Here is a 143,594-nt window from a genome sequence, read left to right as displayed (position 1 = left end):
TGATGGTACGCGTAGCCATATCAGTGGGCACGTGAGCTCAGCTCCAGCTGATTTTCGGGCCTTCTGGGCCCACCAGAAGTAGGGAAACAGGTTGTTTCCTGCCTCCAGAGGGCCTCAGCGGATGGTGGGGAAGGCCCGTTTTTCTCTCTCACCTGGCTCCAGAGCCTTTCTAGGAGTCTGGGGAGGGCGAAAATGGCTTTCCCCACCCCACTGGAGGCCCTCCAGCGGCCAGAAACGGTCCATTTGCCAATTTCCGGTGGGACCGGAAGGCCCATTTTTGGCTGTCCCCAGCCTCCAGAGCCTCTCTAGGAGTCTGGGGAGGGCGAAAACGGCCTTCCCCACTCCACTGGAGGTCCTCTGGAGGCCGACAACAGCCCATTTGCCAAGTTCCAGTCCTATCAGAAGTTGGCAAATGGGCCATTTCTGGTCTCTGGAGGGCCTCCGAGCGGGTGGGGAAGGCTGTTTTCGCCCTCCCCAGACTCCTAGAGAGGCTCTGGAGCAGTGGTGAAATCTAAAATTTGTTACTACTGGTTCTGTGGGCGTGGCTTGGCGGGGGGGTAATGTGACTGGGTGGGCGTGGTCATTTTTTTTTCCTTTTAAAACCATTTTTTCTACAACCTCTTTGGCGACGAGGTTGTAAAAAAATGCTTTCAAAGGGCTCTGACGATCCCAGCTGAGTTGCCTCTGGGAATGAACGTAATTCTCAGTTGATTTTTGGGGGACTAATTGTGCATTGTAATGATTCAGTAAGCCTAGGTCGTAATAAAATGTTTCATTTAGCAACAGAAGACTCACCTGTCTACGACGCACGTAAATAGGAGTGGAGCATAGACTGCCCATTTGGAGAGGCCAACTTCATTTTTTTTTTCTTTTTTGACCCTCTGCCCTACCCATCCCATCCCTTCTCCTCTCCACTTACTTGTCAGGGTGGCGAGCAATTGTTCGTCGGTCTCCCCCAGGCCAAGCATGATCGACGTTTTAGAAATCACGTCAGGCTGAACTTCCTTAGCGCGCTTCAAAACGCGAACAGATTGCTCGAAATTTGCTCGTGGATCACGAATTTTGCTGCAAAGAAAAAAGGAATGCACAAGATTTTAGCCTAACGCAAGTAAAGGTTTCGACGGATCTTAGCTAGGTTTGATCCAGGGGTAAAATGTAAAATTTGTTACTACCGGTTCTGTGGGCGTGGCTTGGTGTGGCGGTGGTGGTAATGTGACTGGGTGGGCGTGGCCAACTTTTTTTTTTTAAAAAAACTTTTCAAAGCATTTTTTCTAATGCTTTGAAAAGCCTCTGCCGATCAGGCAACTCAGCTGGGATCGTCAGAGATTTTTCAAAGCATTTTTTTTAACCACCTCTTTGGCCAAGAGGTTGCAGGAAACAATGCTTTGAAAAGCCTCTGACGATCCCAGCTGAGCCGCGCGATCGTCAGAGGCTTTTTTTTTTTTTTTACTTTTGAAAGCATTTTTTTGTCGGAAGAGGTTGTAGGAAAAATGCTTTTAAAAGTAAAAAAAAAGCCTCTGATGATTGTGCGGCTCAGCTGGGCATGCTGGGGGAGGGGTACGCAGGGATTTTTGCTACCGGTTCTCCGAACCACCCGCCACCATTGCTACCGGATTGGGCTGGGTGCATTTCACCCCTGGATTGATCCCTGCTCTTAAGGCCGAAGAACATTGGAAACAGTATTTCTCAAGCCTGCAACATTCAGATGAGTGGATTTCAACTCCCAGAATTCCCCAGCCCACTTTGGGGGTTTGCTGCCAGGAGAGGTGTAAGAAGAAAATAATTTAATGTACACCTTTTTTAAAAAAATAAAGGCCTATTTACCCGCATTATCATGTATATCAAGGGCTGAAGGGCCTGAAATAAAATCAATATTATTCTACATGCTGAAATTGTGATCCTTAAGTATGTAAAAATTGTGCTTTGCAACACTGGCAGTTGCTTAGCTGGCAAAATGTCACAGGCAAAGAGGAAGAGTGCGCTTAAAGTTGGACTTTAATATTGGACTCTGCAGAGATGGATAGATTGACATTAACAATAAAAGATAAAGGAGATACAGAGTATTAGTCAACATGGGATAGCTTTTACCAGTGGTTAGATACAAGAGGTAGAAGTTAGAAGATTACTGTTCTGTGTATGTAAAACATGATAAGTATGCCAGTATAATTAATATAAGCACAAGTTAATACAACTATAATTATTGTTATAATTACTATATATATTATTATTACTGCTACTATATCTGTTTTTTCGGTAAAATGGAATGCCTGGACAATATACTGTTTTCAAAATACTTACCGTATTTTTCGGAGTATAAGACGCACATTAATTTTTGGGGAGGAAAATAAGAAAAAAGAAATTGTGCCTCTGCCTACCAGCATCCATCGGTATTCATCTGGCTAGTGTCCTGTCAGTGTGTGAGAGAGTTGAGGGCTGTTTGGAAACTGAAATGGTATTTGCTGTGTGAGCAACAAGGAAGGAGACAGCAAGGAGACTGGGCATGGCTTAGGTCTACAGCTCTGAGTCTGTGCTGAACTAGTCTAAACTTGTCTGCTGCTCAAAACTGAAACTCCTCTCCTCTGCTTGTGTTTTGCTTCGGAAAACCTGCTTTTGGTATTATATATTTTACTTCATCTGTTATATTATATATAAAGAGAAGTTACTGAATCCTGCTGAATCAGTTACTTGTGTGTGCTTTCTGAATGTGATTGCTGCTGCAAACTGACACGTCCTTGCAGCAAATAGCAATCAGCCAGGTCAGCTTCAGCACATTATTGCAGCGTGATTCAGCACGAGCAGCTGATTGGAGGGTGGATGGCCTTCATGAATACCCCCAATCAGCTGTTCCAGGCTGCAAGGATTGCCACAGACCATCGCCGCCTCGTGTTTTTGGCTACATTCGGTGTATAAGACGCACCCAAATTTTAGGGGGGGGAAGTGTGTCTTATACTCAGAAAAATATGGTATATATAAATAAAAAATATATTTAAAAGATAAACAAACAAATGTCCCTTTGAACGAGGACATTCTCCGGCTGAAAGATCACCTCTGCAATTCGGGAACCGTCTCCACGTTGTGGGCATAGACATCTAATCCAGACAAAGCCACTTTCTCCACTGCGTCGAGATCCCCTCGGAAGTCCGGCGTTAAGCATTCCACCAGAATGTTGGGATTCCTGCAAAGCAAGGAAAGTGTGTAAACATGCCCAAGAGTCGAGAAGACCGCTTCGAGGAATCTCTTTTCAAAAATAGGGAGAGGTTTTGCGTTCCGTGTATTCGTATTTCCCCATACCTTTCCTTTAAGTGCGAGACGGTCTTTGCAAAGTGTTCAGCACCTCCATCGGAAAGATCTGCAAAGATGATTCTCAAGTTATTTCCCACAAATTGTTGTGATCTAGGCTTCCTGAGTGATTAAAACATACCAATAGTCCCAAAAACCTCTTTTACTGCAACAGCTGTGAATTACGTTCATTCACAGCTGAGTCCCAATTAGCTGCAAAAAGTTCTTTGGGAGAAGTCCTTCGGGATAATCACCAACCTTTATCTCCCTTGACACCCTGCCAAAGACCTACTTGGCAAAGCCACACGGAGTACAGAATCAAACAGAAATGCCGACTGGAAACAGAATTTACAATGTTGCTTTCCTGCAAAGGGCCCACGTCCCTTTGCTCCTCTTTTAAGCCTTATGGGAGGGACCAATCATCTCCAGGCCTTACTCCCGAGTCGTCCCTTTAGTTTTAACTGTTCTTGCCTTCTGGCAGCTCTGCGCATACATGAACTAGGAACAGGCTCCTCCTGTTCTTCTGCCTCTCTAATGTCCGACTCTGGAGGCTCCGGAGTCCGCGCATAACTCCCAGATGGCCCTGGCCCCATCTCTGCCTCCGACGCAGAGCCCTCTTCTGAGCCTTCCCCAGACTCCAGGACTGGCCCATGTTCCTCCCCAGCCTCCTCACTGTCCGACGCCGCTGCCACAGGCTGGTGGCAGACCACAACACGAAGAGCCAATACAGATTTTTAGGAAGATCTGAGGAATTTTGTCGTGCGAGAATAATTTGTGCAATCAAAAGCAACCAAGATGGAAATGGGGTCTAAGTAACAACATCGGCTACATAACGAACTATAAACAGCTAGACCTTGACTTAAGAACGGTTCGTTCGAAATTACAACTGAAAAAAAATGACTTTCATGACCGTTTTTCATACTTAAGACCGTTGCAACATCCCCGTGGTCACGTGATCAAAATTCAGACACCTGGCAACTGACTCATATTTATGACAGTTGTAGCATCCCGGGGTCACATGATCCTCTTTTGCAACCATCTGACAAGCAGTCAATGGGGAAGCCAGATTCACTTAACAACCATGTGACTAACTTAACAACTGCAGTAATTCACTTAACAACGGTGGCAAGAACGATGTTTATGTTTACATCTTTTGTAAAACGGGGAAAAGTCAATTGACAAAATGTCTCCCTTAGCCAGAGAAACCTTGGGCTCAGGGGTGAAATGCTTCCGGTTCGGACCGGATTGCCTGATCCGGTAGCGATGGAGGCGGGTGGTTCGGAGAACCGGTAGCAAAAATCCCTGCCCGCCCCCCCCCCCCCCGCCCAGCTGAGCCGCACAATCATCAGAGGCTTTTTTTTTTTTTTTACTTTTAAATTTTTTCTACAACCTCTTCGGCCGAAAAAATGCTTTTAAAAGTAAAAAAAAAAAAAGCCTCTGATGATCACGCGGCTCAGCTGGGATCGTCAAATGCTTTTAAAAGCCTCTGACGATCCCAGCTGAGTTGCCTGATCGGCAGAGGCTTTTAAAAGAAAAAAAGGCAACTCAGCTGGGATCGTCAGAGCCTTTTGAAAGCATTTTTTTACAACCTTTTAAAAAAATGGTTTTAAAAGTAAAAAAAAAAAATTGGCCATGCCCACCCGGTCACATTACCCCCCACCCCACCAAGCCACGTCCACAGAATCGGTAGTAACAAATTTTAGATTTCACCACTGCTTGGGCTCAATTATTGTCATAAATCGAGGACTACCGGCATAATACTGTTGTGTTTTCTCTCCGGCCAAGAAACACAACTTACCATCCCTGTCTACGGAGGTCAACACAACATAATCAAGTCCCCACTCTGCAATTGCTTTTGCCGTGTTATACGGTTCCTCGGGGTCCAACGAAGGAGGACTTCTTGACGTCTTCACCGAGCAGAAGCGACAGCCTCTCGTGCACGTGTCTCCCATTAGCTAAAATAGAAAAGAGATGAGGGTGTTTTTTTTTCCCCATCTAAAAAAAAAACATTTTTCAAATTATTTGAACAGCCTGCGTGGCCAACTGCGAACGATGAAATACCTCCATACCAGATGGCATCGAGACCAGAGGTATTAAATCTCTGACTTCAAGAACGAGAAAGACAAATTTGGCAATGGGGACTGTCAAAACTGGCAAGATGGCAGATGGGGCCTGGTGTCACTGTCCTAAGCTATAGGTAATCCTTTTTTTTTTTTTTTATTGAAAAAGTTTTCAATTACAATTTTTTGCCCCTTTCCCCCCCCTCCTCCCTAACCCCCCCTCACCACCCCACCACCCCTGTGACTTCTTCAAAAAAAAAACCTGATACATAACAGATTTTATAATATTTTACCATCCCCTTACTCCCTCCTCCAAATACTGACCCTTACTTCTAATGATATTAATATTATTACTTCCCCCTCTTACCATGCACTTCAAAATAACGTTCTATTATAACACTATATAATAACTTCTGATTTAACACAGTAATATTATAACTCCCAATTTAGCAATAATCTGCCCTTTTTTTCCTCCTCCCCCATACTTATGTCTATATATTAATATAACATTTCAAAACAACCTTCCACTTTAGAACTATATAATAAATCCTACTTTAACATTTAATCTTTTGTGTATATTAATATGACATTTCAAAGCAGCCTTCCCCATGAATTCTAGTTTTACAACTAGAACTGTAAGTGCATTTAGTGACCGTTCGGAGTTATGACAGTGGGGAAAAAAAAAGACTTATGACCATTTTTCACACTTACAACCTCTGCAACACACCTCTGGTCACATGATCGAAATTCAGACGCTTGGCAGCTGACAAGAGATTTATGACAGTTGCAGTATCCCGCGGGGGCGGGGGACAGGAGTCACCTGATCACCTTTTAGGACTTTCTGACAAAGTCAACAGGGAAGCTACTAACCTAACAATTGCAGTGATTCACTTAACAAGAAAATTCGTAAGGTGGGTGAAATTCACCGAATGGTCAAAATTCACTCAACCACTGCCTCACTTGTTAAACCGGTACAGGGTTTCCTTGCTCGAGCACAGGGGGTGGGTGGACTAGAAGACCTCCAAGGTCCCTTCCAACTCTTGTTATTCGGTATAGAAATGTTGGGCTCAATATGGTCATAAGCCGAGGATGTGGACTTCCCATTCTGAATGGACCTTCAGAGGTTGGTGATGCAACTTACCATGATCGTGGCTGTGGCAGTCGCATATTCTCCTCCTCCCCAGCATTCGCCAATGTTGGGACACCTGGCCTCCTCACACACCTATGGTTAAGGACACCTCGATTAGCAGTAGAAAAAGAGCTTAGTTTTATTTCTTTGGAAAAGTTAATATTCTAGCTCTCTCTGTTTCTCCCATGCAGCTTATATGAAGCTTTCTCTCCTCTACTGTTGGGTTCCCTAGTTGGGTCATGAAACATCTGCAAGAAAACCACCAAGGTCATAGACCACCAAGGACCAAACAATCCTCCTCCTCCTCCCCTGCTCCTTCTCTACTCTGCAAACCCTACTCCCTTTTAGCACTGATGATGTTACTTAGTTGGGTCATGAAACGTGTTGTGACCCCGACTCCCAAGCCTGTCCTAACAGAGGAAGAGGACTCAGACAGTGATGGGGAGGAACTGACAAGGCCTCCCTCTCCAGGACCCTCCTCCTCTCTGGCAACGCCTCAGGTTCCATCCGAAGGCCAGGAGGAACAGCCTGGGATGTGCCAGGAGGAAGGCATATCGGAGCACCAATTGATAGGGAGTGAGGAGGATGAATCCTGGCTTGATCCCAGGCAGCGTCGGAGGGAGAAGCGTGCGCAGCAATGGAAGAGGCGTGGGAGGGCCAGAGATTGAGCTGAGTCACGAAGCCACGCCCCACCAGGAATAAAAATGGGGTGGGATTGCTCTTCAGGCTTTGGGAGGGACAAAGTTAAACCCTGCAAGTCACATCGTGATCTCTGAAATTCGGCTTGGATATATTTTGGACTGAACATTGACTAAACTCTTGTCTCATGGATAATTTGTTGCTCCTGGAACGGACTGAAGATAAGTCCTCTTCTGTTTTATGGGAGTGAAAACGGTCTTGGCAGGCATTTGGCAGTTTGCTGCCAAAACCTTGGTCTGCCAAGAATTCTAATCTGTTTACCTAATAAAATATTGGCAGGCGTGCTTGGTATTACGTTTGCCTGTGTGAGGAGGGGGGACAGAACAAAACGTCTGCAAGACAACCACCAAGTTCAGAGAGCACCAAGGACCCCATAGTCTTTCTCTCTACAAACCACACTCCCTTCTAGCACTGATGATGTTACCTAGTAGGGTCATGAAACGTCTGCAGGAAAACCATCAAGCTCAGAGAGCACCACTACCAAACAATCCTCTTCCTTCTCCTCCTCCTTCCCTGCTCCTCCTCCACTCGGCAAACCCTACTCCCTTCTAGCACTGATGATGTTACCTACTCAGGTGATGAGACGCCTGCAAAAAAACCACCAAGCTCAGAGAACACCACAGTTCAGCCCCGAGTTACAAATATCCTCTTCTATTGAAACCTCCAACTGTCAAGAGTTGCGTCCCTTTCTGGATCAGGACTCCCTACACACAGTCACTCATGCCCTCGTCACCTCCCGCCTGGACTATTGTAATGCTCTCTACATGGGGCTCCCCTTGAGGAGCAGCCGGAGGCTCCAACTGGCGCAGAGTGCGGCCGCGCGGGTGGTTATGGGAGCAACATGGCGCTCCCGTGTGACACCTCTCCTGCGCGAGCTGCACTGGCTCCCGGTGGTCTTCCGTGTGCGCTTCAAGGTTTTGGTTACCACCTTTAAAGCGCTCCATGGCTTAGGACCTGGTTATTTACGGGACCACCTACTACCACAAACAGCCTCCCACCGGCCGATACGCTCTCATAGAGAGGGGCTCCTCCGGGTGCCGTCAGCCAAGCAGTGTCGACTGGCGGCCCCCAGGGGGAGGGTCTTCTCTGTGGGGGCACCCACTATCTGGAACGAGCTCCCCCCGGAGATACAGAGGATCCCGGATCTGCGCACTTTCCGCCATGCTCTTAAGACCCTCCTATTCCAGCAAGCCGGCCTGGCCTAATTTTCTCCCCTTTCTTTTTAATTTTTTAAACTGAAATTTTAATTTGTTTTAAATTATTGGGATTTTTAATTGTCTTGGGCTAAATTATTTAATCTGGTTTTAAATTGTTTCTAACTTTTGTATTTCTGTATTTCATCCTGTGCCTGTTCACCGCCCTAAGTCCTTCGGGAGTAGGGCGGTATATAAATTTAATAAAACAAAACATAAACAAACATATCTTAGGCGGCCTGCAGATCCTTTTGCAAAAACAGAAAGTGCTTGAAATGGCCACAGCGAACTAAGAAATAAGCTAAAGAAGTTAACCGAAAGTGGAAATGGAGGGGAAACCTGTTGCTAACTTTTCGCGAATAACTTAAAATGGATTTTTCGTTTAAATGTCTGAACGAGCGACGGCGGTTCTGTTATCTCCTTCACATTCGGCCCGATCACATCTCCTTTATATATGAAGAAAAATAAAAATTTTCAAACCGGAAAAGTGTTGGTACTGGCACTATACCGTATGCAGATTTAAATGGCGTAACGTGTTCTTCAGTTTATTATAATTTTTTCCAACGGGGATCTGAGTTTTCAACCAGGGAGGAAGCCGTAACCTAAAAATAAAAGCTTGTTTTAGTTCACCAATTATCTCAGACTGGAAATTTTTGGGTTTTGTCTTTCCGTATCCATCCTGTTTTGTAAGTCCACCGTTCACGTTCTCACAGTCTTGAATTACTCAGCAGGACACTTCAAACTAATCCATCTAGCAACTGATGTGGAATTTTAAGCTTTTTTTTTTTTTGCTGATTATTTTTTTTACATAGGTAGTCCTCAATTGAGGCAAAATTTCTGTTGTTAAGCGAGACAGTTGGTAAGTGGGGTTTGTCCCATTTTACGACCTTTCTTGCCACAGTTGCTAAGTGAATCACTGCAGTTGTTAAGTTAGTAACATGGGCTGTTAAGTAAATCTGGCTTCGCTTGTTAAAAGGTAAAGGTTCCCCTCGCACATATGTGCTAGTCGTTCCTGACTCTAGGGGGCGGTGCTCATCTCCGTTTCAAAGCCGAAGAGCCAGCGCTGTCCGAAGACGTCTCCGTGGTCATGTGGCTGGCATGACTAAACGTCAAAGGCGCACGGAACGCTGTTCCCTTCCCACCAAAGGTGGTCCCTATTTTTCTACTTGCATTTTTTACGTGCTTTCGTACTGCTAGGTTGGCAGAAGCTGGGATGGGAGCTCACTCCGTTACGTGGCGCTAGGGATTCAAACTGCTGAACTGCCGACCTTTCGATCGACAACCTCAGCGTCTAAGCCACTGAGCCACTGCATTCCAATCGCTTGTTAGGAGGTCCCAAAAGCTCATCACATGACCCTGGGATGCTGTAACTGTCATGAGTCAGTTGCAAAATAATCTGAATTTTGATCACATGTCCATTGAGCTGCTGCGATAGTCATAAGGGTGAAAAACAATCATGTCACTTTTTTGCAATTCCATTGCAACTTCAAACGGTCACTAAATAAACGGTTGTAAGCCGAGGACTACAAAACAACAGAGAGGAATCCAAAATATGTGATAGATTTCTTAAGGCTTCTGCAGGTTCATGACACCAATCCAATGGCAGCATTTTATTCTACAGTAGTGGCCAAAATTGTGGAAATCTTTTGGGAAAAAGTGTATTTTCTAAAAGTAGCTAAAAACACCACTTTTTTTTCCGAGTAGTACCATAACATTATATATCAATGGAAAGATAATTTAATCAAGAATGTAATGCAATAACTTTTATGAAGGATTTGCTATTAGAAAAGCAGTTACAGGATAAAGAAGAAAAGGGAAACACGTAGAAAAAAAACGAGATTTACAAAAATTATCACCATAGAAAAAATGAGATAAGACAAAAATGATCCCCATGTCAGTTAATCCTTAGTTGGGTAACCTTTAGCATGAATGACAACCTCACAACGTCTTCCCATGGAGTGAACCAAGTCTTTGAGTTCTGCAGCTGTTATCACGTGAAACCAAGATTGAAGGTTTGCTCCTATTAACTGGGTTTTATTGCTGGGTCGCTTCTGACTAACAGGTTTCATTAGTCGGTTCCAAAGATTTTCAATTGGCTGTTCCCAGGTCATTCCAGCAGTGGAATAGGATTATCTTGAAACTCCAAAAAAATTAAAAAGTGGTGTTATTAGCCATCAAACCTCAAAAATACACTTTCCCCAAAAGGTTTCCACAATTTTGGCCGCTGCTGTACATTAATTCCAGTATTATTTATTTCTACATTTATTCTAGTGTGCACCATCCAGATTGCCCTGATAAAAAACACTTACTCTCCCTCGGTATAACTGACAACAGGAGGAGAGCCTGTGGCTTAGAGGTTAATACATTTACCTAATATGCAACTAGTCTGAGTTCGAATCCCAGAAAGGGTATGGCTAGCTGATGAGAGCTAAATAGCTGGAAATAGATCTGTACTAGTCTCCCTTTATTTATTTGTCGGTAAAACATAAATTCAACATTTTATTCCACAGTTTTTAAAGTACAGTATATATGTTCTCCTACTTTTCCATATATCAACTGAGCCCCAGATTTCGGCTGCTAAGTAAGATATTTGTAAAGTGACTTTTATCCCATTTTTACGACCTTCCTAGCCACAGTTGTTTAACCCAATCATTGCAGCTCTTAAGTCAGTAAGGCGGTTGTTAAGTGAATCCATCTTCCCCATTGACACTGCTTGTCGGAAGTTTGTAAGGGATGATAACATGACCCCTGGATAGTGCAACCGTCATAAATGTGGAACATCTGAATTTTGATCACATGATCCCGGGGATGCTGAAAGGGTCATAAGTGTGAAAAACGGTTATAAGTCACATTTTTCAGTGCTGTTGTAACATTGAAGAGCCACTAAATGAACTGTCGTAAGTGGAGAACAATTTTTATTATGCTTTTTACAGGGATTCCATTTTATGTTAAGTAGACGAGGTGCCAAAGCACTTTGTATGCCATTCAGATGAGGAAGGTTTTATTTCATTCTGCTAAAACAGAGGCGGGGAACGACAGCCTCTCTATGACTTGTGGACTTCAACTCCCAGAAGCCCCCAAGTCATAAAACGACCATCGTTTGTTCCCCAATCCTGGGCCAAAAGGATGAACCAAATGAAACCAAATGAAACACCCAACAACAGGCTAACATGGGTTTGAATTGGTTACAACAAACGAGACTGAATATTTCTCCATACCTTTCTCCTTTCTGACGCTTTAAATTGCCTTTATATTCTGCCCACTTGGTTTTGTCTGAAAGTTCTCCAGATATAAAATCTTTCAAATCAGGTCCCTCTTGAAAATGTCCCATCTGGGCTTCCGGCAGCAAATTTGAACTTGACGTTCTCAATTGGTTTCCAATCACCTGGGGGGAGGGGCGGGAAATATATATATATATATATATCATTGCTTTGCAAACGTGATATAAATTTCAAATTTCAAACCTTTATTTTCATTACAATGTACAATGAGATTGGTTGAGCTCCCTCAGTGCTCACCACAATACAACTCACAGCGAAGACAGAAATTCCCTAACCCAATAAATCGTATTAACAAAACACAGTGTGAACAATGTAGGCAGGTAATCCTCGACTTACGACCACAATTGAGCCCAAAATGTATGCTGCTGAGTGTTGTCATGCCCCCTTCGGGAGCCTGAATCGGCAGAAGAGGAAGAGATGGAACTGGAGCCCACGGAGATCGAGGGGGCGGCTTCGTTGGCTTTGGAGGAATATCGGGAGGAGCAGGACGAGTCAGGCCAGGGCCTTTCAGGATTGGGACGGCTTGTAGACAGGGAGGAAGGGGGAGGACAGGATGACCAAGAGAAACTAAGCAGTGAACATGAGAGACAGAGCTCGGGCGATGAGCAAGGACTGCCTCCTCCTGATCCCCGAGCACGGAGAGTGGAGAGAAGGCGAGAACAGCGCAGACTACTCGGGAAGAGAGTGCTCCACCCCTCTTCACAAGGCACACCTGGGGATAAGGAGGCACTGCGGGGAGGGGCATTTTTCAGGAACAAATACTGAATTCATGGAGTATTGAGTGCAGTTGTCGATGTTGGCCGTTTCCTGGACTTCTTGCTTTATTTCTTGTTTCCTGGATTAACTGTTCCTCTGCTTCCTGGACTAATTGACTTATTCCCTTGCTCTGTTGGATTTCTTGCTTTGCAGCTGTTGTGCTCAAAGCGTTGTGCTGGATTACTTGCAGCCAGAGGCTGCTGGAGGGTTTTGTGTGTGTATGTGTATTTGTGTGTGTGATCACTTTGCTTTGGGACTTGCCAGAAACGTGGGAGCATTTGGGGGAAAATTGGAGCAATAAAGCAGTGGTGAAATGTAAAATTTGTTACTACCGGTTCTGTGGGCGTGACTTGTGGGGGGGGTAATGTGACTGGATGGGCGTGGCCAACTTTTTTTTTTTTTACTTTTAAAAGCATTTTTTCCACAACCTTAAGAGGTTGCAGAAAAAAATGCTTTTAAAAGCCTCTGACGATCAGGCAACTCAGCTGGGATCGTCAGAGGCTTTTAAAAGCATTTTTTTAAAAAACTCTTAAGGTTGTAAAAAAAACCTCTTAAGGTTGGAAAAAAAAGCCTCTGATGATCACGCGGCTCAGCTGGGATCGTCAGAGGCTTTTAAAAGAATTTTTTTTTTTACAACCTGTAGAAAAAATGCTTTTAAAAGCCTCTGACGATCCCAGCTGAGCTGCGCAATCATCAGAGGCTTTTTTTTTTTTTTACTTTTAAAAGCATTTTTTTCGGCCGAAGAGGTTATAGAAAAAATGCTTTTAAAAGTTAAAAAAAAAGCCTCTGATGATCGCGCGGCTCAGCTGGGCATGGGGGGGGTGTGTGCAGGGATTTTTGCTACCGGTTCTCCGAACCACCCGCCATCGCTACCGGATCGGGTGATCCAGTCCAAACCGGGAGCATTTCACCCCTGCAATAAAGGAGCTGTTTGAACTATCAGCTGACTGTGCTGCCTCTGTGCCGTGCCCCGGGTCATCACAGTTGTTAAGTGAACTCTGCCTCATCTTACGACTTTTCTTGCCACTTTTAGTTAAGCGACTTACTCTACTTGTTAAAGTAGTAACACCCTTGAGAAGTGAATCTGGCTTCCCCATTGACTTGGCTTGTCAGAAGGTCGCAAAAGAGATCATGCAAACCTCGGTTACACTGCGACCGTCATAAATTTGAACCAATTGTCCAGCATCTGAATGTAATTCACATGACCATGGGGATGCTGCAATGGTCATAAGTGTGAAAAACAATCAGAAGTCACTTTTTTCAGTGACGGGGTAACTTTGAATGGTCACTAAACGAAGAGTTGTAAGTCGAAGACTACTGTATAGCATTTTTCAACACCGGACAGTAGCTTTAAGAAGAAAATTAACTTTAAAAGCTTCACTCAAATAATTAGAATTGATCGCCATTGCTGGTTATACCGAAATATTTCTTCTTTTCCTAGCCGCATGTCAGGGACAACAGGTAGCCCTCGACTTACGACAGTTCGTTTAGTGACCATTCAAAGTCACAACGGAACTGAAAAATGTGAACTGCGACCGTTTTTCACACTTATGACCACTGCAGCATCTTCACGGTCACGTAATAGAAAATTCAGAGGCTGGTTCATACTTACGACCGCTGTGGTGTCCCAAGGTCATGTCATCCCCTTTTTGCCACCTCTTTGTCGCAAGAAAAGTCCATGGGGAAGTTAGGTTCACTTAAAAACCGCAGGCACTAACTTAACAAACTGCAGTGATTCACTTAACAACCGCGGCAAGGAAAGTCGTAAAATGGGGCAAAACCCACTTAACAACTGTTGGGCTCCATTGTGGTCATAGATCGAGGACTACCTGTATTTAGCTTGCCAATGCTTGCTTGGATTTTTTTTCCTGCCCTGGGATCTCCTGGTGGTGCCCCATCCACCTGTAATCCACAATTAGATGCTATTACGCTTTCCAGATCAACCCAGGTCGCCTCCTCGGTGCTGGATTTCCACCAAGGGCGACCGGACAGCCTTTCCTACCTCGCAGGGACGTTGTGCGGCCAAGGATTCAGGGCCAGCAGCCCCGAAACGGGGGAAATGGGGCAAAAAGAGCGGCCTCTCACCGGTTTGCCCTCCGCTACCAGCCTCGTGAGGCTCCTCGGGGCGAGGGCAGCGCAGGGGAGGCCGCTACCGAGCAGCCACATGTCGGTTGTCCTCTCGCCGCCACACCGGCACCGTCTCCGGGCCGAAGTCCCCTCTAATGGGCAACCTCGGCGCTCGGCTAGTTTCCCTTTCCGCTCGGCGATCGACTGATCGCGCCTGCGCGAAGGCCTTTGACCTCCCTCCTCCGGGCGTCGTCGTCGTCGTCGTCATCAAGTCGCGACTGCGCCGTTTAAAAGCGTGATGACGCAAGACGCATTTCCTTTCCTCTTTCCTGTCAACGCGAAAGGTGAGCCGCGCCGGTTTTATTTTCCCCCTGCCGATCTTTAGGCAGGAGAATCCGCCTCCATCCGCCAAGTCGGTCCCACCGGATTACTTCTAACGCTCCGGGCCAGGCCCGGACGGGATCCCCCCCTAAGAGGGAGGGTACTTTTCGGGTTGGGGTCGGCGCGGTTTCGGAGAGGAACCCCCAGAAATAATCCTCCCCCCCCCCCAAATACTCGCACCGGTGGCCTGGAGAGGGGCGCGCGCGCCTGGTGTTCATCTGCGCTTGCGCGACAATTCCAAGTGACTTGAATGGGCACGTTTTCTGGTTTAGAGGACGTTGTTGTGTGAACTAGGCCTGTTTATATCTCTAGCGTTGCTTTAATGTCGGCTAAATGCTAGTCAAAGCATTGATGTAGCTCAGGGGTGTCCCATCATGGCCACTTTTTAAGACTTGTGGACTTCAATTCCCAGAATCCCCCAGCTAAACTGATGATAAGTGCATGCAGTAGAAATCCTTAGGAGCAATGAATGGCAACATTGATACAGATTAACAGTGGGACCTTGTAGGTCATCTAGTCCAACCCCAATCAGGAGACCCTACACCATTTCTGACAGATGGCAGTCCAATCTCTTCTTGAAAGCCTCCAGGGATGAAGCTCCCACAACTTCTGAATATCAGAATAATAACAGATTAACAGAGTTGGAAGGGACCTTGTAGGTCATCTAGTCCAGCCCCCTGCCTAAGCAGGAGACCCTACGCCATTTCTGACAGAGGGCAGTCCAATCTCTTCTTGAAAGCCTCCAGGGATGAAGCTCCCACAACTTCTGAAGGCAACTTCTGTTCCATGGGTTGATTGTTCTCACTGTCCAAAAATTCCTCCTTATTTCCAGGTTGAATCTCTCCTTGATCAGCTTCCATCCATTATTCCTTGTCTGGCCTTCGGGTGCTTTGGAGAATAGCTTGACCCCCTTCCTCTCTGTTGGAACGGTTATATGTTATTTTATTGAGCCATAAGATCCAAAAGCTTTTCACCACTCTCCTCTGCCTTTAATCACAGTTAATTGTTTCATCCCATCAAAGAATTATAGTTGCTGTCCAAAAATTTAAGAACTTCAATGTATGCATATTGTTTGTGCATTAGAACTTCAATTGTGTATGTTCACTATTAGAACAGAATTCATGACTGAAATGTGCTTTACAAGGATAAGTAAGACCCAATTTGATTAAAATCATAAAAGTGTGTGTTTTTCCTAGCAATTCAGTATTACCAGTTTTCCTTTCACTAAGAGGGAGATTTAAAGAAACAGAAGGATTTAAAACGGTGATAGAGTTTAACATTGTAGATCATCTTTGGGATCAGCGGTCAAGAAAAGTGTAGGGGGTAGGACAATTTTATAAAAATGATATTGACATAAAATATATTAAGCATCCACCATGCAGCGGTGCAATCTGGCTTTAAATTTTGTTTTTCAAAATTCTGTACATAATAGAACTCCCTATGCTACTAGCCTCGAAATTCTTGGTTTGGATAACTTGGAACTGCATTGCATGCAGTCAGACTTAGGTATTGCATTCAAAATTGTACATAGTAATGCTTTACCTGTAAATGACTTTTTTTTGTTTTAATCGCAATAATACGTGTGCGAATAACCGCTTTAAACTCAACGTAAATCGTTCTGAACTTGACTGTAAAAAATGCAATTTTTGTAATAGAGCTGTCAACGTCTGGCATGCTCTACCTGATCCAGTTGTCTCAGCTACATATTTTAACACTTTTAGTCACAAATTGACTTCCGTGGACCTCACTTCATACTTAAGAGGTCCGTAGAGGGGGCGTGCATAAGTGCACTAACATTGTCCCTGTCATTGTATTTTTATATTATTCCTGTTTGCATTTCTGTTTGACAAATTACAATAAATAAATAAATGCTGTTGAAATTTTGTTGCTGTTTTTTAAAAAGGGGATTCTCTAAACTTTCCATTTTGTCTTTTTTTTTTAATTAGATTAAAAATGAAGACCATTCTTAGTAACCAAACAGTTGACATTCCTGAGAAAGGTAAGGATGTAACACTCCTAAAACTCTTTTCTTTAAAAAAAATAATAATAAATAAGCATCTGACTTATTATTTGGATATTTATGTTGTCTGAATATTTTACCGAAGCTTTTTTTTTTTTTTTTTTCCTCTTTCCAGTCGACATTATCCTGAAGGGGCGGACAGTTACTGTCAAAGGTCCCAGAGGAATTTTGAAAAGGGACTTCAACCACATCAATGTGGAACTCTCTCTTTTGGGGAAAAAACGCAAGAAGGTGAGAATGTCTCGGTGTTACGTCATTTTTCCAGATTTCCGATCACCTCTTAGCAGGGTGGATAAAAATCAATGATTTTTTTAAAAAAAAAATCAAAAAAATCAGATTTTTTTTATTTAAATTGGATTTTTTTGATTTTTATTGAATTTATTTTAATAAAAAACTTTTAGGGTAAAAATCCGTCGTAAGATAGTTTTCTATTTAAGATACATAAATAATTTAGTTTATTCAGCATGAAATGGAGCTTAGTTATGTAGCATGAGGCTGTATATTCTGCAACACTGGGATTATCGGTGAGTCAACAGTGGGTCAAAGGAGTAGCAGAGATGCCAGTTGCTCTTTAAAAATTATGATTTAAATCGAGTTGATTTAAATCAAGCCTTTTTACTAGTGATTTAAATCGTGATTTAAATTGTGATTTAAATTACCTCGATTTAAATCAAATCCACCCTGCCTCTTAGATTAATTCCCAATTTATTGTGGTTGTGTGTCTAGAAGATGAGATTAGGAGATGTTGACTTGACTTGATAGTGAGCAAAGTTGCGCTGTTTCAAATCCATGTGGATCATTGTGTTGTCATAAATTCTGAAGACCTGAGATAGCTTTCATTGCATCTCAAATGCCAGCTGTTTTCCTGCTTGCTACTTGTTTTATGTATATTTTGTTTTGCGTAATGCTTCTGTGTTTTTCACAGACCACGATCCCCTCTGAGTGCCCAAATATTTCTACAGGTAGTCCTCGACTTAAACGACCACAATTGAGCCCAAAATTTCTGTGGCTAAGTGGAGACGTTTGTTAAGTGAGTTTTGTCCCATTTTACGACTTTCCTTGCTGCAGTCGTTCAGGGAATCACGGCGGTTGTTAAGTTAGTAACACAGTTGTTAAGTGAATCTGACTTTGCTTGTCAGATTCTAGGTGATAACGTCCCTAGGACACTGCAGTTGTCATAAACTCATGCCAGTTGGCACGTATGCCAATTTTTATCATAAAATCAGGGATACTAATAAGTGTGAAAAAATTGTCATAACTCTCTTTTCAATGCTGCTGTAACTTTGAATAATCACTAAACAAACTGTTTTAAGTCTAGGACTACCTGTATTATATACCTATTCTACTAAGGTTTCTGAAACTATTGGCCGCCATCCTTCGTGCTATGTATTTAACCCATCATAGCTCAAATATAAATCAAGTTTAGAGTTACAGGTTGAACACCCAGACCTGAAAGAGAAAAAGCTCCAGGCACAATTTAGTGAAACCTGACATGTTCTGTGGACTTTTAGTGCATATGGAAATGGTATATCAATTAATCCTTTTTAGTGTATGATGGATGATTCCTGAACATTCCTTCCTAGGAATGCCTGTGATATTGATGGAATGGAATGGAAAAGAATGAAGAATAGAATAGAGTAGAGATAGGGTAGGGTAGGGTAGAGGTAGAGGTAGAGTAGGGTAGAGTAGAGTAGAGTTGGGTAGGGTAGAGTAGAGTAGAATAGAGTACGGTAGAGTAGATTAGAATAGGGTAAGGTAGAGTAGAGTAGAATAGAAAAAGAAAAAGAAACAGTTGGAAGATGCCTTGGAGGTGTGTGAACTGAGTGTGTAAATGTAACATTGGCAAATCGTTGGAAGCAATTGCTATAGTTGCAGTGGCTTGATAAGTCAATGCAGTGTCGGAAATTGCTGCCGTCCGACAGCTGGTTGAACTGATCTATACATTGCACATCTATTTGTGAGCTGTACAGCAGTCCTCTCGTTCTCGTGCGCAGTTTGGAGAAAGATGTGTTGTATTTTGTGAAGCCAAACCTTCGGTTTACTGAAATGGGTCGCGTTTTTTGCATGGTTGGGGCACGAGAGACGGTCTACAACTGGAAATCTTTTTGTTAACAAAACATACATTTGGGTGTGTGGATCAAAGTGACTCTCAATCCAGGAAGGTACAGTTCTGGGGCGTGTTGGTGATATGGATTGTAGGGAACCACTCTGGCCTAGACCAGAGGTCCCCAGCCCCCCGGTCCGTGGACGGGCACCGGTCCGTGGCATGCCAGCATCGAGGCTGCACAAACAAGCGAAGCCCCATCCACAGGATGCAGGCAGCACACAAAACCACACTACCGGTCTCCATGGAATTGGTCTTTGGTGCCCAAAAGCTTGAGGGCTGCTGGCCTAGACTTCCAAATCAGAATTTGGTCAGTTGCAGCTTCGCTGTCAGAATTCAGTCAACAACAAAAGTTTACATTTTAGGAGATCTCTGTCAATCCCCTTTTGTTTCCACACAGTTTTATCTTTCTGCATAAGTTGAGAGTAGAGTCCACCCCGGATGTTTCTTTTAAGTAGCGGAAAGAACCTTTGGAAACTTATTTGGTTGAAATTGGAATAAAGATACATTATACAATCCTAAGAATAGTTTGGAATCTATTTGGTTGAAATTGGAATAAAGATACATTATACAATCCTAAGAATAGTTTGGAATCTATTTGGTTGAAATTGGAATAAAGATACATTATACAATCCTAAGAATAGTTTGGAAACTATTTGGTTGAAATTGGAATAAAGATACATTATACAATCCTAAGAATAGTTTGGAATCTATTTGGTTGAAATTGGAATAAAGATACATTATGCAATCCTAAGAATAGTTTGGAATCTATTTGGTTGAAATTGGAATAAAGATACATTATACAATCCTAAGAATAGTTTGGAAACTATTTGGTTGAAATTGGAATAAAGATACATTATGCAATCCTAAGAATAGTTTGGAATCTATTTGGTTGAAATTGGAATAAAGATACATTATGCAATCCTAAGAATAGTTTGGAAACTATTTGGTTGAAATTGGAATAAAGATACATTATGCAATCCTAAGAATAGTTTGGAATCTATTTGGTTGAAATTGGAATAAAGATACATTATACAATCCTAAGAATAGTTTGGAATCTATTTGGTTGAAATTGGAATAAAGATACATTATACAATCCTAAGAATAGTTTGGAAACTATTTGGTTGAAATTGGAATAAAGATACATTATGCAATCCTAAGAATAGTTTGGAATCTATTTGGTTGAAATTGGAATAAAGATACATTATGCAATCCTAAGAATAGTTTGGAAACTATTTGGTTGAAATTGGAATAAAGATACATTATGCAATCCTAAGAATAGTTTAGAGACTATTTGGTTGAAATTGGAATAAAGATACATTATGCAATCCTAAGAATAGTTTAGAGACTATTTGGTTGAAATTGGAATAAAGATACATTATACAATCCTAAGAATAGTTTGGAATCTATTTGGTTGAAATTGGAATAAAGATACATTATGCAATCCTAAGAATAGTTTAGAGACTATTTGGTTGAAATTGGAATAAAGATACATTATACAATCCTAAGAATAGTTTGGAATCTATTTGGTTGAAATTGGAATAAAGATACATTATGCAATCCTAAGAATAGTTTTGTTAGGTACCGTTGAGTCAAATTTGATTCTTTGTGTGAGCTGTGTCATCTACAAGCTAATTATAATTACAGCTTCGTGTTATAATATCTTGGCTCGTTAGAAATATATAAAATAATTGCAGGCACAGAAAATTGTCAATTTAATGAAACGTTCCAGAATTGTAAACTTTTTCAGGGGGAAAAAAATGTTGACTGTACTTAACTGGAATTGCGATTAATTTTTCTGTTCTTTCAACCTTTTAGCTGCGTGTTGACAAATGGTGGGGTAACCGAAAGGAGCTGGCAACAGTTCGCACAATTTGCAGTCACGTGCAAAACATGATCAAGGGGGTTACCTTGGTAAGTTTCGTAAAACCGAGCTTTCAAACACAAAACGTTTGAACTAACCCTAACCCTTTCCAAATTCTACCAGCGCTATAGTGAAGATATACAACAACAGATTATCAGAGAAACATTCCACTTAGTATCAAAACGTGATGAAAATGTTTGTAATTTCTTAGAAGGAGGCTTATTAATAGGTGGATCTGACAACAAATTGATATATCGCCATTATGCTACATTGTACTTTGTTTTCTGCGTTGATTCTTCAGAAAGTGAACTTGGGATTCTAGATCTAATACAAGTTTTTGTAGAAACTTTAGACAAGTGTTTTGAGAATGTCTGTGAACTGGATTTAATTTTCCATGTGGATAAGGTTCATAATATCCTGGCTGAAATGGTGATGGGTGGAATGGTTTTGGAGACCAACATGAATGAAATAGTCACCCAAATTGATGCTCAAAATAAACTGGAAAAATCTGAGGCTGGTTTAGCAGGAGCCCCAGCCCGGGCTGTGTCAGCTGTAAAGAATATGAATCTTCCTGAGATCCCAAGAAATATTAATATTGGTGACATCAGTATAAAAGTGCCAAACTTGCCCTCTTTTAAATAATTTGTGCACTCCAGGTAAAAAATGAAAAATTACTAGCTGCTCACAAATGTTTACCAAACCAATGTTTTGTTAATTGAATAAAAGATCAGCATACTCCATAGAAATCTTCTGCAGTAAAACTGTGAAATTGTGTTTTGCTTAGTAAATTTAAAAGAAGTGGTTCTTTTGTGAATTCTAAATAATATTTCAATGTCCTTTTAAAATATATCAAATGTAAAATATATAATTTTCTGGAAAAGAATTCAGAATATTTATTTACTTTGTATAACCTCTTTTTGTATAGAGTTTAGTCTTAAACTCTATACTGTAACTAGTACAACAATCCTAATCATATTTCTTCGTCTGATGTGTTGCATGACAACATTCAACTGTTGTATTTTCTTTTGCTTTTTGAATAAATTATCATGAATTGTATTGGAAAAAAAAAAATGAGCAGCTGCTCATTTCGGATAAACTAGTGCAATCCTTCGGAATGGCGATTTCTTCGGATTGATTGGCTTGTCTAATTTCAGGGCTTTCGTTATAAGATGAGGTCTGTGTACGCCCACTTCCCCATCAACGTCGTTATTCAAGAAAGTGGCTCCCTGGTCGAGATCCGTAACTTCCTTGGGGAGAAATACATTCGACGAGTGCGCATGAGGCAAGGTAAGGAGCTTGTCAACCTCCACCTGAGTTAAAATGGGAGAAGAGAAAGAATTCCAGTACTTTGTGCTCAAGATCAGTGTTTCTCGAACTGGATGGCTGGGGAATTCTGGGAGTTGAAGTCCACACATCTTAAAAGAGCGGCCAAGTTTGAAAATGACTGCTTGAGATGAATCTCTTGAAATAGTCTGAAAAGTTGATAGATACGGATTTCATTAGTTTGACAAACAGGTTTTATTGTATGCCAGCCACAGACAGACAGACAGACAGACAGATGATAGAGATAGATAGATGATAGAGATAGATAGATGATAGAGATAGATAGATGATAGATAGAGATAGATAGATAGATAGATAGATAGATAGATAGATAGATAGATAGATAGATAGATAGATAGATAGATATAATGATACAATCACAGATGGTACTTGTGTATTTTATATATAAAATAGAGAACTTAAGTTCATTTTGAATTGTCGAATACAAAAAGACGCAGCCTCGTTGTGTCCTTGTGATGCATACTTCTCGTAGATATTTTTGTAATGCTTATTCTGGGTTTACTAGGAAGGGGAAAGTATTCTTAGTTTTGAAAGGCAAAATATAGTGAGTGCACTAATACTATATTTTTCTTAAATTAAAAATCATTTCCGTTGAATACTTTTTCATCTCTCTTTTTAGCGATAATCTTTTCTCAAATATTCTTTTGTCCTACTTCAGGTGTTAATTGTGCAGTGTCGCAAGCTCAGAAGGATGAATTGATCCTTGAAGGAAATGACATTGAATTGGTATCTAACTCAGGTACGTCTTTATAGTATGTTTTGCCCCATTGCTAAGTTTGTAGTATGTCATGCAAAGCATTTGGAAACAGTTTGTTTAAATAAATTGAAGATCAGGGAAATTCTTTCTTGTATTGTTATTCTTAACAGGTTTTGCTAATATTTCCATGCTATTTTTTTTTCTACTGTTAACCCTGCTTCATTTGGCTTTGCCATCTAATTTGATTTTATTGTAGCCTTAGCTTTTGTTAAATCAGTTGTTAAATCTGGAGGGTGTAATTATTTGATCATTCCAAACTAAATAGAGCCATCTTTTGTTTTTTTTTTTACAGCTGCCTTGATTCAGCAAGCCACAACTGTTAAGAATAAAGATATCAGAAAATTCTTGGATGGTATCTATGTCTCCGAGAAGGGAACAGTACAACAAGCCGATGAATAAAACCCGATAGTAAGTTAATGATATTCTTTTGTGTGTGTATGTGTGTAAGTCCATCTGCGCTACGTGAAATACAAATAAATAAAATGTCTTGGATTAAGTTTTGGCTGTTCAGAGCAGGGACAGTGGTACCAGTAAAGTGGGAAAATTTCAACTTTTCAGTGAATTTTCATTTCAACTCTTATCTCAGTCACTAACCCCTGAAATGCTATATGTTACTGGACCAATTCTGGGGATATTTGGATAATTTAGCAAGTAGAGATAGCTGTTCACCGAGTTGTAGCTTCCATTATAACGGATATACGATGGATGACTGGTTAATAGTCTGGGATGGGAGAAAGTGATAAGTTTTTGTGGTGTGGTGTATAATAAGACACCCTACTAATCAAGCATTTCTGTAAATTACAATTTGGGAAATAGTCCTAAACAGTAGAGCCTCAGGTCACGACCATAATTCCTTCCATAACTTTGGTCGCAAACCGATTTGGTCGTGACCCGAACCTAATTTTGGAAATTTGGCGGTTACAAAAAAATGGCACGGAAGGGGAAATCGGCTGTGGGGAAAAAAAATTGTGAATTTTTTGATCGGAACCCAATTTGGTCGTGGTCAGAAGCGTTCATGACCAAAGGTTCTACTGTATATCCCGTATGTTGGAACAGTGAAGTGTTGCTGGTAAAATTGCATTCACATTTTCTTCTTCAGCCCATCCAAAAAGTGAATAATTGAGAAAGATTATTTCTCAATTTATTGGCTTTAGACAATGAGGAAAGCATCATTAAGGCCATTTGAATTTGACCTGCTTGTTATTTGAGGAGGTATAGTCCCAATGCTAAGAATAGTTAATCAACTGCCTGGATATGGATAGGGTTTAGATCTACTTTTATAGATAGATATAGGTTGATTCAGAATAATTTATTTTAATTTAATTTTGATTTATATGCCGCCCTTCTCCGGAGACTCAGGGCGGCTTACAATGCATTAAGCAATAGCCTTCATACTTTTGTATATTTTATACAAAGTCAGCTTATTGCCCCCACAAACCGGGTCCTCATTTCACCTACCTTTGAAAGGATGGAAGGCTGAGTCAACCTTGAGCCTGGTGAGAATTGAACTCGCAGCAATTGCAGGCAGCTGGAAGCTAAATATTACCTTTAACAGTAGCATTAGTCTGCTGCGCCACTCAGGCTAATAATAGAGCTGGAAGGTCTTAGTTAGTTTACTTTATTGTCATTGCACATTGTACAACGAAATTAAATGCCATCTTCAGTGTACATTATAACTATAAAAATAAAAACACAACCTTCACAATCTATATAATTGAAATTGAAAACCCGATATTGCATTAATATTGCACTATACCATAGAATTCAATATGGTTCCTGCCCTGTGATAGAAGCTGTTTTTCAGCCTATTTTCCTTGTTTTTATTATCCTGTACCGTCTGCCAGATGGTAATAGTTCAAAAAAAAAAAAAAAAGGATGAGATCCAGGATGATGGATTTTTAAGGATGTTTTGAACTTCCTTAAGGCAGCAGGAGCTATAAAGCTCTTCCAAAGAGGGGAGAGGACAACCAATGATCCTCTGGGCAATGACGTTGACCCTGTGGAAGGCTGTCCTATCTGCCACTGTGCAATTGGCAAACCATACACAGGTGCAGTAAGTTAAAATACTCTCTATGGTGCAGCGGTAGAAGGTCAGCAGCAGTTTTTCATTCAGTTGTTTCCTGAGAAGTCTCAGGTAGTATAATCTCCGCTGGGCCCTTTTGACCAGTGCTGCAATGTGAGCGCCCCAGGTCAGCTCCTCTTCTTATCCAAACCTCTGCTCAGGATGGAAACCCTATCCCATTTCAGATAAATGGTTGTCCAACATCTTCTTAAAAACTTCCAGTGTTGGAGCATTCACAACTTCTGGTGGCAAGCGGTTCCACTGATTAATTGTTCTAACTGTCAAGAAATTTCTCCTTAGTTCTAGGTTGCTTCTCTCCCTGATTAGTTTCCATCCATTGCTGCTTGTGCTGGAGAAGAGGTTGACCCCCTCTTCTTTGTGGCAGGCCCCCAAATATTGGAACATTGCTATCACATCAACCCTAGTCCTTCTTTTCACTAGACTAGCCAAACCCATTTCTTGCAACAGTTCTTTATGTCAAGGGTGAAGATGAAGCTTTACTGAATTGAATTCAATTTATGATGACCATCGAAACATACCTTAATCGTTTTCTTGCCAATGTTTTTTTTGTGATTGCTGCCAGACTTTTTCACCTTTTCACTCTTGCCTATGGCCTCTTGATGGTTTTTTTTCCTATCCAACCACTGGCTATGTTCAGCTCTAATTGGCTTTTTGAGATTTGCCAAAGTTATGCCATTAACAATGTATTATTGCCACAGTATGATTAACGTACATCATACTGTTTAAGGTGAAGTAAAGAAAGACTTGTCTCCCCTGACACAAAACAGTAAATTTTGATTTGCACTGGAGATGATTGTTCAGCATTTGTAGTGATGAAGTGGATAAGTTCTCCTGCCCTTTTTTACTTTTAAAATATTTCCTAAAATCTTTTAAAATGCAAGTATTTTAAGAAATCTAGAATATCCAATAATCCCATCGGTCGATTTGTCTGCCGATATGTATTCACTTCACAGACTGATGCTATCAGGTGGTTTTTCATTGGTTTGCCTTTATTTAACAAAATGGAAAAAATTAACTTATTTAATTTTACAATGAGGGGAAAAGAGCAAAAGGTAAAACACGCATATGTAAGAGCTGCAAATACATCTATAAAATATTACACCACAGTACTCTTTATCACATTAGCTTGAACATGTTTGTCAGAGAATGGAAGTAAAGTTATTTTCTTAGCATTCTGCTTCAATAATAAAACTTTTTTTTTTTAATGGTTTTAGGTCCTGAAATGGCAATCTGGGGACATAACACATCTAGCAGTTGGAAGTTTTCTATTTGAACTGAAGAGTCTCAGATTGTTTTGAGAAAATAAAACCATAAACTTTCAATATCCTGTATTTTGTGATTATGGAATAACTCAAGTTAATTTTGAGAATGGACTGCTCAGTTGCCCATTACAACACAAACATGGTAAGATAAATATCTTTGGGCTGAATTGTAAGCCTTCTCAAGTTTTTCATACACTTTAGGAGTTACATGTGAGAGTCTCGCACGATAAGACAGTGGAATAACGTTTATCTTTCTTTAGTCCATTTGAAATCTGGAATTGGTTGGTTTAACTCAAATCATGAGATAGTTCAAGTCTTTTTACAAAACTTCACTTGTTTCTTATTTTGGAAACTGAATTAAAAGCTACAATCTCACCATTTAACTTCATTACCTGATTGGGGGGATGGGGGATAGGGACAAAATGGGAAGCGAGCATTAGTGATAGATATTATACATGCTGGTATTTGACCATCTTGGATTGCAAAAAATGAAAGTATATCATAAAAGTTCCATCTCTAAACCACAGCACACATACACACGGGAGAATTATACTTGAGAAATGCGAAGACATTTCTTTAAAAGTGCACACTGCATTTTAAACTGAACGACCTGATTCTCTCAATATACCCAACAGAAACATTCGGTTGAATTCTAATTAAAATAATAAACGGACGTGCATACTTTTTAATAGTTCGCTTTCAGATGGAGATGTGCAGCAAGATGTCCAGTAGGTTAAATAGCTTTCGATTGGACGGTTGTATAATCTGTAGAGGCTGAAGAAACTGAATAAAGCTAATTGACTGGACACCAATTTTCTCTGTAGTAAGCAGCCAAAAATGTCTACCGTGGGGAATAAGAATGTAGAGTGGCTCTTGTGTCAGAATCCTGAATTTGGCATTCTGATTATAAGTTTTTTGCTGAACAATAATAAAGAGTATTTCCGCTAATTTTTCTGATCCTCGTTGATAAACGGACAAAGAAAATGATTTCTATATCCGGCTCAGAACTTTCTTAGGTTTAGTTTCCACAGAAACGCCGAAGTGCTGGAAGTATTTTGACCAATCCCGCCTCCTTTTCTTCTGCTTCTGGAAAACAACAACGCTTAGGAGCATTATTAGGGTAGCCAAAAGGCAGCATCCGAGGAATATTAGAGGCTTTTCCTGAAGGACAAGTAGGCAGAACGTGCAGGACGTCGTTTCCGTTCGCTGCCCGCATTTACTCGTGGGATCGACGGGGAAACCGTTGTTGCAGATCAGCTGATTGTAGAACTGGACGGAGGCTTTGGCTTGGAATTCGGAGGTAAAGAAGCCGATTTTGGGTTTGCCTACTTCATCCGTTAGCTTGAATCCAAAATAGCCTTTGAGGTTGACTTTGTCGATGTGGTACGCTGAAAAGGACAAGCAACCTCAGGTTAATTCTTTATTTCTGCACGAACCGAAAAGCCATTCTATGGTATTTGGGGATTAAAAAATTGAATTTAAACTCATTTAAGCTCGTTTCCCCCCCCCCCCAAAAAAAGGAACAGCCTTCCCTGGATTTCTGCAGTTTTTTTAAAAAAAAGTATTTTGTTGGTATTACTAATAATACAATTAACATTTTTTTCTAGAAGCTTTCAAAAATGACCTCATTCGTTATGAGTTCTTGTCACGCTACATAGATTACTTTGGGGCAGAAGCATTTCTGTCTCAAGAAGATTACTGCTTTATTTATGGTCTCTAAAAATAATTCTTACCGTCTCCCGCTTGTCATTTCATCATTTCTTCCTTCTCCTCGAATAATAGTTGCGTACAGATAATTACAACAGTTTGTTTAATGACCGTTCAAAGTTCAATGAAGTTGAACTTAAGCAAGTTCAAAGTTACAAAGGCTCTGAAAAAAATGACTTATGACCACTACAGCATCCCCATGGTCATGTCATCAAAATTCAAAAGCCTTGGCAACTGACTTGTTTAGGACAGTTGCAGTCATATGATCTCCTTTTGTGACCTGATAAGCAAAGTCAATGGGGAAGCCAGATTCGCTTAACAACTTAAGCGTTACTAACTTAACAGCGGCAGTGATTCACTTAACAACTGTGGCAAGAAAAGGTGGTAAAATGGGGCTTTAGGACCTGAAGTGTAAAGAGCAGTCGAACATACTACTGTTGTGTGAAGCACACATGTGCGAACGAATCCTTTGCTCCCGTTTTAGACCTTGTAGGAGGGAAGCCATGTTAATCTAGCAGCCAAAAATCGGGAGGCTGAATATTTTTTTGAATCTATTACAATTGAAGTCATTAACTGAATCCCAGAGGCAGGGATTCAGCCAGGGCCCTCAGAACCTCCAGAAGCTCCCATAAGTGAAGAGGAAGAAGAGGAGGAGCCTCTTCTCGATGCACAGACACGCAGAGCTGCAAAAAGGCAGGAGTGGCTCCTCAGGAGGAGGTCTCCTCGAGAGTAAAGCTTGGGGCTAATTGGCCACTCCCTTAGCCTATTTAAGGAGGAACACCGACTGAAGCAATTTGCAGGGAACAACTTGTTCACTCTCCTTCCTGCCTTGATCTTAGTTCTTTGCAAATTGCTTCTGGGCTTTCTGCCAATCATACTAAGATTAAGATTATTTATTCTTTGGATTTTTATAGGCTAAGAAAGTTAATTAACAGCCTTTGTTTAGACAAAAAACCTTATTTAATTTAGTAAACTAAGGTTTGTACAGACTTAGTGTGTGCTGCGTTCTTTGGGATCCTTAGCTGGGGCAGAACAGTACCCATAATCTGTTTTGCGTGTACCCATCCTCTCCATAATCCAGATGCTTTCCTTACAATAAGGCTATGCTTTTTTAATAAAAATGGGTCGGTCTGATAATTCTGCTAGCAGATCTCTTTGATTCCTCTTTTGATGTGATCTTTCTATGCTAAAAATGGGCATCCAGAAGTCTGTCATGCTACAAGAAAACCTAACAATATCATTCCAATCAATAAAAATAGGGTACCTCTCCTGCGTGTCTTTCCTCGAAGCAGTTTCATCCCTTCTGCGCAAAGCAAAAAACAATCCAGCAACCCTCTTTAAAGTTTGATATATAAATGAGCAGAACACTTTGGAATGATTGAGATGAGCGTCCGCCGCCTTCTACTCACCTTTAAAAGCTTCCTGCACGTACTTTTCGATGTAGTATTTACGGAGTTCATCGTTGTCACTAGATTGATCCTCAATCCCGCTAGCGGTGAGATAAATATCCATATCGCCGTAATGCCGATTGATCCAGTTCAGGGCTTTGCGTAACCCCCAAGGCACCACCGCGGAGCGAAAGGGGAAAATTAGGTAGCTTAAATCTTGCACCAGTTGAAAGTCCTGATCCAATTCATACCGGCTCCCGTTCTTCGACTCGTGGGCCACAAATCGAGTGGTGAAATGATTCACGGCGATGAAATCGGCAGCCCCTCTGACCAGCTGCTTCTCCTCTTCCGTGAAAAAAGGCAAAAATGAACTGGAAAGGCCTTGGCGGTTTTTGTAACCGAGGTATTTTCTCATGGTCTCTGGGTAGTCCCCCGTCTTTAGCAGGGGATCTAAAAACCAGGCCATTTCAAACTGGAGGAACCGATCGGCCGTTTCCCAATCGCTAGCGAGATACGGGTTAGCAGGTTCTGCCCAATCACAGTGCAGGGATAGAGACACCTGACCCTGCTGGAAAGACCGATACTGTTTCTCGTAGACCTGCCAAGCCGTGGCATGAGCGATCAGCAAATTGTGGGCTGCTTGGTAAGTGTCGTTGCTGCTGCTGTTGTAAATGTCGCCGAACCGATTCGGCTCGTTGATGGTGATCCAGAATTTAACCAGGTCTCCAAATTCCTGGAAGCACACTTCGGCGTACGTTCTAAACGCCCAGACGGTGGATTGATTCAACCATCCGCCGTGTTGAAGCAAAGGATCTGGCAGGCTTAAGGACTGATGGGTCGGATAGTGTAAGGTGACCACGGGCTTCACGTTGAGTTTGAGTATCTCGCTAATCAGACATTGGTAATAGCGCAGGACGTGCCGGTTAAGGGACGACGTGTCGCCATTGGGGAGGAGCAGTGACCAATTGAAGGCAAATCTATAATGAGTGACTTTCATTTTTGATAGCAGTTGAAGGTGCGCTTTAATGCTGATGAAGTCCGTACACTGAACTGGCCGGTTTTTCAATTTCACTCCCTTCACCCGGTAAAATTTTCCATCTCCAGAGACGTTCCAGAGATACAGGTTAGGGTCAAAGAACTGAGGAGAAGAAGCGACGGATTCTGCCTGCGAACGAGAATGAAGATTAAGAAGGAATATTGATTTACATGGGTGGCTTTCCTCCTTCCCAATACATCTAGGAGGCTTTATTTTAGATTTAGGACATTGGCAACACCAGTTATAGCAGGGGTCCTCAAACTACGGGCTGTGGGCTGGATACGGTCTGCCGAAGCCATTAAGCTGGCCCACGCAGAACCACAAGGCTGCCCCGCCCACATCACCCTGCTTACCGGCCTTCTGGACGCCGAGCAGGGCAAAAACGGGCCCATTTTTGGTCTCCAGAGAGGGAGGGACACACACACACACAAGTCTCTCATCTGCCCTCCCAAGGCAGCCACATCCTTTCACTAACCTGCTTTCCACCCCCATGAGCATAACATCAAAGTTTAATTTGTGTGTATTGTTTAATGGACTGCTAAATTGGCCATGCCCACCCAATCACATGCCCACCTAGCCACGGCCACCCAGCTGGTCCGCCCCCCCAACAGTCTGAGGGACCGTGAATTGGCCCCCCGCTTAAAATATTTGAGGACCCCTGAGTTATAGCATGATCTGAAGAGCATCCCAGTCTGTTCCTCTGATACAGGGTGGCTTCTAATAGGATGGTCAAAAGTGGACCCTTTCTGAGGCAACCTCTGAAGCTACTGGTCCGGCCCAACCTTTGTGGGAAGTCATGGATGAAGGTTAAGAGATCAGTACATCTAGACAAGGCCATATAAAAAAGACGAGCTGGGATATCAGTCTGCAAATGACATCCAGTTTTTCCTCCTCTCCCCATCCATCAGATGCCGGTGAAGATGGGAGGGCTTGTTCTGAATTAATGTTTAGACACAACAACATACTGCAGCACCAAGGACAAGAAATCAATATATCTAGGCAACGTCAAAAAGACGAATGGTATTCAACCTGTTTTGGAAAAGATTGCTTGGTCTTAAAAGAGAAACCATCTCGTTGCTTCACCAGAGTTACGTATTCTCAGCTTGCTAAGGCTGAGATGAGTTAGCAGGTTTCTCAGTCGAAGCTTCTCCCATCTCTTGAACATATTTATGTGATAAGAATAATCTATAAAGTAAGAACGTTTTCTCCAGTGGCATTCCTGTGGCCCTCGGCTTAACGGCCCCAACCTAATACTGATTTTACGGCTTGGGCATTTGAGGAATGCGTGTTTCAAATTACAATCTTCTGATTTATGTTCTACTCCTAATAGTACATTTTTTTAATTTTTATTTTGAGCAAAGCCCTTAAAAAAACCTATGGTTTGGAACATCTACATTAATAAACGATCTGGATTTAAAAAAAAAAAAAAACTCAGATTTATAAAGGATAATTAACCTTTGAGGGATAAGAGGCATTCTGATGTTTAATATTTGCAACATTTGGGGAAACTAAATACGTTTTTAATTAATTTTATTGTCCCAAACTTCCTAACAATGAGGACAATTAAGCAATGGAACAAAAAGTTGCCTTCAGAATCACTGGAGGATTTTAAGAAGAGGCTGGGCAGCCTCTTGTCTGAAATGGTCTATATCAGGGGTCTGCAATCTTAAATACTCAAAGACCCATTTGGACCCGTTTCCCACAGAAAAGAAAACACCGGGAGCCACAAAACCCTTCCCGTGTCTGACTATTTCTTGAGCGGCCACAAAACTAGCCTATGTCGTTGAATTAAATGTTCTGTTTTCTTCTGAAACTTTTCTTTTCTTGGATTTATCCATGGTTGGCCTACCGGGGGTTGAAAAGCTCAATAAATCACGTGCCGGTGGGTGTCGCACATTGGCGGTTGTGGCACATATTTTGAGTGACAGGGAGCCGCAGCAGAGGGGGTGAAAGAGCCAGATGCGGCTCCAGAGCCCCAGGTTGCTGACCCCTGGTCTAGAAGACCTCCAAGGTCTCTTCCGGCTCTATTCTGATTGTAAGAGTTGGGATGCTTGCTTACCTTGACAACTGATTCTGTGACGCCCCAGGAGAAATCCCAAGGAAACTGGCCGTGCAAAGTCTGGGTTGATTCTTCGGCGGGAAAGCCGTTCTCCTGAATGATTTTCTTATAATAAAATGCAGATGATTTGGGGATCCGCTCCTTCTCTTCACTATCGAAATCTACGTAAAACAAACCTCGCCGGATGTTGAACGCCTGTTCCCATTCGAATCCATCCAAGAGAGACCAAAACATATAACCAAAGACATCGACCCGATCATATTTAATAGCTGCGTAAGGCAAATAAATAAAAACAATTGTCCAATTAACAAACCCAGGCTATGCCGTGCATTCATTGCAAATGCAAACGAGTAAGGAAAAGAGTTGGAAAGGATTCCTTTTAGCAACTGCCCAGTTTGTTCATTGAGTTCCAATCTAAGGAATTATTTTTTATTTTGGGTGGATAATTACTTCTTTTAAGACTAATCAGGTGGAGCCAGCAACAGGGCAGGTAGGGTCACATCAGTCTGGTCCATCTTATACCTTATCAATTTCCCCCCCTACTTCTGAAAAGTAACAAAGGCATGGATTACTTTTATCACCAAAGATCTGGACCAGTGGTTCTTAATTTTTTTTGCTGTCAGGACTCTTTCCCACTTTTTAAAAATTATAGAGGATCCCAAAACAGCTTTTGTTTACATACTGTAGATTATATTTATCAATGTTTAGCACATCAAAAAAATCAAAATAGGAGCCTGAATAGCTCAACAGACAGAGCTCTGTAATTTGACACCAGCTGTCTGCAATTAAAGTAAGATCGAATCCCGCTAGGCTCAAGGTTGACTCAGCCTTCCATCCTTTCTAAGGTAGGTAAATTGAGGACCCAGTTTGTGGGGGCAATAAGCTGACTTTGTATAAAATATACAAAAGTATGAAGGCTATTGCTTAACGCATTGTAAGCCACCCTGAGTCTCCGGAGAAGGGCGGCATATAAATCAAATTAAAAAAAAAATGGACACATTTGTAGAACATTTATTGAATTGGATTAAAAAGTATTAAAAACTATTCAATATGGACATAAATTTAAAAAAATACTTGCCGTGAAAAAAACCCCATATATATATCTAACGAATAATGAGGAGAAAATTATCTTCAGTGCCTGGCAAATAATTTTGATTCTGCAGACATCTGAGACGGTCTTGAGGGACCCTCGGTGATCCAAGGATCGTACTTTAAGCAACACTGACTTAGACCTAATTGCTTCCAAGAGCTTTTAATTTAGGCCAAGGACCATGGATGTCTCGCCTAATATATCATCAACCACTTGTCCCCAGATATTTCCTTCCAATGGCCTGGAAGGTTTCTCTTTAGGACTGCAATGGGAGAGAAGAAAACTTGCAAGCTTCCGTTGATTTACCTGTTGGCCACTTAGCTGATGCTTACCTGTAATACATTCTACAAAGTTAGCTGCGGTCACGAATTTATTATGTGTCATGTGTACAGGTAGTCCTCGACTTACGACCACTGTTGAGCCCAAAATTTCTATTGCCAAATGTTTGTTATGTGAGTTTTGCCCCCATTTTACGACTTTTCTTGTCACCTTCGCTAAGCGAGTCACTGCAGTCGTTAATAACACAGTTGTCGGGTGAATCTGGATTCTCCCCCATTGACTTGGCTCATCAGAAAGTTGCAAACTTGGGACACTGCAACCGTCATAAATAGGAGTCAGCTGCCAAGCGTCTGAATTTTGATTGTGTGACCACAAAGATGCTGCCATGCATCTGGGGTGAAAGCCAGCAGGTTCTGGAGAACCGGTAGCGGAAATTTTGAGTAGTTCAGAGAACTGGCAAATACCATCTCTGGCTGGCCCCAGAGTGGGGAGGGAATGGAGATTTTGCAATATCCTTCCCTTAGGAGTGGGGAGGGAATGAGGATTTTGCAGTATCCTTCCCCTGCCACGCCCACCAAGCCACGCCCACAGAACCGGTAGTAAAAAAAAAAACTGAATTTCACTACTGCTGCCATGTTGGTTAAGTGTGAAAAATGGTAATTAAGTCACTTTTTTCTGTGCCGCTGTAACTTTAAATAGTCTGTAAGTCGAGGACTACCTGTAATTGACTCTATTTTGATTTCCCTCATTTAAATAACCCTCTTTCAACACAACTGGCCACTTTCAAATCCCCCCCCACCTCCGACCCCCTTACGCACCTTGCAAAACGTTATTTATAAAGTTCTTTGTTAAGTAAATAGCCGTAGTATCTTCTGTTTTCACATCTTTGTCGGTGAACCACCCGTTTTCAGTGATCAAGATTCTGGGATTATCGTATTCCACTTTAATCCAGTTCAGAACGGCCCTCAGGTCGAGGGAGAAATTTTGTCCCGTTTTGGGCAGCTTGCTTAGAGGTTTAAAGTTATTTGGCCCGAAAGAAAAGGCAAAGAAATCGGCCGTCCCTTTAAAATGTTTTTTTTCCATTGGGGTGACATTTGGGAGGAGAGAGCCAAGTTCCATCTTCAGCTCTTCTGGGTAATCGCCATCTCCGTGTATTGGCTTCGCAAACCAACCTAGAACTTTCTGCATAGACAGCTGACATTTTTCAATATCTGATTTATTATTGATTCTGTTTGGTTCAAGCCAGTGAGATCCTAACGTGATTGACAAAAATCCCCTCTGTTGGGGTCGAAAATATTGGTCATAATTATGCCAGACTTTTGCATGAGCCTAAAAAGGAAGAAAAAAAAAAACATTTGGAGTTTAATTATATTATAGGTGTTAGTTGCAGTTTGTTTGTACAAATACATTTCTTAGATGCAAATGTTAAAATCCAAGTATTAATTATTGTTAATGATACAGTTGAGCTAACTTAAAGACAAATAGGTTTATTGTGATACAGGACTTTTTATAAGCTGGTATTCAGTTTACCAAGTTAATGACCTGAAAGCTCCGAGCATAATAAATCTGTTAGCTCATTCATGTGGAATTTATCGCTACAGAAAGATTTTATTGATCGACAATTTCCGTGTGAGAGGTACATGTGTCCATGAAATAAGCTGCGTTCTTAGGAACAGAATCAGAAATTGGGAACAACTCTGGTAAATCAAGAATATACGGGGGTCACACACGGGAATTAATATATCTGCAGAGGATTAGTAATAAAGACTTCTAATGTCTAAAATGTAAAATGTCTTCAACTCAAGGTTGATCCTCAATGATTTCATGCATTCATCCGTGTTTGAGGGAGATGGGCAGTTTAGAAATACGGAATATAAATAAATACTTTTCTTGGCAACAATACAGAACTTGTTTGCCATTATATTCTTTGAGCCTGTTTATTCAACTTTACAATTTAGCCCACCTCACTATTAATTCTGTATGACCTTAACTTGTTGAGATTGGCTGTATGCTACCCCAAAATTTGGTTATAAAACCACTCTAACAATATGACACAATAACAATTTCAAAATTACTCACACCTCTGCATTCTAGTTAACCAGCATATCCAATGAGGACAGGCCTATGGAAATCATTGGTATCTATCTATCTATCTATCTATCTATCTATCTATCTATCTATCTATCTATCTATCTATCTATCTATCTACCTACCTACCTACCTACCTACCTACCTACCTACCTACCTACCTATCTAGTGATTACTGCAAGCCATTCATTCATTGAGTTTATTTGCCACCCATCTTGTTTCACAATCACAGAAAAACTAAGAATGCTTCTGAACAATAAACCTGTAATTACATGTAATGTGCACGTAATACACATTTGCTGGCTGTGAAGAGGGTAGCAAAATTCGAAGTGGACATCTTATCTAGATCAAATGGGAAGGGTTGCTGTGCCCTCCATCGTTCAGTACCTAATACATGACTTAATCCTGAATCGGTCACAAGGAAAATGTCAATCTTTCCTTTCCGTATCAGGGTTCCCTGATCTCTTGGGGCTAGTGGCTATTTTTGACTTTTAAGAACTTCAGTGTCCTCACAAAACGGCATTTGATACAGTTGGAGTGCACTAGATTGGTGTTTTTCAACAGTAAGATGTTGGACTTCAACTCCCAGAATGCATGCTAGCTGGGGAATTCTGGGAGTTGAAGTCCACGCAAATTTGCCAAGATTGAAAAAAGCCCTGCAACCACTAAAGGATGAATGCAAAATCCCAGGACTCTTCAACTTCTCTTCAACTTCTCTTTTTTAAAGGCGAAAGGAATATTTTCAAACAAAGTTCTGGGTTGCATTCCCCCCCCCTGCCCCCCCACTTGAAAGTTGTTCTTGGTTTTGCAGCACGCCAGGTTTCCCCATCTATTAATTTTTAATTAAAAGGAAATAAAAAAAATAAATTAAAAATCAAATGTAACGAGGAACACGGACACTTCATTTTCAGCACTTCAGGAGTCCATGATTATGAAAGTGGAAGATTACTGAGGAACAGTGGCGCATAAAAAAAAAAATGAAAAGCACTTCGGAACGGGCTGAAGGTTGATTATAAAGTTTTACGGTAAATTCGTTTGATTTATGGGAAGCAATTTGATGTCTTTCCCCCCCTGGGTCGGAGTCTCCAAACCTGGCAAATTTAAGTCTTGTGGACTTCAACTCCCAGAATCCCTCAGCCAGCCATTAAAAGTTGCCAAGTTTGGAGACCCCCTGCCCTAGACAAACGCACTGATGTGATTATTCGTGTGTTTGTCATTTTTTTTGCTTTAGATAAAGATGACTCCGTACGTAGAAAAGCAATACGATAGGAGCCCTCAACTCCAACATCCGTGACTCAGCAAGACAAGCCTATGTAAACATTTATTTTCAAAGCTTTATCGGCGTAATATATCTCCTCCTTCCCAAAGCAGGATGCTGCTCGGAAGGGAACTGGAACTGGGACAGCTGTCAGCCTTGAGAAAACATTTAAAAATGATAAAAGGTGGAAAAATACCACTATCAACCTTTGTAGTTTCTAGTCTGATCATCTTTTTTTCCCTCCAAGCATTTATCTAAGGCCTGGATGTCCACATTAACCTTTGAGATGGAGAATAACCCTGCTTCTGCCCACGGACAAGTGAATTACACCGCTCATTAAATGTAATAAGAGCTCTGCATCCAGGCTTTCTGAAAATAGCAGGGAGCACAAGTGCTTGGGGGTGTGGGGAGTGGCAAGAATAACTGGAAGGGAGGGGACCTTGGAGGTCTTCTAGTCCAACCCCCTGCCCAGGCAGGAAACCCTACACCTCTTCAGACAAATGGTTATCCAACCTCTTCTTAAAAACTTCCAGTGTTGGAGCATTCACAACTTCTGGAGGCAAGTTGTTCCACTGATTAATTGTTCTCACCGTCAGGAAATTTCTCCTTAGTTCTAGGTTGCTTCTCTCCTTGATTAGTTTCCACCCATTGCTTCTTGTCCTGCCCTCAGGTGCTTTGGAAAATAGCTTGACTCCTTCTTCTTTGGGGCAACCCCTGAGATATTGGAAGACTGCTATCATGTCTCCCCTAGTCCTTCTTTTCATTAAACTAGACATACCCAGTTCAGTGGTGGGTTCCTCCCGGTTCGGCCCGGTTTGGCCGAGCCGGTAGCGGTGACGATATGACGTCACCGAACCGGTTCTCTTTGTTCGGGAGCTGCGCCCTCCCGCCCGCATTATTCTTACTTTTTATTTGGCCCCGCCCCCAATCTATTCGCTGCCTCCCAAGTCCCAGCTGATGGCTAGAAGGAAAAAAACCTGTTTAAACTCTTGCTGCTGGGCTTCAGCTGATCAGTATTAAAAGGCAGTGTGGTGGTAGACCAGTGCCTCCAAAAACAAATGGGTAGATCGGGACGCTCCAAAAACAAATGGGTAGACCGGTACAGTTCTGCAAGCAGTTAAAAGCCTGGTAGACCAGTACCTCTGCTAAATCCTAAAGAATTGTCACATGACCATCAAGCCATGCCCACAAAATAAGCCACGCCCACAGAACCGGTAGTAAAAAAACTTAGAACCCACCCCTGACCCAGTTCCTGCAACCGTTCTCCATATGTTTTAGCCTCCAGTCCCCCAATCATCTTTGTTGCTCTTCTCTGCACTCTTTCAAGAGTCTCAATATCGTTATATAAGTCTAAGTGTTATTGCTACTAATACAAAACACACCCACACACAAGACACCAAGAGTTGTCAGAAATCAAGAGAGAGAAGGTAGTAGGCACTCTTAACCACCTGGCCACTTTAAGATGTTGGACTTCAGCTCCCAGAATGCATTCTGGTTGGGGGAATTCTGGGAGTTGAAGTCAACCTAGTCTTCAGTCTTGGGTTGTGCTTCCATTCGGATTTTATAAGAGCCACTCCAAGCTGGTGCCTTTCAAAAATATTGCTACAATTCCCAATCTCGGGGGGTGGGGGGGCAACGTGAAGAATTCTGGGAGATGTGATACCAAAATAAATTCACCGCACAGCCCCTCCCACCTGAAATTGCTTCTTAATACATAATCAGTTTGACACCTTGATGACAAGGGAGACTGCTAAGTAAACAACGGAAATATAATCAATAAATAGCAATGTAGTCTTTATGCCGACGGCATTAATTTTTGCATAATCTGTTATGCTCAAATTCTGCTTACTCTTTTCTCAAAAAGCATGGTAGAATAGATGGCAATATTTCCTTGTCTAGGAAGACCTGACCTGCATTTATCCTCTGCTTTTCATGTATTTATACAGAAAGTCCTACTCCCACATACTAATATTTATTTTGAGATACGCATGCATACAGCTATAGCCATAAAACCCTTTTCAAATACTGTCTAAGTGGAAGATGCCATGTAACAGTTAAGAGCTGTTGAGGGTTGATTAAGCCCAAGGAAAGGCAAAAGATTTATCTTGCCCCACCTTCGCTGTTGTGCAACAGAACCTGGGCTACTAACCAAGTCCTATATCTGAAACCAACTAAGCCAAGAATCTACTCAAGGGAATACCTTACTCCAAGCAGAAACCATGGAGCACATGCAAACTTCAATGGTTATAAGGTAATGTTTATCTGCACGATATTGTAAGCCATTCAAAAGAAGCACTCTTCCCTGAGAAAATGTATTTAGAGTAGGATAGAATAAAGTAGAGTAGAGTAGAGTAGAGTAGAGTAGAGTAGAGTAGAGTAGAGTAGAGTAGAGTAGAGTAGAGTAGAGTAGAGTAGAGTAGAGTAGAACAGAGTTGGAAGGGACCTTGGAGGTCTTCTAGTCCAACCCCTGCTTAGGCAGGAAACTCTATACCACTTCAGACAAATGGTTATCCAACATCTTCAAAATTTCCAGTGTTGGAGCATTCACAACTTCTGGAGGCAAGTTGTTCCACTGGTTAATTGTTCTCACTGTCAGGAAATTTCTCCTTAGTTCTAAGTTGCTTCTCTCCTTGATTAGTTTCCACCCATTGCTTCTTGTCCTCCCCTCAGGGTATTTTAAGCTCCTTCCTTCATCCTTCCTTCCACGGAGGGAGAGAAATAATAGGTGGGAAGACGAACGGAGTGGAGCGTCCAGAAGTTGGCTGAGAAACATCCAAACACAAGAGCTTTTCACACGTTGTGTTTGCCACGACCACTTCAAAGGCCTTCTGAGTTTTACTCGGCACCCAGTTATTTTGCCCTGGGTTAATCTGATCACTTCTGGCACCGGAATTCAATAGCAGGAGAACAATGACCATTCTACCCGCTTGGGTCTGATGTAGACTCAAAGGATGTACAAAGAAGCAAAGCAGGCCTACTCCGAAGACCCTTTTAGATTTGTTTAGCTGGCTCTGGCTCCTTCCAGAAAGATAAAGTCTACCAGACTTAGAGATGGGTTTTGCTGATCCATCCATCAACTCCAAACTTTATTGCTTCGTGGGAAATGTTTAGTGAGCAAGAATCTTAAGAAGTGGGTATTTGCCCTACGATGTCTTCATAATCCTTGAGATTTCTGCGTAGAGTTTCTTCCATATCTTGGGATAAGATAAAGGTAAATCATTCATCCATCTGAAGGCCTCTAGCCAGATGAAGTAATGCCTCAATGTTACTGCAGACACGGTGACTGTTTTCCTAATTCAGTTACCGGCAAAATCTAGTAGTTGAGAAAATGGGAATGCTAACTAATGGACTCCATTCTATTTGCGTAAGAGACATCTCTCAATAGCTGACATGAAACCAAGCTATGATTTGTCTTATTTGTGATGTGCTGAATAAACCAATTATAGATCAAGTTCACACAACATGCTGAACTACCAACCATGGTTATATTCACAACACGACATTCAGCTGTTTTCTTTCCCTAAGTGCTTTTAGGTATTTAGGTCACTTCTGTTGTGGGAATTTGTCCTGAGGAAAGATTGATATTTAATCGTCTGAGAACAACATAAGGAATGGAATGGACCAGTACTGAAGGTCCATCTAATTCAGTAACCTGTGACTCACAATATCCAGTTGGACACCCCTGCTAGAACCACACGTCATCCATGGAAGCAAAAGTCTCCTTTGGCTTGTGTTCCCAGCAACTGGCATTCAGGGATTACGAACGATGCATTTATTTAATTCCCATTTGGAGCTAAGTTAGTGAGTTTTCCCACATCTTGCGTTTAGATGATCACATCACCATTTTGCTAGCTGGGAGAACTCCTAGAAATGCTGAGTTATCAGACCAATGTTGTCCCAGGACTCTTAGAACAGTGTAAGATAGGATAAAGCATCACCGAGAAACACTTCTTCACAAATACTGTTTAATCATTTATTTTAGTTTGGGTTAGGTCTAGAGCACCTTAGTTAAGAAGAACAAGGCTTGGAAGCATTGCATGCCAATGATCTACCTGGACAAGAAATCAACGTTGTCTAAGAGAAAAGATGAAGGGAAGGGAGGGGGAGGGGAGGGGAGGGGAAGGAAAGGGAGGGAAAGGGAAAAGATGATTTCTGATGCTACAAGGAACCTCAATGTGGAAGCTGTCAAGAAGACGGAAGTTGTTCCCATTGCCTTCTTCTCCAACTATAAATCATTGTTTAGGCTCAGTGGCTAAGATGCTGAGCTTGTTGATCGAAAGGTCGGCAGTTCAGCGGTTCGAATCCCTAGTGCCGCGTAACGGGGTGAGCTCCCGTTACTTGTCCCAGCTTCTGCCAACCTAGCAGTTCGAAAGCAGGTAAAAAATGCAAGTAGAAAAATAGGGACCACCTTTGGTGGGAAGGGAACAATGTTCCGTGCACCTTTGTTGTTGAGCCATGCCGACCACATGACCACGGAGACGTCTTCAGACAGCGCTGGCTCTTCCGTTTGAAACAGAGATGAGTACCGCCCCCTAGAGTCGGGAACGACTAGCACGTATGTGCGAGGGGAACCTTTACCTTTACCTTTAGGTAATATCTCTGAGACAATGACCCAATGGGGTACACATTATCTAGTATCTTTTTAACAAATACCAGTATGGGGGTTAAACTAACAAAGCGTACCATCTCTACATGGGAAGGAATTCTTATTAGACTTGTCCACATAATTAACAACCAGACAATCTGGAAGCGATTTCCCCATTGCTGCTTTCTGGGGGGGGGGGTTTCCTTGGACTTGAAACACCCCCTCCCACCCCCAGATCTTGTTTAAGAAGGAAGAATTTTCTGGAAGCCTCCCATTCAAGTGCTAAGTAGGATACGCAGGCTCGAACCTGCTTCTTTCGAAACCACCCAGAGGAAAGTCGGCGAGGCGCAACCAAGTCAGACGCTCAGGAAAAGTCCAAGTGATGTTGGCAAAACAATTTTTATCTGATTTTGATCACCTGTTGGCAGGTAGGGAGAATCTCAGCAACCACCTTCACATGGAATTCGAAAAGGCAAAGGGTAAAGTCTTTGTTGACTGCAATCTAGGAGAAGTCATGAACCAAACACGAATACTCTGTTTTCTTTTCAGATCGTATAAATAAATTAAAATATTCTTCAAAAATACAGAAGTGGCTTGCTGCTGCCTTCTTCGAGGATTTAACTTCCAAATGTAATCTACAGCCCTGAGAATCTCTGGGGGTCTCCCATCCATGTTTGAGCATGCTTAGCTTTTTCAAGAACCATCTAAAATGGGTAGGCGCTGCCCCATGCACAGAGAGAGAGAGAGAGGGAGTGGGAGATAAAGAGTGCCACGAATGCATGTTTTAATTAAATTGTTTTAAATTAAACAATTTAAACTGAAGTGTTTTAATTTCCACTTGGCCACCGAGTCATTTTCAGAATCAACACCTCTGCGTTTCCTGTGGCAGCTGTTCCATTCTTTCTCCACGTTGAATATATTTCTAGGGACGGTTCCTGGAATTTTCCATCACCTGGACAACAGGTAATTTCTTTTTTTAATCCTTCACATCAATATGAGAGAAAAATGGGTCTCTAAATAGACAGGCTGGCTTTTTCTAATCTTCGAGAGCATGTTGTTGTTTTCAAAGGGCGATTTAAAGGCTAAAGGAGAATGAAATTACCGTGTTTTAGACTTCTTTCAAGATTCTCCTCCAGTCAACGTTTTATCAGTGTGACTTGTCTCCAGCATCATCAGCACTTTTGTTCCACAGTCCAAACTACCAAACTTATGTGGGGGAAAAAAATAAATACAGGTAATCCTTGACTTACGACCAGGGATGAAATCAGCGGGTTCTGACAGGTTCTGGAGATTTTGAGTAGTTCAGAGAACCAACAAATACCACCTCTGGCTGGTCCCAGAGTGGGGAGGGAATGTGGATTTTGCAGTTTCCTTCCCCTAGAATAGGGTGGGAATGGAGATTTTGCAGTATCCTTTCCCTGCCATGCCCACCAAGCCACGCCCACCAAGCCACACCACACCCACCAAGCCACGCCCATAGAACCGGTACTAAAATAAATTGAATTTCACCACTTCTTACGACTACAACTGAGCCCAAAATTTCTGTCGTGAAGTGAGGTCTGCCCCATTTCACGACCTTTCTTGCCACAGTTGTTAAGCGAATCACTGTGGTTGATAAAGTTAGCAACCTGGTTGTTAAGCGAATCGTGCTTCCCCACGGACTTCGCCTTTCAGAAGGTCGCAAAAGGGGGATTGCGTGACCCCGGGGACGCTGCAACCATCATAAATATGAGTCAGTTGCCAAGCGTCTGAATTGTGATCACATGAGCATGGGGACGCCGCAACGGTCCTAAGTGTGAGAAATGGTCAGAAGTCACTTTGTTCAGTGCCGCTGTAACTTTGAACGGTCACTAAGCAAACTGTTGTAAGCCGAGAACTGCCTGTATAACAGTTTCAGTTGTGATGTTGAGGGCTCCTCCAGAAATGTACACATTTATATTCTTCCACCAGAGGTCTAATTTTGGTGAAGTGTGTAAGGTTCTGCAGTCATGACATAAGCCTAAGATTTTATTTATTTATTTATTTATTTATAAAACTCAACAGCACTTTTTCATGCGGCTGTTGATAAAAATAGGATTGCCAACCTGATCGCCAATGTCCGATGACGGATAAGGTACAAGAAGTAGTAGTACAAGGTAAACAATGAGCCATTTTGACCTTCACACCCAAAGATCTTCCTTCAGATCTAAAACCTACTAGGTTTTGAATGGGCTTCATGTAGGAGGTCTAACTGCATTGCCCAACTTTGCAATATCTCCATGGCTATTCTTTCCCTTCTAAGGCACTAAGCTACCTAGGGAAGTGTAATTATAAGTGTCAAAAAGAGTTTAGATCGGATTGGAAGCAATATTACCTGCAGTAAAAACTACCGTGAAAATAATTAAAATTATTGCACCTCTGTTCACGTGTAATGCCCTGCCAGTGTGATGACGCCAAATGTCCACTCTAATAGGCAGCAGAGGGATCTCAAAAAATGCAGGGTTTGATACAATCTTTGAATTAGCTTTCTGATTTTATAAACATTAGTTCAGGCACAGACTTTCAGGAACACGATTTAAGTGAGCGAATGAATCTTTCCTTCTTTCCCAGACGGAAGAAATGCCTGAAGGAAGAACAAGCTTGATGTCATATTGACGTTCTTGAAATATTGACGTGTTTATCTTGAAACAAAAAGGATGTGTGAGATCAGCACAGCGGGCATAATCTGGAATTAGACGTTATCATCCCAGAATTATGTACCATATATATAATTCCTTCCTTTAGCTTGAATTCTAGAGCCATCAGCTATGTTTTGGGGGCTCGTCTCAACATTTCTAGAACTTGGGTTAAGGAAGGACAAACTAAAAAGAAAGCTTTTTAGTAGACAAACAAGATTTGTCAAGGGATGAATTCAAATTAAAATATAATACTGTTAAAATCAATTCATGATTAATTCATGGCTTTATGGTAAAATTGATGGTGCAATTAAGACCAGCCAAGAGAGCAGATTTATTTCCTCCAAGAAATATAGAGAAATTATTGCAAGAAAGCAAGAAATATGTTTCATGCGCAAAGCCTGCATAGAAGCATTATTTGTCCTCTTCCCACTGTCCTCTTTCCTTCTTATACCTTCCTTTTCTGCTATGATTTACTGTAACTTTCTTTCTTACGACAAAACCTCTCCCTGCCATACCTTGATCAGGTTATGTCCTACCACGTAGGCGGCACCTTCACGCCTCTCTCCGGGTGCATGAAGTCCCGTGCCGTATCCGTGCCAAGCAATGAGATAAGGGTTGTGCATTGTAATCCAGTACTTCACACGATCTCCGAAGGCTTGGAAGCAAAAAGTGGCGTAATCGTTGAAAAGGTCCACGAGGGAGTCGTTTTCCCAGCCTCCGTATCTTTCGTGCAATTCCCATGGCAATTCCCAGTGGTAGAGAGTGATGATGGGCTCGATGCCTCTGTGGACGAGAGCATCTAAGAGACGATTGTAGTAGTGGAGTCCTTTCTCATTGACGGCTGTCACCATCCCGGTAGGAAAGAGCCTTGGCCACGAAATGGAAAAGCGGTACGAAGAAACCCTCAAAAAACTCAGAGCAGCTAAATCTTTTTCCAGAAACGTGTAGCTGTCACCCCAGTCCTCCGTCCTGTAAGCGTGCCTGAAGTTGGAATGGAGGAAGTGGTCCCATATCGAAGGACCTCTCCCATCCTCCTGCCGACTCCCCTCCACCTGGAATGCACTGGTTCCCACTCCCCAGAGGAAATGGGGAGGGAACGTGTCATACAGAAACAGCAGAGTTTCGTTCACAGGACTTAAGTGGGGATCCTTTTCCCACACAGAAATTCCCTCCCTGCGAAATCCGGAAACAGACTGTATAAAAACTAAAGCCCATAAACCTATGGGACACTTCAGATGCCAGCCAGCCATTCTATACCTGCGGAGGAGATGCTAAAAGTCACATTTCTTTTTAAAGGCTGCCAAAAATTGATTCCTGGATTGCTGCTGCATACCTTGTCTCGTTCGCTCCTGGGTCCCTGGAGTGTCTTATCAAAGCTTCGGTTAAAAAAAAAAAAAAAAGCTTGTGATTCCAGAAGTCCTGTTAATAATTAGCCTGAAATTACAGGACTTTAGGATCTGTCATGAGAGGCAAGGCAACCTCTGTTTGCTCTGCTTCTTATGGCCGCTGGGGAACGCTGGTGGGGTATCTGATCCTGAACGCCTTCCCAATTTATAGCCGCTTCTGAAGCTGTGAATCAGAGCTTCAGCTTGTCAGTGGATGCTAACTGCTGATTTGATTATGTTTAAAGGGAATAGAAAGTAATTGTATTTGAGACACAATGGCCTCAAGTAAGGAATCAGATGCCACTTTTTAACCTACGCTCAGCCAGAGAAAAGGGCAGAGCGAAAGCTGCAACAATAAAAAAAAAAAAAACTCTTCAGCTCTTGAGGTTCATAATGTACAAGTTTTTGTCAGAAAGCTGTTCGAGGTTGAAATGTTTGTGACCTTGGCAACATCTAGACAAAAGCAGATGGGTTTTGGTATCGTCAGGATGCTGTAAATTGGCTTGAATGTATGCATGCACCCCAAAACAAGTTGCTGCTCATTTATTTTCCCCTGGTCTTCAGACGAAGCAGAAAAATTGTTCGTTTAAATCTGGCATGGGGCAAATCCTTGGACATTTTCTCTGATTTGTAAGCGACGTTACTGTTTTTTGGGATATACATTTATTCATTTGTCAAATATATGATAGAGCCAGTTTGGTGTGGTAGCTAAGGTGCCATCTTAAAAACCAGAAGAATGTGAGTTTTAATCCTTCCTTAACCACGAAAGTCAGTTAGGTGACTTTGGGCCAGTCACTCATTCTTAGCCTGACCCACCTCACTGGGTTGTAGTGGGGGAAAATAGGAGAGAAAGGAGTATTATGTGCATTCATCACCTTGAGTTACTTATAAAGTAATACAAGTGGGATTAAAAATCTAATAAAAAATATATATATAAAGCTTGCCTGACTCGTGAAGAATCTGGGCGATGTATAACGTTAAAAACAACAGGAAATTACAGGAAACAACTCCACAGATTACAAACTGAAACTATAAACAGAGAAGTGACAACTTTGCTTGTTTGTTATTCTGTAAAATTAATTCCAGAAAGATGGGTCTCTGCTAAAGTGGAGGTGTAAGAATGTGCGTTAAAATGTCTGTCACAGATTTTATCAACATATGTACGGTATTCTCGCCTACAGTTCTATCCTTTACTAAAAAAAAGGAAGTATGTCATCCTGGAACAAAAATATACAATTCCTTCCCACAAGGACATATTTTCCAGCATGCTTGCCATCAGAAGTTGTGGGTGCTTCATCACTGGAGGTTTTTAAGAAGAGACTGGACAGTCACTTGTGCGAAATGGTAGGGTTTCCCATTCGAGCAGAAGGTTGGACTAGCAGACCGTGAAGATCCCTTCCAGCTCTATTCTGATTGAACAGGCAGCCTTCCACTCTACCTTTTGAGCTGCTCTACTATTGTGGTTAAGCATCATCTTTGGGCTCCAAGACCAAGATATTTCACATCATCTCCAGAGTGAGAGATACAAAAGCAGAAATAATCTCTCCCTTCCTTCCCCTCAACCATCCAAGGATCAAATAGCAAACTTTCCAAATGGAACCATAAATCAAATTTTCTGCTTTATCAGGGTCAACCTGATAATGTTCTTATCTCCTCTCTTTTGAATATAGAAGAACTGAATCTGCTCCAGTTCCTGTTTCGTGTTGCAAATGAGGTTAATGAATACCTTTTATAAATATGAACTGGGATCGTCTTGAATGGCAACTGGCTCTTACCATGCTATGATTCAACACAGCGCAAAGTCATGAAGTGTGTGTGTTTGTGTGAGAGGTAGCTTATACACAATGATACAGATAGTCCTTGATTTACAGCCATTCATTTAGTCACGGTTCAAAGTTATAACGGCATTAAAAAAGGTGACTTATGACCGTTTTTCACACTTACGACTGTTGCACCATTCCCATGGTCAAGTGATCAAAATTCTGACGCTTGGCAACTGACTCGTATTTATGACAGTCGCAGTGTAATCCCTTTGGTGACTTTCTGACAATGGGGAAGCCAGATTCACTTCTCAACCATGTTACTAATTTAACAACTGCAGTGATTCACTTAATAAAGTTAAATGGGGCAAAACCCATTTAACAAATGTCTCGTTTAGCAGTGCAAATTCTGGGCTCAGTTGTGGTCGTAAGTCGAGGACTAACAGCTTTTAGGACCACAGTTCAACACAGTACAAAGCCACAGTGCGTGGAGTGTGTGTGTGTGTGTGTGATATTTATAGTCCTTCTTTGGTTTAGAATGATTAACTTGACCAACCTGAGCTATCACCAGCAGAAGACCTGTCCACAAAGCAACCAATGATTTCACCTTGGAGTTTCATGTGGATATGAACGAGAAAAGGAAAAGAGGTCAAACCTGTAGGGCTTAAGAGAGGAATTCAAGAACAGGGGCCACTGATCTCTCCCCACCTATCAACACCGATTCAAATCAGTCATGAAAAGCAGGACCATTACCACAAATCGATGTTCATTTCTCCCCAACCAGGTTTCAAAAAAGACCATGATTGACAGCATCATGACCCTCCCCCTCTTTCTCTCAGCCTTGGGAAGAAGGCGGCGGCCAAGCAAACCACTTCCAAAACTTTGCCAAAAAAAAAAAAAAAACCTGCAGAAAATCTAGGCAGAAGCCAAGAATGATCAGAAGGCTCACATATTTATCTATTGTATCCTGGTTTAACAATGCATATCAGGAATGCCCAATCTTGGCCACTTTTAAGACCAGTGAACTTCAACTCCCAGCCAGTTATGCTTTGAATAGCTAAGCTATGGATCCTGAGAGTTGAAGTCCACCAATCAAAGTGGCCAACCTTGGACATCCCTGATATATTTATATCTATACATATATAGGTATACCGATTAGATAGATAGATAGACAGACAGACAAACAGACAGAAAGCTAGCTAGTTAATAATAGACAGACAGACAGCTAGATAGATTTATAGATTAGATATATACACATGGATGGTCTCTCTGTGTGTATATATGTACACACACACACATATATACATACATATACAAACATAAATATACACAATCTGTCTTGTCTATCATCTATCGATTGATTGATCTATCATCTATGTCTATCTATCATTACTTATCATCCATCATCCATCTATCATCTACCTATCCCATCCATCTATTATCTATCATCTACCTATCTATCATCTACCTATCTATCTGTCTATCATCTACCTGTCTATTGTCTACCTATCATCTATCTATCTACCATCTACCTACCTACCTATCTTTCTATCATCTACCTATCATCCATCCATCTACATCATCTACCTACCTATCATCTACCTATCATCCATCTGTCTATCATCTACCTACCTGTCTACCATCTACCTACATTTACCTATCATCCATCCATCCATCTATCTTTCTGTCTGTCTATCATCTACCTACCTATCTATCTATCTAAAAAAATCTGGGATATATTTTTATTCTATAAAGTATCCTAGTGGTTTCCTATTATTGTACCTCCAGGGACCTGCACCTGAACGACGGTCAAAAGTCCTGTTCTAAAAACAAGAGCCACGCCATTTTGACTGCAACACCACATCCGGCCGCCAGAGGGCAGGCCCACACACAACTTCGCGACCCCCTCTAGCGGTCGCCTGGAGAACGGCAGCCTTTTCTTCGACTCCATTCCTCCCTTCTTCATCCCATTCCTGGCCCGTTTTCCTCACGGAGGAGAGTCAAAGTGGGGGGGGGGGGCGCGGCGGCTGAGGGAGTCGGAGCGGGCTGAAGCGGCGGGAGCCACAACTTTTACCTCAGCACAAGGAGTCCTGAGGGACGAGCCTGAGGCGTTTCCCGTCCGCGCGCGCGCGCGCTTTTGAACGCTGTGACGTCATCAGCCGCGCGCACGCGCCGGGGCTGTTGGCGCCAAGATGGCCGCGCCGCCGCGGGAAGCGTCGTGAAGGCAACATCGGAGCCTCGTCAGGCCGGAAACATGGTGAGGGAGGCCGTGGCTGGCTTGCTCGGCCGGGCCTGAGCCCTCGGGACCGGTCAAGGGGTCTCGGAAGCCAAGTCCGGCCGCCTTAAAGAAGGGAAGGAGGCTCTCGTGACCTTTAACCTTCGACCGGGCTCTGGTTTCCCTCTTTTTTTTTTCTTCTCCTCCTCTTTTATTCCGCTGAAATTTCGTTTTATTCTTCCCTCAGGCTCGATCCGGGAAGAGATTCGGGTTTCGGTCCTAGCAGGAATCCAAAGGCAGGGGAAAGAAAGTCAAGCCAACTTTCCCTCATATCAATCCATGTTATCTGACTTTTATCTACATTAGGTCCTCTTGAGCAAGGGGGTTGGGCTAGAGGACCTCTTAGGGACCCTTCCATCTCTTGATATCCTGTATTGCCTCTTTCTTTTTTTCTTTCTTCCTTCCTTCCTTTCCTTCCTTCTTTCCTTTCTTTCCTTCCTTCCTTTCCTTTCCTTCCTTTCCTTTCCTTCCTTCCTTTCTTCTTTCCTTTCTTTCCTTCCTTCCTTTCTTTCTTCTTTCCTTCCTTCCTTCCTTTCCTTTCTTTCCTTCCTTCCTTCCTTCCTTCCTTCCTTTCCTTTCTTTCCTTCCTTTCCTTTCCTTTCCTTTCCTTTCCTTCCTTCCTTCCTTCCTTCCTTCCTTCCTTCCTTCCTTCCTTCCTTCCTTTTTTCACTTTCTATAAGTCAGCTTGCTGGCTGGGGAATTCTGGGAGTTGGAAGTCCACAGGTCTTAAAAAGTTGCCAAGTTTCTTGTCTTCTTCAAAAAAAAATAAAATTACAGGTCACCCTCGACTTACGACCACAATTGAGCCCGAAAATTCTGTCGTTAAGTGAGACATTTGTCCAGTGGGTTTTGCCCCCATTTTTACCATCTTGCTTGCCCCCAGTTGTTAAGTGAATTCACTGCAGTTAATAACCTGGTTGTTAAGTGAATCTGGCTTCCCCATTGACTTTGCTTGTTTAAGGACCCAAAAGGGGAATCGTATGACCTCGGGACGCTGCAACCGTCATAAATATGAATCGATTATCAAGCATTTGAATTTTGATCACATGATCATGGGGATGCTAGAATGGTCGTAAGTGTGTAAAACGGTCATAAGTCACACTTTTCAGTGCTGTTGTTACTTTGAATGGTCACTAAATGAACTGTTATAAATTGAGGGCTGCCTATAAATTAGGATATTCCCTCCCAAAGTGATACCTTTTCTTTCTACATATATATATTGTGTTTTTCTATCGAGGCACCTGGTCTAACCCAACATGTGGGAGGGAGCATTCTGCTTCCCTTTCGTATTTGGTGTGTGTATGTGTATATATGTATGTGTATGTGTGTCTGTGTGCCCCATTCTCCTTATTTATAAGGATACTGTATATCAGTGCTGTTCTCATTGCCTGCTAAAATTGCACAAACCAAGGCCAAATATTTTGTAATGCAAATCAGAGCTTGTTGGAATTTCTTGCGTGGACAATTTCAGCCATTTGGATTTATTTAATGGCTGCAAATTGGAAGTATTTGTCAGTATGAAGAGCTAAATTTTGCCTACATCTAGCTTTTATATACTTTGCTTTTATAGCAACGTGTAAGGAATGATTCATTGTCTCCCTTGTCCTATTAATTCTAAAATAACTTAGCCCAACAGTTTAGGATGAGAGCAGTTGTCCTCAATAGTCCGTGTTTTCTTCAGTTGATGTTCAGTTTAATGGATAAAAATACATCCTCCCTTCATAGAATGGGGTGGAAATGATCACAAATGCCTTTAAATTTCAAATGCGTACAAATTTGTGTTTAGAAGTGGCTTGTTTGTTGCTTTTGAGATGTTAGCATGAGAAATGTTGCAAACGTGGCTTGTCAAACCTTGTTTTTCTCTAGTTAGTCTCCATGCATCAGTTAACAATAATTGTCTGGGTTCAGAAGGCTATAGGGCAAGGATACAGACTGTTATCAGTACCGATAGATTAGACTTTGAATTGCATACATTTTTAGGAGCAAGCTTTTGTGAACCCAATAGGAATGACTTTCTTGGTAAACATGGCTCTTATCATTTTTGCAGATACAATAATTGTATGCTGTATTAAATATAGATAGTGGTTTCACAACCTTAGTCTCTTCTGTTAAGATAGCAACCTTCAAGACAGGCTGATAGTCTAAAATTTTATATTTTTATGATGTTTTGATATTCTAAAATCTCCATTTGATACATTTTGTGCAATTTTATATAATTAGGTGAGAAAGGATGCTCATGATGTCAACTAACTCTCTAATATAGTAGCAAACTGAGAACAGGATCAAACTGATGGTTCTGCTGTGTTAGTGGCCATTTTATGTAGTACAGATCACACAGCATCATGCCTCTTTTGCATCTGGAAAAGATTAAACTGCAATATAACATGCATTTTTATCCATCTTTTAAAAAAATCAACCATGTAGGAAAGTGAATATTTTCTCATTGCTTTGGAATAATTATGGTTTATCTGATACCTACTTCAATTTACAGTACATAAATTTTTTTCTGTTGAGTAATATTTGGAAAGGGCTTCTTTCCTCTTATCAACATTTAGCTTTTCTCTCTGTATTTGTAAATACGGATGTGTGCCAAAGCACACACTTTCTGTCTTCACTGGTGCACATTTCTTTAATCTTGTCTTTGTGCTCCGATAAAATTGGAGGAGGAAAACATTTTCATTTCTAATGTGGAAAAAGAAAGACATCAGACAGTTTATTTTTTTCTTGCACCATTATTTTTTACCTTTGCTTTCTAAAAAGAACTTGCATGCTGTGTTTATATATAAAAAAAGAAATTGCAAAAGCATTTCTCAAACTTTGACAGTTTCATCCAGGGCTAAATGACCGTCTGCATAAGATGCGAAATATATAATTGGTTATGAGAATGCCAATAATAAAATAATATCTTTGTAGGATAATATAAGGTAAATAAATATGATTGATTTTTTTATTATCAGCTCAAAAGCATGTAGTTACCATAAAATGCAGTGGATAGCTAGGCACTTTAACTGAGTGGCATCAGATGCATGAATCATGTTTAAGCACTTTAATATGTACATATTGATTTGGAAGTATTAGAATTATTATTCTGCTTTTGAAGTAGAATGATAACTAAGGAGATTTTGACATAGCATTCACAGTTTGCAGAAGCCATGGAGAATAAAAATATTAACAGATTATACTTCACGTCGTAGGTTACGCCTTTGGAAATGCATATATTTGTGTTTCCATGCAACTCTTTCCATGTCCAGAAATTTTTCACAAGGAGCTGTTGTAATACGTCTTCCTAATTATTTGCTTTCTGTGTGAATTAATGAGTCTGTCTTTGAAACTATGTTTTTCAATTATGAACTGAAATAGTACAGACTGTTTTACTGTTTGATTAGGTGCTTGTCTGTATAGCCTAGTCCTAATTTTGTTGAATCCAATGGAATAATTCCTCAGCAAACAAATTAGTTGGAAATAAGTAATAAGTTTCAGTAATTTTTTGTTATTAATTTTACTTCTCAAAATGCAGAAATACAAAAGAAAAAATATAATAATTATTATTATGCATCCAAAACAAAAAGTCCCAAAATATGTGCTGTTAATTAAACATAAAATACTCTTTCTAATTAACAGAAAAAAGATTATACAATAATTAATACCTTTAAAGATTTAATTCATATGTTAAGCTTATTAAGTCTGGATTGTGTAGTAATGCTTTATGCCAGGGCTGTCTAACTCAATTTCAATGATGGCCGCATCGGACCTCTATGCTATGCTGGCTGGAGAATTCTGGGAGTTGAAGTCCACAAGTCTTAAAGCTGCCAAGTTTGAAGACCTCTGTTATAAAACATCTAATATCCTTTCTTTTTTATACATTTCTGGGTGGTCCAATAGATCTGAAATTTATTTTTGATGAACTCACTCAGAAATCATCAGAAGCGTATGTTCGCATTTTTTTAATATATGGACCCATTGATTTTTCCAGAACTCAATATTGTTCCAATTCTTCCTTCTATAAATCAAATATAACGGATGGTAAATTTAATTTCACCTTGTAATACTTCATAAAATTGCATTCTTGGATTTTGTTAAAGTGTAGATAGACTCTCAGAGGTTCAACACCATCTAAGCCATACTGCATACTGGTAGTTAATACATACTTCAATTATATCAGTTTCTTTCAAGCTAATGTAAGTCAAACACAAAAGTAATCTATTTTTAAGCTCTGATTAAAATCTGTGCCTTTAATGTACTAATTTCTTAGCCTAGGCATTCCAAAGGAACATCTTCCCTGCTATTTTCAAATTTAAATTATAAAAAGGATCGATTTGCGTTATGTAGGGTCAAAAATATAATTGTTTAGCAATTAATTACTAAGTGTGGCTAACAGTTTCCAAAGCAAGTAACAATGATCCCCAATTTAATATATTTGGCTTTTAAAAATTGCCAAGATTTCAAAGTGTTATATAGTTGCTCTTCAAACAGGCCCAAATGAGAGAGAAATCACATCTTACTTCCAAAAAAATGAAAGTATTAAAATGAAACCTCAATGGTTTCTGATAGTTTAAAGCTGCCATCCTCACAGGCTAAACACAATTTATTTAGCTAGAGATACTCTAGGGTTTTTAACCTGCTATTTTAAAAAATCTCATTAAATCCTACTTAATATGTACATTCGTCTTGATCCAAAACTTGTTTTAATAGCAATCTTATTCCAAAGACTGGAAGTTTAACCGTCAAATTATACCTGTTGAAATTGCACCTATACATTTGAACATAATGGCTTACCTAGTGTGTCTCCCACCCCGGATAACTTATTTAGAGTAAAAGGCTAAAAGTATCCTAAGTACTGATTAAATTGCAGTCCATGTTTCTAAGAGAAATTGATTCAAGGATTTGCAGTATATAGCTGAGCGTTAGACTGTTTAAGTTTGCTAGCAAATTATAGTGTTCTCAATAAATTGGAAAATAAAATTGAGTCCAATTCATAAACAGCAGGCATTATGCTTCGCGATAGGACTTGTATGCCAAATGTATGTCCTGAAATTTTGCAGAAGAAAAGATAGAATTTGATGTTGCTTTATGGATTCTTTTACCAGGATATCCGTAAATTCTTTGGAGTTGTAACTCCAGGAAAGAAACCGGAATGTGGCATTGCGAGAAAGGACAAACCCCAGAATAAAGAGAGGAATTCAGGAGCGACATCGACGCTGAAAGAAATCAAGGTGAGTATATAATGTTTAGTTTAAAATATTTCAGAGTTTGATGACGGCTTTATGATCTTTTTGCAGTGGTATCTTTTTCTGGAGTGTTTTAATTTGCCAAGACTTTTCCTGATGATCAGCTGGATCATTTTATACTTCAGAGATATTATGCTTCCTGTGTTGCTGTCCTTAAATTTATATTTTGTGTTGCTTTTACTAGTAAGCCAACTAAGGTCTCCTTGTGAGATTGGCACAAATCAAATAAATGATTTGTGGGTTAGTGGAGGATCAATCAATCACAATAGTGTTGGAAGGGACGTTAGAGGCCTTTTAGTCCAACCCCCTGCTCAAGGAGACCCTAAGCCATTTCAGACAGGTGGCTGTTTGGTCTTTTTTTGAAAGCCTCCAGTGATGTAGTCTGCAAAGTCAGTGATGAAGTCTGCCAAGCAGGAGACTAAGCCCCCAGACCCAAAAGCAGTGCCAACTCCGAGGGGCTGGAACGAGCCCCTCAATCTCCTCTGATTGAGAAGAAAGTGCTCCCTGATCCGGACGGGCTGGAGCATCCAGTGAAGCAACCTTGCTCCCCATATCCAGGGAGAATCCAGTCATGGCATCCCCCCACCCCACGTTCGGGTGGAGGATGTGACCAGGACCAGGGGCTGGGAAACCTCCTATGGGCCCAGCATGTCCCCCAACGGGGGGGGGGGGTGTCTCACACACACACTGGGGGACACAGAATGGAACGGTAGGCACTGGAATTGAGGGGTGGTCGCTTGGTGGTTTAGGAGGAGTCCAAGACCTCCCGAAGAGGCAAGCCTAACTCTCTTTATTACGAATACTTCATTTAGGATGATGAAAATGGGTCCCGTATAAGGTAAGTTTGTTGATTCATGCAGCATTGCATAAATGAGTTAATATCGACAGAATTGTTCTGATGAATAACAGAGCCACTTTCCGTAGGTGAAAAGTTCCCCTCGCGAAGAGGATTTCAAGCAAAAACCGGCAAACAAGAAGAAGAGGATAATCTATGATTCAGGTAAGCCTTATAACTAAACGCCCCAGGTTTATTTTACGTCGCTACAATGATTTCTGTTTCCTAGGGTTTTCCTGGAAAGACAACTGGAAAATCTCCATAGCTTTTTCCAATAGTTTCCATTCATAAATTGCATAAAATGTGTATCTAGAATTAAGGCATCCCTGGATTCACAACAAAATTACTGTATTTTTCAGAGTATAAGACACACTTTTTTCCCTCCTAAAAGAGGATGAAAATTTGGGTGCATCTTATACTCCAAATGTAACCCCACCGGCCCCCACCCTTTGGCCTCCGAGCGTCCTCTTCCTGGCTGCAGAGATTGCCACCGACAATGGCTTGTGTTTTTGGGCTCTGCACTTTGCATTTTCAGCCTCCAAACACTCCGTTCGAGAGCCCTTCAAGGCTGCAGTGATCGCCAAAGCACATCGCCACCCGAAAATGCAACACGTTTGGAGGCTGAGAACGCAACGCTATTTCTATTTACCTTGTATTTTGTATTTTATAATTCTTTACAATAAAAAATATTGACGGATAATCTAGGCTAGGTAGGGAATTTCTGGAAGTTCAAGTCCAGATACCTTAAATTTGCCAAGGTTTAGACCAACGCCGGTCTAAATCTAAAATGACCTGGAAGGGTTTGTCTCAGAGTGTTTTTGCTTGTGGATGGATACATTAAAAAAATAACGCTGTTTAATTCAGATTCCGAAGAGGAGGTACCATTAATCAAAAAATCTAAGCCGCCAGAGAGAAAGCTCCCTTCAAAACCTGCCAAGCTGCTAAAGGCGGATCCTGTGGTTTATGTTTCAGAAACAGGTAATCCACCATAAGATCTACTATTGTGTGAGATTTACGTTCCACTGGAAATATATTTTTTGGGTTTGTTTAAATGGAAATCATATTCTAAAATGATGGTTGAGGAAATCACATTTGCGGTATAATTACAGAGTTGGTGCAGAAATGGATTTGTGTTTGATGAAGAAGTTGGACTTAGCTTGACTTATTAATTATCATCCTTACATGTAACTGTTGACGTTGATTTTTTTAAAAAAATGGTTGCTTTACCAACCATTCATTCAGGGACTGTTTGAAATTACAGGTAGTCCTCGACTTACAACAGTTCATTTAGTGACCGTTCAAAGTTACAATGGCACTGAAGTGACTTACGACCGTTTTTCACACGTACGACCATTGCACACTTACGAACATGGTCACATGATCGAAATTCAGATGCTTGTCAACTGACTCATATTTATGACGGTTGCCGTGTTCCCAGGGTCATGCGATCCCCTTTTGCGACTTTCTGACCAGCTAAGTCAACCCAGGGTGTGTGTGTGTGTCAGATTCACTTAACAGCCAAGTTACAAATGCAACGATTCACTTAACAACTGTGGCAAGAAAAGTTGTAAAACAGAGCAAACTCAAGTACGTAACAAATGTTTCACTTAGCAACATCAGTTTTCCGCTCAGTTGTGATTGTAACTCAAGGACTACCTGTCTTAACGGTGCTGAAAAGTAAATTTACAACCGGTCCTTGAACTTGTGGCTTTTATAGTATCCAGGCAGTCACGTGATTGCAATTCGTGCACTGCAGAGCGCATTTAACGACGGTCGCAACGTTTGGCAGCCCCTGTCGTCGCATTTGCAACCTTCACAGCTGCTTTTGAGAAGCAGCTGTGAAGCCAGCAAAAAGTTGCAAGCCACAACCCTTCAGTATCGCACTGAATGACCATCGGGTGATTGGCTTAACAACCACAGCTGGAACTGTGGGAAGTCCTCGTGGTTAAACGACATTTCATTTTACAGTCATTGTCATTTAGTGACATCTTGCATCTTGCCCGCGTGGGCTTCACCAGCTCTACTAGAAGGATTGTACAGAAAGTTTAAGATGAACCTCACCAGATGGCCCTTTTGTGCCTTCAAAGGGTGCATGGGGACTTTTGCAACGACTCTGTTGTGTTCCTTGCCGATTATGAAATCCAGGAGGGCGAAGGTGCAGGATGAGGTTGCCTCCAAGCGGCCTCCGCTCCCTTGCAAATCTCAGCAAACTTTGAGTGCCTTTTCTCTGTGATGGCCTACTCAACCTTTGCAATCCCTTGCATTCCAAGATAAAAAAACCTACTTGGTCTGATGACTCCGAAGAACATATTGTTCCCAAGGGGATTTTAATCTTAATGATGATCAAAGGGCCACCTATCTCCCTTAGATAAAAGGCGGAAAGTTACGGTTACATTGTTTTTTTTTTTTAATCAGCTCTATGATTTCTTTTGCCTTAACTGTAAGCAGCCTTGAGGTCTTGGGAAGTGGATTTCTACATATACACAAAAACTTTGGTCGAGGCCACTTGTGAAGTCAAAAATGCATTTTATGCCTAGCGATAAGAATAAATGACCTGTCAGTTAAAACAGCTTCATTTGACAGACAGGCTGATTACGCCTCTTGGTCCCTCAGCAAATGTTTTGAAAAAATTATCAACTTTATTTTGCAAACTGGCTGCCTGCTACCAGTCATGGATGGGTAGCCCACGGTCATAAGTGTGGAAAACGGTCATAAGTCACTTTTTCCAGGGCCGTTTTAACTTTGTGCGGTCCCTAAACAAACTGCTGTAAGTCGAGGACTACCTGTACAATTTATGACTTGACCTAACTGAAATAAACTAATCAAGGAGAGAAGCAACCTAGGACTAAGGAGAAATTTCCTGACAGTTAAGAACAATTAACCAGTGGAACTACTTGCCTCCAGAAGTTGTGAATGCTCCAACACTGGACGTTTTTAAGAAGAGATTGGATAACCATTTGTCTGAAGTGGTGTAGGGTTTCCTGCCTGAGCAGGGGGTTGGACTAGAAGACCTCCCAGGTCCCTTCCAACTCTGTTATTCTGTTCTGAATCTATTCCAGGACATAATAATAGCTGATCGGAAGGACTTGTCTCCCATTGTTTATTTTCACACAACATGCTGAATCGAAAACAAGTTCAGGGCTTACAGTGGAGATATTCTAAATCTTCAAGAGTTTCCTAGTGTTGCTTCTATTCTTAATTTCCAAGGAACGTGAGGACCCAGTTTGTGGGAGCAATAAGCTGGCTTTGTAAAAAATATACAAAAGTATGAAGGCTATTGCTTAATGCATTGTAAGCCACCCTGAGTATCCGGAGAAGGGCGGCATATAAAAATAAATAAAAATAATAATAAAAAAATTCCTATAACAATATTTCAATACATTTCCTTGCCACAAATCAATTTATTTCAGTAAACTAGGCTTCCGTTCAAAGATTTGAGACATCAAGAAATTGATCCCTGTAAGACAGGGGTGTCAAACTCTAGGCCCGCGGGGACAGATCCAGCTCGCGGGGTGCTTAAATCTGGCCTTGGAAACAGTGAAGGACTGGCCCAAGGTGCACCCGGCTGCGATCGCCTCCTGCAACCCTCTGCCAGTGAAAATGGAGCGTGCATGACCCTCCCGAACACCGTTTACACTGGCAGAATGCTCGGGCCACCACAGCCCCCCCCGACACGAGTGACGTCGAACTGACCACGCCCACCCAGCCCCCCAAGGACAAACACAACCCTGATGTGGCCTTCAATGAAATCAAGTTTGACACCCCTGCTGTAAGATGTTCAGAAGCGGCTAAGTAGTTTGGAAAGAGGTAGGCAAAATACACACACGCATACATACCCTGTTTTCCCCAAAATAAGACCTCCTCTGATAATAAGCCCAATTGGGCTTTTGAGCACATGGCAATAAGGCCATAATGCTTATTTCAGGGTTCAAAAAAAATATAAGACAGGGTCTTATTTTCGGGGAAACATGGTAGATATAGATGATAGATAAATAGTAAGATGGATGGATGGATGGATGGATGGATGGATGGATGGATAGATAGATGATAGATAGATAACTGGTAGATAGATGATAGATAATAGATAGATACGGTAGGTAGATAGGTAGATAGGTAGATAGATAGATAGAGATAGAGATAAATAGATTAGATAGAGAAAGAAAGAAAGATGGATAGATAGATAGATAGATTATTTATTTATTTATTTATTTTTTATTTATTTATTTATTTATTTATTTATTTATTTATTTATTTATTTATTTATTTATTTATTTATTTATTTATTTATTGGTTTGATTTATATATGCCGCCCTTCTCAGGAGACTCAGGACGGCTTACAATGCGTTAAGCAATAGCCTTCATACTTTTGTATATAACTGCTTAGTAGGGCTTTCGCCCCCCCCCCCCCCCCCCCAGCAGTATTTTTTTATATACAAAGTCAGCTTATTGCCCCCACAATCCGGGTCCTCATTTTACCTACCCCGGAAGGATGGAAGGCTGAGTCAACCTTGAGCCTGGTGAGATTTGAACTCTCAGTAATTGCAGGCAGCTGGTGTTACTTAACAGCACTTTAATCTGCTGCGCCACCAAGGCTCCTAGATTAGATAGATAGATAGATAGATAGATAGATAGATAGATAGATAGATAGATAGATAGATAGATAGATAGATAGATAGATAGATAGATAGACAGATGATAGATAGATAGATAGATAGATAGATAGATAGATAGATAGATAGATAGATAGATAGATAGGATCTTATTTTCGGGGAAACACGGTACATACATACATAAAATATATATAATTTTATATATAAATTTTAAAAAGTATTGGAATTATTTCCCATTCCATTTCAACTGTAACACTGCTCCATTTTTTTAAAGAAATTGTCATCTTTACATTTTATCTCTTTTGAGCTTTTTTTTTCTTTTTAAAGTTACACTGCCTGTTCTTTTAAAAGTTGCTAGAAGGACTAAATCATAGTGCCGGCAAGTAAGATTTGAAAAATAAAATGTAAAGATAGCGGGAGGCAGCGGTTAAAATTGCTGTCACGATGATTTGAAGATCTATTCATATCTGTTTTAAGTTTCTTTAGAGTGAAAAATGGGACTAAGGCCTGAATAGATTCAGGGGATCAATTTTATGTTTTTATTATAGCCTAGAGTGTTTGACATTTCCCTTAAGAGAGCCGTTATTTGAATTGCTCACGCTAGACTTACATGCAATTTTAACATCGCTGTAGGAAAGCATGAAAGCCTCTTCGTATATCATTGGCTGGAGGGCAGTGATTGAACAAAGGTCTAATCATATTTCAAGCTGGAGCTCAAAATACTCATTTTCAGACCCAAAACGATTCTGCTGAGGACACTGACTGCCAGTTTTGAGCATTTATTTATCTTTTTGGTAAATACGCTTTTTTAATGGAGATGTCACCTATGGTTGTATACTTCTCTCTGAAGGGGTGTAAATACTGGATCTATATATATAAAAGTGAAAATCACTCACGCCGTAATCACGAAATCTCCAGAACCATAAAGCCTACAAACTTGAAATTTGCCATGTATGTTCCTCTTAGCTTCTAGGTGCTCACTAAGAAAGGATTTTTTGAAATGACCATCAGAGCATTAGCATTTCCTACATTATTATAACACGCTCTGATGCTAATTAGTTAGACATTCTGCTCCCCGTCCCAACTTGAAAATAACTCTGGAGAGAACGGGATAGCATAGGGGAGGCTTCTGTGGGGCAAGCCTCCTGGAGAGAAGGGGCTAGAAAGCCTGAGGGAGAGAAGAGGAGAGGAGATGTTTCTGTGGGGCAAGGCTGAGAGAGAGAAGGGGAGAGGAGAGGCTTCTGTGGGGCCAGCCTGAGGGAGAGACGGGGAGAGGCTTCTATGGGGCAAGCCTGAGGGAGAGAAGGGGAGAGGAGAGGATCTATGGGGCCAAGCCTGAGGGAGAGAAGGGGGAGAGGAGAGGATCTATGGGGCCAGCTTGAGGGAGAGAAGGGGAGAGGAGAGGATCTATGGGGCCAGCCTGAGGGAGAGAAGGGGAGAGGAGAGGAGACGTTTCTGTGGGGCAAGGCTGAGGGAGAGAAGGGGAAACGAGAGGATCTATGGGGCCAGCCTGAGGGAGAGAAGGGGAGAGGATAGGAGACGTTTCTGTGGGGCAAGGCTGAGGGAGAGAAGGGGAGACGAGAGGATCTATGGGGCCAGCCTGAGGGAGAGAAGGGGGATAGGAGAGGAGAGGCTTCTGTGGGGCAAGGCTGAGGGAGAGAAGGGGAAACGAGAGGATCTATGGGGCCAGCCTGAGGGAGAGAGGGGAGAGGATAGGAGACGTTTCTGTGGGGCAAGGCTGAGGGAGAGAAGGGGAGACGAGAGGATCTATGGGGCCAGCCTGAGGGAGAGAGGGGAGAGGATAGGAGACGTTTCTGTGGGGCGAGGCTGAGGGAGAGAAGGGGAGACGAGAGGATCTATGGGGCCAGCCTGAGGGAGAGAAGGGGAGAGGATAGGAGACGTTTCTGTGGGGCAAGGCTGAGGGAGAGAAGGGGAGACGAGAGGATCTATGGGGCCAGCCTGAGGGAGAGAAGGGGGATAGGAGAGGAGAGGCTTCTGTGGGGCAAGGCTGAGGGAGAGAAGGGGAAACGAGAGGATCTATGGGGCCAGCCTGAGGGAGAGAAGGGGAGAGGATAGGAGACGTTTCTGTGGGGCAAGGCTGAGGGAGAGAAGGGGAGACGAGAGGATCTATGGGGCCAGCCTGAGGGAGAGAAGGGGGATAGGAGAGGAGAGGCTTCTGTGGGGCAAGGCTGAGGGAGAGAAGGGGAGATGAGAGGATCTATGGGGCCAGCCTGAGGGAGAGAAGGGGAGAGGATAGGAGACGTTTCTGTGGGGCAAGGCTGAGGGAGAGAAGGAGAGAGGAGAGAATCTATGGGGCCAGCCTGAGGGAGAGAAGGGGAGAGGATAGGAGACGTTTCTGTGGGGCAAGGCTGAGGGAGAGAAGGGGAGACGAGAGGATGTGTGGGGCCAGCCTGAGGGAGAGAAGGGGGATAGGAAAGGAGAGGCTTCTGTGGGGCCAGCCTGAGGGAGAGAAGGGGGATAGGAGAGGAGAGGCTTCTGTGGGGCCAGCCTGAGGGAGAGAGGGGAGAGGATAGGAGACGTTTCTGTGGGGCAAGGCTGAGGGAGAGAAGGGGAGACGAGAGGATCTATGGGGCCAGCCTGAGGGAGAGAAGGGGAGAGGATAGGAGATGTTTCTGTGGGGCAAGGCTGAGGGAGAGAAGGGGAGACGAGAGGATGTGTGGGGCCAGCCTGAGGGAGAGAAGGGGGATAGGAAAGGAGAGGCTTCTGTGGGGCCAGCCTGAGGGAGAGAAGGGGGATAGGAGAGGAGAGGCTTCTGTGGGGCCAGCCTGAGGGAGAGAAGGGGGATAGGAGAGGAGAGGCTTCTGTGGGGCAAGGCTGAGGGAGAGAAGGGGAGACGAGAGGATCTATGGGGCCAGCCTGAGGGAGAGAAGGGGAGAGGATAGGAGATGTTTCTGTGGGGCAAGGCTGAGGGAGAGAAGGGGAGACGAGAGGATGTGTGGGGCCAGCCTGAGGGAGAGAAGGGGGATAGGAAAGGAGAGGCTTCTGTGGGGCAAGGCTGAGCGAGAGAAGGGGAGAGGAAAGGCCGATCGTAACTACTCATTAAGTTTCAAGCTCTAAGTGTCGATTTATCAAGCCCGATCACATAGTTTCATAGCCGAGCACGGGTATTCAGCTAGTAATGGGTCTCAGATTCAACTCCAGACAGGATGGCTTTCCCATTTTGAATTGTTAGGAATTCTTCTTTTAGTCAAAAATTAAAGAATTTCCTGGAGGAGATTTTTTTTTTTTTTTTTTTTTGTCCCTGAACCCGCCACCCCTCCCCAATCAACTTTGAAAGCAGAATCTATTTGAACAAATAAAGGTGATTTTTCTCTTTTGGGAGAGGACAAAATACCCAGGAAAGTCTGACCCGATCAGTTGCTTTCACGTCGTTTTTTTTTTTCTTTTTTTTTTTTTTAAAAAATGTTGCAAGCGTCAAACCAGCTTCCTGGTGACCTTGCCGGGCGTCTTGTTCCTAGGAAATCATTAAACACTGCCTCTTCGTTTTGTTTTTGGCTCTCAGATGAAGATGAGGACTTTGTTAACAAAAAAGCCCCTCCGAAAGTTAAACAGCTCGAGAAATCGGGGAAGGTGACTCAAGGAACGACGGGAACATCCCAGCCAGATTCCAAACCAAAAGTCAAAAATAAACCCTTATCTCCGGTGAAACTGACACCAACATCCCTCGTTGATTACTTTGGGACTGGTAGCATTCAACGGTCGGAGAAGAAGCTGGTATCAAGCAAACGAAAAGAAGTGAGTAAAGCCGGAATATTACTGGTTCCCCTGACTGACGGATATTATTTACGAGCCCGAAATTCTCCTAACTCACACATCATTGTAAACAGAATACAGCCAGTCCTCGAGTTACGACGACAAATGAGCCCAGAATTTATGTTGCTAAGCCAAACGTTTGTTAAGTGAGCTTTGCCCCCGTTTTACGACTTTTCTTGCCACCGTTGTTAAGTGAATCCCTGCAGTTGGTAAATTTTGATCACGTTACCATGGGGATACTGCAACGGTCAGAAGTGTGACAAATGGTCAGCGGTCCCTTTTTTTCCAGTGCCGTTGTAACTTTGAACGGTCACTAAATGAACTGTTGTAAATCGAGGACTACCCATAGAGACAACAATATTCTGTGATCCGGTTAAATTAGACCTCGGTTCTTATCTTCTTAACCTTGTAATTTTTCAACGTCTGACGTTTTTAGTGTTTTGATCCTGCAATTGTTTTATTCTGTCATTTGTGGTATTGGAAGCCACCCAGAGTTGCTTGGCAGAGTTATGGGTGGCATATTGTTGTGGCCCGTACGCGGCCTGTGCAGCTAGTAGCTGATTCCGACAGCGAGGAGGCTGGTGTGGTGCTGCGCCAGCAGCCTGTGCAGCTGGCACTCGAGTCGGACAATGAGGAGGCTGGAGAAGATGTGGTGCCAGAGGCGGGGATTCAGCCAGGGCCTTCAGAACCTCCAGAAGCTCCCATAAGTGAAGAAGAAGAAGAGGAGGAGCCTCTTCTGGATGCACGGGCACGCAGAGCTGCCAAAAGGCAGGAGTGGCTCCTCAGGAGGAGGTCTCCTCGAGAGTAAGGCTTGGGGCTAATTGGCCACTCCCTTAGCCTATTTAAGGAGGAACGCCAACTGAAGCAATTTGCAGGGAATAACTTCGTTCACATACCTTTGTGTCTTGTCTTGCTTATCTTATCAGCTTCCTGCAAATTGCTTCTGGGCATTCTGCCAACCACAGTAAGATTACAGTTATCTGAAATACTGTGCTTCAGAATTGAGTTATTATTCTTTGGATTCTTGTCGGCTGTTAATGAAGTTAAATTAACAGCCCTTGTTCAGAAAAGACTGATTTAAACTGTACTTGTGTTTGAACAACTACTAAGAAAACTCATTAATAGTCCTTAATTAGTAAACTAAGGTTTGTACGGACTTTGTGTGTGCTGCGTTCTTTGGGGTCCGTAGCTGGGGCAGAACACATATAAATTGAATGAATGAATGAACGAATGAACGAACAGGAGAGCAGTAATTTGAAAATGTGTCCCGTAGAGAAGACAAAACAGCAAGTCGGCCTTAAACTCTTTATTACCTTAACTGAGTTACAGGAAGAATGTAGACATGAACATTGGACTAATCTCATTGTGGTTCTTCTTTCGGTGTGATGCAGCCTTGGCAAAACAGGGATTCCACCATCAATGATGAGGCTATCGCTAAAGAACTACAGCTGGAAGAGAATTCAAAGGTAACGTAGGGTAGAATTCTCTTGTCTTACAGACTTTTCTATTTAATACACTCTTCCTATTCAGTCTCATGTGCCATTCCCTCCTTTCAATCATTCTCCATTTTTGCGCCAGAGCCCCACAAACCCAAAGACCGCATGTGCGCACCGGAAACCGGGAGATCATCTTCCCAGCGGGCTCATGCGCACTGGGCGACTGCTCTTCCGGTTTCCCTCAAGCGCATGCACGCACGCACCTCTGTTTCAGCACTCGGTGCCAAAAGGGTTCGCCAACACTGCCCTATACCATTTCAGACAAATGGTTGTCCAATCTCTTCTTAAAAACCTCAGTGATGGCGCACCCGCAACTTCTGGTGGCAAGCTGTTCCACCGGTTAAGCGGGTTCTAGGAGATTCTGCCATAACAAACTCGACTAATGAACAAGGAGTGGAGATTCTGATCAGAAATTTAAGGGTTCTATAGTAATTTTATTTTACTGATTCTTGACTTGAAACTGTGTGATTGTTGCTTGCTTGACTATGATGTGGTACCTGCGATGTTGTCCTAAATAATTAACTTGATTTTGTGGCTTCGCTGTACTGATCAGAACGGCAGTGGAAACTTTGTTTCTGAAACTTTGTGAAACTTTGTTCTAGCAACTGTTCAGTCACGAATTTTGTAGCCTTACATTTTATTTATTATTTTAATTTGTATACCGCCCTACTCCCGAAGGACTCAGGGGCGGTGAACAGCCATAGAATAAAACATATAAATACAAATTTTAAAATAGACTAAAACGAATTAAATAATTTGGCTGAAATTTAAAACCCCAATAATTTAAAACCAAATTTAAAATTTCCATTTAAAAAGGGAAAAAACTTAGGTCAGGCCGGCTTGATGAAATAGGAAAGTCTTGACTCATGTAGCGATGCTACATGAGAATCATTGAAACTTTTCAGACAAATCCACGATGCTGCCTACAAGAAGTAGACTTGAAGTAAATGTTGAAAGAAGTTGAAAGTAATATCGAAAGATATTGGAAGTATATTTTGTGAATGTTGTGGATTAAAACACACATGCATATGGCTATTCATCCTTCTCTTTCATCCTACTTGCTTGTTAAATATTTATTCTGCCTGTAGAAGTTCCAGCTGGTTGTCTTTTCAAAAAAAATATACCATAAAGACAGAGCCATGTCATAAATAATAATTCAAAAGTAGCAGAGAATTAGTCACTTAAAACGAGATAAATCACCATCTAAAACTAACGTCCCTTGCAAATCAAATTGACAAGTATTTGATCTGTCCACACATTTATTTAAGAAAGCAACACCAGTAAGACTTTCAACATGGTGGTGATGATTTTAATACTCAGTGTTTTGAAAAGCTTGCATTCCCTGTAACTCCTAAACCATCAGAAATTGGAAATGCCTGCATACTCACAGGTGGTTTCCAGACGAGAGATTATTGTAGTGTTTTTCTGCCTTCGATCACTGAACATCCCCTTGATGTAGGTATATTTCTGTAACCCAGACTCATTTGCAATTGCATTTATAAGCAGGAGTCAGCAACGCGTGGCTCTGGAGCCGCATGTGGCTCTTTCATCCCTCTGCTGTGGCTCCCTGTTGCTGGTCGGCTCCACAGTTGATAGGGCTTTTGGTTAGGACAGGTAGAGGAAAAAGGATGCCATGCTAGGAGGAGACTCTATGGTGGGGGGAACCGGACTTCCGGTCGGCTCCAGAATTGAAGCGGGGCTTCCGGTTAGGACCTTTGTGGCTCTTTGAGTGTTTAAGGTTGCCGACCCCTGGGTTAGAGATAGCCATAATGTTCAGAAATTATTATATCTGAGATGGTGTCCAAAATTGGAACCAATGTGACATCAGGATGGTTGGATCTCGCTTATGAATTCAGCTCCTTTGGAGCAATTTTGGGCTTTGACAAATCAAATCACTTTATTGCGCTCATTAAGAAAAGGGTTTTGATTTGATATAAATAGATTAGCTGCAAATGCATTGAAATAAGAGTTTGTAAGATATGAAACTTTTGCTTGATGAGTATGAGTCAGTTTTGGCTTAGAGGTGATCATTACCTGCTAAGGATGAAGTGATTTTGCTTTTGTAAATACATTTTCCCGGTTTTATATTATCGTAATGTATAATTTTATTTTCACATGGGTATTCTTTTCAGTCCGCTGGGGAAGAAGCTTGTTGCAATACAGCTTCAATTTTTCATAGGCCTGCGGTTAAAAAAAAAAGTTATAGCACACAATGAAAATAAATACTCTTTTTAAAAAAAATTTTTTTATTGTATTGGTTCGATTCGATTGGTTCGATTTATATGCCGCCTTTTTCTGGAGACTCAGGGCGGCTTACAATGCGTTAAGCCAAAGGCTATTCTAAACAGTTTAAAAAAACTGTTTAATAAAAATATTTTTTTTAAAAAAAGAAAATAAATATTCTATATGCATTTAAGAATTAAAATGCTGGCAGAGTTGTCAAACTGTTAATTTGGAAAGATTAAATGTCTGGGTAGGTGTGTTTGAGAGGGAGGTGTGTGTGTGTGTGTATGTGTGTGTGTGTGTGTGTGTACATTTTTTTTTGTCTGTTTTCTACAATTACTGTTAGCCTAGCTTCAATTTAATACTAAAATAAGAAATATGAACACTATCTGTTTAGCTGAATAACCTCCTGCTTATGATATAAAAATAGAGCCTGTGGGATTTTTGCTAATAATGTTATATATCAGAATTGTGTGGGGAGGCAAGTTTTGATGTTATTCTTGGCTGAAGATTAGATTTGGGTAATGCTCCCAGCGTCACTTGGGGAAAACAGGTTAGTTTTCCTCCAAAAAAAAGAGATAATAACAGGATGTTGTATTGTGTCGAGGCAAAATGAAGAAAAAATTGACTCATTTTTTCTCACTCTGTTCAACTGAATCATTGAAAATCGGATCTGGTTTTGTCTTTGTACCAGGAAATAATTGAATTTCAGAACTGTGTTACGTTTCTTCATGTCTGTGAAGGGTGTGTGGCCTTCATTCCATACCCCAATCTCTTCCAATGCCACTAAACTTAAATCTCTCATGATTGATTCCAAATAAGATGGGGCATCTTCTTCACCCAGTGTCTATAGCCGTGATGGCGAACCTATGGCACACGTGCCACAGGTGGCACGCGGAGCCATCTCTGTGGGCACGCGAGCCGTTGCCCTAGATCAGCACCGTGCATGCACGCCCCCGCCAGCCGGCTGATTTTCGACTGGCCCCGCCCACGCTGCCCCTCCCCTCCCAGGAGTCTCCACACGGCCCGTTTTGGATGCCAGGTAAGTACAGGGCTCGCGTGGAGGCTCTGGGATGGGCCTTCCAGAAGCCTGGAAACAGGCCATTTCTGGTCTCTGGAGGCCCCAGGCTCCAGGAAAGCCTCTGGAGCCTGGGGAGGGCAAAAAACAGGCCTACCGGAACTCCGGAAATGGGTCGTTTCCGGGCTTCAGGGAGGCCTGCTAGGCCCAAAACGGGGCATGGGGGAGTTGTGTGCGCATGCACGGGGGTGCAGGGCAGCGCAGGGGAGGTCGCATGCGTGGGAGGCGGGGGGCATTGCATTATGTATGTGGGTACATGCACACGCGACCCTCCGCACTCCCCCTGCTCTTGACATGCGACAGCAAAAAGGTTTGCCATCACAGGTCTATAGTGTCTATAGAAAATAGCTCTGGACTTCAATTCCCAGAATTCCTGAGCCAGGTAGAAACTGGTTGAACATTGTTGAAGGTCCTGGCTGGCTGGGAGCCGAAGACTACAGGTCATAAAAAAGGCCATTATCGCCCACTCCTATTCTAGCCCAGGAGTCTCCAAACCTGGCAACTTTAAGACTTGTGGACTTCAACTCCCAGAATTCCCTAGCCCAGCTTGGCTGAATGAGGAATTCTGGGAGTTGAAGTCCACAGGTATTAACAGTGCCAAGTCTGGAGAGTCCTGTTCTAGCCCATTGTATTAAATGAGATCCAGGGAGGAAAAAATGGGGCCCCAATTCTTTTCCCAACACCTTCCCAATGAGCCTCCCCACTCACAAGCCCTCCCTACGCGAGAGAGCAAAAGGGTCATGTTTCCCAGAATTCTTTGGGGCGTGCTGAGACACCCCCACCCCCACCCCCAAGTATTCCAGAGTAAGAAGCTGGGTAGACAGAGACGGCCTCCTTTTTCTCTCCAGCAGGGGGTGGAAACGGGCAATTTCACAATACGTTTTGCACTCTTTGCAGCGGGAAAGACAATTGCACGAAGACGAAGAATTTGCACAAACGTTGGCTATGTTGGATGAAACACCCAGAAAGAAAAAAGTAAGTGGGAAATAATGGCTTTATTGTTGTGACTTAGGCCCAAGTAGTTATTACCAGACACAATCAGTCCTAAACAAACATATTTTATTAGAACAGCTGAGAATTACTTCATTCTCAGCTTAGTCCAGATTAATTCCAAAACAAATTCTTCATCAACAGTCCTTCGGCCTTATCACCAACCTTTGTCTTCTTTGGCACCCTGCCAAAGGCTTTTCTTGGCAAAAGCCCCAACGAAGTTCAGAAACAAGAGATGCCGACAAGAAACAAATGTAGCAACATTGCTTTCCTACAAAGATCCCAAGAGCCTTTGCTGCTCTTTTAAGCCTTCTGAGAGGGGCCAATCATCTCCTGGCCTTACTCCTGATTCGTCCTTTTTGCTTTAGCTGCTCTTGCCTTCACATGCGTGCACTAGGAACAGGCTCTTCCTGTTCCTCTGCCTCTCTGCTATCTGCCTCTGGAGGCTCCGGAGTCCGTGCATCGCTCCCAGATGCCCTGGGCCCATCTCTGCCTCCGACACAGAGCCCTTGTCCGGCCCTTCCCCTGACTCCAGGACTGGCCCATTGTCCTCCCCAGCCTCCTCACTGTCCAACTCCGCTGCCAGCTCCGCAGGCTGCTGGCAGATCACAACATTTATAAAGTAAATGGTTTTCTAATCTTGATTGCTGTGTATACTCTTAACTCAAGACTCCCCAACCTTGGCAACTTTAAGCCAGGTTTACTGGCTGGGGAATTCTGGGAGTTGAAGTCCGCCAGGCTTAAAATTGCCAAGGTTGGAGATCCCTGCTCTAACTGGTGTGTGACATGCGATGAGTGAAGTTGAAACTTCAGGCTATTTTCCTCTTCCCTTCAGTGGTGGTATTCATTTATCTTCGCTACTAGTTCGCAAATGACAGCGCACCGCAGAGCGTCAAAAACACGATGTGACGAGATCTGGGCAGGTGGGCGGAGCAGAATACCACCACTGCTTCCCCTGAATAGCTTCATCCCACCAGGTCTGATGAACGAAAGAGCTGGTCCCCAGGCTCTGGATTAAATCCTGTTACTTGCTCTGGATCGGCTTAATACGAGGGAAACCAGTGTGACAAATCAAACATTGAATATTTGGCTTGGATGGTTTGTGGGGAGGGGGGGAAATAAATATCCGTTAGCTGCCCTTCTTGTAGAAATGTTCTGAAATCGTTGCCGATAATAACTTCATCCCAATGATATACAAAAACAAAATCAAGACACAAGGTCTGTTTATTCTTGCAGCCTCGAAAAGACGAATGTCAGCAGTCAAAATCGGGTGAAGCAGAAAAAATTAAACAGGCTCACAAAGGTAATGGCTTTTTGGTTTTTTTTTAAAGGTTTCGTTAGGTTCTGTGTGTCAAGTTTCGAGGTCGTCTCAAATAAATTGCATTTCAAACAAAGTCTTTGAAGAAAAAACTCCTATTTATTAAGCACGGCATTCTAAACCCGACTACAATCGAAGCCAACACTGACTTCCAGCCCCAAAACTCTCCCTTCCCGTTCCCCACTCCCCTGCACTCATTGGCCATCTTCCAAGTTATTCTACCCCTAATCTACTCCAGCTCAAAGGAATTTCCCCCCTCCCATCCCATCTCCTAGGGGATATTATCTCCAGGGAAAATAAGTAGGTGAAAAGTCAAACGTCCCTTTCCAGACGCCTTCGCTTCTCCTTCTTATGTCAGCTCTAGAGTAAATGCAGGTTGAAGTGCTGACACTGTGTCACCTTCGCTTATCCTTAAAACCAGGGACCTCTAAACTTGGTAACTTTTAAGACTTGTGGACTTCAACTCCCAGAATTCCCCAGCCAGCCATACTGGCTGGCTGGGGAATTCTGGGAGTTGAAGTCCACAAGTCTCAAAGTTGCCAAGTTTGGGGACCCCTGCTTAAAACCATCTTTCTCTCTGTAGGGAAACCTCCCGCTTCCGCCTTCGATTCTCTCTCTTATTCCGCAAAGGATCAGCTTCACTCCGAGAGCGTCAGGGTGTCGAATCCTCACCCAGAATCTTCTGCTACAAAGGAGGAAGTGGATTGGGGGAATAAAAGAGGTTCATCCAAGGCTTCCCCCAGGTTAACTCCACTCAAGCAACAAGCGGAGACTATCAAAACCGAAAACGGGACCTCAAAAGGAGAGAACCTCAGGAAAGGAACTACAACTCCAGCCGGAAAAACCATTTCACCCAAAACCAAGACGCCCACAAAGGCGAAGGTTTCTCCCGAACAACCCAAGGTAGGTCTGAGAAGCATCCCGAGGAAAGATTTTGCTCGGTCTGATCATCGATCGTGAATGTTTGTGGGTCTTTGGTGCTCTCTGAGCCTGGTGTGGGTTTTTTGCAGACGTTTTATGACCCAACTAGGGAACCTCATCAGTGTAAGAAAGGAGGGATTTGGTGTTTTTGTTTTGTTTTTTTTAAATTATATACACTCGCTCCTAGCACTCATGATGCTACCTAGTTCGGTAATGAAATGTTTGCAAGAAAACCACCAAGCTCGGAGAGCACCAAGGAACCCACAGTTCAACCCTGAGATACAAATATTCTCTTCTATCGATATGTATGTCTGTGGAACTGAAAGAAATTGAGCAACAGGTTTAAGTTCTGCTTTACCGGCAGAGAAAGACAGCACTGAAGTACAACCACTGCACTTTGCTTGTAATCATGTCCTAGGTCCGTGATGGCGAACCTATGGCACGCGTGCCACAGGTGGCACACGGAGCCATATTAGTGGGCACGTCAGCTCAGCTCTGGGGTGCATGCGCGCACCGGACAGCTGATTTTCGGGCCTTCTGGGCCCACCAGAAGTAGGGAAACAGGCTGTTTCCTGCCTCTGGTGGGGGGTGGGGAAGGCCCGTTTTTCTTTCTTACCTGATCCAAGATCCTTTCTATGGATCTGGGAAGGGCGAAAACAGCCTTTCCCACTCCCACAGAGGCTGAAAAGGCCCATTTTCCGACTCCCGGTGGGACAGGAAGTGACGTTTTTTCCTATCCCCAGCCTCCAGAGACTCCTAGAGAGGCTCCTACAGACTCCTAGAGAGGTTCTGGAGGATGGGGACAGCAAAAAACATCACTTCCTGTCCCACCGAGAGTTGGGAAATGGGCCCTTTCAGCCTCCGTAGGGCCTCCAAGGGAGTGGGAAAGGCTGTTTTTGATCTTCCCAGAATCAGGTAAGAAAGAAAAATGGGCCTACCAGGCCATCATGTGCCAGGAGCGGGGGTGGGTGGGGTTGCGTGCACATGCGCGTGGGCACGTGCATGTGCGACCCTCACCCCCGCTCCCCCTCTCCTGGCACGTGATGGCAAAAAGGTTAGCCATCACTGTCCTAGGTTATATACTATATTACACAGGAGTTGGGATATTAGCTTTGTTTTTTGTTTTGGGGGCTCTGAAAGGTCTATATTTCACTGGTAAAAGCACCTGTTTTTCATGGTGCAGTGAATGTCGGCATATTAGATCCATGTGGATAAATGCATAATTGCTGAGAGAGGAGTCCCTATAAGAACAGTAAACGCTCAAATGTGATTCAGTAACTCTGCTGCAGGTGAAAAAAGCACATTCATTAAGTCTCTTTTGTGTAACCCAGGGGTGTCCAACCTTCGCAACTTTTAAGACCGGTGGACTTCAACTCCCAGAATTCTGGAAGTTGATATCCACAAGTCTTAACATTGCCGAAGTTGGACATCCCTGGTGTAAACATGTCAGAGTATATTCATCAACTGGAATAGGACATGGTACAAGGTCGGCCAGTGTGTAGGCATAGCAACTAAGTCAGCCAATGAGGGCTGTTTGGGAGCTGAGACAGACTGGAGCCAGGGCGTGTCTTAGTCTGCAGCTTCTGAGTCTGTGCAGAGAAACTGAAAGTAGTCTGCTCTGCTGAAATGAAACTCTTTTCTCCTGCCTTGTGTTTTGCTTGTAACTGCTACTACGTTGAAGAAGAATCTCTATTGGTGTCGTACATCTATCTTCATGTTTTATTATGTATATAAAGAAGTTAATGAATCCTGCAGCATCAGTGTGCCTGTGTGTGCTTTCTGGATTTGATTTTGCAACAAACTCTTTTTATTGAAAAGGTTTTCAAATACAAATTTTTCCCCCTTTTTCCCCCCCCTCCCCCCCCTCCCTAACCCCCCCTCCCCACCCTTCCCCCCCATGACTTCTTCGTAACAAAAAAAAACCCTAATTCATAACAGATTACTTACTCCCTCCTCAAAATACTGACCTTTACTTACTAAAAGTATTATAAATCCCCCTTTATCCATACATTTCAGAAAAGAAGAAGAGAAAAAAACAAAAAAAAACAAACACATTATACTATAACTATTATAAAATAACTTCTAATTTAGCATAATAGTGTTTTATATCTATACATTATTGCAACAATTCAAAACCACCTTCCACTTTAAAACTATACGATAAGTCCTACTTTAATAACATTTCAAAGCGGGCTCCCCATAAAATCTAATTTAACATTTATTCCACTCTATCCATTTCCTCCACTCCCCTAAGTGTATCACTTAAAAATCCCTTTTCTTAAACTAATCAGTCTGTAGCTAGCTTATTCACCCACTGTCTTACAAATTTACCATACACAACAATTCTTGATATCTTTAATTCACTGCCCACACTACTTAAAAATATATATATATATATATTCCATTATATCTAAATAAAAAAAGAAAAGACAATAACTTTAAATTTATAGTCCATATAATATCTTCTTGAAGTCTTTCCACTGGATTGTTAAAACCAACATCCATAATAGGGTAACATAGCTTGCTGATGCAACAGTTTATTCAAGATCTCCAATCATATCTGCCCCCATCAGTAGTAAACATCTTCTTATATATATAAAAGTAAAAACAACCACCCGAGTGACATTATAATTATATTCCATATAATAATAATTGTGGGTTTCATCAGGATTATTAATTTCCATCATCGTATTGGGTAACAACCCGATCTTCTGCATGTCCCAATGTGATTCTCTTGCCTTATAATTCAAGATAATTATAATATATTTATCAACACAAAAAGAAGTTTCAAAGTAGATAATTCAAAACCATCAATTTGAGGCTCTTTCCATGTCCCAAAATTACGACAATGCAGAGATCTGCCACTATCCTCAGGATGATATTGACCAATATGTCGCCTCCTCTATGTTTTCACATAATCATTCATATTTTAAAATCACTGGCTTCACTGTTGCTTGGGTTAGAAATTTCTATTTTTGTACAACCTATTTCTTTTTTTGTTTTCTTTTTGTGGGTTTGACTTCCATCCTAATTTTTTGTGTCTCGCGTTTCTTTTTTATCCCTTGTATATCCTCTAATTGGTTTCCATGCTTGTCCTTGCCTTGATAAGTCATCACATTAAAATCAGATGGCACTTCTCTCAAATTTGTAAATAATCCAGCTGGGGTATCCGATAAATCCAAAGGCAATTTATCTGGTACAGTCTCTGTCTTTAGTTCCAGCTCCTTGTGCTTATCCTGTATTATATCTGAAGACGTTAAATTCATTTTCAACCTATTTTGATAAAATTCTTCTGCTCTTTCAACAGTATTTAACTGGTATCTTTCTCCTTGATATCTCAATATAATACCAACTGGGACGTCCCACCGGAATTGAATATTTCTCCTTTTTAACTCAGACACCAGAAAGCCAAATTTCTTCCTTTCCATTAATATCTTAGGTGGGAGTTCCTTGTAAATCCAAATCTTTCTTCCATACAATTGCAAATTAGAATTGAAGGAATTTTGCACAATTTTATTCCTAATTTCTTTATCTGAAAAATAGATTACCACATCTCTAGGCAATTGCCTTTGCTTGGCAGTCCAGGAGTTTATTCGATAAGCTCTGTCAATCCTACAAAACACTTCCTCAGGTTGAATCTTTAAAATCCCAGCTAGAAATTCAGAAGATATTTTCCTTAAGTCATCTCTGTTATTTTCCTGCAAACCTCTAAGTCTTATTGCATATTCTGTGAAATTATATTGTATCTTTAGAACCTCTTTTTCAATCCTCTGTTGCAGATTTTCTACATTACCAGACTTTTGGTCAGCATCCATTTTAAATTTTTCTTCTGAACTATAATCCTGAATATTTAACAAATCATTTTCAATTTTTTGAATTCTATTGTCCAATTTATCTTGAATTTCATCCATTTTTGACTCTAGTAAATTAGTATTTGTATCCAACCGAATCATGAATTCTGACAGTTTTAAAATTTTTTGCTGCAAAAAGTCAAACTTGGATTTCACCAATTCCTTAGTTTCCTGCTTAAATTTTTCAAGTTGCTGATTCACAATCTCATCCCTTCTTTCAATCTCCTCTAAGAGAAATTCTATTATATTAAAATCAGGTTTCTGGGACTGAAGAGTTAAAACTTGTTCCTTTAAATTCTTAGTGGGGGAATCCCCCCCACCTATTTGTTTGTCTGACTTCACAAGCCTCAGTGCCATGTTTCCGCCTTAGCAGGCTTTGTTAGAAGAAAAAAAAAAAAAAACAAGACAAAAGACTTCCAGCCAGCAACAATCAGGCCTCCAGGGGAAAAAGAGAAAAACAAAAACAGGAGCGGAGTTTTGTCTACAAATGTAGCCAGTGGTATTTATTCCGCTACATTGTAATAATAAAAAACGGAAGAACTTTCCCTCTCAAACTCTTCTCCAGCCGCGGCAGACGCCATTTTAAAAAAAAACTTTTTTCCTCTTTCTCTTCCTCTATTCTCTTAAGTAATTTTTAAAAGATAAGTAAAATACTTGCGCTTCAGTATTACAGGTCCAGCTCACATTTTCTTTGAGTAATCTGTCAAATTCGCAGGCTTGCTTTTGACGCCTGGCTCTGCATTAGCAGAGGTCTCCCAAAGCCCGGAGCAGCGGCTGGGGATATGGGGCATCTCATCCGCTCCATCCCAAAAGTAAAAGAAAAACTTTTGGGACTCTGCAGAGAGTTCTACCCACCCCTGCCGGCTCTATCTCCGTTTCCTCATGGGAACGGAGTTTTTTCGAGCCGCCGTTCCGTTGTGAAGGCGGCTCTGACAGGCAGTGGAAGCTGACGATCCCAAAGGAACGTCTGGCGGCGGCCAGCAGCAAACAGGAAGTCCCCCGATTTTGCAACAAACTCTTGACAAAACACTTCAGGGGGACGTGAACCATGCTTGTTTCTTGATGAATGCAACCTCCTTCGCCAAGATTGACCCAAGCAGAATTTGAAAAAATATCTTCTATGCACTGGATTTCTTTTTCTTTTCTTTTGAAGTCCATCAGTCCCGAGGACTCTGCTGAAAAGAAGCGGACAAATTACACGGCCTACAGAAGCTTCCTCAATCGAGAAGGTCCAAAGGCCCTCGGCTCGAAAGAAATACCTCAAGTGAGTCTTTAAAAAAAAAAATCGAGTCAAGAAGGCAGTTCTGATTAATCTTCTCAGATGCGCCTCTCTAGGCTTTGCAACTTAACACCATAAATTTAACCCTTCTGGTCATCCCTGTTGTTGTTGTTGGTTTTTTTTTTTATTTTTTTTATTTGCGTCTTTTATTTATTTATTTATTTATTTATTTTTTTAGGGTGGTGACAATTGCTTGGAAGGCATGACGTTTGTGATTACCGGAATCTTGGAATCGATTGAACGGGATGAGGCCAAGTCGCTGATTGAACGCTACGGGGGGAAAGTCACCGGAAACATCAGCAAGAAGACCAGTTACCTTGTTAAAGGGCGTGACTGCGGCATGTCCAAGTGTGAAAAGGTAAGTAATTGTGACACGCAGACAACAAGGTCCCTGCGGGTTTGGGTCCTTCCTTGAGCCTAGTTAGTGCCCTCTGACCCATATCTCCACCTGCTGGGACAGTTCAGTAGAACCTGTTTGGTTGCAGAGATGTTTTGCTTGTATAACTAGGACAGGGGTCTGCAACCTTAAACACTCAAAGAGCCATTTGGACCCGTTTCCCACAGAAAAGAAAACACCGGGAGCCACAAAACCCTTCCCGTGCCTGAGTATTTCTTGAGCGGCCACAAAACTAGCCTACGTAGTTGAATTAAATGTTCTGTTTTCTTCTGAAACTTTTCTTTTCTTGCATTTATCCATGGTTGGCCTACCGGGGGTTGAAAAGCTCAATAAATCGTGTGCTGGCGGGTGTCACACATTGGCGGTTGTGATGCACATTTTGAGTGACGGAGCCGCAACAGAGGAGTGAAAGAGCCGCATGCGGCTCCAGAGCCGCAGGTTGCTGACCCCTGAACTAGGAGATCTCCCTCCTTTCTGGAACAGTTGGAAGGGACCTTGGAGATCTTGTAATCCCAACCTCCTGCTCAGGCAGGAGACTGTACATAATTTAAGACAAATAGCTCTCCGATCTCCTCTTAAAAACCTCCAGTGATGAAGCACCCACAATTCTGGAGGCAAACCGTTCCACTGGTTAATGGTTCTCACTGTCGGGAAATTTCATCTTAGTTCCAGGTTGCTTCTCTCCTTGATTAATTTCCATCCATCTTTTCTTGTCCTGCCTTCTGGTGTCTATGGAGATTCTCCGTCATCCAGGTCACGGCTGTCCCAAAGGTGTTTTTTCAAGAGGCAACTTTTTCTTTGAAGACGTTTCGCTTCTCATCCAAGAAGCTTCTTCAGTTCTGAATGAAGAACTTCCCTTCTTTTAGAACGGATGAAGCTTCTCGGATGAGAAGCGAAACGTCTTCAAAGAAAAACCAGAAAGTCCAGTTGCCTCTTGAAAAAGCACCTTTTGGGACTGCATTCTGGTGCTTTGGAGAATAGTTCAACCTATTTCTTGTTATTCCAAATGTTTTGACACATAAGCCACTGTAGAAATATGACTTCGCCTCGATCTGAATTTTGCTGACAGGCTTCGGCTTTAGGGACGAAAATTATCGATGAAGATGGCTTGTTTGATCTGATACGAAGTACTCCAGGCAGGAGGTCCAAGTATGAAATAGCAGCTGAAACAGAGGTTGGTACCCCTTGGAGTAATTCCCAGCTCGACATTCCCATTTCCTGCCATCCCCACAATTATGCCGGGGGAGGAAGATTGACAGCCAGGAACCTGTACTATAGGGAGGTGGGGAAGGATGGCGGCCATTGACTGACAGGTTATGTGAAGATGGTTGGGCTTCCCTATTTGCTGGAGAAGGTGAGGGGAATCTACTACATCGGGAAGAAATGGGAAGAGTAAACTTTCCTCTTTCCATGTGAATTTGCTTAAATGCAACTGTGGAAAGAAGGGATACGAAGATATCTGGACTGGGAGCAGGGAAGGCGCTTTGAACGTGGTGTGGGCCCACCACGCTGTACCTATTTGTGGTGCTCCGGGATTATTGGACACCCAGGCTTGTAGCATCCCAGAGGTTCCATCCTACGTATCCCGTTGTCCTTCAAAGTTTGTAATTAAACCAGGAAACCCACCACCGTATTTTTCGGAGTATAAGACGCACCTACCTTTTTTGGTGAGGAAAACAAGAAAAAGAAATCTGCCTCTGCCTCCCAGCAATTTTGCCTCGTTGCAGCAAATAGCCTGCTTTACTTTCATTTTCGTTTTCAGCATAGCTTGATTAACACAAGAAAAAAAAAATCTGCTCACAGCAATTTACCTCCTTGCAGCAAGCAGCAGAGGCCCCCGCAAAACAGCTGAGAGCAAAACAGCTGAGAGTCAGGCCAATCCAACCAACTTGTGCTAATTAGGCTGTGCTGAAGCTGAAAGGAGCTGTTTCTTGCTGCTTGCTGCAAGGAGGTAAACTGCTGGAAAGCAGAGGCCAAAGGATGGGGGCCAGTGGGTGGGCGGGGCTACATTCGGTGTATAAGACACACCTAAATTTTCACCCCCTTTTAGGGGGGAAAAAGGTGTGTCTTATACTCCGAAAAATATGGTACATGAAATTAGATGGTTATGAGCAACCAAGGGGTTGAGGCTGTGAAACTCGACTGTATGGCTCATTACCGTCTAATTTCATGTAGTTGGTTTCTTGAAGGGTACCCAAGTTTGTTCATGGGTTGAATGAAAGATCACCTGGCGAAATGAAACCCAGACATGGATGGAGGTACTGAAGCTCATTTTGATGTGCTTGTCAGGGCAGAAGAGCAAGGTATACATCAAATAAAAGAAGGGGAGATGGGGCATAGGCTTTGACTTGTTCCTTTCTTCCTAAATCTCGGTAAGATGTTTCAGATACGGGAGGGGAAACAAAAGAAAGAATGTGCCAATTTAGAAAAGAATTCGGGCTGGATAAAATCTGAGAACTTTGGAAGCAAAGAAGGTCTGGGCCAAACAAGTAACCTAAACGAGTATTTCTTTTTTGAAGGCCAAGAGAACAAAGCCCAAGGTCGAAAAAACGTCCCCGGAAACGAAAACCCACAAAAGGAAACCGAGCCCTGCAAAACCGGATTCCGACTCCCGAAAGAAAACCTTCCTTGCGGAAAACACGGAGCCTTTTAAATCCGTCAAACAGGAAGCCGGGGCAGTAAGGAGAGGGCTGGACTTCCTGGACGAGGAGGAGGAGGAGGGGAAGAAGCCAGTCCCCAAGGAGAAAAAGAGCTCCGTTCATGAAACTAATCAAAAAGGAGGGGAAGTGTTATTGTGGGTGGACAAATACAAGCCCACGTCTCTCAAAACCATCATCGGGCAACAAGGCGAGCAGAGCTGCGCTAATAAACTCTTGCGTTGGCTTAAAAACTGGCAGAAGAATTCTTTGGAAGACAAACAGGGTAATTGCATTTTTTCTGGCGCGCGATCTCTTTTTTGAGTAGTCCTCGACTTACAACCGTTTGGCTAGCGACCGTTTGAAGTTACAACGGCGCAGAAAAAGGACGTAAGATCGTTCTTCCCCCTTAACGACCGATGGAGCAATCCCACGGTCACGTGATCCAAATTCAGACGTTTGGCAACTGGTTCACGTTTACGACGGTTGCACTATCCCGGGGTCAACGCGATATCCTCTTTTGCGACCTTCCGATCAGCAAAGTCCACGGCGAATCCAGATTCCCTTAACAACCTATTTAACAACTGCAGGGATTCGTTTAACCGCTGTGGCGAGAAAGGTGGTAAAATGAGACAAAACTCACTTAGCAATGGAAATTTTGGGTTTCAGTTGTAGTTGTAAGTCAAGGACTACCATTATCTTGATTCGCTTTAAGGTTAGACTGTCTGGACCATCATTCCCCATCTGATGAATCATCAGAAGGGGGAAGCAATTTATAAAGCAGGATTACTAATCAACTTTCAGCTGTAAATTTATTTACCGTATTTTTCGGAGTATAAGACGCACCTTTTCCCCCCCAAAAAAGAGGGTGAAAATCTGGGTGTGTCTTATACTCCGAATGTAGCCCCGCCCAGCTTCTCAAACGGAGGTTTCAGAGGCTGAAAAAAAGCATCAGAAAATAAGCCCCCAAACAGCTTCAGAGGCTTTTTTGCTTTGCTTTTTTAATTTATATGAATTAAATTTATAAATATAATTTATATTTTTTTTCTGAAGCTCTGTTTCGGAGGCTTTCAGAGGCAGGAAAAACAGTTTTTTTCTGAAGTGGAGTTTCAGAAGTTTCAGAGGCAGGAAAAAAAAAGCAAAAAAAAAAAAAAACAAGGCACAGAGCTCACAACCAAGGAACCTGTTGCTAAAATTCACCTCTGGGAACAGCTGATTGGGGATAATCTGGGAGGCTGATCCACCCGCCAATCAGCTTTTTTCTTATTTTCCTCCCCAAAAACTAAGGTGCGTCTTATACTCCGAACAATACGGTAAATCTTTTTTTTTCCCTCAAGCACTAAATTAAAGGAAAATGAACTAGGCTTCGGGAAAGTAAGATTGGATGCTTCCCTTGATCAAAATAAAATATCCTTGAAACTGGCATGGATCGTTTTTATTTTTTAAGATGCTGGTTCTGTTTATACAGACCTTTTAGGGAGACAAGACTCTTCCGGAAACCTAAAATGATATCAACATATAGACTAGATTAGTGCTACGAAAGAATAGATAAATTCTAAGACAGTCATATTTAATTCCATGGTTAAAACAGCACCAGTGGAAGAAACAGTTTGAATCACTGTTTCCAGGTTTGCCTAAAAGTCCTTAAAAATGCCAAGCCCAGATATTTATGCACATCCTGTTAATCTTTGTTTTTGGCTCCGTGGCAACTTGTAACAGGATTGTACAAAATCTTCGCAGCTGCAGCATTTTCTCAACTGGGTATCTGGCCACATCTGCCTGCCTTGCTGCATTTATCAAGCAGATGCATCTTAAGGGAGCATTGAATGGCATGTTCCCGAGGCTATGGAAATTGTTCTTGAGGCTATGTAATCGGAGTTATTTTATTGAATGAGCGACACCAGGTTTCGCCTGTTTGTTCTCGCTGTGTCCCATAACCGGCTAAAATGTTCCGTCCATTTTCTCCGCAGTCAAATCCAGTAAGTTTGGAAGCAAAGATGATGGCGCTAATTCCAAAGCAGCTTTGCTTTCCGGACCCCCAGGTGTAGGCAAAACCACAACGGCATCATTAGTTTGTCAGGTGAGTTGGGTTTTCACACAGGTGGGTTTGCAAGGGGAAGAGGTAGCAGATCTGATCTGCGTGAAGTGGGATTTCTCTCTCTCTCTTTCTTTCTTTCTTTCTTTCTTTCTTTCTTTCTTTCTTTCTTTCTTTCTTTCTTTCTTTCTTTCTTTCGAGACTGAACAGTTAACAAACATTTGTTAAGAAATATTTTGCACCATTTTACGACCTTCCTTGCCACCATTAAGTGAATCCTTGCATTTGTTAAGGTAGTAACATGGTTGTTAAGTGAATCTGCTGGTTTGACTTTTGACTTTGCTGGTCGGGAGGTGGCGAAAGAGGTTCATGTGACCTTGGGACGCTGCAACCGTCATAATACGAACCAGTTGCAACAGTCGTAAGTGTGAAAAATGGTCATAAATCACATTTTTCAGTGCCGTTGTAACTTTGAACGGTCACTCAATGAACTATTGTAAATCAGGGACTATACCTGCATAATGTCTCTGCCGGTATTTGCACCACTGCTTTTCAACCGTTAAAAGGTGGTCTGCCTGATTTCTTGGTTTCCCTCTCCTGTATGGTTCCAAATTGGCTTACAAATCTTAACTGAGATTAAGGGATTATTTTAGAAATTAGCATCTGGGCCTGGACGTCAGATTAAGTGTGCTTATTTGTTGCGGTCACGAAACCACGATGAAGGCTTCAAGTGTTGTTCCAGATTGCCTTTGTGTCTCTCCGCTGACACAATTAATACCCGTGGCTTAATTTGAAATCGTTTTCAGTCATCCAAATGGCTTGAATCTAATTAAATCTAGTTACCCTGGCTCGGTGGCTCAGCGGCTAAGATGCTGAGCTTGTCGATCAGAAAGGTCGGCAGTTCGGATCCCAAGTATAGGACTCCTGTGTGAGCAGGGGGTTGGACTAGATGACCTCTTCCAACTCTGTTACTGTTAAATAAATAGTTTTCCGTTGCTAAACTGAAACAAGCAATGTGCCAAAGGGCTGGATCGGACTCTTGTCTGCTGGTAAAAATTAGCCTGTGGGCAGAGACGTGATTCGTGTTCTCTCCCGATGTTGTTGTCCTCATTGTTTACCGAAATCAGGAACTCGGTTTGAGTTACGTGGAGTTGAACGCGAGTGACACACGCAGCAAGAACAGCCTGAAAGAGGTGGTGGCCGAATCTCTGAACAACACCAGCATCAAAGGATTCTGCTCAGGTATCTTCCTCGCGGCGGGTTTTCGCTTTTCGTTAAAAGTTGGAAAAATCTAAATGGAGGCGGGGATCCCTGTTCAGGATTAAATGGCAGGCCAAAGCGCGTAAGACCATGAACAGTTCCTCGTTGATGGAACTGCTGCTTCAATTGCAATTGCAATTCCGCGTTTAAACAGCACGGGCAGTTCTACAGCTGCGTCCTCAGTCGGTAATCCGATTTCTGCGCCATTTCTTTCCGTTTCTTATCCTTAGGGGCGTCGCGTTCCGTCAGTGCAAAACACGTCCTCCTAATGGACGAGGTGGATGGGATGGCTGGCAATGAAGACAGAGGTGGCATACAGGTAAGGAACTCTTGAACCTGGTGTGTGTAGAGGGAAATAAAAGGAATTTTGAATGACCCTTGGGCCAGATCTTTATTTGAGCTTAAAAACCATTGAGAACTGAAAAACCTTTTTTTAAAAAACCCAAATAAATCTAGCAGGTAAGAAAAGGCATCATTCAAAGTCAGACTCCGGTTAGAGCAGGGTTGTCCAACTTTGGCAACTTTTAAGACCCGTGGACTTCAACTCCCAGAATTTCCTCAGCTCAAAGTTGGACACTCCTGGGTTAGAGGAATATGATGATATGAAATATTACCAGTCATGGAATTGATCTGAACGTATAAAAGTGGCTTCTGAACTGATAGATACACTCAATTCAGACAACGGATGAGTCGTGAGATGGATGGGTCAGACTAGCATAAAAATTTCTTTTTTTTTTTCCTCTGGCTGGCTGGTACTAATCTGGTTTTGGACCAACATCCAGATGCCTTCAAGATTGGATCCTACTGGGAATCAGTAGAACTTCATGTTCTTATTAAAATGTACTTCTATTAAAATTGCTTCCTGTGCTGAGGCAGCTTGTCCCAAAACAGAAATAAAGTAATGATTTTTGACAACGTAAGGAACGTTCAGTAAGGCTTTGTCATCAAGAAGATGGGTGGGGAGACTTTCATTCCAGAAAAACCCTTATGAAAAGATGAATTTCAAGAGCTCTTGAAAAATGTTACAATAGTCCCTGTTCTATAATAGCAGTTCTTGCAACTAGTAGAAGTGCTGGTCGTAGACCTCTTATAGTAAAGACAGATCCCTGTTTTCCCTGCATATTCCTCCTAAGCTGCTCTTAGAGGAACTTAACAAAAAAGTCAAACTTGCTTTAATTTATCTGTTTACAATGTCTGGGAATCTTAATTTCGTGACAGCGTTTTGATCTGCTAGATCCTGTTCAATGCGGATCAGTCTGTTGAGTAGTTACTACAGCAGTTCTGAACTTCATCATATCCCGTCTTTTTTTGCAGGAGCTAATTGACCTGATTAAGCACACCAAAATTCCAATAATTTGCATGTGTAACGATCGGAACCATCCCAAGATCCGTTCTCTGGTCCACTATTGTTTTGACCTTCGTTTTCCGAAGCCGAGGGTGGAACAGATCAAGGTAAGGAATCCTTCCCAGAGGCTCATTTTTGGTCTCTTCTCGTACTTGGGGGCCCTGTTTTCTTGGAGATTACTTTTGGAGAGCTCAGGTGATTCATTGAGCAGTGGAAGAAAACTCATCCGTGATTTTGGCTACTTTCACCTCTTCAGTTTGTTGGTGGGGGCCTACAGTAGTGGCCAAAATGGTGGAAACCTTTTGGGAAAAGTGTATTTTCTAAAACTAGCTAATAACGCCACTACTTTTTTTGGGAGTTGTACCATAAAAGTATATATCAACGGAAAGATAATTTAATCAAGAAGGTAATGCAATAACTTTTATGAAGAATTTGCTATTAGAATAGCAGTTACTGTATAAAGAAGAAAAGTGAAACACGTAGAAAAAACGATATACAAAAATGATCACCCTAGAAAAAATGAGATCTACAAAATGATCACCATGTCAGTTAATCCTAAATTGGATAACCTTTAGCATGAATGACGGCCTTACAACGTCTTCCCATGGAGTGAACTGAGTCTTTTAGTTCTGTAGCTGTTATAATGTGAAACCAAGATTAAATGATGGCTTCTATTAATTGGGTTTTTATTGCTGAGTCGCTTCTGACTGACAAATTTCTTTAGTCGGCTCCATAGATTTTCCATTGAGTTAAGGTCTGGGCTATTCCCAGGCCATTCCAGCAGTGGAATAGAATTATCTTGAAACTCCAAATCGAAAAGTGGTGCTATTAGCCATCAAACCTCCAAAATACACTTTTCCCAAAAGGTTTCCACAATTTTGGCCACTACTGTACATTGTAGAACGATCTGCTTGGAACGTTGGGTGGTCTGTCATCCTTAAAAATATATTTTTATTTCCAACTATGTTCATTGATTCATTTGCAGGGTTTGCTTTAAGGGGGGGGGGGGGCACATGTTAGCGTGCTGAATATATGTGCTGTCTTTGAAAATGAACATAAAAGGTGGTTTATAACGCCTTTAATAAAGCTGGTAGAAATTGTGGCTTGTGCTAAACAAAGTTGGAGCCTTTTGGATTAGTTCGCCGATCTGCTATTTTTCTATAGGCACAATCTGAAGTGACATTCTTAACTGCATTTTGAAGTTGTCCAATCAAGAAGAAGAAATAAGAATACAGGTAGTCCTCGACTTACGACCACAGTTGAGCCCAAAATTTCTGCGGCTAAGCGAGAGAGTTGTGAAGTGAATTTTGCCCCCATTTTACACCCTTTCTTGCCCGAGTTGTTAACTGAATCGCTGCCGTTGTTAACTTAGCCACACGGTTATTAAGTGAATCTGATTTCCCCACTGACTTTGCTTATCAGGAGGTCACAAAGGGGATCACATGACCCGGGACACTGCACCCGTCATAAATATGAACCAGTTGCCAAGTGTTCTGAATTTTGATCAGGTGATCATGGGGATGCTTCAAAGGTGGTAACTGTGAAAAACGATCATCAGTCACTTTTTTCAGTGCCGTTGTAACTTTGAACGGTCTCTCAATGAACGGTTGTAAGTCGAGGACTACCTGTATTTCTGTACGGTATATAAGAGGAGGTGATTTATTTTTAAAAAAGCCACAGTTCAATCTTTAGATCAGAGGTGTCCAGCCATGACAACTTTAAGACCTGTGGACCTCAACTCCAGAACTCCCCCAGCCAGACAAAACAGGCTGAAGTCATCCTCAGCTGTGTTAAAAAAAATCTTCTCTTTGCTCTTAATAGCAACATTTACCTAGAGAGTTAGTTGCTAGGGCAGGAACCGGAACCTGCAATTTATTTATTTTTTTGCAACTTTTCCTTGAACTCTCTGTACCCCCTTTAGACAGAAGGAGATTTGGACAAGATTTCTGTACGTTCATATTTCTACAGGAACGCTTAGTACGTTTAATGTAAAAAGAAGAACATTTGTTGATATTGAGCTAACATTGCCCATTTCCAATTCTGTAAATGAACGGTGCTACTTTTAAGTCCTTTAATGACCCACAATTGTTCTCTTATTTGCTCATACAAAACGAATGGCTTTTGCAGGGCGCTATGATGTCCATTGCTTTCAAAGAAGGATTAAAGGTTCCACCGCCGGCAATGAATGAACTCATTTTGGCGGCTAATCAGGATATCAGACAGGTAATTATAATAAAGAAATATAAGGAAATACTAGGAATCATATTAGGTTAGAGCTTAAATTTGAGGGGTACAACATAGAATGGAAAGGAAAAATTGAAATTTGGTTAAGAGGTTAGGATGAAGGGTAATATTGGTTTTTTAAAAAAATAGAATAAATATTATGGCAAAAAAAAAGTATAGAAATTATAAATTTAGTTGAAATGACTAAAAATTGTTTAAATTTGTGAACCGGCCAATAGTCTGTTCAGAAAAAATACATTGTATGTATGTTTGTGTAAAAAGATACCAGACAGGTGAGTCACCTATCAAGACTGATACCTGATACAGGATTCTGTTCTTAGTTCCAGACGCATTTGATTTGATGCAGCTGGAAGCAGGGACCATTGATACGGAAAAGGGGGGGGGGTTGTTGAAAGAAAGGAATTATTTTATAAAACGAGATGACCAGTGGGTAATATTGATTCTGTAGAATTTGTTTATTAAAAAATGGTAATGTAGATTTTTCCTTACTCAACAGGCCTTATGAGCAAAGCCTGAACCTTTGTGCTTTCTTTTTTGTCGAAAGGTGTTGCATAATCTCAGCGTGTGGTGTGCCAGAGACAAAACCTTGACTTACGACGGTGTCAAAGAAGACGCCAGTAAAGCCAAAAAGGATATTAAGCTGGTAAGTTGGATTGAAGGCCCATGTCTGTGCAACGAACTTCAGGAAGGGGATTGCAGGCATTTAGCTTCAGGTTTGAAATGACTTGTATAAACCTTCCTAGAAACACTTCTGCAAGGGTTCCAAGCTCTATTTTAAGTTGATTGGAGCCCCATCAGAAAGTGTTTTGCGGGATTAAAATGACAATTTGATCTCAAAGTGGAACTTCGTTGAATTCTTAAGGGTTTTAAATGTGGAACATTTCCCATGACGCTACTAAAAACCCAGTGGCACCTAGATCACATTAAAAAAAAAAAAGGAACTGCAGACATAAGATTTTGGCAAGGTTTAAGAACCTCACTTTTACCAAGGAAGAAAGCAAGTCCCTGCTTACTGACGTATTTGGAAACGGCACCTGATTGCAACATGAGCAAAAGGGGAAGGGGGGGGGGAGGAATGCGACCCGTGATAATGCAGACAATGTGGTTTGCAAATTTGAAGAGAAATAGGTTGTTTACTTAAACAACCAGTGCTTTGCGGACATAAAAAAAAACCATGTCTTTCAGTAGGCACATAGCAAAAAATATAATTCAGGATTCTCCTAAAGTGACCTGATGAAGTTTATGAGATGGTGGAGTGATCCTGCTCAGACCCCAAAGCCACAAATGAATATAATGATGATGATGATGATGATGATGATGATAATGTGGCAGTGCCCGGAGACAGCAGAATAGAAGAGAAAGAACTGAAGAAGATAACAAAATACGAAGACCTACAAATAGAAATAGAATGACTATTTATTTATTTATCAAATTTCTATACCGCCCTACTCCCGAAGGACTCAGGGCGGTGAACAGCCAAGATAAAATACAGATAATACAAACATTAAAAATCCGTTAAAATTATTAAATTTTTTGGCCGAAACAAGTTTAAAACACCCAATTTATAAAACAAATTAAACGATTTAAAATTTTAAAAGGGAGAGTTAGGCCAGGCCAGCCTGCTGAAATAAAAATGTTTTGAGAGCACGACGAAACGTGTGCAGATCCAGGATCCTCCGTATCTCCGGGGGGAGCTCGTTCCAGATGGCAGGTGCCCACACAGAGAAGGCTCTCCCCCTGGGGGCTGCCAGTCGACACTGTTTGGCCGACGGCACCCTGAGAAGCCCCTCTCTATGGGAGCGTACTGGTCGGTGAGAGGCTATTGGTAGCAGAAGGCGGTCTCGTAAATACCCCGGTCCGATGCCATGGAGCGCTCTAAAGGTGGTAACCAAAACCTTGAAGCGCACCCGGAAGACCACCGGGAGCCAGTGCAGCTCGCGCAGGAGGGGGGTCACATGGGAGCACCACGCCGCTCCCATAACCACCCGCGCGGCCGCATTCTGGACCAGCTGGAGCCTCCAGGTGCTCCTCAAAGGGAGCCCCATGTAGAGAGCATTGCAGTAGTCCAGGCAGACTATGGCAAAGGCAGGTAAGGATAGTACCCATAGTCATAGGCACCTTGGGTGCAGTCCCAAGACAACTGGAGCACCACTTGAACACCATCATTGGCATTGACAGATTTGTCATCAGTCAATTGCAGAAGGCAGCTTTACTTGGGACTGCTTTCATCCTGAGGCGATATTTGTAACACCGTCAAACATCCAGATTTGCCTATCCCAGGTCCTTGGGAAGGACTGGATAGGTAGACAAAAATGCCAAATCTCAGTCTGAACACCTGGCTGACTGCGATGAAACAATTATTATTATTATTATTATTATTATTATTATTATTATTATTATTATTATTATTATTATTAATAATAATAATAATAATAATAATAATAATACACATTCTAGATAAGGCATATTTTATACTTTTCATTTCTCCGCTACTTCCCATCTTGGGTGATCTAAATCATAACTATGTAGGACTTGACAGCCCGTTGATATAATGAAGTTGTAACTCCCCTGTTGTAAGGGGGAGTTTGGTACAAGTGCCAGCCCATCCAACCGACGGTTTGCCTGCTACAGGCGCATCTTGATCCACCCTCTTAAGCAGTTTCCCTCAATGACTTCCCTTTCTCCAGGGTCCTTTTGATGTGGTGAGGAAGGTTTTCGCCAAGGGAGAAGAGGCTTCTCACATGTCCCTTATAGACAAGGCAGATCTGTTCTTCCACGATTACTCTCTGGGACCCCTCTTTGTCCAAGAAAACTACATCCACGTCAAGCCCGCCGCGGCTGGGTGAGTTCTGATCGTCATTTTGACAAGAGTTGTCGGCATTTAAGCCCGTTAATAAACATCGGCATGCATACGCCCTCTCTTCCGTCTTTTTCAGAAACAACTTGAAGAAAGAACTCATCTTACTTAGCAAAACCGCGGACAGTATTTGCGATGGCGATTTAGTTGACCGCCAGATTCGCAGTCGACAAAACTGGAGCCTTCTGCCCACTCAGGTTATACAGCTCTTTTGTTCTGGGTGTAGATGTAGATTGCAGTTAAAAAATTGTTTCTTGCAAAAATAATCATGCGGTCATCTTAAAAGCCAGCTCAGATTTTTATTTATTCAATATTTTTCTCTGCAAAAACCCAAGGGATTTATCTATGTGGTTAGGAGGAGTTGACAGTGCCTTATTGACACATTATCAATTTTATTTTTATCCCACATTTATTATTTTGATAAATAAATCAAGTTGGCAAATGTACCTAATGCTCCTTCTTTCTCCTGTTTTCCCAATAACCCTGTGAGGTGGGTTGGGCTGAGAGAGATTGACTGATCCAAAGTCATCCAATTGGCTTTCATTCCTGAGGCGGGTCTAGAACTCAGGTCCCTATGTAATTGGCTCAAAGTCACCCAGCCAACTTTCATTGTGAAGGCAGGACTAGAACTCATGATCTCCTGGTTTCTAACCTGGTTCCTTAACCACTGGACCAGGTGTCGGCAACCTTAAACATCCAAAGAGCCGCAAAGGTCCTAACTGGAAGCCCCGCTTTCAATTCTGGAGCCAACTGGAAGTCCGGTTCTCCCTCCTAGCATGGCGTCTCTTTTTCCTCTGCCGACCAGAAGTACAGTTTCACCACCACCACCATAGAGTCTCCTCCTAGCACGGTGTCCTTTTTCCTCTACCTGTCCTAGCCTAAAGCCCTAACAATTGTGGAGCCAACTGGCAACAGAGAGCCGCAGCAGAGGGATGGAAGAGCCACATTCGGCTCCAGAGCCACAGGTTGCCGACCCCTGCACTAAACCAAACTGGCTTGGAAAAGAAAAAGTATCAGAAAATGAATTCAGAATTTTCCTAGCATGAGCTTTGAAATATTATGTTATCTAGCATATTTTATTTTATCTAGCATGAGCTTTGAAATATTATTTCAACAGATGTCGGCTTTTTTAATCGTTCCCTCATTGTAGGTAGATTGCATACTAACCAGCAGTTGATTTGAGTAGCACATTTTTTAGGACTTCAAAGCAGTGCCAATTTACCTGGTTTCAGATTTAGAACTTACTTTTTCTTAAAATGTCATGTTTGTTAGAAGAACAATAATTATGTACGTCGTTTATTTTATGTACAACGTTTATTTTTTGTAAGACATGCAGGCTTGTATTCTTTGTGTTCTCTTTTCAAATAACAGAAGGCCGAGGAGAGTAAATCTATTTCTAGAGCATTTGAGAGCATTCCTATGGATAAGATGCTATAAATCAGCTGCAGATGAAATAAATGCTAGATTTGACAACTATAGAAATCTAGCGATATTTATAGATCTGTTTGGGTTCCGGAATAATGCTTTTAGAAGAATGTCCCTTTCTATCAATTTAAAAAGGAGCAAGAAGAGAAAAATAGAATAATTATGAATCACTGATGGGGTTATTGATTTCAACTTTCATCTTTTTGCTTCATTGGTCTCTGCTCTGCCTCCTCAACTGTATTTTTTATCAAAAACGGAGAAAAGTGCTAAAACCGTTTCCTTCCTTTTCCAGGCAATTTATTCGAGTGTCCTGCCTGGAGAGCTGATGAGAGGCTATTTGCAAGAATTCCCAACTTTTCCAAGTTGGTTGGGGAAATTTTCATCCACGGGAAAGCATGACCGCATCTTGCAGGAGCTTTCTATGCATATGAGTCTCAGGTACTACAGGCAGGCAGTCCTTGACGTACGACTACAATTGATCCCAAAATTTCCATTGCTAAGTGAACTTTGTCCCATTGCAAAGGGGTTCCTGTCCAGAGCCGTCACCTGATCCTCAAGCAGGAGCTGGGAGACCAGGAGTCTCAGAGTGGTGCCCTTTTACTAGCTCGAGAATCCCTCCGATCATTCATGCCCGAATCCCTTTGTGGCTTTATGCTTGCAATGGCCTGGATGTGGCGCTGTCCCTTAAGACCATGTGGGAACTCAAGTGGTCCAGAATGCAGTGGACAGTTGATGTACACCCTTGTGCCACCTTTCCTTTGTGAGCTAGGCTTCCTGAGTCATTAAAACACTGGAGTAGTCCCAAAAACCTCTTTTATTGCAACAGCTGTGAATTATGTTCATTCACAGCTGAGTCCCAATTAGTTGCAAAAAGTTATTTGGGAGAAGTCCTTCGGGATAATCACCCACCTTTATCTCCCTTGACACATTGCCAAAGACCTACTTGGCAAAGCCACACGGAGTCCAGAATCAAACAGAGATGCCGACTGGGAACAGAATTAACACTGTTGCTTTCCTGCAAAGGGCCCATGTGCCTTTGCTCCTCTTTTAAGCCTTATGGGAGGGGCCAATCATCTCCAGGCCTTAATCCCGAGTCGTCCCTTTTGTTTTAACTGTTCTTGCCTTCTGGTAGCTCTGCACATGTGGGCACTAGGAACAGGCTCCTCCTGTTCCTTTGCCTCTCTGCTGCCCAACTCTGGAGGCTCCAGAGTCCGCACATCACTCCCAGAAGAAAACCATTTCTTCTGTTGGGCACATCGAAGCATGCCTTCTCCACAGTGATCCTCCGAGATTCCCGCAGATCCCACCTTCCTGGCATTCCAGAAGGCCTTAAAGACCAGGTGGTTCTCCCAGGCCTCGTGTTAAGCTGGTTCAAATTGTGCGTGGCCACGGTTCGCCAGATCTACCATCCTTTCTGGCCATTACTTTCTCATTTTGTAATTGTTGCATTCCTTTCTTATTTTATTGGAGTCGGACGGCACTTACAGCAAAGTCTGGGCCCATTCTAACTTCCAGCTAAAATATCTTTTCTCTCTCCCCGCAGAACGCATGCGAGTAAAAGAGCCGTAAATCTGGACTATCTGTCCTATCTGCGAGATGCCGTGGTGAGACCGTTGGCTAGCCAAGGCTCAGAAGGAGTCCAGGATGCTGTCGCCTTCATGGATTCTTACTGCTTGTTGAAGGAAGATGTTGAAAACCTCATGGAGGTCACCTGCTGGGCAGGGAAGCCCAGCGTGTTTTCCAAATTGGATTCCAAGGCACGTGATCGGCTATTCCTGCCTGTCCTTGCTGACTTTTTGAAAGAGGAGCTTTGAGAAAGACCAGTAATCAACAACTTCAAAATACATAGCCCACTCCCGAGGGATACAGTCAATTAAACACACACACATACACACATAGCTCTTGAAACCCAGGCGATCGTGGCAATTGGCATTGGTCGTTCATTGCCAGGGACGCAGAAAAAAAAAAGTGAACTTTCTGCCACTCAGAATATCTTGCATCACCAGAATAGTACAAATACCTGCTTCTAAAAGAGAATGCTGAACTTGGTCATTTAAGCCAGGGATGTCAAACTCAAATTTATTTTAGGGCTGTGGTTGACCTTTGGGGGGGGGGGGCTGGCCAGGTGGATGGGTGTGGCCAACTGGGTGGCCGTGGCCAGCTTGATGCCACTTCCCGAACTGCTAGCATGTTTCCTGTTCGCATTGGGTCGGCTGGACCGAAGCAACGCTGGCCAGCCCCTTACATTTTCCAGGATAGCCCCGTGGGCCGGATCCAACATTGCGGGGTAGATCCAGCCCGCGGGCCCTGTGTTTGACGCCCCTGGTCTAAGCAGGTCAGAATGTGGGTTTCATTGATTCTCCAACCAGCTGCTTTGGTAGTGGAACTAGGTAGGTGTCAAATGGTGATTCTTTGACGTAGTATTCAGGTGAGGTGGCTCTCGCAGGTAAGCAGCCACAAAAAAAGGTGAAACTGGTTAGATTTTGGGGTGGGGGGTGTTGGCTGTATGGCATAGCCATATCACGAGAGGAGCTGATTGGAAATCTTTATATTTTGACTTGACGGTCTTATTCTCTTTTGATGAGATTTCTTTTCTGCATCCTGTCTGAAAAATTCAGCTTCCCTCTCTCCCCCCAGAAAACACCATGCTTCCAGTGTATTAACCCCACCCCAACCCCAATTTCTCATACTTTTAGGAAATAATCTCAAGAGCTCCATTAACTTGTGTCCTTTGTGGAAGATTTTAAGCTTATTGGACTCCTTTACTTCATGTGAGGGGGGGAGTTTAGGATGGAAAATTTGTGCCATTCTCTTTCGTTTGCATGTTACTGGCAGAGGTTGAAAATGTCATTTTTTGTCAGCGTATACCTGGCGCTAGCAAACTTTCCATGGAGAAATTTCAGATGATTTGCAGATGAGTTTCCCATAGACCCATTGAACACAGCTATATCTCTCTCTCTTTTTCTGGGAAGGTCCCTGGTTACTCCTGTCTCATTTAGATAAAAATCCCCTCACCCTTTACGTCAGAATTACTCTCACTCCAGTGTGCATTGTCAAAATGCAAAAAAACATGCGCTCGTAAATGTGGACACTAGTAAGGAAATGAGTCTATTCCGGTTGTATTTGCAAATGGCTGCTAACTGGGAGATAGTTGCTGAACGAGAAGTCGGTGTGATGCAATTTGCACCTCGTCAATAATTGCTGAGCCAAAAATGGGATCTTAACACTTAAAAAGTCTTCGTTGGTTTGGCCCCGACAGGTTAAATCGGCGTTCACGCGCGCCTACAATAAAGTTGCACACCTTACGCCGTACTCCCTGCAAATTGCGCCGAAGTCGAAACGAGCCGCCTCAGTGGATGCGGAAGTGAGTGAAGAACTGGAATCGAACGAAGCCGAGGCCGAGCAAGGGAGCCTGGAAAGCGATGCGATGATTAAGGTATCGCTCCCTTCGGCAGCCCATTTAAATATGCAAATTCACAGGCGGTCCTCAGTGAATGACCGCGTGTTCAGAGACGTGTAAGATGGTGATGAACAAATGGGCCTTGCGACCCTTCCTCAAAGTTCCAGCCGTCATAGCAAAAAAAAATCATCTTACGATTGACATAAAGACCGATCTGTACAATGTTTTTGAATATGCTTTTGGTTCTAGATTAGTCATAGTTTATCCCCCACCCCCCCCTTTTTTTTTTTACTGTTGTCTTCTCCCCCTTATATTTTGCTTCCATGCCCTGTGATTTGCTAGTTGTTTGGAAAAGTTAGACATCTATTAGGGTGTCCTTTTGGGTTTTTTAGTAAATAACGTGGGAGCAACCGAAAAGTGAATTAGTGAGTTAGCTACAGGCGATGTGATTCTGTTTGCATTTTTTAAAAAAATGTCTCTTCTTTTTGACAGAAAAAGACCAAACCTGCCAAGCCACCAAAAGCAGAAAGGAAGGAAGAAAGGAAAAAAGGAAAATCAAAGAAAAAAAGCTAAATAAATTGTCTATGCAAGCTTACTGCTGGACTGTGGGCACAGTAAATGGTTGGGCAAACTCTGCACCAGTTGCCCTGCTAACACTGCATAGCAATGGCAAATCTATCTATCTATCTATATATATATCTTTTTTTTGCAGAAAAAGAGGCAAACAGAATTTATATTGTTTGATTCCTGTAAATACAGAAAGAGGCTCTCCGGAAGAAAAAGAGTCCAAGCTGCTAGTGCTTCCCTTCATAAAACTCCTCTCTATATATTTTTTTTAGAAATGCTTATTATGTTGCTACCCATGTATATATGAACAAACCCTAATCAGTTACTCATTTTTGTATATGAAAGTGCAGCACCGTGTAAAAGTTGCAATAAAACTAGTTTCATATTTTTAACCAGTTTAACCATTTTAACTCATATTTTATTTTTAAAATGCATTGCACGTTAATGGAACTCGTCTTATTTATATCTGCTTGGAAGCTGATCTCTCTAGCAGTCGCTTGCACAATTGACTGAATTCGGGGACCACCTGTCAAGCAGAGTCAATGGGGGAAGCCGGATTCACTTAACAACGGTGTTATGAACTGATCCACTGCAGTGATTCACTTAACCACCGCGGCAAGAAAGGTGATAAAACGGGGCAAAACTCACTGAACAAAACTCTCAACGAACAACAGAAAATTGGGGCTCCAATGTGGTCACAAGTCGAGGGCTACCTGTATTCCTCGTCGTTTACTTGAAGTAACTTGTGTGGCATCTTGAGCAGCACTGTTTCGCTAAGGACCCGCTTGGTTTATTGAACTCGGACTGCTCCAATTTACAAACCAGGGAGAGCAATAGCATTTAGACGTATACCGCTTCACGGTGCTTTCCAGCCCTCTCTAAGTGGCTCTACATAGTCAGCCTCTTGCCCCGAACAGTCTACGGTAGGTCCTCATTTTACCAACCTCGGAAGGCTGAGTCAACCTTGAGCAGGTCAGGATCGAACCGCTGGCAGTCAGTCGGCAGAGTTTGCCTGCAATACTGCAATCTAACCATTAGGAAGGAAGGGCAATAGCACTTAGACTTATATACCGCTTCACAGTGCTTTTCCAGCCCTCTCTAAGCTGTTTACAGAGTCAGCCTACTGCCCCCAATTAATTTGGCTCCTCATTTTACCCACCTCGGAAGGATGGAAGGCTGAGTCAACCGTGAGCCGGTGAGAATCGATCTGCCAAAGTGCTGGCAGCTGGTGATCAGCAGAAGTAGCCTGCAGTACTGCACTCTAACCACTGAGCCACTGTGGCTCAGTAGTGATCAAAGAGGAGTTGTCTACTCATTCTTCAACTGTACTTCAACTGTTGTGGTCTGCCAGCACCCTGCAGAGCTGGCAGCTGAGTCGGACAGTGAGGAGGCTGGGGAGGAACAGGTACAGCGCATCCTTGCAGAGTGGAGTGCGCACACTTTGCAGAGGTCAAACAGAGAAAAATCAGTGGGCAGAATCGGTATCGTGGAAGAGGGCCCAGCATACCCAATCCGTGTCCTTCCATATACACAACGCATCGTGGAAAACAAGCGGAAGAAGCTTCGTTGTGTGGAAGAAGCAAAAAAAATTGGGAGGGTTACATGAAGGGAGATGAGCGCACACAAGAGAATAGGCCAGTTACTGTTTTAGATATAAACAAATAAACATTCTTTAATATTCTGAGTTCTAAACATGAAAACGAAGATTGAGCCACTTAACTTGATTAAAATTATTGCTCCACTTCAGGCTTGAGGTAGGGTGTGCAATCAGCTGTTCTGCTTAGGCTGGTGGCATCGACTTTTTCCGAACACATGGGACATGCGCCTTCGCTCTGCAACAAACTATTGAAAGAAGACACTCTCACTACCTCTATCATCTATGCAGGTTGCGGAACATTATATTAGCGTCTTTGGGTTTGCTCTGACTCCCCCATCAACGGATTCACTTCAGTGCCTTAAAATGGACAATGTTTTCTATTTCTCCAAGCAGTTGGTAGAAAGGCATAAAATTGGCAGAGTGCAAGTCTACAATTTTATTATTTTTAGTCACAATAACCAGAGGGTAGATGTCCCAAAACAATCATTATGTCTGTGTTTTTTCAACAAACTAGACATTGCAAACACAAACATAGCAACGAACTTTTCTTTGGCTGCTGTTGGCTGAAATAAATGATTTAGGAAGACGAAAACGATAAAAAGTATGTGAAAATGAGAACTGCAGAGGGTCAGCAGCCAGACGAAATAAGCGGGATTAATTTCGACGTGGTAGAAATCTGAAGTTTGTGGCAGGTTGCAACAAAACAACGGAAAACGTTCTTGGCATGTAAATACTGTGTTTCCCCAAAAATAAGACCCGGTCTTATTTTTTTTGAACCCGAAATAAACACTTGGCCTTATTTTTGGGGAGATCTTATTATTTTGGGGGCGCATGGAGCAAGGCGAGGCTCCTCTCTTGCCATCTTACCTGATTTCCAGCTCTGTCTCCCTAACCTTAACCAGAGGAAATGGAGAGAACCAGCTGCGCATATAGTTTAGTATTTTCAGGAAGGGCTTATTTTACCGCATATGCTCAAAAGCCCGATTGGTTTTATAATCCAGGGAGGTCTTATTTTAGGGGAAACAGGGTAATTGGAGAATGAAAAAAAATTACAACTTACTTTTTGAACTCTGAATAGAGTGCCGGGAACTCGCAATGGGGGCACAGAGTCCAGTCTTCTCTGGCCATATGTCGTCCCTGGAAGAATTGCAAGGTGGGGGGAGGGGACACACATCAGGCTTCAATGGAAAAAGGGCCACAGTTACAGTAGTGGCCAAAATTGTAGAAACCTTTTGAGAAAAGTGTATTTTTGAGGTTTGATGGCTAATAACACCACTTTTGTTTTTTGTTTTTTTTTTTGAGTTTCAAAGTAATCGTATTCCACTGCTGGAATGGCCTGAATAATAATAGAATAATTATTATTAAAAGAATAAAAGAGAATTATTACAAAATGGTATGGAGGTGGTACTTAACTCCGGTTAGATTAAGCAATATGAATCAGCACTATTCAGGTAACTGTTGGAGGTTGTGGGGAGAAAGGAACGTATTTACATATGTGGTGGGATTGTAAATTTGTGCAAAAATTGTGGAAGATGGTGTTTAAGGAGATTGAAGAAATTGTAGGAATAAAGGTAGAAGAGACACCAAAGGTAGCATTACTCTCACTATTGGAAGATATAAAGTGTAAAAAAGAGCCTAAAGAGTTGATAACTAATTTGTTGACCGCAGCAAGGTTAATGATTTCTAGGAACTGGAAGACACGAGGTGATTACTGTTTGGAAGAATGGTATAAGGAAGTATGGGATATTGCCATAAATGATAAATTGACTTATAATATTAAAGTAAGGAGGGGCATAATGAAAGTAAATGAATTCAATGGAATCTGGAAACAGTTCCTAATATATGTGTTTTCTGGAGGAAGAGGGATGCCACCACCAGAAGAAGCTTTAAGATTTTGGAAGCAGGAATGATCCCGAGGGGTGGGGGAGCACTCGTTGATTGTTTGTATTGTGTATATTGTTTGTTTATTTATTTATTTATTTATTATTTTATTTCTATACCACCCTTCTCCTGAAGGACTCAGGGCGGTGTACAGCCTAATTAAAAACACAAAGACAGACAAAATTTAAAAATTAAAATTATTAAATAATAGGCCCAATTTGTAAAACCCCAAATTTAAAATCCCATTTAAAACCAATTAAAAATCTTTACATTGATAGCCCAGCCTGGCGGAACAACAAGGTTTTGAGGGCACAGCGAAATACACGGAGATCAGAGATTTTATGAATTTCTGGGGGGAGTTCATTCCAAAGGGCAGGGGCTCCCACAGAGAAGGCCTTCCCCCTGGGTGTCACCAGCCTACATAATTTGGCCGATGGCACCCTGAGGAGACCCTCTCTGTGGGAGCGAACTGGCCGGTGGGAGGCTACTGGTGGCAGAAGACGGTCTCGAAGGTATCCAGGTCCAATGTCATGGAGCGCTTTAAAGGTGGTAACCAACACCTTGAATATTGTTACATATTATATATTATGATTCATGTATGTTATGTATGTTAAAAAAAAAATTTAATAATAAAAAAAAAATATGAAAAAAAAAACCCAGTTAATAGAAGCCATCCTTCAATCTTGGTTTCACATGATAACAGCTGCAGAACTCAAAGGCTTGGTTCACTCCATGGGAAGACGTTGTAAGGCCGTCATTCATGCTAAAGGTTACCCAACTAAGTATTAACTATGTGATAATTTTTGTATATCTCGTTTTTTCTATGGGGATCATTTTTGTATATCTCGTTTTTTTCTACGTGTTTCACTTTTCTTCTTTATACTGTAACTGCTATTCTCATAGCAAATCCTTCATAAAAGTTATTGCATTACATTCTTGATTAAATTATCTTTCCATTGATATATAATTTTATGGTACTACTACCCAAAAAAAAAAGTGGTGTTATTAGCTAGTTTTAGAAAAATATACTTTTCCCAAAAGGTTTCCACAATTTTGGCCACTACTGTAAGTGGCTTACTTGGAAGTAATTACAGGCAGTCCTCGACTTAACAACAGTTCATTTAATGACTGTTCAATTACAACAGCACTGGAAAAAGTGACTTACGATCGTTTTTCCACAATGCAGCATCCCCATCGTCACATGATTTACATTTGTATGCTTGCAAACTGGCTCATGTTTACGACGGTGGCAGTGTCCCCGGGGTCGCGCGATCCCCTTTTTGCGACCTTTTGACAAGCAAAGCCAACGGGGGAAGCCGGATTCCCTTAACCACCGGGTTACCAATTTAACAATGGCAGTGATTCACTTCACAAATGTGACGAGAAAAGTCGTAAAACGGGGCCAAAACTCACTTGACAAGTCTCACTTAGCCACCGAAATTCTGGGCTCCGATTGCGGTTGTATGTTGAAGACTGCCTGTATATTTCAATGAGACCCTGAGGCTTTTTGAAGCACAACATCAAGATTCTGTATCTCAAAGCTCAGATTTCAAATGCAACCCTCGGAGGCTCAGCTTCAGGAGCTGAAAGATGGAAAAGGTGAGTCCTTTGAGTTGCTCGTTAGGTACTCACCGTCGCAATGCAATATGGCAGGTTGTTCTTGCAGCCTGGGCACAGAAGTTCGCATTCGGGGAGCCTGAATTCACAATACGGGCACGGCGTGGTTGGTTCTTCCCCTTCCCCTTCGGAGGTATCCGGCCGCCTGATAGCAAAATAAGAAGCCCATTATGAACGGATCCATTTTTTTTATTTCTCAAGTTGCTTTCCTTGCCTAAAAATTATATTTTGTGCTCCGGTATATCACAGATAATTCTGCTCACATTGCAAGAATTTTCATTCAAGGTTCTTGGCCCTCCCATCTATTTTCAATTTGATTAGAGCCGCGGTGGCGCAGTGGTTAGAATGCAGGACGGCCGCTAATTCTGCTGGCTGCCAGCAGTTTGGCAGTTCGATCCTGACCGGCTGAAGGTTGACTCAGTCTTTCATCCTTCCGAGGTCGGTAAAATGAGGACCCAGATTGTTGGTAGCAAGATGCTGATTCTGTAAACCGCTTAGAGAGGACTGTAACACACGGTGAAGTGGTATATAAGCGCTATCACCCTTCCTTCCTTCCTTCCTTCCTTCCTTCCTTCCTTCCTTCCTTCCTTCCTTCCTTCCTTCCTTCCCCTTCCCTTCCCTTCCCTTCCCTTCCCTTCCCTTCCCTTCCCTTCCCTTCCCTTCCTTTCTCCCACCCTCCCTTCTGTGGTGGTCCAGTGGTTAGAATGCAGGATTATAGGCTAACTCTGCCCACTGCCAGGAGTTTGATCCTGACCAGTTCAAGGTTGACTCAGCCTTCCATCCTTCTGAGGTTGATAAAATGAGGACCCAGATTGTTGGGGGCAAGAGGCTGACTCTGTAAACTGCTTAGAGAAGTTTGAAAGCACTGTGAAGCGCTATATAAGTCTAAGTGCTATTGCTATTGATTGTTGGGAAGAGTTATCTCTTTGCTCCATTATTTGATAGCTAAAACAAATCTAGCTAATTTCTTTCAGACTCAATAAGTCCACATAGGACTGTGGGGTAACATCAATGCTCTGCTGATTGGTCTGGGAGAAATCTCACTGTTGGCTTATAAGATACAGTAGATGTCAAGGTGCACTTGTCTTGGTGGTATGTGTTCATGGCGTTTTTCTGCTAATTTGCCACTGCCTTCTTCCAGCTGATCTACAACCCAGGAAATCCCCACCATTCAGTCAGAGCTGAAGAAGCTTCTTGGATGAGAAGCAAAACGTCTTTAAAGAAAAGTCCAGTTTTGCCTCTTGAAAAAAGCACCTTTGGGGGGGGGACAACTGCCATGATTCACTTAACAACTGTGACAAGAAAGGTCGTAACATGGGGCAAAAAATCACTTAACAAATGTCTCACTTAGCAAACGAAATTTTGGGCTCAATTGTGGCTATAAGTCAAGGACTACTGTGTTCACAGGATGGCAGATTAAATCAGCATAGACACGATTGTCCAGTTATGCATCAATGCATTCCCAGTCCTAAGGCAGGGAGTAAGGCAGAATAACCATAAACTCACCGGACGAGTGTTTCAATTCTCCTTTTGTATTTCGGGTCAATTTTATTCCGATATTCTGGTCTCATCAGCATGGCAGCAAAAGCAAAGGCAGATTTTTTCAGTCCCGCTCGGTGACATTCAATTACCGTGGAGGTCAGGATGGGCACAATATCTGAAAGTAAAACGACAGACATCATCCTGCAAAGAACTTTTCATTTAGCTGCTCATTGTCCATTGGTAGTCAAAACTGTCTGGATTTCACAGAGCTGCTGCTGATAGAATTTAATCTCTCAGAATTTGAAGAACAAGAAACCATCTAAAGATGATAGTCAAAGAGATAACACTATAGGAACGATATTTAAGACATGTATATAAATAATGCACGTTGGAACAATTGATTTCTTGATGTGAGCCCCGTTTAGCAATCTTACATGATGCAGGTAATAATTAATTTTTTATTTACAGCAATAAAAGATAACTTGAAAAAAATCCTTTCTATCTATGTTGTACTTTACTTTTACTTTACTTTACTTTTATTTGATTTATATACCGCCCTACTCCTGAAGGACTCAGGGCGGTGAACAGCCAACAATAAAATACATACATACAAAATTTAAAAAGCAAAGATAAAATCGAATTAAATAGCTTGGCCCAGACAGATTTAAAACCCAATTTTTAAATTTAAATTTAAAATTTAAAAACAAATTTAAAACAATTTACAATTGTAAATTGTTACACTTCCAAAAATAAAATAAAATCAGAGAGGAGATTTAGACGATATCGATCCCATTATCAAGGAAATTAAATGAGTATGACAGAATAGGAATAGTATTTAGCAGTTTAACACAACAATTAACAGAAAAGCTGGAACGTTCAATTCTTTAATGAAGAAGAAGAAAATATCCCTGAATCCCTCAAAGGGGGATAGGTTTCTGGTTTGGATAACACTTACGAGATGGAAACTTGCTGATATTGTTAGCAACACGAATGAGCATACGTGCTCCTTTCATGTGGTCCCCAAGTTTAACATGAATCTGAAATATACATGTGAGTTAGGCATTATTTGTAATATTTAGGAGCCATCCAGAGTAAACAAGGAAAAAGCAGGTGCTCATTAAATGATTTGTTGATCTTCATAGCTATTTACAGAATTTTATAGTCATTTTCTTTCCTACAAGTCCTTGACTTGATTACTCCTTCACCTTAATTGTAATACAGGTGGTCCTCGACTTACAATCACAATTGAGCCCAACATTTCTGTTGTTAAGTAAGACATTTGTTAAGTGTGTTTTGTCCCATTTGACAACCTTGCTTGCCAAAGGTGTTAAGTGCATCAATGCAATTTGTTAAGTTACTAACTAGGTTGTGAAATGAATCTGGCTTCCTCAAAGGCTTTGCTTGTCAGGCGGTCGCAAAAGGAGACAACATGATCTCAGGACACTGCAACTGTCATAAATACATGCCAGTTGCCAAGCCACTGAATTCTGATCACGTGACCATGGGGAATGCTGCAATGGTCATAAGTATAAGAAATAGCCACAAATTACGTTTGCATTAAATTTCACTAGTTTGGATTTACGCTTCCGAAGCCGGAAGCGTTGCGGCGAGACTGGTTGGGAGAATACCAGGCTCTAATGAGCCTGGCGAAAACCCAGCTAGACGAACCACTGTCGGGGGAGTCTTCGGACCGGAACTGTCCTGTAGGGACAGTGAAGAAGGAGAGGCATCTCGGTTGGCTAAAGAGGAACAGGCAAGTTCCTCAGAAAGATAGAGAAAACTCTTTGATCCAACAGCGGGGGGGGGGGGGGGGGGGGCAGCGGCCATTGCGAACCGCCATGAAGCTGGGGCATCCGGAATAAAGATTGTGCAGGAGCAAAGACTTGGATGGAGTATTGGTACTGGGTGAGTGATTGGCCAACTCACAGGTAATAAAAGAAAAAAATGGAAACTCTTACAAGTTAACCCGGCGTGGAAATAGCGGTTGAATAGCGTCAGGGGGAGATAATTGACAGAGAAGAGAGAAAGCGGAAGTGAAAAACATTAAAGCCCAAAACGGAATCTGATGCTTAAACTTTAAATGTGCATATTGAATTTGGAGAGACTAAATTGATTATAAGAAAAAGAAACCCCACCCAGCTTCTCAAACGGAGGTTTCAGAGGCTGAAAAAAGCATCAGAAACGAAGCTTCAGAAAAGAAGCCCCCAAAGAGAGCTTCAGAAAAGAAGCCCCCAAACAGAGCTTCAGAGGCTTTTTTTCTGAAGCTCTGTTTCGGAGGCTTTCAGAGGCAGGAAAAAAAGTTTTTTCTGAAATGGAGTTTCAGAAGTTTCAGAGGCAGAAAAAAAAGCAAAAAAAAAGCAAGGCACAGAGCTCACAACCAAGGAACCTGTTGCTAAAATTCACCTCTGGGAACAGCTGATTGGGGGTATTCCGGGAGGCCGATCCACCCACCAATCAGCTTTTTTCTTATTTTCCTCCCCAAAGACTAAGGTGTGTCTTATACTCCGGTGCATTTTATACTCCGAAAAATATGGTAATCTTTCTCTATTAATACATACATAATAAAAGTAGTTACCTTTACTAAAATGTAACTGTGTAGAATCATCAGGTTTGTAGCCATCTCAGAGGGTATTTTAATTTTCTGTACTTTTAATTCTAAATACATACTGAAGAGAACATCGTGGGCTTTTCGATAATGCCCTTTTTAAAAGAAAACCGAAACCGGAAAAGAGAGAAAGAAAACCAAAACAGCAATTAAATTTCAGTAAAATAGTTAGGCTCTTCTCAAAAACTATCAGATCACGCTAAATATTAAAATTAAGTTACTGATTTGTCAAAGACATTACAGCCACAATGCCTTATCCACAAATTCACTTGAGCTGGGTGCTTTGAATATAAAACGTTACATTCCAGCAACAAAGGGGAGAAATCGGCTTAAATTTAATGGCTTGTGGAATGCCCACAGTACGTGACAATTTAATAGTCAAAAAATAGATTCATTTTCTAGTTATGTTACTCTCCAAATGAGACCTTCTGGGCATTTATGAGGTTAAACTAACTATTTGGTTTAATCCAGAGCAACAAAATGTGGTTATACCTCTTTGAGCCAAGGGTTTCCAGCCTTGGCAACTTTTATGCCCTGTGGACTTCAATTCCCAGAATCCCCAAAGTTCCCCAGTCAGCCATACTAGTTGCCAAGGCTGGACACCTTGAATAAAAGCAAGGGAAAATACAGTCTTAATAAAAAGGCAACACTGAAAAATAAACTCCATCTTTAATGCATTTTAAGTTTAACAGTGGAAATACAATGTTCCAGTGTCCCTCTTCTTTCATGCGTTACCTCCTGTGTCGTTTTGGTCAGATTTGCTGTCCAGAAATGAACCACCCAAAGGGCCATACCTGCGCACTGTTCTTCTCGAGCGATGATGATCGCCGTCCGAGCAGCTTCCCGGTATTGCTTTAATGCCATGTAGAGTCGAAAGAGATATTTGGCTTCCTTCATTAGAACAAAAAGAGAAGTTGCGTCTCAGAGCATGCCAAGTTCCAGCTATCGCCGGCTGGATTTTTAGGAAGGCTTTGTACAATAAACTGCTTACATTTGTTCTGGCTAAGTGCCCAGTGAGCAATGGTGCCATGCAATGTTTTTATGAGGCAGTTAGCTTTTAAATTACCATTGATGGCTGTACAATATGAGGATAGGGCAGCCATGACACGTGGTTTTGCAATCTGCCAGAAAGTAAACATCGTAAATTACAAAATATTTGAGGGGTCCTCGGTGCTCACTGGGCTTTCTTGCGGACGTTTTATTAACAAACTAGGTAACGTCATCCGTGGTAGAAGAGAGAAGTCTGCTCTCATTTTATAGACTTATTTGAATATTTGATCTAAACATTTTTGTGGTCCTACTTCACACTCTATTTAATTTAGAGCTATAACGGAATCCTGCAAGCCTGATTGTGGTCTGCCTCTCCTTTTCCTTATATCCCTGTGATGCTTCCAAATAGTATCTTTTCTTTTCTGAGACTGTTTCAAAGTTCAATGTTTGAACCTTCATTGGTCAAATATGGGAGATTCCATTCTATACCATAAAATGAACATCTCTGCATTTGCGGAGTGGCAGAGGTAGAAGACTTGGCTCACACACGACTGTATTTTTTGGAGTATAAGACACACCTTTTTCCCCCCTAAAAGAGGATGAAAATTGGGGTGTGTCTTATACACCGAATGTAGCCCCGCCCACCTGCTGGCCCCCACCCTTTGGCCTCTGCCTCCCAGCAATTTACCTCCTTGCAGCAAGTAGCAGGAAGAAACAGCCCATTTCAGCTTCAGCACAGCCTAATTAGCACAAGTTGATTGTCCCTTGGATCGGTCTCCCGACTCTCAGCTGTTTCAGGCTGCAGGGATTGCCATGGCCTATTGCTGCGCGGGCCTCTGCTGCTTGCTGCAAGGAGGTAAATTGCTGGGAGCAGATTTTTTTCTTCTTGTGCTAATCAAGCTATGCTGAAAACGAAAGTGAAAGTAAAGCAGGCTGTTTGTTGCAACGAGGCAAAATTGCTGGGAGGCAGAGGCAGAGGCAGATTTCTTTTTCTTCTTTTCCTCACCAAAAAAGGTAGATGCGTCTTATAGTCCGGAGTGTCTTATACTACGAAACATACGGTATTTATAAGAGGGTGAAAGACAGGTAGCTTGGTTCATATATTATACAAATGTCTCATTGGGAACCACATATTAATCTATAAAACGACATGCCTTATATGCAGCCAGAATTTGAAAAGAACTTTTCATACGGCACAGTACTTGAGTAAAATGGTTCAGCTGTCATCGGCACATGTGGAACTGATTGGGGTAGATTATAGGGGGGATTCTGAAATATAATTTTATTCTATTTATCAATATATCAAATCACTGCATTTTATTCCAATTTCATTTTAAATTGTTTTTATAGGGTTTTATTAATCATTTGTACTTGGAATTCTGTATTTTGATATGGCTACGGGCTAATCAATAAACTGAACTAAACTGTTTGGCTAAGCACTGGTTCTTCGGTATTTCTGTTAAGTTGACCTCCCTTAGTTGCTACAGCTAACTGAACTAACCATGATCTCAATAAATATTGCTATGAAAACTACTGACAATAGCCCAGGTCCAGCTTAATAAAGCCTCTTTAAAAAGCATCTGGCTTTGGATTCAGATCTTTGCCTACCATTTGTGTCAAAATGAGGGTAGCACATAACAACAACTATCATGGTTTAGAATAATTAAAAATAAAAATACTCACAGAAACAGACTACAGAAGTTACAGTAAAGCAATTGGAAAAACAAAATGAGGTTTGGGTAAGAAAACAAAACAATTGGTAGAAAAAATAAAAGAAAAGATACAATGACTAAGATTAAATAAGATAACACAACGCAGCCTTTAAAAAGCGGCTTGTTTCAAATTACTGGCAGGCCTGTTTACTGCACTGGGAGGAGGACTCTGCAATTTGTCCATGGATCGTGTCATAATTTGAACCAAATTCAATGTTACAGGCAGTCCTCGACTTAACGCTCACAATTGAGCCCAAAATTTCTATTGTTAAGTGAGTTCTGCCGCATTTTACAACTTTTCTTGCCACAGTTGTTAACTGAATCACTGCAGTTGATAGGTTATTAGTTAAGTGAACCTGGCTTCCCCGTTGACTTCGCTGCAGCTAAGCGAGAGAGTTGTGAAGTGAATTTTGCCCCCATTTTACACCCTTTCTTGCCCGAGTTGTTAACTGAATCGCTGCAGTTGTTAACTTAGCCACACAGTTATTAAGTGAATCTGACTTCTCCACTGACTCTGCTTGTCAGGAGGTCACAAAAGGGGATCACGTGACCCCGGACACTGCACCCGTCATAAATATGAACCAGTTGCCAAGTGTTCTGAATTTTGATCACGTGATCATGGGGATGCTTCAAAGGTCGTAACTGTGAAAAACGGTCATCAGTCACCTTTTTTCAGTGCCGCTGTAACTTTGAACGGTCTCTCAATGAACGGTTGTAAGTCGAGGACTACCTGTATTTCTGTACGGTATATAAGACGTGATTTATTTTTAAAAAAAGCCACAGTTCAGTCTTTAGATCAGAGGTGTCCAGCCATGACAACTTTAAGACTTGTGGACTTCAACTCCAGAACTCCCCCAGCCAGACAAAACAGGCTGAAGTCATCCTCAGCTGTGTTAAAAATTCTTCTCTTTGCTCTTAATAGCAACATTTACCTAGAGAGGTCCAGGGACCACTGCGAACAAAACGATGGCCTATCAGAATTTAAAATCAATGAAAGTACAGTCATTCCAAATATTCATATATAGGAAATGCACTGTAAATATGACAACGATGGCTCAACTTGTGCTAATTTTCCCGGTGTCGTATTTTGGCATGCAGCCCCAGGCCTTCTAGTGCTCTAGGGTTAGAATGTTGAAATGGTTTCGCTCGCCAGTCAACCAGTTTGAAAAAAATACTGTACTTTTCGGCGTATAAGATACACTTTCCCCCCACTAAAAGTGGGTGAAAATTGCAGCGCGTCTTATACACCGAATGTTGCCGAAGCTCCACCCACTTGCCAGCCCACACCCTTCGGCCATTTTCGGCCTCAGTGCATCGCATTTTTGGCCTTTGCACGCTCCGTTTTAAACCTGTCCCAGACTGCGGGGATCACCACAGCACATCGTCGGCGATCGCTGCCTCCATGCATCGCATTTTTGGCCTCTGCATGTTGCATTTTCAGCCTCTGCATATTCCATTTTTGGCCCCTGCGCATCACATTTTCGTCCAGTTCCAGGTGGTGGGGAACTGGCCAAAAATGCAATGCACAGAGGCCAAAATTGGGACATGCGGAGGCCAAAAATGCAATGCGTGCAGACAGCGATTGCCGGCAATGTGCTGTGGCGATCCCCGCAGCCTGGAATGGTTCTAAAACAAAGTGTGCAAAGGCCAAAAACGTGGTCCGTGGAGGCCAGAAACGCAATGCTTGGCGGCGGTGATGGGCTCTGGCGATCCCCGCAGCTGGGAACAGCTGATTGGCGGTATTCCGGGAGGCCAATCCAACAGCCAATCAGCTGTTCATGTTAAATCAGGCTGTGATAATGTCCTGAAACTTACCAGGCTTTTTGCGACAAGGACGCTAGCCAGATGAATACCAATGGATGCTGGTAGGCAGAGGCAGAATTTTTTTTTTATTGTTTTCCTCCCCAAAAATTAATGTGCATCTTATACTCCGGAGCATCTTATACTCCACAAAATACGGTAAACATGCTACAGATATGGTTGAAAAATAGGATTACGAGTTCTGCCTGGAAGTCCGTACCTTTGGTATACCATCGGTCTCACCCATAAGGTAATTGATCAGCTGGTCGGTCAGGGCTTCGTCCTTTGCTTGGCCCACCTGTGGTGAAAACAAGTGAATGGGAACAACATCACAAAGATAGGGAGACATCATGGAAAGTCAAGTTTTATAAAGCCTGCCACTGCGGACTTTATAAATGATTCACCAGGAGGGTACTGAAAATATTGAAAATAACCAGTATAAATTTCGGTTCTGAAACAAGAGCAGGATATAAACTGAAAAAGTGGTATAAAATATAACTTTACGTTTCATTAAATGTTACTGAGGCGGTGGCATTGAATTTTGGTTAAAAAAAAAAAAAAAAGGTCAGATGCATTTTTTCTTCCTAAATGACATTATCTTACCGTCTCAATTGCCATGTCTATGGCCATATTATCATCTGTGTTTGGGCTTTTCAAAAAGTGCTTCAGCGCCTGGAAAAAAAAAACACACACCATTAAATGGCTAATAACTTATTTCCCCCACATCTTCACTTCGTGCAATCAGTAATATTTTAATAGCAAATTAGAATAACAAGAGAAACAAGAGATTAGAATCGATGTACTGTTTTCTACTAGAAGAAACAGACTTTTTTAATATATATATTTGTTTTGTTTTATAAACAAGAATAAAATGCAAAACAGAAAAACAACAACAACAAAAAGAAAAAAAATGTGTACAAGAAAGGGAAAAAAATGACCCAAATATCAAATAAATTTAACATTAAATATATAGAATCCACTTTGGTAGTATGCTGAGAAAAAAAGAATAAGAAAAATTGATAAATTCTCCTCCCCTTTGCATAAATGGCTACAAATAAGGTTTTCCACCCCAATTTAACAAAAATATTATATTAAATAAATATTCCAGGTGAAGGGATCTCTATCTGATAATCAAATCGACCCAACAGCTGATCATAGTATATATGTAAAAAAAAAAGTCAGTAGGTTATCCCAAACACTATATTAATCTCCAAATTCCTCTGTTAACCATCTGTTATGGTATTTAACTCGTAGAAAGAAACATGTTGATGAAAAAGTGTCACATACATTGCTTCAAATTTCATCATATCAACTCTCATTCTTAATATCTGCATCAAAATCCAATCCGATCATTTGGCAAAATATTTATGGTGTTGGAAGTGATTCGTTTACAGGACAGATATGTCTTAAGAGTGAAGGAAGAGATGACATTTGACTTACAGGTAGTCCTTGACTGATGACCATAATTAAGCCCAAAATTTCCTCTGCTAAGCAAGACACCTAAGTGAGTTCTGTCCCATTTTACGACCTTGCTTGCCACAGTTGTTAAATTAGTTACAGGGTTGTTAAGTGAATCTGACTTCCCCATTTACTCTGCTTGTCAGAAGATCGCAAAAGGGGAACACATAACCTGAAGATACTGCCACTGTCATAAATACACGCCAGTTGCCAAACATCCAAATTTCCATCACGTGGCCTTGGGGATGCTGCAACAGTCGTAAGTGTGAAAAGCAGTCATAACTCACTTTTTTCAGTGCTGTTGTAACTTTGAACGGTCACTAAACGAATGGTTATAAGTCGAGACTATCTATACAGCTGAAGAAGGAAGTTGTCTACTGATTCCCATATCTATTTATCAGACTGAAAACTGCCACCCTCTCCCCACCCATTCCATGTCTGATGAATTTTCTAGGCAGGCTCAGGAAGACAAAATAGGAATTATTAAAGAGAATTAAAGACAAAACAAGAATTAAAGAGCCCTAGTGGCACAGCAGTTAGAATGCAGTTTTGCAGGCTAATTCTGCCCACTGCCAGGAGTTCGATCCTGACCAACTCAAGGTTGACTCAGCCTTCCATCCTTCTGAGGTGAATAAAATGAGGACCCAAATTGTTGGGGGGGCCGTAGGCTGACTCTGTAAACCACTTAAAGAGGGCTGTAAAGCACTGTGAAGTGGTATATAAGTCTAAGTGCTATTGCTATTGCTAAAGTTTTTCCTAGCACTACGTGCAAAGAGAATCCCACCCAATTCCCCTCAAAACACAGAAAGAGATACTGAGGGACCATCTTCCAGAATTCTCACGATCTATCCAACTTAATGTTTGATCCAATTTCCTAAAGTTGTACTAACCCTGGAATATTGACCACAGAGTAGGAAGAATTTGCCAGCCTGAAAATGCTTCTTTTCTCCCTCAAAATATAAGGCGATGCTTTGGTAATCGTCGTTAGTGGTTTCCTCAGAACCTGGAATGGGTGGGAAGCACAAAGAACATTTCCTTTTCTTCCTGTGAATGGAGCAGCACCCACCAAGCGAGACTTGCAATGTCTTACACACACCAATTCCATCTCCTAAACTCTGAAAATATGCTCTTGAACCTTTCACAGGGGATTAGAATTATTTGGAAAGGTAGACAAAAATTAGCCAAAGTCTAATAATTTGCAAAAAAAATGTGAAGGAACTACTAACTTTACAATTTCTACCATATTGCAATAGGATAGAATTTACCAAATAATAATTTAATAAAAACACTTAAGGAGTAAATTGTACTGTGCTTCCTAACAAACTGTTAGGAATTAACAAAATGTTACGCCTCATTAAAATTGCCTGCATTTAAAAGGTTCCTGAATATATTTTGAACAGCAACATCCTAATGCCTTGCAGTCAAGTTAAAAGCTAATTTACTACTAAATGGTTGAATCAGCAGCATCTGCAACCGACTGCAACGATGCCAACATGACAAGTGTACAATGACATCATCATGCAAATGTTGTCAGCTCATGCCTGGCTCTCAATAGCTCATGCGACAATGACATTGTTGTGGCTGTGTTGCAATCGATTGCAAGTCGCCTAGAGTAGCCCCCACGGCAAGATAGGCAGCAACTAAAGTTAACTAATAAATAAATTTGGTCCTCTTGCTTCTTCTACCTACTGGATAGAATTATATTAGGCTGAAATACTCACTGATGATGTCAGCATAGAGTTCCATCTTATTGTGCTGCTGAGCCAGGACGAAAGCTTCGTTGTTACACTTGGACATCACTAAAAATTGGATGGCAGACTCGTAATCACCCAGCTGCAGAAAGAATCTAAGAAGAATATTATTGTTTAAAAAGGAAAAGTGAACAGAATCCCAAACATTTATGTTCCCAAGCAGTCAAGGTTAACAATTCAAAATAGGAATGCGCAAACTTTGAATACAAAAATAACTGCCACAGAAGAGTTTTCTCATCTCCCTAAACTATTGTTTTTATTATAATTATTAAATCGGTGTAACACCTCTAGAGGCTGTCCAGGACTCCACAATTTAAGACATACATACCTTGTAAATTATTGCTCTATTTAAAAAAAAACCTAGAGGAATATAAACCTGCTATCAGGTTTCCTGATAGCAAAAAATTCATAAAACTATTAGCAGAAAAGCCAGCTGGAGATTTATGGGTTAATTGCTTTTTAGTTTGTGCAAATGGCAATCACACCTAGTTCAATTATACCAGATATATTTCTCAACCCGGAGGGGGGGTGGGGTGGAATATACCACTGGACTGTGTGAATTTAGGTTGCCCTCCCCTAAAGCATCACATGCACAAATATGGCAGCATCTTGCCCAGCATGAAAAATGATGATGAAAGCTAAGTTGGTATCAGTTGTGAATATGTTGGTTGTTCTAAATAAACAGGGCTCTGCATTCTATGGACCAGAGAGTTGAACCATCATTCCAGGAGCATCTGTTATGTCAAAAAACTCAAGAAGATAGCGGTGACTATACAATTAAAGTCCCGCTCCTTTTTGAAAAGCACTATGATGTAAAAAAAAGTAGGACTTTGATTTTGTGGTCACAGCCACCAATTTGACTTTTGGACACTCAGAATCACACAAGACACATACTTGGGGAGATTCAATTAATCCTGAAAATTATTCCTTCCTTTTTTTTCTTTTCTTTTCCTCCCTCACTAATAAGATTGCATCTAGATAAGTGGCATCAAAGTTAGGAAATCCTCTTAACAGGAGGAAAGCGTAATTGAAAGAAAATAATGAAATGAGAAAAATGCCTGGTTACTTTTATTTATTACCTTCCATTCATGCATTCATTCTCCCAATAAAAAATTAATTTTTAAGCTGAGCTAAAGAAGCTTCTTGAATGAGAAGCCTAACAACTTCTAAGAAAAAACCAGTCCAGTTGCCTCTTGAAAAAGCACCTTTGGGACAACTATGACCTGGATGACTGAGAATCTCCATAGACATTTCATTCATTCATTCATTCATATATTCAAGTCAGTCTAATGTATCTCCACACATTTAATTTGGTTGTATTCCTAAATATACTAAATCATTCATTTATATATTCCTAGATCTAATAAATTATTAAAGAATGCACTCAATTTTTTAATGATTTCAGAGATCATGAAATAATAAACAAATAATCACTCGATTACCTGGCTACCATCTTGGCTCCTTCAAGAGACTGGGTTTCCCGGACGATGCTCACAGCTTTTTCTGGATCATTCAGGTGATCCAAATACAACCGGATCACGTTGTCCCACTGCTTAGCATTTTCATAGGCCAAAACAGCTTCTTTGTATCTAAAAGGACAAATCATCCGGCATTAGTGTTAGTCCAATTTTGACATGGGAAATTTTAAATTAAGTGTGTGAAAGTATGGTAATTAAGTAATTGTAATGGCACATGGGAATGGCCTTGGGAGACGGGGCGAAGGGATGCTGAGAACTGTGAGAAGTATACTTTTAGACCTGCAAAATTCTGTTAATGCAGCTTTACAATAAAGTAAATTTAGCTTATCTTTTGTTTCCTGTTTGTTTATCTGGTAGGACTGCCAAGCCCTATGTTCTGACCCAGCTCCCAAACACGACAAGTACGCCTTTTTTAACTAAACGTTCCATTTATTAGGAGCGCCAGCAACCCCAGCAAAGAGACTCTCTCACACACACCTGTGGAAAGTGAAACTTGCTCCCTTTCCCCCTGAACTGATTCCAACGCACCAGGATTCTCTCTCCATCATCACACTCGTAACAGACCTCCTGGACGGTGCGCTCACTCTTTTCTTAGCAGCGGAGACACACACACACACACAGACAGACACAGTCCAAAGGCACGCCCAACTCTCAGCGCTGCAGATTCCAAGACAGGATTCCAATACAGTTCCTGATAGGATTCAGAAGTTCGGGCTATCAGTGGCTGACCGATAGGGAGACAAATAATTGTCTGCCACACCTATTCATCTCCGCCCCCTGCCTTTTATCCCCAGAGCTAGGGTGGGGCTTCCCTAGCAGCGGTGGCTCTTCTATCCCAAGGACCGGCCCATAGATTTCCACTGCTCTCCTCTCCTCTGCCAATATGCATCTATGCATCAGGCACTGGACCCAGCTGTTCTTCCTCTTCCTCATCAGCCACTTCCAGACCTGGGGGGGGCTGTTGACTCTCCATCTGAGGGCTGATTGACAGCCTAGGCTCCGCCTCTGTCTCTCTCTCTGCCAGCTCCATTCCCTCTTCCCCCTTGGAGCTCTCAGGTTGCCTTGATGCTGGTCCTCACTCCCACTCCGCCTCCTCATCTGATTCGGCTGCTGATTCGATGGCTGACAGACTACAACACCCTATTTATTTATCTTTATTTATCAAATTGAGAAAGTGACCGTCTCCCTTGGAGTGGGGTGGCATAGAAGGAAAAATCCATCCCTTCATTATTTGTGTTGTGTTGCTGCATTTATGCCCAAGGAGGGCAGAGTTTCTAGCGGGATGCGCCGCTCAACGTTTTTCTAAAAGCAGCAGACCTCATGACTGCTGGCGTAGCAAACATCATCATCATCATCATCATCATCATCATCATCATCATCATTATTATTATTATTATTATTATTATTTGAATTCCCGAAGGACTCAGGGCGGTGAACAGCCAAATAAAATACATATAATACAAATGTTAAAAAACCATTAAAATACAATTAAATAATTGGCCCGAAAAATGAAATTTAAAACACCCCAATTCATAAGACAAATTTAAAATTTAAGAATTTTAAAAAGTTTAAAAAGTTTAAAAGATAGGTTAGGCCTACATATTGGAACGTTAAGTCTAGGAAGGTGTACCTGCCATCTGCTTCCTTTGCTTTGGCATACTGAAGGTGTATTTTTGGAGAAGAGACATGCTGAAGCAGCTCGCCAACTTTGGCCCTAAAGAACAGGAATTAATTATATTTTATAAGTGTAATTAAGTAATTAAGTAGACACATTTCGCGGTTTAGTTTGGTTCTACCCACTCCATTGGATCAAGAAAAAGACAATTTGCTTAATTACGAGTCTCAAAACTTTATTTTTTTTATAACAATTTTATTAATTTAGGATATTACAAAAAAAAAAAAAAATACAAAAGCCTCAAAACTTTAAAGGTGACCTTGAAAGGAATTTGATCGGTTGTTTAGATACAGGTAGTCCTTGACAAAAAAAGTGACTTTTTTCAAACTTACAATTGTTGCAGCATCTCTGTGGTCACATGATCAAAATTCAGAAGTTTGCCAACTGGCCTGTATTTATGACTGTTGCAGTGTCCCAAGGTCAGGTAATCCCCTTTTGCAACCTTCTGACAAGCAAAGTCAATGGGGAAGCCAGATTCCCTTAAGAACCGTTTTAATAATTTAACAACTGCAATGGTTCACTTAACAACTATGGCAGGAAAGGTCATAAAGCGGGGCAAAACTCACTTAACAAATATCTCACTTAGCAGAAGAGATTTGGGGCTCAATTCTGGTCATAACTCAAGGACTACCTGAATCAGACATTAATCCAAGAACTTATTTCAATGGGATTTTAAAATTGGAGAAAATAGTTAGCATCATTGTGTGTCATGACATAATGCCACGGAACATGTGTGCCTCACATCAAGAGGTATTTATCATGAGTTTTAGACTTCTTGGTGAAGAAATGCCTATTTTGAAAATCAATGTTATTATAGAGACATTTATTTATTTTGTTATGCATCACCCAGATAACAATAGTTAATTGAGCAACTGATCAACAAATAAATAAATATGAATAATAAAGCCCAACTCTGGGTCAGGACTTCATGACAGACATTATTCCAGTTTTATACCTTGAACCTCTCCAGAACTTCTGGGTTAAAAATAAATAAAATAAAAATGAAATAAAGTAGCATAGAGTGCTCCAATACCAGTAATTCAATTTCTGAGCCCGTGAACTTGCTGCAAATGAATTGCACGACACAAGAGAATTAGAATATTATAAAGTATTCCTGGTCTGAAAGGCAAATAACAATAGAAAGGATATGGCAGCTTGATAATCCAGAAAGTCAGCAAAACTGTCACGACTTTCTATCTGCAATTATATAATAACACTTACCAGTTTTTGCATCGTATGTAGACTGAAGCTGCTTTGTCAAAATATTGTCCTTTTTCATAAAGCTGGGCAGCTTCTGAAAATTGCTAAGGTATAAAAAAAAAAAAAAAATACAGATTTTCAGCTTAGCGTAATTTATTTTGTGAACATTTTATGCCGCCCTGAGTCTTCGGAGAAGGGCGGCATATAAATTGAATTAATTAAATTAAATTAAATTAAATTTTCTTGGTCTACAGCTGGAGTGGGGAACTATGGTCCAACACTTGTGGACTTCAACTCCCTGAATCCTTGAGTCAGCCATGAATTCTGGGAGTTGACGTCCACAAGTCATAAAAGGGCCAAGTTCCCATTCTGGCTCAGGAATTCTGGGAGTTGAAGTCCACGAGTCATAAAGGAGCTATAGTTTCCCACCTCTGGTCTGCAGGTAATGCTCCCCTTGAAATTCATTTAGTGACCATTTGGAGTTACAACAGCACTGAAAAAAGTGACTTTTTGACTGTTTTTCTCACTTACGACCATTGCAGCATCTCTGTCGTCATGTGATCAAAATTTGGACGCTTGGCAACTGGCTCGTATTTATGACAGTTGCAGTGTCCTGGGGGTCACGTCAGTGGTGGGTTGCTCCCGGTTCAGTCTGGTTCTATAGAACCGGTAGTAAAACCGGTGGGAGGCTCTGTCATCATGGGTGATCTGCGCATGCGCAGAAGCTTGCAAACCAGTAGTAAAAGTAAGTAGAACCCACCCCTGGGTCACGTGATCCCTTTTTGTGAACTTCTGACAAGCCAAGTCAATGGGGAAGCCGGATTCACTTAACAACCATGTTACTGGCTTAAGAACTGCTGTGATTCACTTAACAACTATGGCAACCAAGGGACAAAATTCATCTAACAAAGTGTCTCGCTTAGCAACCGAAATGTTACACCAGGAATAGTTGTAGTACCGTATATTAACTTACCTTCATACTCTCCAGAATAGCTCCACAGTCTTTTTTTAACGTTCGGCTCGGATGCTTGATGGCCTGGTTAACGCCGCGCCGAATGTCTCCCATGCGAATCGCCATCTGTGCGACTCCGGCCAGGCAGGCCTCATCGTGTTCTTGGAACTGACAATCAAGAGAAAGACGTAAAAATTGCAACGAAGCAAAAAAGCACCATTAAAAAAACAGTCCTGTTAAATATAGAGCCATACAGGTAGTCCTCGACTTAACAACAGTTCGTTTCGTGACTGTGTACAACGGGATTGAAAAAAGTGACTTACAACCAGTTTTCACCCTTTAATGACCGTTGCAACAGCATCCCCCACGGTCACATGATTTGCATTCAGATGCTTGACATCTGTCTCACGTTTATGATGGTTCCAGCGTCCCGGGGCCACGCGATCCCCTTTTGCGACCTTCTGGCAAGCAAAGTCAACCGGGAAGCCAGATTCACTTAACAGCCCTGTTACTCACTTAACAACTGCAAGGATTCGCTTAACAACTGTGGCGAGAAAGGTCGTAAAATGGGGCAAAATTCACTTAACAACTGTCTCGCTTAATAAGAGAAATGTTGGGCTCAATTACGGTCGTAAGTCAAGGATTACCTGTATTAAAAATTAGCATTTACTTTGTTCAGAATTATATATTCTACTTCACCTACAAAAATGTATTGGTTCAAGTACATTTGTTCACACTGCATGTAAATAATACCAATTCTGAAACATACCTACTAAAGAAAGACTATTTTGTTTCTAGTGGAAAGAGGCCTGAACAAAATAATTATTCTAAAAATCACTATTTGTAAAAATAGTTATACAAAGTACAGTTGAATCTACCTAAGAACAAACTAATTTTCTTTGACAAATGGTGATAACGATGTTTAAGTTAAAAAATCAGGAATTCATAAGATTTTATGCACTTGCAAATATCTAACATGGTTTGCTTTAATATTATATATAAAGTTTATTGTCATTGAACGTGTATACACAGTATACCCATACAATGAAATTCACATAACACCCAGAGACCAAGCCCAACACACATGACAATCCTGACACCCCACCCACCCGCCAAAAATTCCCCACCCCTAAACCACCCAAGCATCCACACAGCAGACCAAGTAATATTCATAGCTCAGTTGCTATTTCCAAGGCACAATCAATTTTTAAATTATTTGAGATCTTAAATCATAAAGTTAATATAATTAGACATATGAATATCCACCCTGAAGCCATGACCAAGAGCGTATTACCTTATTGTTGCCCGTGATTCCTTTTTCATAATGGGCCAAAGCATTCACGTAATCACCCCTAAAATTAAAAGTCAGCGATATATTTAGAGTCTTCTCAAAGGTTACAAAATGAAGAAAACATTGAAAGAGATTCCAGCGGGAGCGTTTTGAAAGACCCCGGCGACAGTAGTAAAACTTGGAAAGTGGTCTTTGTGTTTATGTTTATGGGATGTTTATGTGGTTTGTGGCTTGAAGTAGGAAAGATGTAACAGCCCAAACTACCATGATTCCCTGAAAATAAGACCCTGTCTTATATTTTTTTGAACCCCGAAATAAGCGCTTGGCCTTATTTTCAGGGATGTCTTATTATTTTGGGGCGCGTGGAGCAAGATGGGGCTCCTCTTGCCGTCTTACCCGATTTCCAGCTCTGTCTCCCTAACCCTAACTAGAGGAAATGGCGGGGACTGGCTGCACGTGCATTTAAATATTTTTGGGGAGGGCTTATTTTAGCACATGCACTCAAAAGCCCGATTGGGCTTATTATCAAGGGATGTCTTATTTTAAAGGAAACAGGGTATTGATTGTTGCATCACAAAGAAATATACATCCCTATCTTTCTTTGGTATGACACAGGGGTCCCCCCAACCCCACTAGCGGTCCGTGGCCTATTAGGAACCAGGCCATGTGTGAGGTGGCCCGGAGCACATGTGCAGCTCTATTCACATGAAAGCGAACTGGCGTGCAGCGCACACACAGTTTCACTCATGCGAGTGCCGGCCCACCAATCGCATGGCCCGGTTCCCCTCTCCCCTCCCCCAGCTAGTCCACCAAGCTGCAAAGGTTTGGGACCGCTGGCATAATGGACACGTATTAAGGGAACCTGATGTCTGAACACGGCCTCAGAATATCTTCCTGGCATTTGCGGTCATTATACACGAGTGGTGTGGTGGCCTAGAGGTGGAGCTCTCGCCTCGCAATTAGGAGGTTGTGAGTTCGATTCTAAGTAGAGGCAGATATTTCTCTCTCTGGGAACACTGAGAATATATAGGCTGGAAGAAACTCCACATTGGTGACAGGAAGGGCAGCCAGCCAGTAAACACTCGGCTCCATTCAGTTGCCCAGACTCCACCCCGCAAGGGAGTCTGGGTTCATTAAAAGATGACGGTGTGGTAGCAACTACCAACGAGGCTGGCTTCAAAAAAAAAAAAAAAAAAAGGGTTGGATCAATTCATGGAAGTTTTGAGGATGAACCGCTGTTAGCCTTAATGGCAGTGACTGACAATGGAAGGCCAGTGGGCTTCTTTTTGCTGCTGGTTGGCCATTTTGAGGACGGACAGCTGGACTAGATGGGCCAGGGGTCCGGTCCCTAGTCTCTCTCTAAGAAATAACCTGTTTGCGGGAATCAAGAACTTCTCAGTCTTGGACACCATAAAGATATTAAACAAATGCTAAGGATCTTCTAATTCGAGGCTCTTTAGAATGGATTCTTAAGGTTAATTCAACCATATAAATTTGTATGTATCAAATATCTTTAGCCACTTCAGAGGGAACATACGTGAATTCCAGCTGCACAGCATACTCCTTGGATATGAAAGGGATCTGGTCCGGTGCTAAACGTTTAGCAAGCTGAAGTGCACTATCCCACTGCTGCAAATCTCTCCTCATCTAATATCACAAATAGTACAGATTTAACTAATTACAACTACCTTTCCCAAAGCAAATGCAGTGTATTTTTTAAAAAAGAGGAAAAAAATGACCCCCAGTGAAATACCGGGTGGTTTAAGCTTTTACCTCAAGTGCGGCAGTGGGAGAAGAAGATGCCAGATATAAATCCTGAGCTAAATTAAAATTATTGGTGTACATGGCAAGATGTCCCGCTAAAAGATTGTGTTCTTCTATGCTCTGAAAAGGAAGACGTGGACAACACTCAAATTTTATTATAACTTATCTAAAATGAAGGTAGTTCTTTGGGTAATTATTGTTATGTAGAAGTTAAAAAAAAACACCTAATGAAATAGAGAAAACCAGTATCTTTTGAGTTGGATGCCAGCGAGACACATGGCATGGGAAGGGAAGGAAAGGGAAGGGAAGGAGCATAGAGCAGACCAGAGCAAAATAAAAGAGGGGAGGGGAGAGGGGAGGGGAGGGGAGAGGGGAGGGAAGAGTCTAATATAATTTTTCAAAAAGCACCTAGACTGTTTTTTTCTTTGATGAAGATGTTTCACTTCTCATCCAAGAAGCTTCATTGGTTCTGGCAGGATGGAGGCAGCTAGAACTAATGAAGCGTCTTGCATTAGAAGTGAAATGTCTTCTTCCTCCTCCAGGAAAAAAACGGTGTATAAAGCGAAGGAATGTGCTGGATGAGAATGATGGACTGAATCTCTATCTGGTGCAGATGCAGAGCAATAAAAATCTGATACATACAGGGAATCATCAAATTAAGAGATTAGGATTTTGAGAACATTTGAGCTTTGCTAAGCGTACATAATTTTCCGCACAATCTCTCCATTCCAGATTTATTTTTATTGCTAAATTATCTCCTAATGGCATTTTTCAAAATTTTAAAAACTTTGCGCTTGGGCTGGGCAGTAAATTAGCACCATCACTTTTCCATACCATTCTATGATTTTTTAAATTATTTTTTTAAAAAACAGAATTGTCAATACTTAAGCCTAGAAATCCATACCTTGATTTGCTCTAAGGACATAACCATTCCAACGTTTCTGTTTGTCCTGTACACCCGTATTGCAAATTCTACTTCCATGTGATGAAGGCAGGCCTCGCCTAGCTCATTCCAACTGGACGGTTGGTTCAGATGTTTGCATATCTCCCAGGCCTCGGAAAACCTAGGTCAGGTGAAATGAAATGTAACCGTGAGGCTGAGCCCTCCTTCCTATGTTTGAAAATATTCCACGCTGCAATCAAGAGATGACTCACCTTTTCAAAAGCAAAGTCTGAGTTAGCGTTTGTTTCAATTCATCGCAGCCCTGGTCTTTTAGAGTGCCCAGAAAAGTGTGAGTATTAAGGAGGATACTGTTGGTTTTCCCACTGTGAGTCTGACAGGTTAATTCTCCATTATATAAGAGCAAAGGTTTGTGGGAATAAGGAACTTTGGTTGTTCCTGCCAAGATCACCTTAGACCCTATGAGAGAAAATGAAATACATTTGCAGTTCGTATAAGATGACCTCGAAACCAAAGGATTATATTCTGAGGAAAAAGTGCATTGTTTTCAGTTTCTTACAACTAAGTCTTTGCAAAACTCTATGTTAAAAAACATCCAAAGGTGCTTTTTTCAAGAGGCAACTGGACTTTCTGGTTTTTCTTTGAAGAAGTTTCTATGGTAATCACACACACACACACACATGTGCACAATGTATATGTTCCTTAGTGCCTATGAATCAGTCAGGAAGGAAAACCACCTATGCATAAATGCTGCTCCGTTGCTAAAAATTATATAGCCACAAGTCCATTTGTGGTGGTTTATAAACCATGATTTATAATAATGTGTAAACCTAGCACTGTGCTTTAGCCCGGGGATGAGCAATTAATTTTCCGAAGGGGTCATATGAGAAACTGGGAGAGTTATGGAGGGCAGCTGCCATTCCCTTGCTGCCACCCCCTCCACCGCTGTTGTGAGTAAGAGTCAGATGTGGTCCACAGGTTTTAAAATGCCCTGTTCTGGTTTAGCGTAATACATGAATCATTCTAAGAGATAACAATGTCCACCAGAAGGCAATATGGAATTGCTTGGGACAAAGAACAGAGGATTTGCAAAATATTTAATTAGTTCCACTGCTCTTTGCTTTATATATATATATATATATACACATACACCCATATACACACACACACATATATATATGTGTCTCTTTTACAATGTTAAAGAATCATTTAATAATATTCATATTTATTGTATGCATTGTTTTAGCTTCGTTGAACGCCATCCAAATACGACGTAAATATAACAAAATAAATGAGATCAGAAATTCTACAGTTCCTCACTGTCCCACAGAGGAACATTATTATGATAAACAAGGTACACAAACTAGCACATTATATGAGGTTTTTTTTTCCCTCCTCATTCTTGCACCTTTTTCTGTTTTTCTTCTAATCATAATCCTTAAAGCTGTGAAATTCTGGCAAATTCTCGTTTCCATATATTACCCTATAAAACTCTAAGGATCATTTGGAAATATTAAAACAGCTGCAATACTATTGTATTGCTCTCTACATGGGGCTCCCCTTGAGAAGCACCCGGAGGCTCCAGCTGGTCCAGAATGCGGCCGCGCGAGTAATAATGGGGGCATCTCGTCGCTCCCATGTAACACCCTTCTTGCGCGAGCTGCACTGGCTCCCGATGGTCCTCCGGGTGCGCTTCAACGTGTTGGTTACCACCTTTAAAGAGCTCCATGGCTTAGCACCTGGTTATCTACAGTACCTCATTCTGCCACCGATTGCCTCCCACCGACCAATACGCTCCCACAGAGAGGGCTTCCTCAGGGTGCCGTTGGCCAAACAATGTAGGCTGGCGACCCCCAGGGGGAGAGCCTTCTCTGTGGGGGCCCCGGCCCTATGGAACGAACTGCCCCCGGACATACGAAGGATCCCCGACCTCCGTGCCTTCCGTTGCGCTCTGAAGACCCTATTATTCCAGCAAGCTAGTCTGACGGGATAAAGGTTTTTAAATTGGGTTTTGATAGGGGTTTTTAAATGATTTTAGTTGGGTGTTTTAAATTCGGCCAATGACTGAATTATTTTAATTAAGTTTTTTTAATTTTTGTTGTATATTGTTTTTACCATGGCTGTTCACCGCCCTGAGTCCTTCGGGAGAAGGGCGGTATATAAATATAATAAACTAAACTAAACTAATACCTTGTATGGTGTCTTTATGAAACACGTAAGTGTATATTTTGTTATCGTCAAAGACCACAAATACACCCTTATCCAGTGGCCAGTTTTCCCACAGAATGCCTTTGATGGTTGGTTGCAAATTTGGAATTTCAAAGGCAGTATCAGTCACCTGCAAAGATAGCAATGCAAAATTAGCTTGTTAAATAAAATCAATTGCCAAAGTTTTAAGTATGTGCTATATGACGACTTTTAGAGGAATGAGATGGGTGTAGCTCCCATTTCTGAGTTCACACACTTAAAAGAATTAGGAAAAAAATTAATCTCAGGTTACGGATCTCAATAAAAGCATCCTGGTCACAAGGCAACAGGAACACAAACATTGTTCAAAGAAATAAAACAAGGTTGCTTTATTTTACATTCTTATCACATTCCATCATTAATCTCAAATGGGCATTTGATTTCCATGTTCTGTAGTTATATTATCTGTAAACGGATATATTTTATTCGAAGTGCATTTTAACCTTATCAATTGTATTCCAACCTATAACCAAAGCCAGGATATTTAACTCTATTACATCTTAGTCATTTTGATGCATTATCTACATACTTTAGTATCAAAAGAGTCATTAAATGCTTAATATCCATTTCACATGTATGCAGACCAGGAGTATAGATAGTCCTCGACGTACAACCACAATGGAGCCCCAAAATCTTTGCTGCTAAGTGAGACAATTGTTAAGTGAATTTTGACTTAAATGAATGACTGTAAGCCAAGGACTACTTATATAGATCAACATCCAAAACCAGGCAAAAAAAGATGTGTAGCAAGAAACTTTCATTTTATGATGAAGAATAATGCACTGTTATTTAAGTATAAAGACTGGAATAACATTGAAGCCTTTCAGCAATATTGAAAACATAATGGAACTTTTTGTATAATTTTGACATAGAAATTCAGCTGCAATCTTGATCCCATAAAAGAACTTTTGGTCTTACAATGTGACTTATTTGGTAAATTCTATTTAAAGGAAGAAGATACATAGTTCATTGAAAAAAAAGTCAACAAATTTACCTTATTTGATAAAAGTCACGTAGGAAATTACTGGGCTGGGTGGGAAGGCAAGAGTATAATATGCATGTAGAAACCAACTGAAAATATATAAGTACAAAGGAAATGGAATGACTTACAGGACAGTAAACGAACCCATCACTTTTGGCATCAACAAAAACTAATTTGGTTCCATTGGGATCTGGGAAGATTTTTTTCACACCAACTGAATGCTGATACTTATTGACATATTGCCAGTCTTCAATGTAAAAATATTGAATAAGGCCAGTCTAGGGAGAAGGAAAGGAAGAGAGAGCAAACAAACATAATAGTAAGAGATGAATTTATCAAAATGTAAACCATACGATTATAAATGTATCGTTTGTTGTCTATATGTGACTTGCAAAAGACTTTTAATCTGAAATATATACCAAATATCAAATATATAGACGGTACCCTTCAAGATGTATATATAGTAGGATACCTTAATGTCAGAATAGGAATTAAGACAGTAAAATTAAAGGCAGTTTATAGGCGGTTTGCTCTATCAGGTGTTATTTATGGTATCTACAGGTGGTCCTTGATTTATGACCACAATTGAGCCCGACATTTCTGTTGCTAAGCACGACAATTGTTAAGTGAGCTTTGCCCCATTTTGCAACCTTTCTTCCCATGGTTGTTAAGTGAGTCTGGCTTCTCCATTGGCTTTGCTTGTCAGAAGGTCGCAAAAGGGGATCATGTGACCCCGGGTGATTGCAACCGTCATAAATATGAAACCAATTGCCAAGCCTCTACATTTTGACCACGTGACCACAGGGATGCTGCAACGGTGTGAAAAATGGTCATGTCACATTTTTCAGCGCTGTTGTCACTGTTGTAATGATCACTAAATGAAAGGTTGTAAGTCAAGGATTACCTACATTTACACAAGATGCAATGTAGGTTCTAGCAGTACCACAAACTCTATGACTGCCAAAAGATGGCAATAATATACGTAGCAAGCGACACTTGCTGTAACGAATGGGGAAGAGTTGAAACCGATCCATACTTACATCAGTCCCGTAGATGAGGAACTCACTAGTTAAACAATGGCACAGAATTTTACTTTTATCATCGGTATCTGGGAACAGCCTAGTCTCCCGTTCCTCCTGAGTATTTGAAGGTTCACTTTCTATCTAAAACAAGAACAAGAACTTTTGAGTTTCAGAATAGTAACCTAACAGGTTTTAATCATGCCTAATTTCAATTTAAGGAAATTAATAATAATTTTATTGTCATTGTACGTGTATACACAGTATACCCATACAACGAAATTCACTTAACATCCAAAGACCAGGTCCAACACACATAACAATCCCCAAACACACTCCCACCCACCACAATTCCCCACCCCTCAACCACCCAAACATCCACACAACAGACTAAATAATGCTGTCCAACAGCTCACTGATGGTGGCCCTTGAGTTCATTGTTGAGTGCAATTATAGCTCTGGGATAAAAACTATTCAGAAAACGTGTGGTCCGAGTTTTAATTGTTCTGTATCTTCTGCCAGAAGGCAACAGTCCAAAAAGATTGTAAACAGGATGGGAAGAGTCTCTGAGAATGTTATGCAACTTTCTCAAACAGCGAGATGCAAAGATGTCGTCCAGGGCTGGTAGCTGGAGCCCAATGATATTCTGGGCAGTTTTAATGATTCTCTGTAGAGCTTTTCTGTCCGCTACAGAGCTGCTCCCATACCATGCAAGAATACCGTATGTCAGGACACCCTCAATGGTGCTGCGACAGTAGGACAGAAGTAGATGCTGAGATAGATTTATCTTCCTGAGCATTCTCAGGAAGTACAGCCTCTTCTGTGCCTTCTTCACAATTGGTAATCAACTTAATCTTATCCTTTTTTTTTTTTAAAGGAAATCACAAGCTGCCCTAAAACCTTCAGATTTTTCAAACCAAACCAATTAGAGCAGTGATGGCGAACCTTTTCGGCACCAAGTACCAAAACTGGAATGCGTATGTGCGTGCATGCGCCAGAGTGCTGGAAATCCAAAAACTAGCTGGCTGGCAGACGCATGCATGCCGACCAACTGGTTTTCGGGTTTCTGGCACTCTGGCGCCCGCACGAATACACACCTTCTGGTTTCAGCCCTTGGTGCTGAAAGGTTTCGCCATCACTGACATAGGCTATATTGCAATATACCTGGTCCTTGGGTTTCCAGCGCGCGCATGCGTGCCGGCCAGCTGGTTTCCGGCACTCTGGCATGCGCAAAATGCACAAGAAACATGAAGAGCAGTTGCTGATGGTGTGCATGCCCACAGAGAGGGCTCTACGTGCCACCTCTGGCACGCGTACAGTAGGTTCGCCATCCCGGAATTAGAGCTAGGTTTTTGACCTGCAATTCTCTCATTTCAACTCACACGTTCTAGTGAATCTAGCTTGTTTTCTCTCCTCCTCCAAGTTATACTGGAAAATGTAATTTGGCTTTTTCACCTCGATTGGAGTAAAAGTACATTTACTGTCATTTGTGATATAAGAGAAGTTTCTGGCTCAGCTTTCTACTTGCAGCTTAAATGGGTCTCTTTATCCATACTTCATGCAAACTACAGGCGATTCCAAATTCTTAACATACTTACCATATGCAACTGGATTTTACCATCAAAAAGTGCAGCGGCATAATCAGAATTCAGACATATACTGGCTACTGTTCCCAGATATTCCATGTCCTTGAGCTTTTTTACTCCTGCAAAAAAAAAAAAATTTAAAAAAAAACTTTTAAAAAAAAATATCAAAGCAATTTAAAATACCTCTGAACCTTTGATAAGCGTAGATTGAACTTGTGAAGCTTACAACTGTCTTTAACATCTGCAAGGATGAAATGTAACAGCCTCCAGAGTGACAAATTCTTGTACAAAAGCACAGGCAGTCCTTGGATTACAACAGTTCATTTAATGACCGTTCAAAGTTACCACGGAACTGAAAAAAGTGACTTATGAGCGTTTTTCACACTCACAAACATTGTAGCATCCCCACGGTCATGTGATCAAAATCTGAACCCGCAGCAATTGACCCCTATTTATGACGGTTGCAGGGGTCACGTGATTCCCCCTTTGCGACCTTCCGACAGATTCGCTTAACAACTGAATTACCAATTTAACAATTGCAGCGATTCACCAAAGGTTGTAAAATGGGGCAAAACTCACTTAATGAATGTCTCACTTAGCAACAGAAATTTTGGGCTCAATCGTGGTCGTAAGTTGAGGACTACCTGTAAAAGTAAAGGTTTCCCTGTCAGTCGTGTGCTCATCTCCGTTTCTTGGCCGAGGGAGCCAATGTTGTCCGAAAATAATTTCCGTGGTCATTTTGGCCAAGCATGACTATATACGCCAATGGCGCCCAGAACTCTGTTATCTTCACACTGAGGTGGTACCTATTAATCTACTCGCATTCGCGTGCTTTCAAACTGCTAGATGGGCAGGAGATGGGGCAAGGAACAGGAGCTTACCGTATTGTGTGGAACTCGGATTTCGAACCCGGGTTGCCAGCTCTTCAACTGACAAGCTTAGCGCCTTTAACCGCTGAGCCTTCCCATCCCCCCAGGTAAAAAACAGCACACACAAAACAATGAAGATGACATTTGATAAGATGAGCGATGAAAGCCTCCTGAGAAATAAGGGAACCAGTGATATACTTACTGCTCTCTCCGAGGACATAAAACCATGCCCGGTTATTCATGCCCACAGCTAAGTGGTAGGGCCCAACGGCAACGAAGTTGGGCTCAACTTCAACAGAAACTCTTATCGGTGGTTCCTGCCAGGACAGACAGATTAACAGATTAACAGAGTTGGAAGGGACCTTGCAGGTCATCTAGTCCAACCCCTCCCCCCCCGGCCCAAGCAGGAGACCCTACACCAGAGGTGTCAAACTCGCGTGGTCACAGTGGTGTCACATGACGTATCACGACCTCTCCCTCCTTCTCTAAACCGGGTGTGGCCAGCGCATGACACATTCGGCCCGTGTGCCGCAAGTTTGACAGCCCTGCCCTACACCATTTCTGACCGATGGCAATCCAGTCTCTTCTTGAAAGCTTCCAGTGATGAAGCTCCCACAACTTCCAAAGGCAACTTCTGTTCCATGGATTGATTGTTCTGACAGAAAATCCCTCCTTATTTCTAGGTTGAATCTCTCTTTGTTCAGTTTCCATCCATTGTTCCTTGTCTGGCCTTCAGGTGCCATGGAGAATAGCTTGACTCCCTCCCTCTCTGGGGCGGCCCCTCAAATGACCACATGGCTTGTCCTGAGGACTGAGGAGGCTAATTTATCTCAACTGGAACTTTATAAAGGAATAAAGCATCATACACTTTCAATGTAGTTGGCCACTGTGACCTCAAGAAGGGAGGTGAGGTAGGCAATCCTTGTGCCATACGAGGCTCCGAGGATGGGAAGGTTGGTTAAGAACACATGGATGAATCCTCGCTTAGTAGACACTGCCAACAATTGTCCATCGTCCGTCCATGACAACTGATCCAGACCTAAAATATTAATGATATCACATTGAATAGTTACGTTTGTCTTGGAAAGCCAAAAAAAACAAAACAAAAATGAAGTTCTTTCAAAAAAGTACACTTTCAAACCGCTAAATGAGCTGCTTCTGTCTGGATGTTGTAATTCCAACTCATCCAGTGACTGGCAGATTGGAAAAGATTCTTAAGGAATAACGAACATGTGTGCCCTTGATTTACTTATTTGTAAGCATATATCCCCCAACAGGTTTTACAAAAACACATTTATAAAACTAAAGTAAATACTTAAATATGAAAAATCTCTGACACTCTAAAAGGACATGGTAGAAAGGAAGGTTTAATCCCTCTGCCAAAGTCAGGAAGAGGGAATTTATCTCAACCTCAACAGCCATTTATTTCACACTAAGGATCTCATCCTTAGAAAAATCCTAACTTGGTGGGATTTGCAAAAAAATGGGAATCCTGCAGTTTGGACTGAACAGAAAGAGGCGATCCTGCAGGTAGTTTGGGCCTAAGATATGTGTTTGGCTATGGTTTCTTACTTATTCTGCAGAAACAGACCTTCTTACCCTTAATTACAGTGCAAAGGTAAGGAGGATTCCTGGAATTCCTGAGCTCTTCCCATCTAATAATTCTCTAAAGTTGGGATAACTTGCACAGGTACTTTGACTTGTGCGCTCCCTTCTTCCCTTCACATACAGAGGTGAAGAAACTGAAATTCCCAACTTCCTAAAGAATCTGACTTGGGAAATGCAATAGCTTCAGTAAACTATCTTTTTTTTTTTTTTTGGCTTTATTCCAATGTTAAGGGCCCTCTAAGATTTGTTATTAACTGAAAACTGAACCAAATGGCAAGATGAAACATGTGAGGTCACATTTGATACTGTTCCTTCTCAGTCCCCCAAAGACTCCAAAGGTATTGAAAGATCAATCTTGCTTAATCCAACACAAACAATGAAACTGGCAAGCTATCAAACCGGGCAGCTGTCAAACCTTTATTTTCATCCTCTAAGTTTATGATTGCGCACATTTCCGTCAGATCTGACAAGTTATGAATCTTGACACTACAATAAAAAGAAATTTGATTTCTTCAGTAGTCTCACTTTCGCAATAAATTGCATAACATCAGTTATGTAAACACAGAATTTTTTGAGAGGTGCTTTCAAAAATTGAACTGGTAACATCTATGGAGATTCTCAGTCATCCATCAGGTCATGGTTGTCCCAAAGGTGCTTTTTCAAGGGCCAACTGGACTTTCCTGTTTTTCCTTTGAAGACGTTTCGCTTCTCATCCAAGAAGCTTCTTCAGCTCTGACTGGATGGTGGGGAATGGAAGGATTTAAACTCCTTGCAGACAGCTGATCATTTGCATCCTTTTTAGAGGGTCATTGAGGCCACTTGGAGCTGTATCTATGTCCTCAGGGTCCTTTTTCAAGAGGCATCTGGACTTTCTGGTTTTTCTTTGAAGATGTTTCGCTTCTCATCCAAGAAGCTTCTTCAGCTCTGACTGAAGGGTGGGGAATGGAAGGGTTTATACTCCTTGCAGTGAAATCCTTCCATTCCCTCCCTCCCATTCAGTCAGAGCTGAAGAAGCTTCTTGGATGAGAAGCGAAACATCTTCAAAGAAAAACCAGAAAGTCCAGGTGCCTCTTGAAAAAAGCATCTTTGGGACAACTGGTAACATCGAATAAAAAAAAACCTCGTTCACAGCTAAACCTTTAAATGGTGAGAAAATATAAAGACGTGCAGGCAGTCTTTCATTTGGATATTAGCTTTGTTTAGGCTAGCAATTCTCAACAATTTGGATCTCAGGAACCCTTTCCATTCTTAAAAAAGAGTGAGGGTCCTACACAGCATTGGTTTATGTGTTGCCTTCCTCTGTATTCTGCATATGTAAAATTCTAAAGTATTAAGGACAACTCTTCTCATAAAATTAAAAAAATTCTGCAACAACAGTACTTTTGTTATTTAAATGACCTTACATGGAAATATTGTGCCTCACCAGTTATCTCCACATGATGCAGCTTTGTTTAATGATTCAGTGATCGCAATGCCGGCCAAGGAATCCTTATGATCAGAAGCCTGGAAGATCTCATGGCCAATCTCTTGAACCTGCGTTGAAATCACCACAAAATAGCCCAGCGAAAAACCAATCATGATATAATTTTCACCATACCTGCAAAAACAATAAATAGAACCAAAAATAAAACCTCTCAGGCATCATAACTCCTGATAGAAATAATGCGGAGATCATCTTAAATTGTGAAATGACTGTAGAACTGAACGGGATCAGAAAAACAGAAAAATTATCCAAAAATTAACTTACATTTATACCAAAAGATAAGGTGCTAAGAGAGACTCAATTGCATATCCTTTTTCAGGGATATTACATTTTAGATTCAAAAAATAAAATATTCTTTTATTAAATATATATATATATATACTCCCTCCAAATCTAACTAAATAAAACAACCAAAACTCAAAACTCACTTTAAAATGATGAATTAAACTGCCATAGTTTGACAGAGTGGGTTTTAGTTCAAAAAAACAAAACAAAATTTATTTGTTTTTAAGTTGCTACACAGTGCTCTTTTTCATTGTTGTTGTTGCAACTGACCAATACAATCACTCCAGAGAAACATTATTACTTTAGGGGTTACTTACAATTTGTAAGCTACTATCTTTCCATAACGTTTTTGAAATGCTAGTTCAATTGGTTTTTCTGGATCTTTGAAGTTAAAAAAATATAACGTTTTTTGTCCAACCACAATGCACACCTGACAAAAAAGGAGAAAGGTTACTGAAACAAGAATGTTTCCAATACAACACTTTCTCTTATCCCCAAAAGACAATTCAACTTCCTTGGTTTTTTCTTAAAGACATTTCACTTCTCATTCAAGAATCTTCTTTGGTTCTAACTACCTTTCTCAATAGAACCAATAAAAAATGAATATAAAGAGGGTTTTTCTTAAAACAAATCATTAAACTTTATTAATTTTAAAGCCAAACTGAATAACAACAGAACCAAGCTTGAAAGACTGACAAATACAAAGAATTATTTTTTTGCTAGTCCAAAATCTTTTGTATAAAGATACTGCCATATCACCTATGAAATCTGAACAAGACATCAGGGGCAAAAGTCACATGGAAAAGAAGACGATTGCAAACTTCCATTGAGGACCTGTGTACTGCACGAGTCAAAAAGAGGGCTGTGAAAATATTTACAGACCCCTCGCATCCTGGACATAAACTGTTTCAACTCCTACCCTCAAAACGACGCTATAGAGCACTGCACACCAGAACAACTAGACACAAGGAAAAGTTTTTTTCCTGAACGCCATCACTCTGCTAAACAAATAATTCCCTCAACACTGTCAAACTATTCACTAAGACTGCATTACTATTAATCTTCTCATCATTCCCATCACCCATCTCCTTCCACTTATGACTGTAACTTTGTTGCTTGCATCCTTACGATTTATATTGATATTGTTTCCTGATTGCTTATTTGTACCCTATGACTATCATTAAGTGTTGTACCATATGATTCTTGACGAATGTATTTTTTTTCTTTTTATGTACAATGAGAGCATATGCACCAAAGACAAATTCTTTGTGTGTCCAATCAAACTTGGCCAATAAAGAATTCTATCTATCTATCTATCATCTATCTATCTATCTATCTATCTATCTATCTATCTATCTATCTATCTATCTATCTATCTACCTATCATACAACTGGGAAAAACTATAGTTTAGTGGGAAATTATTGAATATACTTCACAGGCAAAGCTTTGCAGGTTAAACTCCCCGGAAACAAGCTGCCTTATTAAGAATCAGGGCAAGAGGTTGGTTTTGCTAATTTCAAACTTAATTTCAAATGGATTTTTCAGCGTTAACTTTTTTTTTTCTATTTTTCTTTTTCAGCGGTCTTTCATTTCACCAGATGAAGCAAGATCAGTGTAATATAGTTTCAGGATGGTCATTAATAACCTACTGTGGTCTCATTTCCTCCTGTTTCTTCATCAGTCTTCATCTTGACAAACTCCATATTGCTGGGGTCTTCTCTCACTGCTGTCTGCAAGAATAAAATTCTGGATTAACTGAATTTATAGTATCTCTTTGTAAAGAGTTATATTAATCGGAAAAGGAGAGAAGTAGGGCACTAACATGCTTATTGAGAAATCGTCAGTAACCATTTGGAGGATATTTTAAACGCTGACTGGATTTTTGTATTGCTCTAAGATAGGTATATTTAATAATTCAGTTAAGGTGTATTTCATAATTATAGTTACCTGATGGTGATGTTTTGCATTAATCACCTGTTATTTCAAAACAAATCCTAAACTGATTAAAGCATTGATTTGAGATATAACTGTTTGGGGATTCCTATAAAGAACACACACTGAATAAATAGAGGAAAAGTGCAAAGGTTTCCTGTATTTTTTTTCATCTCTTGCATGTAACAAAAATATAAGTTTATTACCACTCTGATAGTGTCGCCTTCATGGTTGCTAATCGTTATTAATTTGTCTTCTCCGCCTAATGCAATTAATTTTTCTTTGCTCCAGCAACCACAGGTGATCCGTTTGGTATGCTTGCCTGGTAAAAAAAAGACAGGCAGAAAAATCTCCAATTTTTTGCTTCTTAACAACTCTTTATTACAGCCCGAGGCCAGCTTTCAAACAACTATAGAATGAGAAGACACATTTGAAATGCAGAGAAGACAAATATACCACAACACCTCAAGGGCCAAATCTGGCCATTTGTAAAGGTGAGAACAGAGTATTTATTCATGAAAGGAGAAAAATGTAACTAGTATAACTAGATAATACCCAGGAAGATGAGGTAATTTTTCCCTATATTATAAAATATAATATAAAATTAATTATATAATTATTTAAATAGTAACTAACTTTGTGGGTAAAAATCTGCTTTTTTCCCCATGCTTAAAATTCTGTTCTCAAGGAAAATACTGGAGAAACCTGTCTTGTCTCCAAAATATGAACTGAGTATGTTTTTGACTTTTAAAAGCGAAAGATCTGTGATAATTGCCAAATTACAAAAACAAAGATCTGAACTAGCCTAAAAATGATTAGATTATCAAGATATTTGTCCTTTTAATCCAAAAGCTTGGAATAGCTTTCAACAGAATTAACTAATGAAACTTAAACAAAGGAATGAGAGAAAGATTCAAAAATGAATGAAAAAAACACTAAGCCAAAGGCATAACCTGAAAAAGCTAACTATCTAAATATTGCTCTGGAGATCCTAGCCTCTGCCAATTTGTTGTAGGATGGTAACAATTAATTCCCAACTTGGCTTTTCTAAAGGAAACGTCCCCACTTTTATTTACTCCATCGAGATATTCCAGTAGCCAAATGCTGGGAGGAAAAAATGCAATTTATATGTCAGCCTGAACATTCTACAACATTCTCAGTGAAAGAAATGCTGAGAGAACATGGGAATAAATTATTTCTGTTTTTGTTTCTGAACCGGATGATTGTAAACAGTTTTAAAGCACAACTTTGTGTGCAGCCGCACTCTTGAGCTGTTTATCTATTGGATATAAATTACTTCTCCCTTGCACACATTTGCTTTTGTGGGGGACTTGTGCCGACTTTGGCTTTTTTCTTGCAGATGCTTTATTTCCAAAATAGGTAACCTCATCAGTGCTAGTTTCGTAGCGAACCCCACATTTGGTATGAAACATCTGCAAAAAACCCACCCAGCTCAGAGAACACCAAGAACAGTTCAATCCTGAGCTACAAGTATTCTCTTCTATCGGTAACACATTTGCTTTTTCCTGACTTAAACCTGTTACATTTTAAATACCACTCTTCAGAAAATCCCCCTCTACAGTTTTCAAGCTACTGACCAAGGATAGGAATCTTGCGGGAAGTCTGGCGATTATATATTAGTACATTTCCTTTAGCTGTTCCAGCAACTAGTAAGGCTTCAGTTTTTGACCAACACAAGAAAGACATTGGTTCCCTGAAATATAAAAATAAAATAAAAATAAGCTCTGCTGAATTAAACAATATTTAGCTGATTACAACTTTATTTTTCAGGAATAAACAGGACAACAAAAAAGCCCCTTTATCAAGATCAGATCAGGTTACTAGGATGATTCAATTATAATTAAAGTAATATAAAATGGAGGATAAACTATGTGCACAATATTTATCAACAGTTCTTGGTGTGAATTATTCATAAAATTAACAGAAAAGAAAATAGAACAATAAAAGACTCTCATATCAAACCCCATACCTTGAAATGACCAAATTCAAACTTAACATTTGCATTTGGATAAATTCTTTAAAAATATAAATATTGCCCTTGCTTAAAATTAATTGTTCTTCTAAGAGAGAAGGAAGAAGTGAAATAAGATGGAGGAAAGAGATAATAATCCAAGGAGACGACTTTGGAGAAATTATCCATAAACCATTAAGAAAACAAAAGGAAGGGTTTTGTTTTGAGACCAGGGTGAAGGGAAAGTATTTTAAAAACAGACTGAACCTGACTCCTTGAGGTAGAAGAGGAAGGGAAGGAAAACAGGAGGTACACTTGTTATGTTATGTTATGTTATGTTATGTTATGTTATGTTATGTTATGTTATGTTATGTTATGTTATGTTATGTTATGTTATGTTATGTTATGTTATGTTATGTTATGTTATGTTATGTTGTTATGTTATGTGTTATTTGCAGGAGAAACTCTTTTGGAGCACTTCTTCATTAGCAACATGGACAAAACAGCAAATCTTTAGGATTCAACGAAGGCATTTTTGTTGGAAGATGTCTTTTGTTAAGTCTTTTGTAATTTCTCCTGAAAATTACATAACATAGTTGTACACAGAAGATGCCAACTTGCAGGTAATCTCCTCCATATGGAGAATAATCAAATTTCCAAGGTGGCAGTGTGAGATGGACACACACACCAAATGAGGACACTCTTGAAATCCATGGCATTGTATTACATTACCTTTAAAAACAAATATCCTCAAAATGTGTGATTGAGATATTATAGATGTTAATCAGGTTGATGTTATTTAAATGCATAGATATAATTTACCTGATATATTTATATAATTCTAGAGCCATGGTAATGCAGTACTTCAGGCTAGTTCTGCTGACTGACTGCAATTTGGCAGTTTGAATCTCATCAGGTTCAAGGTTGACTCAGCCTTCTGTCCTTCCGAGGTCAGTAAAATGAGGACCCAGATTTTTGGGAGCAAGAGGCTGACTCTGTAAACCGCTCAGTGGAGGCTGTAAAGCACTATGAAGCGGTATATAAGTCTAAGCACTATTGCTATTACATTATATCACATTACATTACATTAATTTCATAAATAAATTACCTCATGCTAGTATCCATCAAAATGGTTTTATTTGTATTGGCATCCCACAGATAAATAGCACTGGATTTATCAGCAATAATTGCTAGAGTATCTCCATCTTGATCCCAATCCATAGCGATGCAGTTCCTATCGAAAGACAAAAATGTCCAAATGCTCTTTAATAAACATCACTGCCCTACGTGTATTTTATAACCTGTTCCCAAACTGCACCTGAAGATACTGACACACTAGATGGAGAAAATCTATTTGGGTAAGACACCTTGTTTTCAAAACCTGCATTATCTGTTTTAGATCATCCACAAGTGAGAGTTTAAATTTAGAGAACATCTAAAGTCATGAACTGAGATTCAAAACTTACCCTGGTAAAATAATTTCATTTTTCTTTTGACCATGGCGATCAAAGACTTTGACAGTGTGACTGTACCTTTAAATGAATTAAAAAAAGCTTATAAGAATTACAATAACCTTTTTCACATGCGTCTAAAATCAGTGGTGAAATTTTTGCGTTATCTTTGGAAGAAGATTAAACAAAGAGATAAGAAACACATTTTCACTCTACACCTTTCACTTCTGCAAGGTCAAACCCAGACACCTAGGATCTTTCATTCATTTCTCTCTTTTTTTTTTAATCTTACCCTGTAACCGCAATGTAGTTTCCTAAGGTTTTTTGCCAAGCAAATTGCACAGGGGCACTAGGTGCGTCCTTCTCTGAAAGGGTAAATACGCGCTGTGGAGGGAAAGTGAGAATTAAACATTTGTAAATTTTTTTTTTAAAGGCCTTCTATTTCAATCTGCAGAACATAGTTCTTCTGTTATAAAAGGCCAGTTCGCAGCAGTCTCTCCTGTTGGCCAGATAAGATAGATAAAATAGATTAGATAGATAGATAGATAGATAGATAGATAGATAGATAGATAGATAGATAGATAGATAGATAGATAGATTAGAGAGATATATATATATAAGATAGATAGATGGATAGATAGATAGATTAGATTAGAGGGGGGAGAGATAATATATAGATAAGAGAGAGATCATATAGATAGATATAGATAAGATAGATGGATAGATTAGATAAATAGAGATGATAGAGAGATAATAGATATAGATGGATAGATTAGATAAATAGAGATGATAGAGAGATAATAGATATAGATGGATAGATTAGATAAATAGAGATGATAGAGAGATAGATAGAGATGATAGAGATTAGATAGATGATAGAGAGATGACAGAGATGATAGATTAGATATAGAGAGATGATAGATTAAATAAATAGATGTGGAGAGAGATGATAGATGATAGATTCGATAGAGAGATGATACATATATATATATATATAAAATGATAGAGAGAGATGATAGAGAGAGATGATAGATGGATGGATGGATGGATGGATATAGATTAGATAGATAGATTAGAGAGAGAGATAAGATAGATGGATAGATTAGATAGATAGAGATAAGATAGAGATGATAGAGAGATGATAGAAAGATGATATAGATGATATATTAGATAGAGAGATGATACATATGTGTGTGTGTGTGTGTGTGTGTGTGTGTATAAAATGATAGATTAGAGAGAGATGATAATGATAGATATAGATTAGAGAGATTAGAGAGAGATAAAATAGATGAATAGATTAGATAAATATAGATAAGATAAATAGACAGAGAGAGAAAGAGAGAGAGAGAAGATAGATGGATAGATTAGATAAATATAGATAAGATAAATAGAGAGAGAAAGAGAGAGAGAGAGAGAGAAGATAGACAGACAGATAGATAAAAAAAAAAATTACTGGCAGATAAAAGCCAGCCAAAGTCTTGGGCCCCCTAATGAAGGGGAAGAGAGAACTCCTTGGAGAAGAGCCCCGATGTCTTGGGAAAGATGGAAGGCCAGAAGGAGAAAGGGGAACGGCAGAGATGGTCAGAAGGACAGAATTAACAGAGCTGGAAGGGGGCCTGGGAGGTCATCTAGTCCACCCCTTGCCCGATACACCGTTCCAGACAAACGGCCGTCCAAGGCTTTTTCAGCGACGGAGGCTCCTTCTCCCCTACCAGCCTCTGAGCAGGCAGGCAGGCAGGCGTTCCACAGGCTCCCCGCCGCCCCACCGGTTGAACAGCCGCCTGTCCTAACCAACCGGGAAAGCTACGGGCGCCCGAAAGGGAAGGGAAAGGAAGGCGCTGAGCCCGTTCCTGGCAGAGGAAACCGGGCTGGCGGGGTGGGGAGCCCCTCGACCGACCCCGCTCCACAAAGCCGCCGCCGCCGCCGCCTCGGCCTTTACCTGCATCTTTTTCCCCTCAGAAACCGAGCGTCGGTTAAAAAAAGGGGAGGGGGAGAGGAGAGGAGGGGCGCATGCGCACACTGAAGCGCCTGTCCGGCATCCGCGTCGGCGTCACCCAGGAGACGGCGGCCCCTAGAGATACTAAAAGATAAATGGAAGAGGCGACCGTTCTTCGGAGCGGTTATCAATCGAGGGTACTGAGAATGTTAATGTCATATTAGCGTATGATAAATCAATGAATTCTCATCTCAGAGATAAAAGTATAAATGCAAAGATCTAGCAAATTTACGCTATAAAGGGGCGTGCAAAAGTGCACCGGCGTGCCTACCGTCCCTGTCCTAAAATTCCTTTTTACTTGCTTTTTTCATGTATTCAAATTATGTTTATACTTTTACCTGTTATCTTATATATGGCTTGACAAAATAAATGAATAAAATAAATAAAATAATGAAGTGAAAATGCAAAGCTCTAGATTTCTATCTACAGTGCTATATATTGATATTGTTTCCTGATTGCTTATTTGTACCTTATGACTATCATTCAGTGTTGTACCTTATGATTCTTGACAAATGTATCTTTTCTTTTTAAATATACATTGAGAGCATATGCATCAGACAAATTCCTTGTGTGTCCAATCACACTTGGCCAATAAAAAAATTATATTCTATCCTATTCTATACGCAAGGTGGAAGGAAGGAAGGAAGGAAGGAAGGAAGGAAGGAAGGAAGGAAGGAAGGAAGGAAAAGGCAACCAGCTGCGAGATGAATGGGCTCAGTAGCACCAGCCATGGATCACTGCTGAGACCAAGTCATGGAAAGATTGTCATGGAGAAAAGCTATGCCTCGAGTTATTTATAAAAAAATAATAAAGGTGGGATGACAAATAAATAAATCTGGAGAAAATCCAAAAGTCAACGTGGACTCAATAGCCCACAATCAAAGTCTATTTTTATTTTTATTTTTATTTTTATTTAAAAAAATGGCAAACTATTTAAAAATATTGTCAGGGAGGAAAGCGATCCCTTTTTTTTTTTTTAAATTTGATTTATATGCCGCCCTTCTCCGGAGACTCAGGGCGGCTTATAATGCGTTAAGCAATAGCCTTCATTCTTTTGTATATTTTATACAAAGTCAGCTTATTGCCCCCACAAACTGGGTCCTCATTTCACCTACCTTAGAAAGGATGGAAGGCTGAGTCAACCTTGAGCCTTGGCAAGATTCGAACCAGCAGTAATTGCAGGCAGCTGTGTTAATAACAGGGTGCTTAGACCACTGTACCATCAAGGCTTAAATCCATAGAGAAATCATTTAAAAATAAATAAATAAATCTGCAATGGGTCTCAATTGTTTCCCCACCAGCGTTCAAAAGGGGAAGAAAAACCTATCCTATAGAAATAAAATTATACTTATACTTAAATTATACTATCCCAGCAATAAATCACACATTCAGGCCATTCCAGAAATATAAATCATAGCCATAGGATTGAACTGAACCCCATTGATAGAAAACTTTGAATTTATTCCTCTGAGGAACCATCATTGAGTCCTTCGGGAGAAGGGTGGTATAGAAATATTATTATTATTATTATTATTATTATTATTATTATTATTATTATTATTATTATTATTATTATTATTATAAAACAAAAGAATTAAATGATCCCTATTGGGGAGTAATCTCCATCAGCCCCGCCCCCGCCCCGCCCCCTCACCACGCCCCTCAACTTTCCGGGCTCCGATTGGAGCGAGGTCTCAGCAGCCCCGCCCTCACAATGCTTAAGGCCGCCGCCGAGTCCCTAGAGCCAAGAAAGGAGAGAGGTGTCTTTGACTGTTTCGTAAAATGAACATTTATTAATGGTTTATTAGCTTCACTGACCAGCTATATACGGAGACATTAATTGAGAGGTCCCAATATTTAAAATGATAGCCGTGTTGAGGCCAAAGTTAAAGATAAAAAGAAAGTGTCCTAGCCTGAGACACTTTATGTGATAAATAAATCGAGGTTTTATCAAACCGCTTGAGATGCTTGCCTCCCCGAAGCTGGAGCAGGGGTGCTATTCAGCAGATTCTGGAGAACCGGTAGCGGAAATTTTGAGTAGTTCGGAGAACCGGCAAATACTACCTCTGGCTGGTCCCAGAATGGGGTGGGAATGGGGATTTTGCAATAGCCTTCCCCCAGGAGTGGGGAGGGAATGGGGATATTGTAGTATCCCTCTCCAGAAGTGGGGGGGGGGGGAATGGAGATTTTGCAGTATCCTTCCCCAAGAATGGGTGGGAATGGAGATTTTGCAGTATCCTTCCCCCGGAGTGGGGTGGGAGTGGAGATTTTCCTTCCCCCAGGAGTGGGGAGGGAATGGGGATGTTGCAGTATCCTTCCCCTGGAGTGTGGTGGGAATGGAGATTTTGCAGTATCCTGGAGTGGGATGGGAATGGAGATTTTGCAGTATCCTTCCCTCAGGAGTGGAGTGAGAATGGAGATTTTGCAGTATCGTTCCCATGGAGTGGGGAGGGAGTGGAGATTTTGCAGTATCCTTCCCCCAGGAGTGGTGAGGGAATGGAGATTTTGCAGTATCGTTCCCCCAGGAGTGGTGAGGGAATAGAGATTTTGCAGTATCGTTCCCATGGAGTGGGGAGGGAGTGGAGATTTTGCAGTATCCTTCCCCTGCCACGCCCACCAAGCTACGCTGACAGAACTGGTAGTAGTTGGGGGGGAAATGCAAATATGACGATGTTTTTGTTGTACACCACCAAAGAAGGTAGATCCACGAGAAACAGATGTTTGAAGACGCACTTTTCAAATAAACATCACAATTGAACAGATTGGAAATGCACGCTCTACAGAGCGTTTTCCAAATATAACCAGGAGAGAAGTTTGATTTCATTTCCTTCGTATTATATATTTTTTAATTCAATACAATAAAATTAATTCCTTTCCATCTATTGGATCGGTTTTCCATCTGACATAGTAGAAATTAGAACGTGTTGGCAACTTTTGTGGGAATTTGATTGCCTTCTCTAAGACGTTTGGAACCATAAGGCCCTTGGATCATAAATGAGATGGGAAGACAGCTAGAAAAGCAGTTCAGGTAATAAGGGAGATAGCGCTGCGACAAAATGGCAATACAGGTAGCCCTCGACTTGCCATCACAATTGAGCCCCAAATCTCCGTTGCTAATCAGGACAGCTCTTAAATGAATTTTGCAGTTCCTGTTTTACCACTTTCCTTGCCACAGTTGTTAAGTGGATCGTTGCAGTTGTTAAATTAGTAACCCCGTTGTTAAGTGAATCTGGTTTCCCCATTGACTTTCCACATGAACCCCAGGGCGCTGCAACCATCTTAAATATGAAGCAGTGGCCAAGCATCCGGATTCTGATCACGTGGCCACGGGGAATGCTGCAATGGTTGCAGAGATGGTATTCAGCCGGTTCTGGGGAACTGGTAGCGGAAATTTTGAGTAGTTTGGAGAACCGGCAAATACCACCTCTGGCTGGCCCCGCACCCCGATCTGTTCGCTGCCTCCCGAGTCCCAGCTGATCGGCTGGCTCTTCTTTTGTTGGCCTGCACAGGAGAAAGGAGCTGGAAAGCAGGTTAGTGGGGTGGGGAGGGAATGGAGATTTTACAGTATCCTTCCCCTGCCACGCCCACCAAGCCACACTCACAGAACCAGTAGTAAAAAAAAAAATTTGAATCCCACCACTGAAAGGTTGGTTGTAAGTATGAAAAACGGTCAACGGTTACTTTTTTCAGCGTCGCCGTAACGTCGAACGGTGACAGAACAAATGGTTGTTAAGTCCTGGACTATCTGTATTCCTTTTCTGCGTGAGTTTCTGCTGCTTGGGAAATTTCATGGAGCTGCATTCGATATGGGATAAATGTCTTGCTTCAGTTTAGCCCTTGTCACCCACGTGCCATCTTTTACATTTGGGACTTCAGGCCTGCCACTTTTTCTACTGGGGGAATATGGGAGGGGGGAGTTAGAGAGAGTGTGGGAGAGATATATAGTCAAAATAACATTCTTTTCTCAGAAAGTCAAGGTCATCTGGCCCTGCAGCTGCAATGAGGTGACTGGGAGGCATCTCCCGTTTTGGAGGGTGCTGTTGTGGCTCCGTTGCCTGAGCCTGGGCTATCGACAGATGCAGACTCTGAGAGTGAGGGAGAGGAGTTGGCAAGGCCTCCCTCTCCAGGACCCTCCTCTCTGGCAATGCCTCCGGAGGACACCGAAGGCCAAACGATAGGCTCAGAGCCAAGCACGTCCCCGCAGCCACAGGTGGACAGCGACGAAGAAGATAAGTGCTGGCTGGACCCTTGACAGAGGCGCAGGGAGAAGCGTGCGCAGCAGAGGGGAAGGCATGCCAGAGATTAGCTGAGTCACTGAACCACACCCCACAGGGTATAAATGTGGGTGTGGTGGCCGGTTCAGTTTGTGACGAGCAAAAACTGGAAATAATCCA

General features: G+C 41.5%; 5 protein-coding genes and 1 pseudogene across 5 annotated transcripts in view; 3 read left to right on the top strand and 3 right to left on the bottom strand.

Annotated features, from left to right (window-relative positions):
- The window catches only part of LIAS (lipoic acid synthetase), an 18,890-nt gene extending 4,146 nt beyond the window's left edge, over positions 1-14,744 (bottom strand). Inside the window, exons 1-8 of the mRNA XM_034424823.3 lie at positions 14,483-14,744; positions 11,579-11,745; positions 8,869-8,962; positions 6,481-6,561; positions 5,078-5,234; positions 3,292-3,349; positions 3,047-3,175; positions 920-1,065 (exon numbers count right to left, since the gene is read on the bottom strand). Of these exons, the coding sequence (XP_034280714.2) occupies positions 920-1,065; positions 3,047-3,175; positions 3,292-3,349; positions 5,078-5,234; positions 6,481-6,561; positions 8,869-8,962; positions 11,579-11,745; positions 14,483-14,563 (913 nt within the window). The 5' untranslated portion in view covers positions 14,564-14,744. The remainder of the gene's footprint in view (positions 1-919; positions 1,066-3,046; positions 3,176-3,291; positions 3,350-5,077; positions 5,235-6,480; positions 6,562-8,868; positions 8,963-11,578; positions 11,746-14,482) is intronic.
- On the top strand, positions 14,720-26,339 carry RPL9 (ribosomal protein L9). The gene is made up of 8 exons (XM_060694861.2): positions 14,720-14,808; positions 16,792-16,844; positions 16,981-17,096; positions 20,788-20,883; positions 21,988-22,120; positions 22,836-22,916; positions 23,227-23,342; positions 26,232-26,339. Exons 2-7 carry the CDS (start codon positions 16,799-16,801, stop codon positions 23,331-23,333), a joined length of 579 nt encoding a protein of 192 aa, XP_060550844.2. The 5' UTR covers positions 14,720-14,808; positions 16,792-16,798; the 3' UTR covers positions 23,334-23,342; positions 26,232-26,339.
- LOC117658160 (AP-3 complex subunit sigma-1 pseudogene) lies at positions 20,897-21,579 on the top strand (annotated as a pseudogene).
- On the bottom strand, positions 25,989-45,782 carry KLB (klotho beta). Its single transcript, XM_034424821.3, has 5 exons — positions 44,942-45,782; positions 34,657-35,167; positions 32,470-32,738; positions 29,396-30,539; positions 25,989-27,667 (listed from the first exon to the last, which is right to left on the bottom strand). Exons 1-5 carry the CDS (start codon positions 45,674-45,676, stop codon positions 27,270-27,272), a joined length of 3,057 nt encoding a protein of 1,018 aa, XP_034280712.2. The 5' UTR covers positions 45,677-45,782; the 3' UTR covers positions 25,989-27,269.
- A 3,696-nt stretch (positions 45,783-49,478) lies between these two features.
- On the top strand, positions 49,479-96,016 carry RFC1 (replication factor C subunit 1). The gene is made up of 25 exons (XM_034424820.3): positions 49,479-49,828; positions 54,934-55,059; positions 55,999-56,074; positions 56,774-56,887; positions 64,043-64,275; positions 65,685-65,759; positions 69,988-70,065; positions 71,317-71,383; positions 71,982-72,301; positions 77,324-77,434; positions 77,628-77,807; positions 78,916-79,020; positions 80,366-80,768; positions 82,453-82,562; positions 83,645-83,759; positions 84,008-84,096; positions 85,092-85,229; positions 87,250-87,345; positions 87,911-88,009; positions 90,054-90,208; positions 90,303-90,420; positions 91,941-92,086; positions 93,192-93,405; positions 94,908-95,084; positions 95,541-96,016. Exons 1-25 carry the CDS (start codon positions 49,826-49,828, stop codon positions 95,619-95,621), a joined length of 3,429 nt encoding a protein of 1,142 aa, XP_034280711.2. The 5' UTR covers positions 49,479-49,825; the 3' UTR covers positions 95,622-96,016.
- A 1,244-nt stretch (positions 96,017-97,260) lies between these two features.
- Positions 97,261-139,267, bottom strand: WDR19 (WD repeat domain 19). The gene is made up of 36 exons (XM_034424819.3): positions 139,144-139,267; positions 137,497-137,588; positions 137,220-137,285; positions 136,862-136,987; positions 135,380-135,495; positions 133,988-134,103; positions 133,499-133,579; positions 132,166-132,278; positions 131,504-131,677; positions 130,496-130,566; positions 129,339-129,511; positions 128,675-128,789; positions 127,616-127,722; positions 126,039-126,161; positions 125,127-125,276; positions 123,960-124,107; positions 122,024-122,228; positions 121,773-121,932; positions 120,878-120,988; positions 120,642-120,751; positions 119,108-119,165; positions 117,835-117,981; positions 116,883-116,965; positions 115,617-115,700; positions 113,951-114,097; positions 112,479-112,603; positions 111,648-111,760; positions 109,903-109,971; positions 109,520-109,597; positions 105,592-105,688; positions 104,768-104,892; positions 103,148-103,229; positions 102,217-102,367; positions 100,726-100,855; positions 98,273-98,349; positions 97,261-97,457 (listed from the first exon to the last, which is right to left on the bottom strand). Exons 1-36 carry the CDS (start codon positions 139,147-139,149, stop codon positions 97,346-97,348), a joined length of 4,041 nt encoding a protein of 1,346 aa, XP_034280710.1. The 5' UTR covers positions 139,150-139,267; the 3' UTR covers positions 97,261-97,345.
- Positions 139,268-143,594: the final 4,327 nt, after the last annotated feature.

This window comes from Pantherophis guttatus, chromosome 8, assembly GCF_059756535.1.
Source record: "Pantherophis guttatus breed Tessera chromosome 8, ASM5975653v1, whole genome shotgun sequence".
Taxonomy (NCBI): Eukaryota; Metazoa; Chordata; class Lepidosauria; order Squamata; family Colubridae; genus Pantherophis; species Pantherophis guttatus.
Note: the sequence above shows the minus strand (reverse complement) of the source record. Positions and strands in the feature narration are given on the sequence as shown.

Excerpts from the sequence above, each read along its gene's own strand:
- RPL9 (XM_060694861.2), top strand. The coding sequence starts at position 16,799 with ATGAAGACCATTCTTAGTAACCAAACAGTTGACATTCCTGAGAAAG. Across the intron at positions 20,884-21,987 it reads TGATCAAGGGGGTTACCTTG|GGCTTTCGTTATAAGATGAG; the intron begins GTAAGTTTCGTA and ends GTCTAATTTCAG. Across the intron at positions 22,121-22,835 it reads ACGAGTGCGCATGAGGCAAG|GTGTTAATTGTGCAGTGTCG; the intron begins GTAAGGAGCTTG and ends GTCCTACTTCAG.
- KLB (XM_034424821.3), bottom strand. The coding sequence starts at position 45,676 with ATGGCTGGCTGGCATCTGAAGTGTCCCATAGGTTTATGGGCTTTAGTT. Across the intron at positions 35,168-44,941 it reads TAGGACATAACCTGATCAAG|GCTCATGCAAAAGTCTGGCA; the intron begins GTATGGCAGGGA and ends CTTCCTTTTTAG. Across the intron at positions 30,540-32,469 it reads TCACAGAATCAGTTGTCAAG|GCAGAATCCGTCGCTTCTTC; the intron begins GTAAGCAAGCAT and ends TCTCGTTCGCAG.
- RFC1 (XM_034424820.3), top strand. Across the intron at positions 82,563-83,644 it reads CGGCATCATTAGTTTGTCAG|GAACTCGGTTTGAGTTACGT; the intron begins GTGAGTTGGGTT and ends TACCGAAATCAG. Across the intron at positions 92,087-93,191 it reads TCTATGCATATGAGTCTCAG|AACGCATGCGAGTAAAAGAG; the intron begins GTACTACAGGCA and ends CTCTCCCCGCAG.
- WDR19 (XM_034424819.3), bottom strand. Across the intron at positions 124,108-125,126 it reads ATGGGTTCGTTTACTGTCCT|GTGACTGATACTGCCTTTGA; the intron begins GTAAGTCATTCC and ends CTATCTTTGCAG. Across the intron at positions 122,229-123,959 it reads TCATAAAGACACCATACAAG|GGTCTAAGGTGATCTTGGCA; the intron begins GTATTAGTTTAG and ends TTTCTCTCATAG.